We start from the raw sequence: 144,179 nt of genomic DNA on the forward strand, positions 1-144,179 counted from the left end.
TGGGACTTGCTGCGATGAATAAAGGGAACAAATCAAGATGGCGCAGAAGAGAGCGGGCAAAGAGGAAAGGAGAGTTTAGTCAGGGAAAGGAGGGTCTGCTTTCAGTCTAGAGGAGATGCTTACAGTCAAGAGGGTAGTCACTGTTTTATTCTGCAGAAAGCATTTAGGGGCCTCCAGAGAGTCAGAGTTGCTTTTAGCCATTGGGAAAAGAGTGGGGCCTAGTGGATGGAGCATAGATCTGGAAGTCAGAAGGACCTGGGTTTTAATCCTGCCCTTTCCCCTTGCCTGCTGTGTGATTTTGGGCAAGTCGCTCTACTTTTCTATGCCTCGGTTACATCATTGTTAAATGAGGATTGAGACTATGAGCGCTCTGTGGGACTGTGTCCAACCTAATTATCTTGAATCTACTCCAGCACTCGGTACAGTGCCTGGCACACAGTAAGCCCTTAACAAATACCACAATGCCACAACTGACCCCCTAGGCCAAGGGGACCACTGCTCCTAGAAACAGTATCAGAAAAGGGATGAGGAAGGAGGCAGAAGCAGGGGGACTCCTCTCAGTTGGGCCACATTTAAAATAGTCATCTGGTAGGGGAAGCAGAGTGTGTGTAGGTGGGGGAGAGCTAGGGTGGAACTTCCTAAAATCTCTTGTTATCTTACCCTCAACCTTTCTTTAAGAGTTTGACGCAGGAAATCTTTCTCCCTTTCCGTCTCCTTTTCTCTCTCTCAACCTCTTCCTCTCAATCTCTCAATCTCCCTCATTCAATCTCTCTCATCCTCTTTCTCTCTTCCTTTCTCTTCTCTTTCTCTCTCAATCTCTCAGTATCTTTCTCCATTGCTTTCATTCTCTCTCTAATCCTCTCTTCCCCTCATCTCTTCTCTCGGTCTTTTTCAATCTCTTTCAATTTCTCTCTCATCCTCTCTTCCTTTCTCTCCTCTCAATATCTTTTTCAATCTCTTTCCATTTCTCGCTCATCCTCTCTTTCTCTCTTCCCTTCTCTCCTCTTGGTCTTTCTCTCTCAATCTCTCAATTCTTTCTCAATCTCTTTCAATTTCTCTCTATTCATTCGTTCATTCATTCAATCGTATTTATTGAGCGCTTACTGTGTGCAGAGCACTGTACTAAGAGCTTGAGAGAGTACAATACAACAATAAACAGACACATTCCTTGCCCACAGTGAGCTTACAGCCTAGCAGGGAGAAACAGACATCAAACAAATAAATGACAGATATGTGCATAAGTGCTGTGGGGCTGGGAGTGGGGAAGAACAAAGGGAGCAAATCAGGGCAACACAGAAGTGAGTGGGAGACCAAGAAAGGAGAGGTTTAGTCTGAGAAGGCTTCTTGGAGGAGGTGTGCCTTCAATAAGGCTTTGAAGAGGGGGAGAGTAATTGTCTGTCAGATTTGAGGAGGGAGGGTGTTCCAGGCCAGAGGCAGGGCGTGGGCCAGGGGTCTGCGGCAAGGTAGGTGAGATGGAGGTACAGTGAGAAGGTTAGCACCAGAGGACCGAAACGTGTGGACTGGATTGTAGAAGGAGAGAAGCGAGGTGACGTAGGAGGGGGCAAGGTGGTGGACTGCTGTAAAGCCAATAGTGAAGAGTTTTTGTCTGATGCAGAGGTAGATGGGCAACCACTGGAAATTACGAGGAGCGGCGTGACGTGTCCTGAACATTTTTGAGAAAAATGATCTGGGTAGCTGAAGGAAGTATGGACTGGACAGTTCAGGGCCAGCAGAAAGGAAGGGAGCTCGTTGTGGGCAGGAAACCTGTCTTCTAACTCTGTTAAATTGTACTCCAGCAAATAGTAAGCACTCACTAAATACCAACGATTGATTGACTGAGCTGGATTACAGATGAACCATGTGAGGAAAGGGTTTGAGTGGGACGATAAGGAGTTCTCTTTTGGACATGTTAAGTTTGAGGTGACAGGAGGACATCCAAGTAGAGATGTCTTGAAGGCAGGAGGAAATATGAGACTGGAGAGAGGGAGAGAGATCGGAGCTAGAGATGTAGATTTGGGGTGGGAGTTGAAGCCATGGGAGCGGATGAGTTCTCCAAGGGAGTGGGCGTAGATGGAGAATAGAAGGGGACTCAGAACTGAACCTTGAGGGACCCCCACAGTTAGGGGGTGGGAGGCAGACGAGGAGCCTCTGAAGGAGATTGAGCATGATCAGCCACAGAGAGAAGTCTCTATTCCTCTCTCTCCTTCCCCCTATTAAGGAGTGAGAACAAAAGTTAGGAATTCAAGTACGTGTGGTTTACTTAGGAGTCTGGCAGGAGATCTCTGTCTTTCCCGACGCTTCCTGTAGTTGTGACAGAACACATACCTTAGAGCCCTATCCTCAAGTGGGACTCCCGAAAGAGAGAATAATGTGTTTGGAGCTAAACAAACAACCAATATAAATACGTTCTTCAATTTCTATGGGGAAAAAAAACAAGACCAAAAAAAAAAAAAAAATGGGTGTTTCCATGAAAAGCCCTTGGATCTGGAGTTTGAAAGTCCTGTCAGTGCACTTGAAACATTGTGTGCTTCCCCTTAGGGCATGGGGCAAATCCCAACCTCTCACTGGGGATTTTGTTGGAGAGAGATGAGAGGAGAGGGAGTCTTCCCACTTCTCTGGCTTTGAGGGGGATGGTGCCTCTTGCTACCTTTGTCTTCCCTTCTTGTAAGCAATTGGTGTCGGCTCTAAAATGGGGAAACATTTCTCAAAGGAGGAAGGCTCTTGAAATCCACGCACCGCATTTTAATTTATCGTGCTTAAATAAATAGGTCCAGAGGTTTCCGAAATGATGCACATTGAGGTCTTTTAATACAGCTATCACCATAACTGACTACACATTTACAGAAGCATCATATTCAGAAATGTCCACCCTTTGTAGGCAACTCTGAAAAAACATGCAAAATACTATCAGTACTAATATTACTATAATAATCTGGTACAAATCATCTAGAAAAGGTGATAAAATATCAAACATACATTTCTGCTTACTCTAAGGTAATTTATGCACCTTGGGTTTGATTATACATGCATTGAGGTCTCCATTTCTGAAGCACATAATATTTCATCACTGGCAGTTCAAGGATTGCTAAGTGAATGCAAAAACAAACCCTGAACAGATTACATTCAATTGGATATTTTCTGGCGGGTGAGGGGAATTTAGAGATTCTGTCAAAACCATGTCATTCAGTGTGGCTGATACTTTATTTTGCTTAGTGTTGGAAAGAAGCAGCGTCGGGGAAGCAGCGTGGCTCAGTGGAAAGAGCCTGGGCTTCGGAGTCAGAGATCATGGGTTCGAATGCCGCCTCTGCCACTTGTCAGCTGTGTGACTGTGGGCGAGTCACTTCACTTCTCTGTGCCTCAGTTCCCTCATCTGCAAAATGGGGGTGAAGACTGTGAGCCTCACGTGGGACAACCTGACGACCCTGTATCTACCCCAGCGCTTAGAACGGTGCTCTGCACGTAGTAAGCGCTTAACAAATACCAACATTATTAAAGAAGTTATAGAAAAGTAGCTTGATTTAAATTTGCACTTGGTTCAATAGTAGGAGACTATTGATTTTTGGAACATGTTCAAAGGCATGTTTTGTTTGAATTTAGATACTTCAATCAACTGACCAGTGCCAGCAAGAGAATGGTAGGATGAAATAGACGAATATATGAGAAGACTGACGTGTAGAACGACATATACCATTGATTTGTACCTCACTATATGGTGTCATATATAAATACTATTTATATGTAAATACATATACGTATATATAGTTTGTATGTGTGCTTTTGTGTGTGTGTGTGTGTGTGTGTGTGTGTTGCATGTCTGTGTGTGTTTGTGTGTATGCTCAGATCCGCTGAGGATGTAAATAGATAAATCCCAAGTGGGACATCAGGATTGATAGGACTTCAGAAATGCACTGGGGAAGACTTTCAATCCATCAATCAATAGATGGTATTTATTGAACACTTACTGTGTTATTGCATAACACTGTACTAACTGCTTGGGCCAGTATTTAAGATGGGGAGAGCTGTGTTCTCGTGGATTACAACGGGGAGGGCATTGTAGGAAGGGAAATTAGAAGAATGAGTGCAATTAACATAAATCAACATATACACGCAGTGTGGTCTAGTGTAAAGAGCACAATACTGGGAGAGATCTAGGTTAGGGAACCAGTTCAGCCACTGCCTTATGGCGTCACCTTGGGCAAATCACTTACTCTCTCTGGGCCTCAGTTTTCTTATCTGTAAAATGGGGGGGAGATAGACTGTGAGCATCATGTGGGACAGGGATGGAGTCCAATCTGATAACCTCATATCTAACCTAGCACCTATCCTACAGTGTTTAATAAATGCCATAATGACAAATGTTATCATTTAGCAAGCAGTAAAGAGGGGTGTATAATAAGCATAAATGCTAAGGGCAGTTTCTAGAGTGATATCACTGCCTGGCACATAGTAAGCACTGAACAAATGCCAGCATTAGTATTATTACATGACCTACAAGGGAGAGATTAATCGGGGAATGGAGGAGATGGGTTTTAAGGAAGACTTTTTGGATGGAAAGAGCCGATTTCAGGTAGGAGGAAGGGTGTGAATAAGAATTCAGAGATGAGTCTTGTGAGGAACAGGGATTGCCTGCGATCTGATTCTTCATTATCTCCCTCACGTGGGACAGGATGTGGAAAAAGTGTGACCTAGCGGACAGAGCAAGGGCCTGGTGGTCCAGAGGGACTGGGTTCCAATCCTGGATCCACCACTCGTCTGCTGTGTGACCTTGGGCAAGTCACTTCACTTCTCAGGGCTTCAATTACCCCATCTGTAAAAAAGGGGGTTAAAACTGTGAGCCTCATGCGGGACAAGGACTGTGTCCAAACTGATTAGCTTGCTTCTACCTCAGCATTTAGTACAGAGCCTGGCTCTTAACAAATACCATAAAGAAGCGTTCATATACTAGTCTAAGTGGAATATGACGAGAGCTTGGGCCCAAATGAAGACTCTTTGGGTTATTGAGGGGAGGAGGCAGATCTTGGAGCCACTTAAGAAGGTCTGCTTTCAATTCTCCATCCAGCTGCATGCAAATGTTCACATTAAAAATTGACCGAAAAAGAGAGAGAACAAATAAAACCAAATTTGAAAGAAAAAAAACCAAAACACCTACCGCTAACTCCCCTTCCCCCCCAGTGAATTAAGGACCTTAAACAATAACGGGGGAGGGATAGTAGGCTGAAATGAACTAAAGACAGATGATGAAACTCTGAATAGACCCTGACTTCCAGTGTAGGTCATTTATATGTAGAACTGGGAAAGTGGATGAATGCTTCACTCCCCTAAAGCCAATCTACTCACTGGACCTCTATCTCCTCTGCCTTGCTGCCCATCCTACAGTACCAATGCTTAGAGAAGCAACGTGGTTTAGTGGAAAGAGCGTGGGCTTGGGAGTCAGAAGATGTGGGTTCTAATCCTGACTCCGCCACTTTTCTGCTGTGTGAACTTGGGCAAGCGACTTCACTTCTTTGCACCCCAGTTACCACATCCATAAAATGGAGATTGAGACTGAGGGTCCCATGTGGGACAACCTGATTACTTTGTATCTACCCCAGCACTTAGAACAGTGCTTGGCACATTGTAAGTGCTTAACAAATATCATCATCTTTATGATTATTATTAAGTCCTCTCTTAGGCCTGTGTGCACGCTGTTTCTCTCTGTATAAATATAAGCAGTCAATCAAGTGTATTTATTGAGCACTGTACTAAGCATTTGGAAGAGTATAATATTACAAAATTAGTAGACTCATTCATTGCTCACCCAAGAGCTTAAAGTCTAGAGGGGGAGAATATAGTTTTGTCTCTCATATTCACAGAAGAAATTACCGATGGTGAAGGTCGCCTATGGGCGTGTGTATGTAGCTGAAAAGACTAATGTTTATTCATAGTCTCCACCACAATAAGCTTACAGAAAGTCATCCTTTGTTGTGTTGTGTTTACTCTTTGTAGTTTCTGGTGCTAGTTTCTCTTTTGAAAAAAATAATAATAATAATGAGAGAGCCTCCTTAAGGAAAAAGAAATCAGTCAATCAATCGTGGGTATTTATTGAGTGCTTATTGTGTGCAGAGCGGAGTACTAAGTGCTTGAGGGAGTTCAATACAATAGAGTTGGTAAACACGATCCAAGCCTTTGAGGAGCTTATGGTTTAATGGAGATTGAGGGAGGAGGGTTTCTATTCTTTATTTCCCTTCCCACCTCCTGTCAATAATCCCAAGTACTGGCACCTGGAGGAGAAATTTGTAGCAGCTTTGATAAAGGTCAGAGGTCTTTCTCGCTTGAAATAAATTGTTTCCCATCTTTCCCTCTTTTGGCCTGACCCAAGACCGGCAGACCCAGCAGAGAGGGGGAAGAGTACATAGGTGAGTCCGGCATTTTAACTGGACCAGAGTGGGCCGGAGGGTGCTAATCTCTGATCTAGATACTTTGGGGAAACCCATCTGCATTGGCTTTTGTCCTTTATGAACCTGGCATAAGGTGAAAGAGCACAGGACTGAAATGATTTTTTTTTTCCCTTTCCATGGTACTTGTAAAGCGCTTACTATGTGCCAGGCACTGTACTAGGTACTGGGATAGATACAAGCAAATCAGGTTGGATATAGTCCCTGTCTCACATGGGGCTCTCAGTCTTAATCCCCATTTTACAGAGGAGGTCACTGAGGCTCAGAGGAGTGAAGTCACTTGCCCAAGTTCACTCAGCAGACAAGTGGTAGAGCCATAATTAGAATTAATAATTAGACTGCTTTGAACCTGATTAGTATATATCGAAGCAGAGTGGCTCAGTGGAAAGAGTCCGGGCTTGGGAGTCAGAGATCGTGGGTTCGAATCCCAGCTCTGCCACTTGTCAGCTGTGTGACTGTGGGCAAGTCACTTCGCTTCTCTGTGCCTCAGTTTCCTCATCTGTAAAATGGGCATTGACTGTGAGCCCCACGTGGGACAACCTGATTCCCCTGTGTCTACCCCAGCGCTTAGAACAGTGCTCTGCACATAGTAAGCACTTAACAAATACCAACATTATTATTATATATCTACCTCAGCGCTTAGAACAGTGCTCTGCATATAGTAAGCACTTAACAAATACCAACATTATGATTATATATCTACCCCAGCACTTAGTACAGTGACTAGTACATAGTAAGTGCTTAACAAATACTATTAAAAAAGTCAATGTCTAATTTTTGATTGTCTTTAAATCTTCATATAGTATCTTTTTAGGCCAGTTATAAATAATGCTACAGAAAAATTGGTGTCTCACTAGAAAAAATTATACTGATGAATGAACTTCAGGGGAACAAACTTCATCCAAAGGTACTTTGGATAATCAGTAAAAGCTGCATTTAAGCTTAGAAGCATAAGGCAGTAGATTACAATAATGTATTTTCTTTACTACAGTTTTCTAGGTAACTTTTTCCTCAGCATCAAAACCACGGATGGATTGTTATTTAAATGACATAAAACTGGCTACAGAAAGTGAATCTTAGAACAAGAAACAATTAAGAGCTTGGAAATAGATCAGATGAAATGGCAGAATTGTAAATTAAATGAGAGATGACTCGGGTCAAATGATACAAAGAAAACACCCAGTGTAATTAATGTCAATTTCTGAATAATAATGCTTAAACGAATATCCTTTTTAGAGATTCCTGGGAACCGTTTACAAGTAAGAAATTAGGTGTACGATATAATACTGAAAAATCATCTATATAAAGGCATTCCAAGGAGTTGGAACATACAAAGACACTTTATTTAGTTCCTGAGAAGTAATTGCTACACATGAAGACACCACAAAATAGTACCCTGAGACTACGATTCCTAATTACAAAGTAAGATATCACTCCAAAATTGCATAATTGGTGGATGGCTTTTCAATGCAGCAAACATAAGGGAGCCTGACATTACATGTTTGAAATTCTGCCATGACATTTTCAAACATTTTATTTTTAGACTGTTTTTAAGCCACAGACTATGATGAATTTGAATCCTTCTGAAATAATGCAAATAGTGGAATCATCAAATGACAAAGGATATAAAACTGCTGTTTGTACATTGGTAGGCACAGGTAAATTTGGTGGGCATGTTAGAAAATGATTAAATAAGTTTTAATTCTTTTTTTTTTGCCTTTGATATCTCACGAGGAAAGTGCAGGGGAAGAAGTTTAGTGATTCAAGGCAAGCCTTTAGGGAGGCATAATTGGGATAATCAGGAGGTGTCTATGTTTGTGGCGTGAAACTATTGCATATTTCAGTACTAAGAGCCTATAGATTCCCTGTCTCATCTGGGGCTCAGCAGACACTGTTTCCTGGATCACAAATTACAGTGAACGTCAATCGATCAATCCTATTTATTGAGCACTGCTATTTATTGAGCACCTACTCCGTGCAGAGCATTGTACTAAATGCTTGTGAGAGTATAATACTGTAGAGTTGGTAGACGTGAACCCTGCCCTCAGAGAACTTAAAAACTAGTCTAAGTGATGATCAGTAGTTGCTCCCGAGCTTTATTCTTCAGCAATCAGTGGTATTTATTGCATGCAGAGCACTGCAATAATAATAATGATGGTATTTGTTAAGCACTTACTATCTGTCAAGCACTGTTCTAAGCTCTGAGGTAGATTCATTCATTCAATTGTATTTATTGAGCGTTTACTGTGTGCAGAGCACTGTACTAAGTGTTTGGAAAGTACAATTCGGCAACAGATAGAGACGATCCCTACTCAACAACGGGCTCACAAGTTTACCAGTTTGGACATAGTCCCTGTCCCACATGGGGCTCAAAGTCTTAATCCCCATTTTATAGATGAGGCAACGGAGGCCCAGAGAAATTAAATGACTTGCCCAAGGTCTCACAGGAGGCTTTCCCTGACTAAGCCTCCTTTTCCTCTGCTCCTCCTCCTGTCCCCTCCCCATCGCCCCAACTCCCTCCCTCCGTTCTACCCCCCCAACCCCACAGCATGTGTATATATATGTACGTATTTATTATTATATTTTATTAATGATAACAATGTTGGTATTTGTTAAGCGCTTACTATGTGCAGAGCACTGTTCTAAGCGCTGGGGTAGATACAGCGTCATCAGGTTGTCCCACGTGAGGCTCACGGTCTTAACGCCCATTTTACAGATGAGGTAACTGAGGCACAGAGAAGTTAAGTGACTTGCCCACAGTCACAGAGGTGACAAGTGGCAGAGCCGGGATATCTGTAATTCTATTTATATTGATGCTATTGATCCCCGTTTACTTGTTTCAGTGTCTGCCTCCCTCCTTCTAGACTGTGAGCCCGATGTTGGGTAGGGATTGTCTCTCTCTGTTGCCGAATTGTACTTTCCAAGTGCTTAGTACGTTGCTCTGCACACAGTAAGCGCTCATTAAATACGATTGAATTGAAGTGGCAGAGCCAGGATTAGAACCCACGTCCTTCTGACTCCCAGGCCTGTGCTCTCTCCACTAGACCATGCTGTTTCTATTGTATTAAGCGTTTGGGAGAGTACGATAGATTTGGAAGACATGATCCCTGCATACGAGGTGTTTATAATCCAGAGGGGGAGACCCACATAAAATAAACTGATTTTTTAGGGGGGAAAGGATGGTTGAGGGATGGGAAATATTTATGTGGCAGGGAATTCTCCTCTTTAGAGTGCACCCCTCATCCCTCTCCGCATGCAAACTGTAGAGTAACTACTGCATCCTTAGGGTTCCCAAGCATATGCCCCATGGCCAGGAGGAGATGGTTTGATCGTGATCTGGGAGATGAGACTCCTCCAAATTGAAAGTCCTGGAGTTTTACTGCTTTGTCACCTCTAAAACAGGCTGGGGGTGTAATAATGATAATAATTATAATATTTGTTAAGCACTTACTATGTGCCAGGTCCCATACTAGGCTCTGTGCCCTGTAATATACAGTGTAGGTGTGAAAAGTTCTCAGCATCAATGGGATCATGGGGTCTACTTTCTCCTTCCATCTTTCTGCCAATCTGTCATATTTATTGAGCACTTACTGTCTTAAGCGCTTGGGAAAGTACAATGTAAGAATAAACAGACACATTCCCCGCCCACAGTGAGCTTACAGTCTAGAGGGAGAGACAGACATTAATAGAAATAAATCCATGTCCTCTGCATGGTGGCTGAATGACCCATCCAAATCTGCTGCTTCCCCTCCCCTAAACCCCCAGTCCCTGCTCCTGACCTGCTCTGGACCTGTTAGGCCCTGGGGATTTAGGCTAGAGCTGAGTACCCTCACTGTCCCCCATACCGCTTCTCCGGAGTCAGCCAGTCATTCAGTCGATCATATTTACTGAGCTGCTTACTGTATGCAGAGCACTCTACTAAGCACACGGGAGAGTACAATATGACAAAAGAAAAGACACATTCCCTGCCTGCAGAGAGCATACAGTCTAGAGGGGAAGACAGACATTAATATAAATAAAATTGCAGATATGTGTATAAGTGCTGTGGGGCCGGGAGGGGGATGAATAGAGGGAGCAAGTCAAGGTGACGCAGGCTGGGTGGGAGAAGAAGAAAGGAGGGCTGAATCAGAGAAGTCCCCTTGGAGGAGATGTGCCTTCAGTAAGGCTTCGAAGTCGGGGGAGATTCTGTCGGATCTGAGCGGGAAGGGCTTTCCAGACCAGAGGCCGGATGTGGGCGAGAGGTCAGAGGCGAGATAGACGAGATCGAGGTGCAGCGAGATGGTTGGCATTAGAAGAGTGAAGTGTGTGGCCAGGGTTGTAGTAGGAGAGTAACCAAGTGAGGTCGGAGGGAGCCAGGGGATCGAGTGCTTGACTGGGGGCAAGGTGATGGAGTCAGCGCCGTCGGGGACCCTCTACCCCGTTCATCCTCCAACCATCCCAGCGGGAAAGAGAAAGACCCTCAGCCTGAGACCCCCCCCCAAACACCTCGGGAAGGCTGGTGGCTACGGCAGCGGTTGCTGCGGCTACGGCCGGGCCTTAGACTCTGAGTTTCGAGGAACCTGAAATTCTGCTCCTTCTAGCCACAGCTCCCTACTGATTTAATTTTTAATTTGTATATTTGGCCCTGTTTATTATGCTGTTTTAACGTTCCACCTCTCCTTATGTGTCTGTCACCTGTCTCTCCTCCTCCCTTATATTCGCAGATCGGGACCCCCTTTAAGGGCCAGGAATCATACCTAATTCCCAACTCTGTATGCTTTTCCAGCTCTCACTGCAGAGTCCCACTAAGCAAATAATGATAAAAATAACATTTAAGTGCTTACGATGTGCCAAGCACTGTAGTAGCCACTCAGTAGATACCACTGATGACAAGTGGCAGAGTTGGGATTAGAAGCCAGGTCCTCTGACTTTCAGGTCCGGGCTATTTCCACTAGGCCCTCCTGCTTAATAAGTACGGTGACTATTTCTAATACTGTTTAGTGAGGAGCTGAGATGAGCCACCTCGCTACTCAAATGGACAAACTCCTGGTAAGAGGGGAGAATGTTCCCGCGGTGTAAGATAGGGTGGAGAACCAAGGGAATAGGTATAAATACCTCCTGCTTGGTTTATCTATTTTCCAAAGAAGGGGTTGCTGACTGGAGATGGAGAACAGCCTTAACTCTGCTTTAGCTATTTTCTCCATCAGACAGTCGATCGATGGTATTCACTGAGCGCCTACTGTCTGCAGGGCACTGTACTAAGCACTTGGGAGAGGCCAAGACAACAGAGTTGATTGGATATGTTATTTGAGGCACGAAATCCATGCCACATCCCTTTTGGAAGCTGAGCAACTTAACTACGTGGAGACGTAGCCCTGTAGAATCACTATTATTAGAGAGCTCTGGGGTGATTATGGTGTGCAAAATGCTACACTAAGCATCAAAACAATTTGCTGCCCTTCAGGAAATGACAGGCTACTTGTAGCAACACAGGTGGGACATAGATTGATGAGGAGACGTGGACAGAAAAGAAAACCGCAAACAATTTAACAAAATGTCAGTTGGATTAAAGAGTGGGTAAAGGGCAGAGAGGATTGGGCTCAAAAGAGTAGCTTACTGGAGACACGTGACTTTACATGGATCTATTATTCCTTTGGCTATGGGGAAAACTGGGATGGTAGAACGCTTAAGATGGAAGGTGGTTATAGTGGCTCTCCCCCTTCCCTGCTGTGAGGCCTTGGGCAAGTCACTTAACCTCCCCGTGCCTCAGCTTCCTCATCTGCAAAATGGGGATTCAGGACTGTTCTCCAGTACTTAAACTATGAGACCCCGTATGGGACAGGGATAGTATTTGACCTGATTATCTTCCATTCACTATAGTGTTTAGAACAGTGCACAGCTCATAGTGAGCAATGAGCAAATACCACAATTATTTTTATTATTGTTGGTAAGCATTTATTGAGCTCCCACGGTGTGGTGTATTGTATGAGGTGTTTGGGAAGGACAGAATAACAAAGTGACAGGTTTCCTGACCACATTGAGCTTACACTCAACGTGTATACTCACTCCATATTTAATGTAAAAATATTTCCTACTAGAAAGGCCAAAAATAAATAACACGGACATTTATACACAAATACCGGAAGATAATCTAGCCCTGCCTTTCACTGCAGAAAGGACATTTTACTCGCTGTACTTCAACCTCATCTGTCTCACCACAGACTCGTTGCCCACATCCTCCTCTTTCCTGGAACTTCCTCCCCCTTCAAATCCAACAGACCACCGCTCTCTCGATCTTCAGAGCCCTCCTAAAATCACACCTCTTCCAAAGCACTTAGTACAGTGCTTTGCACTCAGTAAGCACTTAATAAATACGATTGAATGAATGAATGAGACCTTCCCTCACTAAGCTTTCATTTCCCTTATTTGTTTTCCCTTCCGCATCACCTGTGCACTTGATCTGTACACCTTAAGCACTTGATATTCACCCCATCCCCAGACTCACAGCACATAGAGGACATAGGCCCATATTGTTATACTCTCCCATTTCCTCTATGAGTAATTTATTTTTGTGTCTGTGTCCTCTAGACCATAAGCTCCTTGTGGGCAGGGAACATGTCTACCAACTCCTACTCCTAAGAGCTCAGTACAGTTCTCTGCCTACATTAAGCACTCAATAAATACCATTGATTGATTGACTTGAGAAGTTGAATATTTTTCCTTAAGAAGCACAGAATGGCCGAACAGAATTTATTCCTCACTCAAGAGTGCCAAGCACTCTTCTAAACGCTGGGGTAGATACAAGGTAATCGGGTGGTCCCACTTAGGGCTCACAGTCTTAATCCCCATTTTACCAGATGAGGTAACTGAGGCACAGAGAAGTAACTTGCCCAAGGCCACACAGCAGACAAGTGGTAGAGCTGGGATTAGGACCCACGTCCTCTGACTCCCAAGCCCGGGCTCTTTCCATTAAGCCACGCTGCTTCTCCAGTGCCTGGTACATAGTAAGCGCTTAACAAATACCGTCATTATTATTACCGATTATTATGAGGCCCGCTGAGGCCGCTCATAAGCGGAAGACTCCCCCTAGGGTGGGGGATGCGGTCCCTGGACCTGCTCGGCAGCAGTTTCCCCCAGGCTGAAGGGTTGTTCTTGGCCACATGCTTGCTTGCTCCCCCAAACCTGTCCCTCTGAAATTTAGGTCACAGCGATTTTCTGCATTCTAGAAGCTCTGGGCCTGAGAAGGCTTCTCAGGCTCCTAGGCAGTGTTAGCCCTTTCTTGAGACTTCCTGAGGGATTTAGTCCAGATCTGAGGGAATCCTGGAGGATCTACTTCATCCGAGTCACCTAGAAATAATAATGACAATAATGATAATAATCGTGGTATTTATAAAGTGCTTTCTATGCACCAAACAACGTGGTAGGTACAATATACGCAGACCCGACACAGTCCCGGTCCCATTAAGGGGCTCACAGTCAAAGGGGGAGGGAGAACAGGTACTGAATCCCCTTTTTACAGATGAGCAAACTGAGGTCCAGAGGGGTTTTGTGACTTTGCTCACCTAGCAGAGAAGGGGAACAGAAGAACCCACGTACAAGAGAAGGAGAATGAGGGTTTTTTTTCCCCTTCAATGAGGATTTCAGAGAACCAGAACCCCATCATCTCAGAATACTGGAACTCGACTCGGGGGTGCGGAGAAGGAAGTGGAAAAACCTGACTCCTCTGGGGATTCCTCAAACCGAGACGCAAACCAGCTCCGGACAGCCCATTGGCCAAAATTGATTCTCAGTAAAATGAGATGCGATACTCTTTTTCAGAAAATCTAAAGCAAACCACGGTGACTCCATCATACCAGGAAATGTGTCTAAGAATAGTTTCAGTCCAGGTTGGATAAGGGGCCTACAAGCACTCTGTAAAGCTTGAGGTCTCTCAAGAGAGGAATCGAAGGCAGTCTAGACATATAGAACCAGGACAAAGATACATTTGTATGCGGTAGAACGGGCCATGGTATTATTATTTTGAATGTTGTTGTCCAACGGGGTCATGCATGGTATTATTACCCTTAGTGTAGCTGCGGTTATTATTAACATAAACTCTCCCCCTTCACCAACTGTCTCTGAATTTTCCAAAGTCTAAATGCGGAGAATTCAGCGTTGACTCCTGGCTCATACAGAAAACCATGAGGAAGGTTACGGGACAGGCAGCTTAAAATGATAGGAAATTTTTTAGCAGAAACAACATTTTCCAGCACCGTGGTAATGTGATTCACTGTTCTGGGTTGCACACAAATTACAGAAAGAAGAGGGAGAGCTCTAGCTTGGTATATGGAAGATTTAAAATTGGACAGGGTTGGTGAGTTTTTGGCATTTTTACCTCTGCCACTGAACCAGGAAAGGATACTCCCCTGCTACTGGAAAATACTGATTTAGAAGAATAATTTTCTGGGGCGAATCAAATATGTTTCTTGGCAACTGGGATTAAAATCCAATTCTCATGTTGAAGGATTTTTTTTAGTAGCATTTGTTAAGGATTTACTATGTGCCAGGCACTGTATTAAGTGCTGGGATATAATCAGTCAGATTGGCCAGAGTCTATGTACAACATGGGGCTCACAGTCTTAGTCCCCAATTTACAGATGAGGTCACTGAGGCACAGAGTAGTGAAATGACTAGCCCAAGGTCACACAGCAGACCGGTGCAGAGCCGGGTTTAGAGCCTAGGTCCTTCTGACTTCCAGGCCCGTGCTCTATCTGCTAGGCCATGCGGCTTGTATTTCTAATTTGTATCGGAAAGCTAAATTTGGCTTCAAGCTGAATGCATCAACAGTATTTTACCGAATAAGCACTCGCATGAAAAGATTGGGACGCTTCCCCAACAGAAGAAATTCTTTGGCATAGGACACTGGAACATGGAAATGGAGAATCTCATTTTGTGTGATTTCCCGAAATGCCATCCATGGCAGAAAGAGCAACTTGGAAACATCACAGTGCTTCAACAGGGCCTGAAAAAGACACCCAAGTCAAGTCTATATAAACAAATGAGCCAAAAAAAGGCCAAAATTTTACTTTTATCTCAAAAAGCTCACAGTAGGCAGGGGACATGTCTAGACGACCAACTCTGTTATATTGAACTCTCCCAAGCGCTTAGCCCTGTGCTCTGCACATAGTGAGTGCTCAATAAATACCATTGATTGATTGGAATATCCAGATAATTGAGGTCACTTTTGGTCCAGAGTGATCAATCGTATTTATTGAGCACTTTCAGTGTGCAGAGCACAGTACTTAGCACACAGTAAACACTTAACAAATTCCATTATTATTATTGATTTATTTATGACTAAGTGCTTGAGAGATTACACTATTATAGAGTTGGTAGGCATGCTCCCTGTCCACAAGGAGCTTACAGTCTAAGGGGGAGACAGACATAATAATAAATTATGGTTATATACGTAAGTGCAGTGGGCTGAGGATAGGGTGAATGAAGGGATAAAATCTTAGTGCAAGGGTGACAGAAAGAAATGAGAGAAAAAGAAAGGAGGGCTTAATCAGGGAAGGCCTCTTGGATGAGATGCGAGTTTAATAATAATAATGTCGGTATTTGTTAAGCGCTTACTATGTTCAGAGCACTGTTCTAGGCGCTGGGGGAGATGCAGGATCATCAGGTTGTCCCACGTGAGGCTCACAGTCTTCATCCCCATTTTACAGATGAGGTAACTGAGGCACAGAGAAGTGAAGTGACTCGCCCACAGTCACACAGCTGACAAGGGGCGGAGCCGGGATTCGAACCCATGACCTCTGACTCCCAAGCCTGGGCTCTTTCCACTGAGCTACGCTGCTTCTCTAATAAGGTTTTCAAGGTGGGAAGGGTGACTGTCGCTTTGATATGACGGGGGAGACAGTCTGCCAGTCCAGAGGCTGGTTTAGGGGAGAATGGTCTAGATAATTGATCGGTTTAAATCTATCCTCATTTACAATTCCTCTCCACCGCTTTCAAAGCCTTATTTATTGAAGAAGGCCCATCTCCTCCAAAAGGCCCTCCCTGATTAAACCCTCCTTTCCTCTTTCCCAGCCCTCTATATCACCCTGACTTGCTCCCTTGAATCCATCCCCCGTCCCAGCCCCACAGCCCTTACGTTCATTATCTGTCGTTTATTCATTTATATTAATGTCTGTCTCCCCTTCTGGTCTGTAAGCTCCTTGTGGGCAGGGAATGTGTCTGTCTGTTGTTATATTGAACTCTCCCAAGCACTTAGTACAGGGCTCTACATGCAGTAAGTGCTTAATAAATACGATCGACGGACTCATGAGAATTTTCAAAATCTGTTTACGGCAGTGTTTAACGGATGCAACTCACTGATAGAGAATTGTTCTACCATCCTTTCCCCGATACCAAATTCTTAAAGCAGGGCACTGTGGTAGGTAGAGTCTTTTGGGGATTAATACTGTGAGCCCCATGTGGACTAGAGACTGTGACAACCTGATTACCCTGTAACTCCCCCAGCGCTTAGAACAGTGCCCGGCACATAGTAAGCGCTCAACAAATACCATTCTCTTATGTATGTAGTTCTAGAACGTATTCATTTATTCAGTAGAATCTATTGACCACCCACTTTTTAAAAATGATATTTATTAAGTGCTTACTATGTACCAGGCACTCAGTCCACTCAGTTTCCTCACCTGTAAAATGGGGATTCAATAGCTGTTCTTTTTCCTACCAGTTTTCCATCACTTGCCTGCTGTATGACACTGGGCAAGTCACTTAACTGCTCTGTGCCTCATTTTGCCCATCTGTAAAATGAGGATTCAATACTTTCTGTCCCTCCCCCTTAGGCTATGAGACCCATGTGGGACAGGGACTGTATCCAACTTGATAAACTTATATCTTCCCCAGCGCTTAGTTTAGTGTTTGGTACACATTAAGCACTTAAACAATACTACTATGATTATTGAATATGATCTTCGAATTCTGCAACCTGAAAAGCACTCTGTCTCCTGACTGAAAGATAGAAAAAAGGCTACTACATTCTTCAGGCGGTGTTTGAGAGAATGTGGTCCCAACATGGAATCTGAAGTGTCAGAAATCAGATCAAACTGCAGATTTCTAGAGTAATTGTAGTGGTTAGCCTGTTCTATTGCCTTGAGACTCGAATTTACTGCAAGTGCCACATTGAATTTCTAAAGCAGTTTTCTCCATCCTACCTAAAGGCCACAGTTAAGTCCTCAGGGGAGACAGACTAACAATGAACTCCCGGGATGCCGTCAACGGGCTGTATTTATTTTGTGTTGACTGGGTGCGGAGCATTGTACTAAGCACTTAAGTCAGTTCCATAGAGTCAGGAGACAAATTCCTGCTCTCAAGGGGGAGACAGACATTAAAGCCAATTATAGGTAACAGAAACAAAAAGAACAATCTGCATATAAATGCTGCCGGGACACCTAGGTGATGATGAAGATGATAAAAATAATGATAATGGTATCTATTAGGCACTTATTGTGCACTGGGCACTATACTAATCGCTGGGATAGACACAAGTTAATCAGGTTGGATTTAGTCCATGTCCCACATGGGGCTCACAGTCTTAATCCCCATTTTACAGATGAGTTAACTGAGGCACAAAGAAGTGAAGTGACTTGCTCAAGTTAACCCAGCAGACAAGTGGTACGGTCAGAATTAGAACACAGATCCTTCTGATTCCCAGGCCTGTGCTCTTCCACAGGGCCACCCTGCTTCTTCAAGCTTCGCGGAGCTCATATTAAGTGCTTACTATGTGCCAAGCACTATACTGAGCACTGGGGTAGATATAAGATCATCAGCCTGGGCACAGTCCCTGATCCACATGGGACTTATAGTCTAAATAGAAGGGGAGTAGGATTTTATCCTACTTTTTATAAATGAGGGAACTGAGGCACAGAGAAGTAAAATGACTTACCCAAGCTCACACAGCAGACACACGGAGGAGCCGGGATTAGAACCCATGTCCTCTGATTCCCAAGCATGGTCCATGCTGCTTTCTTTATTGTTTCACCTTTGAAACACCACCACCTTGGCTGGGTGTGACATGAGAGGAATGGATAGGAACGAGATTGCCAAACGGACACCATTTTGTGAAGTGAAATGGGGAAACCATTAATAGAGACACATGCAAAAGATGCAGTTTTGCTTCAAAAGACCTCAGATTTTGTGACCTAGCAGTGGCAATTCGGAGAAAGCAACAGAAGACAGAACAGTCTAGCGTACAGGAACGAGAAAGCCTTTGAAACAGCTACTTGGAACAAATGTTTTGAGAAGAACAAGACACAAAGAGTGAGAATCAAAAAATGGTCTCAAGCTCTGTGGATAGCAACGCAGCAATATTGATTGACGGCAAAGAGCAGCTGATGTAAACTCAATATGGGAAGGGAATCGGTCTGCTAATTCTGCTTTATTATACTCTCCTAAGTGCTTAGTACAGTGCTCTGAACATAGAGCTCGATAAATACAATTGATCGTTGTGTGCATGGTGCGGAAGGTATTGCTAGATGTGTACTGGGTTTAGCCATACTTGAAGATACTGATAAAAATCTTACCATCAGTAACATCATCTTCAAACAAACAATAAAAATAATTGTGGCTTTTGTGAAGCACTTACTATGTGCCAAGCACTATAGTAGATACAAGATAATCAGATTAGAAACACGCTGGACCCTCCTGGGACTCACAGGCTGAGAGCTAAGCGCTTGGGAAAGTACAATACGACAATAAACGCTGTCAGTCCCCGCACACAACAAGCTCCCAGTCTAGAGGGAGGGAAGCAGACACCAATAAAAATAAATAAAATTACAGATAAGTACATAAACGCTGTGGAATTTTACAGGTGAGGAAACTAAGGCACAGAGAAGTTGTGACTTGCTTAAAGTCACACAGCAGGCAAGTGACAGAACTGGGATTAAAATTCAGGTCCTCTGACTTACAGGTCCCCGATCTTTCCACTAGACCACGCTGCTTCTCGACAACGTATTCATTCGTTTTCTCTGTGTCTCTGTCTCTCTCCCTCTCCCCCATCTCTCCCTCCTCTCTCTCTCTCTCTCTCCGTATATAAATACATTCCTCCACTTCCCGTCACTTTTTGCTGTTTCCCACAGTTGCCAGTATAAACTCTGTGATGGTTCAACCTATGGAGATTTACATTTCGTAACCCAAAGTTAATCCAAGGAAAGAGAGTGTTTTGCCTTTGGAGAGCCTAATAGGCTAAAGGGAGAGCTCTTGAAATAAATCACACAATTGCAACGCTAACACCGGGGTCGACAGCGAGATCTCCAACGAGATGTATCACTTCAATAATGAAATGTTTGGATTCTCATCTTCCCCAGGACAAGCCCGTCAAAGGGCAGGGATTGTCTCTATCTGTTGCCGATTTGTCCATTCCAAGCGCTTACTACAGTGCTCTGCACATAGTAAGCGTTCACTAAATACTATTGAATGAACTTATACCTGTCACTGTTACGTACTAGCCAGATGCAAACCACAGAGCTACCCCCGATTCTGGATTTTTCTCTTCAAACCGTGCAATGGTATTTGAAGACGTGTGAACGATTCGTTAACCAAACGCACGCTGTGTCTACATAGAGCTAATTTTTAGCAGATGATCTGTGTTTCTATCCGGCTGCGAATTGACTGACATGGACATTATTGGTCTAAATGGGAATTAGCTGGTCACTTGGCCTAGTGGAAAAAAGAAAGGGCCTGGGAGCCAGGAGACCCGGTTTCTAATAATAATAATTAATGATTATGGTAGTTGTTAAGCACTTACTATGTGTCAGATACTGTACTAAGCGCAGGGGTGGATACAAGCAAATGGGGTAGGACTCAATCCCTGTCTCACATTAACGGGGTTGGACTTAGTCCCACACGGGGCTCACAGTCTTAATCCCCATTTTACAGACGAGGTAACAGAGGCACAGAGAAGTAAAGTGCCTTGCCCACGGTCAGACAGCAAAGAATAATAATAATAATAATGTTGGTATTTGTTAAGCACTTACTATGTGCAGAGCACTGTTCTAAGCGCCGGGGTAGGCACAAGGGAATCAGATTGTCCCACGTGGGGCTCACGGTCTTCATCCCCATTTTCCAGGTGAGGTAACAGGCACAGAGAAGTGAAGTGACTTGCCCACAGTCACACAGCTGACAAGTGGTGGATCCGGATTTGAACCCATGACCTCTGACTCCAAAGCCCGTGCTCTTTCCACTGAGCCACGCTGAAGCGGCGGAGCTGGGATTAGAACCCAGGTCCTTCTGACTCCCAGGCTGGTGCTCCATCCACAAGGCCCCGGTGCTTCTCTGAGCAGCATGAGCTTGAAACCCTGTTTCTTTCTTCACCAAACTTTCCTTATAGCCAAACGCAGGGAGGTTCATACAGTCGATCATATTTATTGAGCGCTTACTGTGTGCACAGCACTGTGCTAAGCGCTTGGAAAGTACAATTTGGCAACAAACAGAGACAGTCCCTACCCAACAACGGGCTCACAGTCTAGAAGGGGAGGTTAGTCCATCCTGATTAAGTACGGAACATATTGCAGAAAGACCACGTTCTCGCTATTGAGAAATCCTTCACTGCACCATCCTTTCAAGGAAGTCGTGGACCATTCCTTTAAAAGGACTGCTTTTCTTCCCTCCCCTCCTCCCTTTAAATTTGTCGAGAGCGGAATTGTTAGCTTTCCACTTCATCTGTCATGCTGAATGTCAAAGTGAAGATCGAAGAGCTTCAATATTTCCGCAAACAATTCTTTGCACTTAGAATCCGAGCACTTTACAAACAAGGCAATGTTTTCTCTCTGCTCTAAATGAAGTAATCAAGGTAGGGAGGTTAAGTACTTTGCCCTGGGCCCCATTGACTCAGTAGGAGATTTGGTCTCCCAATTTTCTCTCAACCGGGAGGCCACACTTCCACTCTCTAATTCAGGAGATGCAGTGTGGCCAAATGGTAAGAGCTGGGGCCTGGGAATCAGAGGATCTGAGTTTTAATCCTGGCTCTGCCATCTACCCGCTGAGTGATCTTGAGCAAGTCGCTTGATTTATCTCGCTTTTATTTTTTATGGTATTTGTTAAGTGCTTACTATGTGCCAAGCACTGTTCTGAGTGCTGGGGTAGATACGAGTTAGTCTGGACACAGTCCCTGTCCCTCACGGGGCTCACAGTCTTAATCCCCATTTTTCAGAGGAGGGAGCTGAGGCACAGAGAAGTTGTGACTCACCCTAGGTCGCACAGCAGATGTGGTGGAATCAGGATTAGAACCCAGGTCCTTCGGACTCCCAGGCCCTATCCGCTAGAACACACTGCTTTCCTTGAGTTCCTCATCTGTAAAATGGAGATTTGCTACTTCTTTTTTTGTTTAATGGTACCTGATAAAGATTACTATGTGCCGGGCAGTGTACTAAGCGCTGGGGTAGATACAAAATAATCAGGCTAGACAAGGTCCCTGTCCCACATGGGGCTCCAAGCCAAGTAGTGAGGAAGAGGATTTGATCCCCACGTTATAGATGAGGTAACTGAGGCGCAGGGAATTTAAGTTAGTTGCCCAAGGTTACACGGCAGACAAGTAGAGGAAGCAGGATTGGAACTCAGGTCCTCTGACTCCCAGGCCCAGGCATTTTCCTCTTCTCCCCATGTAGGACAGGGCCTGACACTGAACTGATTATCTGCTATCTACCATGGAGCTTGGAACACAGTAAGCTCCAAATAAATGCCACGATTATTAATTTCTTGAATCCCAATTACTAATGGACTCTAAAACACTTCTATACCAAAAATGGGTTTAAATGATAATTTTTGCCAAGGTCACAGTGTAGGACTCTATGCTAATGATGTTAAAGAGGATAACCAAATCTTTCGTAGTGTGCTCTCCCAAGTGCTTAGTGGAGTGCTCTGCACATAGTTGCTCAATAAATATCATTGAGGGATTGAATTATTTAAAAACCCGTTATATTTTCTATAGTCCAATCAATGAATAGTTGATTTGATAGCTTACTGTAATGCAGAACACTGAACTGAGCACATGGGAGAGTATAATAGAATGAATTGAAATAATCCCTGTCCTCAAGGCGCTTGCGATATATTAATGTACATATACTGTAAACAAAAGACTAGCGATGTAGAGAGACAATTTTCATTTCAAATTATTCAACAAATAGATTGCTTAATTGAAAACTGCTTGGTTTAGCTTTACTGATTAAATGGCAGTCTTAATTTTGCACATCATAAAGAACCTTGAATATTTTTGTAGCTCACGTTAAAATCGTATGTGAGATTAATGCAGAGGTTGAACGTGGGGGATTTTCTTCTTTCGGGCCCTGATTTCTAAAACACAGTTTGCGTTCGGTAAATATGATGGATTTGAATCCGGACATACTTCAGTTGCAGGACAAATGCTGACAAGGTGAGAAGAAGCGTAGAGCCCGGGCCTCAGAGTCACAGGGTCATGGATCGTAATCCCGGGTCTGCCACTTGTCTGCTGGATGATCTTGGGCAAGTCACTTCACTTCTCTGGGCCTCGGTTCCCTCATCTCTAAAATGGGGATTAAAACTGTGAGCCCAATGTGGGACAGGGACTGTGTCCAACCTGACGACCTTGTATCTAACCCAGTGCTTAGTACAGTGCCTGGTACATAATAAGTGCTTCGCAGATATCATAAAAAAGGGTTCCGGTTTTCAAATGTACTCATGAGGGAAAAATATATTGAAAGAAAAACTTAAAATCTCCAATCGAGGTCAAGGCTATAAGGTCGTACTATCCCGATCCCACTTTATGGTCAAAATGGGAGATCTCTCAAGATGCTGGAGAAAGATCATCCCGCTTTTATTTTCCAAGGCCTCAGGTAGAACCAAACTCCTCAGCTGGCCCCCTTTTATCTCCCTATTCTCTTCTCCCTCCAGACCTCCATTTCTCCCAAATAAACCACCTCATCATCCCATACTCTCAATCGTTCCACTTCCAATTCACCTCCAACAATGGAAACAGTAGACACAATCCCTGGAATGTACAATCTAGCTGGGAAGACTAATGTGGAAATGTGGAAATACGTCACAGATAGGGAGGGAAGAGGGATAATAATAACCGTGGTATCCGTTAAGTGCTTACGGTGTGCCGGGAACTGTACCGAGCACTGGCTTAGAAGGGATGACTTGTATTTTGTACTGTACCAGTACAGTGCTCCGTGCCAGGCTCCGTACAGAGGAAGCGTTCAATAAATACCACCGATTCACTGGACTGGCTCTTTGCCATTCACATGACTTTCACAGGGATGCAAGCGCTCAAGTCAGAGTTGCAAAATTGGGTCCTCAGATGGACAGATCATTTTATCACCTATTCCTCTTCCCCTTCTTATCCTCAGCACATGTGGCTGAGATCACTTTTGACCATTTAAATCTGAATTCCTCTTTCATTAGAACTGACTCCTGGCAGCCGTCCTTCTTGTTTACTTTGTAATAACCGGTCCATGACTCTCTTTGGGTGGCCTGGAGGAGCCAGAAGGGCTGAAAAGAAATAATCGTGTTCTTTCTTGAATCAACGTGGCCTAATGGCTAGAGCACAGACTTGGGAGTCAGCAGAACCTGGGTTCTAATCCCGGCTCTGCCACTCGTCTGCAGTGTGACCTCGGGCAAGTCATTTAACGTCTGCGGGCCTTGATGCCTCTATGTAAAATGGGGATTAAGACTGGGAGTCCCATGTGGGACATGGACCGTGTCCAACAATCCTGTGTCTCTTCCCCAGTGCTTAATACAGTGCACGGCACATAGTAAGCACTCAACAAATACCATTAAAAATTTTTTAAAAAGAGAACACATAACTGATTCACTAGATGCCAGTCCTAGTCCTGGCTCTGCCACTTGCCTGCTGTGAACTTGGACAAGCCACTGAACTTTTCTGTGCCTCAGTTTTCTCATCTGTAAAATGGGGATGAACACTTGTTCTCCCTTAGACTGGGAACCTCCAGCGGTTCAGGGACCGAGGCTTCTCTGACTATCCTGCCTCTACCTCGGTCCTTGCCCCCTAGTAGGTGCTTAATAAATACCATCATCATTATTATTGAAGGTTTCCTAGTTCTTGTATTTAATTCAGTGCTGATTGGTATTTCCTGCCTAAGGCTAAAAATTCAGAGTAGACTTTCTAATAGGAAGTCAAGACAGCAGTTGCAATCTTGGAAATGTTGAAACAGCTTCTTTGAATTTTTTATTTTTAGACAAGACATACACTGTGCAGAGGGCATGTAAACACGTACAGGATATTTTACATAGAGATAAATCTCTATATAGACATATATGGGCAACTTCTAAATACAAAATTCTAGAGCTGAGCTCATTACCACCTGCTAGAATTTTTTTCATTTTAAAAATTCTTCTGAGTCTTGAAAGCTTCGTACACAGAAATTTTTTGTATTCGGTTTGTAAGATACTAGTTGTAAAAAAAAAAAAAAAACCCAAAAACATTCGAGCCTCCAGAATCAAGAACGTTAGCAGTTGGACCTGACCAATTAGGTGATTTTTTTCTCTCTCTCCTGCTAGGGCACAGTAGTTTCCCTACAGAAGATGGTTGAGTGCTTTTTCTAGCTCACTTTAAATTACACAAATGATGGGGCTATTACTTCTTCCCTCGGAAGATTATTCTGTTATTTAATAGATCTTGCTGCTGCTATATTTTTTTTCCCCGATATTCATCCTAAAATTCCATTTCCTCAATTTCATTCCATTACTCACAGATATCCCCCTTGGACTGCCCTAAACAATTCATTGTAGGTTACCTACTGCCCTATTCAGCAAGAAGATTAGTACTGCAACCAAAATCCATTAAAGAAGAAATATTTTCCTCTGGCTTCTGGCTGTATAGAGGTGCAGAGGCAGGAGGAGGGGGACATCGCCATACTCCTGCAGCGCGCGGTCGGCTAATATTTTAAATTTCTCATGACGAGTCTTTTCTCGCAGAGGAAAAAAAATTCTACTTTTATATTTTTGTGTGAGTGGTATTTGTTAAGCGCTTACTATGTGCCAGGCAACGTGCTAAGCACTGGAGTAGATACAAGCTAACACAATCCATGTCCTACATGGGTCTCGCAGTCTTAGTCCCCATTTTACATATAAGGTAACTTGGGCCCAGAGAAGTTAAATGACCTACCAAGGTCACAGAGCAGACAAGACGGGATCAGAACTCCGGTCCGCCTGACTCCGGGGCCCAGACTCTATCCACTAGGCAGACTGATTTTCTTTTCTTGTAGAGTAATAAGTGACCGGGGCAAAGGGATTTATAGGAAAGGAAAAGAGAGTTCTTAAGTTGAGGTAAACCACAAACGGAGGAATCCTTCTCTGTGTTACTAATGTTCCCTTCACTCCTTTTTCTCAAAACTAGGTGACTGAACCTGTTTTCTGCTATCCTTCCTTAGAAAAAGTCCAGGCTGGTAATTTGAGGAGATGATGGAAACCTCCAGCATCAGTTTAACTCTGGGTCAGTTGATCAATTAATCCGTGGTATTTATTGAGCACTTACTGTGTGCTGAGCACTGTCCTAAGCGCTTGGGAGAGTATAATAGACTAAGTAAACAGGATCCCTGCCCTGAAAGAATTTTCAACCTAGGCGGGGAGAGAGATACTAAAGTAATTACAGGGAGAGGAAACAAATGAGGATAAGGCTTTGAAGAATAAGTGTTGTGGTTTGGGAGTGGGGTGAGTTTTGAAGTGTTTAAAGAGTACAGGCTCAAATGCCTAGTAATAATAATAATGATGATGACGTCGGTATTTGTTAAGCGCTTACTATGTGCAGAGCACTGTTTTAAGCGCTGGGGTAGATACAGGGTCATCAGGTTGTCCCACGTGAGGCTCACAGTTAATCCCCACTTGACAGATGAGGGAACTGAGGCACAGAGAAGTGAAGTGACTTGCCCACAGTCACACAGCTGACAAGTGGCAGAGGTGGGATTCGAACTCATGACCGCCGACTCCCAAGCCCGGGCTCTTTCCACTGAGCCATGCTGCCACGCTGCCTAGTCGACTAAGGAGTAGAAGATGGGGGGGGGAGATGAGAGATTAGTCAGCCGAGGTTTCAGTCCATCGAAAATACTTACTGAGTGCTTACTCTGTGCAAAGCACTGGACTAAGCACTTGGAAGAGTTCGACAGAGTTCGATTGAGAAGCAGCGTGGCCCAGTGGAAAGAGCACGGACTTGGGAGTCAGAGGTCGTGGGTTCTAATCCCAGCTCCCCCCACTTATCAGCTGTGTGACTTTTGGCAAGTCACTTCACTTCTCTGTGCCTCAGTTAGCTCATCTGTAAAATGGGGATTAAGGCTGTGAGCCCCAAGTGGGACCACCTGATTACCTTGTATCTACCCCAGCGCTTAGTACAGTGCTTGGCACATAGTAAGGGCTTAACAAATACCATCATTATTATAGAGTTAGAAGATATGATCCCTCCCCTTAGGGTGTTTTACAGTCTAGTGGGGAAGGAGACACTAAAATAAATTAGATTCTGAGCCCCACATGGGACAGGGACTGTATCTGACCTGTTAATAACGGTATTTGTTACGCGCTTACTAAGTGTCAAGCACTGTTCTGAACACTGGGGTAGAAACAGATTAATCAGGTGGGACATTAGGTTAATTAGTCCCCGTCTCTCATGGGGCTCACAGTCTAAGTAGGAGGGAGAAAGGGTATTTAATCCCCATTTCACAGATGAGGGAACTGAAGTACAGAGAAGTGAATGGCTTGTCCAAGGTGCCACAGCAAGCAATGAATAATTACGGTATTTGTTAAGCGCTTACTATGTGCAGAGCACTGTTCTAAGCGCTGGGGTAGATACAGGATAATCAGATTGTCCCACGTGGGGCTCACATTTTTTATTCCCCATTTTTGCCGATGAGGTAACCGAGGCCCAGTGAAGTGACTTGCCCAAGGTCACCCAGCAGGCAGGGGGCAGAGCCGGGATTAGAACCCACGACCTCTGACTCCCAGGCCCAGGCTTTTTCCACTAAGCCACGCTGCTTCTCTTGGCAGAACGGGGATTAGAACCCAGGTCCACCTGACTCCCAGGCCCGTGCTGTTTCTCCAGGCAATATTCTTGAGCAGAGAAAAATGCCAGCACAGGGCAAAACTGTTGAATCAGGCCTACTCTGTATTCATCCCTTTGTGTAATATTAGTAGATATTGCCCTTTTTTCTCAGAGGTTGAGATGTTAGTAGCCTCCTCGCACCGGATTCAACGGAAGCAGGGGTGGGAGTAGAAAGAAGAGCATGTCAGCAGGGAGTGGGGGGCGAGGGGGGGAAGGGAAGAGGGTATCAGTTTTCTTCTTACTCTTAATCTGGTTCTTGTTCGGGTTTATTTTTTCCTTCAGAACAATACCATTTCTTTGGGGGTTCCCCTGGAGAGCTTTGTAATTGAGTACAAACTGCAAGCTCACAATTTACCACCTCTGCTTCTAGTCCCCGTCTCAGGGTGGCACCTGGAGAGTGTCCAGTACCCTACCAGTCTCGGCTACGGGAGGGAGAGTCAAACCGAGGCCTACCCATCCCATTCCCGGCTTGGCCAGTGGCCAGCGAGGAGCAGGCAACGTGCTACAAGTCCCCCGTGCCGGGCAGCAGCGGCACGGGAGAGCGTCGAGGGCAGAGACTCGAGTTTACCGCGTGGAAGGAGGCAACGGTAAATGAGGTCCAGATTTTTACCAAGAAAATGCTACGGATACACTACCGGAACGATCGCAGATGGACGGCGGGGTGTTCTGGGAGAGATGCGTCCGCGGTGTCGCTGTGGGTCGGAAACGACACGACGCAACTCGTCCGATCCCTTTTCCCGGTGCCTGGATCACCGTATGCACTCAATCTTAGCTAAATCAATCAATCCCATTTATTGAGTGCTTTCTATCTGCGGACCCTGTACTGAGTGCTTGGGAGAGTACAACATAACAGTATAAAAATAGAAGATCCCCTGCTACAACAGGCTTACAGTCTAGACCGTGAGCCCCATGTGGGAAATACGATTGAACGAATGACGGACCTGACGAGCTCGCATCTACACCAGCGCTTAGAACAGCGCTTAGAACACATAAGCAGGTGCTTAACAAACGCCATTAAAACCGCCGCCAAAAGGTCTGTTGAAACGGGCAATGCGTTTTCTGCGGTGTTCGTCTCCGGGCACTTCTAACCGGAGATGGATCCCGGCTTATCGCAGACGCGTAACATTCGCTGGATCGTTCGACATATTTGAGTCTGGGTGAGAGAAAACTCGGTGTGAATTAAAAATAGAAGCTTCAGAGACTGTAGAGCTTGAGGAGCAGGTAATGGATACACAACTTTTGACAACTAGGTTATAAGGTCAAATCCAGCATGGGTCATTAGCGACGGAAAAGCTCTAGGGTCCTTAGGCAGTGAGAAACAATAATAATGATAGCTCGGGGTTTATGGTGTGTTTTTCCTTCTTGAAGTCCAGGGCACTTTCCCCCTACATCCCCTTATTTATTTTCACAGCATTCCCGGTAGAACGGGAAGGGGCCCATGTTATTAGACCCATTATACAACCGGAGAAACTAAGGTGCAACCAGGGCAGAGACAACTAGAACTTGAATCGATTGATTTCAGTCCCGTCTAGTGTTCTATAGCGGACAGAGCACGGGCCTGGGAAACCAGAAGGAATTGGGTTCTAATTCCGGCTCTGCTGTGTGACCTTGGGCAAGTCACTTGCTTCTCTGTGCCTCAGAGATCTCATCTTTAATCTTTATTATTATTCATTCATTCAGTAGTATTTATTGAGCGCTTACTCTGTGCAGAGCACTGTACTAAGCGCTTGGAATGGACAAATCAGCGCTTGGAAGCAGTAATAATAGTGGCATTTGAGTGCTTGCTATGTGCTAAGCACTTTTCTAAGCGCTGGGTAGTACAAGGTAATTAGGTTGGATACACTCCCTGTCCCCTGTGGGGCGCCCAGTCTTGATCCCCATTTTACAGATGAGGTAACTGAGGCACAGAGAAGTTAAGTGGCTTGCCCATGGTCACACAGCAGACACGTGACAGAGCCGGGATCAGAACCCAGTTCCGTTGACTCCCAGGCTTGTGTTCTTTCCACTAGGCCACACTGCTGCTGTAGACTGTAAAGCCCCATGTGAGACATAATAATGTCGGTATTTGTTAAGCGCTCACTATGTGCCGAGCACTGTTCTAAGCGCTGGGGGAGATACAGGGGAATCGGGTCGTCCCACGTGAGGCTCACGGTTAATCCCCATTTTACAGATGAGGGAACCGAGGCACCGAGAAGTGAAGTGACTTGCCCACAGTCCCACAGCTGACAAGTGGCAGAGCCGGGATTCGAACTCATGACCTCTGACTCCCAAGCCCGGGGTCTTTCCACTGAGCCACGCTGACGTGGACTTTGTCCATCGTGATTGGCCTGTATTTGCTCCTGTGCTTAGTACGGGGCCTGGTACATAGTAAGGGCTTAACAAATACCAATTTTTTTTAAAAAATGAAGAGCATTCTCCAGCTGCACCCTGTCCTCACACTCCAGAGCACCAGTGGATCATTCATTCACTCAATCACATTTATCGAGCGCTTACAGTGTGCGGAGCACTATACTAAGCGCTTGGGAGTGTGCACTATAACAACAAACAGACACATCCCTGCCCACAAAGAGATCATAGTCTAGAAGGGGAGACAGACATTTAAAAAAAAAAAAAGATAAATTCCAGATACATACCAATATTTATACATATCTACGGTGGGGATGGGAAGGCGGATGAGGGAAGGAACAAATAAGAGCGGTGCAGAAGGGAGTGGGAGAAGAGGAGAGGAGGGCTTAGTCAGGGAAGGCTTCTTGGAGGAGATGGGCCTTCAATAAGGTTTTGATTATTGAAATTATCTGATATGAAGAGGGCTATGATAGGGTAGGATATCAATTGGTCAGTGGTATTTATTGAGCGCTTCGTTGGTATTTGGTATTCGTTAAGCGCTTACTACGTGCAGAGCACTGTTCTAAGCGCCGGGGTCGATGCAGGGTAATCAGGTTGTCCCCCGTGAGGCTCACAGTTAATCCCCATTTTACAGCTGAGGGAACTGAGGCTCAGAGAAGTTAAGTGACTTGCCCACAGTCACACGGCTGACGAGTGGCAGAGCCGGGATTCGAACCCAGGACGGTGTGCTAAGCACTGTACTAAGTGCCTGGAAGGGTACCATACGCCATCTGAGTACCATTTAGCCACCCCAGTTGGCAGTGGTTAAGTTTCCTGCTAGCCTGTGAAATGGAAATGCGATGCAAGGGTCAGAGAGGACGTCACCCCTCGTGATTGACCCGTCTCAAAAATGGGGATTGAAGGATAGTCGCGCTAATTGAAGAACTTTTACATCCGGCCTTAGCATTTTAGTTCCAAATTCTTTAGAGGAAGAGGAACGAGAACTTAGCATTTCAATAAACTGCATTTTCGGGGAGGAGGAAATGCAGACCGGTTAAATGTCATCCCTGAATAAATCGATGGTGTGGGTTCAGTGAGGGAGCTCCCTCTCCTCCATTTCACAACTTTCTGATTTGGGCTTTCAGAAATTTTTAGTTGGAGTTGCTAACTTTGACAGAAGGAACCCAGCCTCGGGGGTGAAGGTCAGATCTATCCTGATCTGAAGAGTGGGACTAAACTACCCAAAACAATGTCCTCCTTTGTCAATCTTTTCCGATTTTTGGTTATTTTCAGTGAACTTCACAAGCCTAAGACTCTTTCATCTGAGAGCTGAAAGTGGCACTTTCTTCTTTAACCTTGTTTACCAGCTGAGCTATTTTTCAATCTGAAACCTTTCTCACTGGACAGTTTGAGGAGAGCTATATCACCCTGGGCTCACATCTTAGTAAATATCTTGTAGGTGGAGTGGATTGGACCGGGAATTGAATGAATAATCACCAGAAAAAATTCAGAGTGCTCCAAGAGAAATGGTGTTTCGGACCCGATGATTCTTTTTTTTTATTATAGTTTTTACATGGCATTTGCTAAGCACTTACTAGAGTAAGTGCTCTATTACTTAATAGAGAAGCAGCGTGGCTCAGTGGAAAGAGCACGGGCTTTGGAGTCAGAGGTCATGGGTTCGAATCGCGGCCCGGCCACTTAGCCGCTGTGTGACTTTGGGCAAGTCACTTCACTTCTCGGTGCCTCAGTGACCTCATCTGTAAAACGGGGATGAAGACTGTGAGCCCCACGTGGGACAGCCTGATTCCCCTGTGTCTACCCCAGCGCTTAGAACAGTGCTCGGCACATAGTGAGCGCTGAACGAATACCGACATTATTATTACTATGGTGCTAGGCACTGTATTGAGCACCGGGGTATATACAAGCTAATCAGACTGGGTACAATCCGTGTTCCATATGGAGCTCACGTTCTTAATCCCTGTTTTACAGAGGAGATAACTGAGGCACAGAGGAAGTGAAGTGACTTCCCCAAGGTCACAGAGCAGACAGTGGTGGAGCTGGGATTCCATGATGCCCAAGCTCCAGCCGCTAGACCACTCTGCTTCTCAAGGCTTCTGTTCTCCAGACCACTGCCCTTTCCCGAAGGAGTTCTTTAGGAAAGAGGAAGACTCACCTTCCTGACTATTTTTGCCCACCAGACATGGCCATGGCCCTGGTACCTAGAGGTCAGTTAGCCTCTGTGTGTGGACTATATCAATCAGTCGTATTTATTGAGCACTTATTGCACGCAGAGCACTACACTAAGACACGTTCCCTGCCCACCACGAGCTTACGGTCTGGAAGGGGAGCCAGAAGTTAATATAAATTACGGAAATGTACGTAAGTGCCGCGGGAGCCGAGAGACGGTTGAATCTAAGTGCAAGGGCGCCACAGAAGAGAGAGACGAACACGAGGAATGTGTCTACAGACTTTGTTATACTGTACTCTCCAAAGCCCTTAGTACAGCCATTAGTGTGTGATAAGCTCTCGATAAATACAACTGATGATTGATTACATGTTCTGGAGAAACACGGGTCTGGGAATCAAGAAGGTCCTAATGTCCATTCTGCAGTTGGTTAAGTCCATTCAATAGTATTTCAATAGTATTTTGAGCGCTTACTATGTGCAGAGCACTGTACCAAGCGCTTGGAATGGACAGGTCGGCAACAGAGTGATCTTGAGTGATCTTAAGTGATCTTGAGCAAGTCTTTTCACTTCTATGCAGCTCAATTTCCTCATCTGTAAAATGGAGGGCCAAATAATCTCTGCGACAGAAACCCCGCCTGACCTGATCGCACTGTATCTGGCAGAGTGATTGGCATATAGTAAGCACTTAACAGATGGTCCTTATTTATTTTGACTGGGTTATCAACCATCCCCATGGATAGTTGGAATTCAGTGGAATCTCTTTAGCTTTCAGGTCAGACCAATCCTTATCGGTTCAGAAGAAACTAAGACCTTTCCTGATGAATGCGTTTTTCAGGGGAATGGAATTCAGCAGCTTCTTTGGCTCACGGCGAATGGAGAGGACATCACGGCCAGAGAGAAGCCGCTGGTTACCATTGGCTCTTAAGAAAGGGGATTTCTAGAATGACAACATGTGTTTAAAGTGGGATTTACATACGCAATAGAACCCACTGTTTAGATAGAAACCCGATCCTTTTTCTAATGCTTTCATTCTGACCGGCTCCCCTCACGTTAATTGGTTTATGTCACATTCTACTTCACGAAGGGCCAAAGCCAGAGAAGGAATTTCAGCGTGCCTTGGCCGAAGGATGAGAGAGGAGGTTACACTGACAGAACTATATGCCAATCCAGTATTCCGTTCCTTAATAATAATGTTGGTATTTGTTGAGCGCTTACTATGTGCAGAGCACTGTTCTAAGCGCTGGGGTGGACACAGGGGAATCAGGTTGTCCCTAAACCACCCCATTCCTGGACGTAGTTTGGAAAGCATAATAATAATAATGTTGGTATTTGTTAAGCGCTTGCTATGTGCAGAGCGCCGTTCTAAGCGCTGGGGTAGATACAGGGTAATCAGGTTGTCCCACATGAGGCTCACAGTTAATCCCCATTTTACAGATGAGGGAACTGAGGCACAGAGAAGTTAAGTGACTCGCCCACAGTCACACAGCTGACAAGTGGCAGAGCTGGGATTCGAACTCATGACCTCTGACTCCCAAGCCCGTGGTCTTTCCACTGAGCCACGCTGCTTCTGTTAAGCGCTTGCTATGTGCAGAGCACCGTTCTAAGCGCTGGGGTAGATCCAGGGTAATCAGGTTGTCCCACATGAGGCTCACAGTTTTAATCCCCATTTTACAGGTGAGGGACCTGGGGCCCAGAGAAGTGAAGTGACTTGCCCACAGCACACAGCTGACAAGTGGCAGAGCCGGGATTTGAACCCATGACCTCTGACTCCCAAGCCCGGGGCTTGCATCACACTGACAGAGCTATATGCCAATCCAGTATTCTGTCCCTTAAACCACCCCCTTCCTGGATGTAGTTTGGAAAGCATGCGTTCCATAATCCGATCAATCAGTCAATCAATCAATCAATCTTATTTCTTGCGTATTTACTGTGTACAGCACTCTACTGAGCACTTGGGAGAGAACAATATCGTATGACAGTTGACAGACACTTTTCCTGCCCACAAGGAGCTTACAGTCTGGGGGGAGAGTTAACAACCTTGCCCCAAGCTTGATCTGAGGAGGGGGCAGTTTAAGAAGTTTACTCTAGACTCTAAACACGATTCTAGACTCTAAACTCAATGTGGGCAGGGAATGTGGCTGCTTATTGTTAATAATGTTGGTATTTGTTAAGCGCTTACTATGTGCAGAGCACCGTTCTAAGCGCTGGGGTAGACCCAGGGGAATCAGGTTGTCCCACGTGGGGCTCACAGTCTTCGTCGCCATTTTACAGATGAGGGAACTGAGGCCCAGAGAAGTGAAGTGACTCGCCCACAGTCACACAGCCGACAAGCGGCAGAGCTGGGATTCGAACTCATGAGCCCTGACTCCAAAGCCCGTGCTCTTTCCACTGAGCCATGGTACTCTCCCAGTGGCTTAGTACAGTGCTCCGCACGTAGTAAGCCCGGAATAAATACAATTGAATAGATGAAGGAGTAAAAAAGGCAGAGAGTTCCACATCTTAAATGTTCACCTATTTTCTTGCTACCCCACTTCTCCCGGAGCAGAGACGTAAGGAAATGTTGATTCTCACACTGGTCTCTTCAGCTAAGCTCAAATACATTGGTACTAATAATCGATCGATGGATTGATCAATGGATTTATTGAATACTCACCGTGTGCAGAGCACCGTTAAGAGCACAGTAAAACAGTGTTGGTAGACGTGTTCCCCGCCTGCTAGGATTTTACACTCTAGAGGGGAAGACAGACACTAATATTAAAAATAAAACACGGATATGCACCAAAGTTCTGTGGTAATTGTGTTATTTTTTAAGCTCTTACTATGTTTCCAGCACTGTGCTAGAGTAGATAGATACATAATAACAATATTAGACATAATCCCTGTCCCACAGGAAGCTCACAGTCTAAGCAGGTGATACATCGGGTATCTTATCCCTATTTTACCGACGAGGAGACTGAAGTACAGAGAAATGAAGGGACTTACATAAGACCACACAGCAAGCAAATGGCTAAACTGAAATGGGAACCCAGGTCTCCTGATTCCCAGCGTAGTGGTCTTTCCATCAAGCGACTCTGGGTGGACACTCAGAGTCAGTATTCATTTAAATGGTATTTATTAAGCACTTACTACGTGCCAGGAATTAAGCGCTGGGGTAAATACAAGATAATCAGGTCGGACACAGGCGGGGCTCACAGTCCCTATTTTACAGAGGAGGGAGTAATAATAATTGTGATCTTTTTGAGCGCTTACTATGTGCCGGGCACTCTACTAAGCCTGACTACAGGCAAATCAGTTTGGACACAGTCCCTGTCCCACATGGGGCTCACAGTCTCATTCCCCCTTTTACCGATGAGGTAACCGAGGCACAGAGAAGTGAAGTGACTTGCTCAAGGTCACACGGCGGACATGTGGTGGAGTCTGAATGAAAACCCAGATCCTCTGACTCACAGGGCCGGGCTCTTTCCACTAAGCCATGCTACTTCTCAGTTCTGAAAGTGAAAGTCGGCTGTGCATATTTCAACTGGACGGGGTCGGGGGGAGGTGAAGAAGGCCCTCTGATGCACATCCGTAGCTCCCTTGAAGGATTCAAAGGGGATGGGGTGAAACTTCTGGTGAAGGTGTGGGCGTTTGAACTAGCTAATAATAATAATGTTGGTATTTGTTAAGCGCTTTGTGCAGAGCACTGTTCTAAGCGCTGGGGGAGATACGGGGTAATCACGTTGTCCCACGTGAGGTTCCCAGTGAATCCCCATTTTACAGATGAGGTAACTGAGGCACAGAGAAGTTAAGTGACTTGCCCGCAGTCACACAGCTGACAAGTGGCAGAGCCGGGATGCTAAAGGCGAAGCAGTACGGCCCGCGGGATGAGGCCCAGGCCCACGAGATAGAAGGAACTGGGTTTTAATCCCGGCTCTGCCCCTCCGCTGCGTGACCTTGGGCAAATCACTTCACTTCTCTGAGCCTCAGTTACCTCATCGGTAAAATGGGAATTCAGACTGTGAGCTCCCTGTGGAACAGGGATTGGGTCCAATGCGATTTACATGTATCTACCACAGCGCTTAGTACAGTGCCCGGCACATAGTAAGTCCTTAAAGAATATCACAATCTATTGTGCTATCTGTTTTTCCCACTGGGACAACAAGTTATTGACTGCATTTCTGGTGAACTCAAATGAATTAGATTGAGTCGATGGGGGCCGGGAAAAAGTGCTGAGAATCAGGGGCTCGGCAATCATGGGGAGGAGGAGCGAGCATATTTTATAAAAAAAAAAAAAATCACCGAAGCCTTGAAAATAAATGTTTGATTATTCACCAAATGAGAAAAAACACCATTTGGTTTGTCTCCTCAGCTGGGATTTAGAAAGATTTCCAGAATTTCCTGGGGTTTTTTTAAAAATAAAAAGTCCCTGAAGCCGGTGCAAAACTCCGGCAAATTGCCCTTTCCTTTTGTTTATAAGAGGAAATGTGAACTTCATGATTGTTTCACACATTCTAGTCACTTCCCTAAATCAAAGGAAAAAAAAAAAGATCCCTCCAAAAGCCCTGAAACATGTTTTCATATCTAAAGGTCAAAACCCAAAGACCCGGCAACTCTCCATGAGGAAACCAGAAGCCGTGCACAGAAAAATAGCCGGGGTGGATGCGGGGAGAATGACCCTTTCATTGTTGATTCCCGATCCAAACCTTGTCATTTTCGACAATAAATCAAACGCCAGAAAAATAGTTCTCCGGGATCCTTGCTTCTGCTCCCAACATAATCAGTCTTCTCCCACCGGAAGACGAAGTGGCACAGATCCACTGTTGCTGGATTGTGGAAAGATTTTCGATTCCAGAAATTTTAGGTTCTCCGTCTCTCTACGGGGACTCTCGTTACTCTACAGGTTATTCTCACATTATTTGGGAAGGGTTTCTCCCACTTGGCAGGCAGAGAGCTCATGAACTTAGACTGTGAGCTCTACGTGGGGCGGGGACTGTGTCCAACCTAAGTGAGCCTATCCCAGCACTTAGCCCAGTGTTCGACACATAGTCAGCGCTAAACAAATACCATAAAAAATATGAACTCCTGATAGTCAAGGGGGTTTCCATGGTGGGGAAAGTTTGATGGATAAAATGACGTGAAGGGTGTTAAATAAGGGTGTTAAACAGCGTAGCGTAGTGGAAAGAGCAAGGCCTTGGGAGTCCGAGGTTCTAATGTTCTAATGTCGGCTCCACCACTTGTCAGCTGTGTGACGTTGGGCAAGTCACTTGACTTCTCTGTGCCTCAGTCGCCTCATCTCTAAAATGGGGATTAAGACTGTGAGTTCCACGTGGGACGACCTGATTCCCTTGTATCTACCCGGTACTTAGGACAGTGCTTGGTACATAGTAAGCACTTAACAGATACTATCATTGTTAAATAGATGTCAAACTGGCTGTCATTCCTCATTCTTCTTAATTTTGAGAAAATATTAAGAAGAAGGCCAGGGCATTTTTAGTTTTTCTGCCTTTCTCACATGATTTTTGCCTCTCAAATTGGGTAGTAAAGGTCATGTCAGAATAGTGCAGTGTGAAGACAATATCTTCCTGTCTTGGGGCAGCTTTGGATGCTTTTCATTTCTTCTAATGGTAGCTCCTTCCCTGACATGAAGGAAAAAAAGAACATGTTGCATTGGCCTTTGTCTGTTGATTAAATAAAACGTCAAATAAATGACAAACTTTGTATATAAAACTTTGTTTTATAACCATCTACACGAAAGCAAGAACTGATTATTTGGATTTTTGATCCATGGTTTTATACGCGAATAACCATTTGTTCTGAGAGCTTCCTCACTGATCAGCCAATCAGTGAATCTTATTTATTGAGCACTTACTATGTTCAGAGCACCGTACTAAGCGCTCGGGAGCGTACAATGCAACAGAATTAGCAGACACGCTCCCCGCCCATAACGAGCTTACAATCCATCCACCTGAAACGTTGAAACACGAACAATCCCCACCAAAATCATCAGTGTCAAAATAGGTTTTTTTTATACAGAAAACAGCTGTGGGAGAAAAATATCGCTCAAGTAAAGAAGAAATGTTGTCAAATCTCCACGTGGCTCAAATGGAAAGCTAGCCGTAAGGAAGTTGAGTCAATTCGAACAAACCAAGACCCTGGTATCTATAAATTCTACCTTTGGCTTTCAATACTTTTCACTCTTCTTCACCTTATCGTTCAATCAATCAGTGATATTTACTGAGTGTTACTGTGGGCAGAGCACTGTGTTAAGCATTTGGAAGAGTACAGTACAAGTTCCCGGTCCACGACTAGCTTACAATCCTACAGAAATAATAATAATAATGATAACAATAATAATGGTTTTTGTTAAGCGTTTACTATGTGCCAAGCACTGTTCTATGTGCTGGGGTAGATACAAGATAATCAGGTTGGACACAGCCCCTGTCCCACTTAGGGTTAATAATAATAATGTTGGTATCTGTTAAGCGCTTACTATGTGCCGAGCACTGTTCTAAGCGCTGGGGTAGACGCAGGGGAATCAGGTTGCCCCACGTGGGGCTCGCAGTCTTAATCCCCATTTTCCAGATGAGGGAACTGAGGCCCAGAGAAGTGAAGTGACTTGCCCCCAGTCACACAGCCGACAAGTGGCCGAGCCGGCATTCGAACCCATGACCTCTGACTCCAAAGCCCGGGCTCTTTCCACCGAGCCACGCTGCTTCTCCATTAACGATCTTAATCTCCATTTTACCGAAGAGGTGACTGAGGCACAGTGAAGTGACTTGCCCAAGGCCACACAGCAGACAAGTGGCGGAATGAGGATTAGAACCCAGATCCTTCTGATTCCCAGATCCACTGGCCAGGCCACTTTCCAAACTGTATCTAAATTATGGGCAAAGTAGGCATTTTTCAGCAAATTTACTGTCAAAAGCAAAACTTGGGCCGCACGATGCCATCTGACTTGGGTCAGCTGGCGTGAAGAGGAGTGAATCAGTGTGTTGCCGAGTTAAAGAATGGAGAGGCAGACACTTTCCGATTCACCTAAAGGATCTAAAACGCTATAGGCAGGGGAAAATACCTGGAGGATTGAGCCAGGGCTTTTAAAACTCAGTCCATTTGGGACTGACTGGGGGTTTAGACATTATCTTTTGGAAAAATCACTCTTAGCCTTGTGCAGATATCATTCATAATCGTAATTATAATAATAATAATAATGTTGGTATCTGTTAAGCGCTTACTATGTGCCGAGCACTGTTCTAAGCGCTGGGGTAGATACAGGGTAATCAGGTTGTCCCACGTGAGGCTCACAGTTAATCCCCATTTTACAGGTGAGGTCACTGAGGCACAGAGAAGTGAAGTGACTCGCCCATAGTCACACAGCTGACAAGTGGCAGAGCCGGGGTTCGAACTCATGACCTCTGACTCCCAAGCCCGTGCTCTTTCCACTGAGCCACGCTGCTTCCAACAATAGGAGCCCGTCACTGGGCAAGGATTGTCTCTATCTGTTGCCCAATTGTACATTCCAAGCGCTCAGGACAGTGCTCTGCACATAATGTTGATATTTGTTAAGCGCTTACTATGTGCCGGGCACCGTTCTAAGCGCTGGGGGAGATACAGGGTCATCAGGTTGTCCCACGTGAGGCTCACGGCCCGTTTTACAGATGAGGGAACTGAGGCACAGAGAAGCGAAGTGACTTGCCCACAGTCACACAGCTGACAAGTGGCAGAGCTGGGGCATAGTAAGCGCTCAATAAATACTATTGAATGAATAAATGAATGACTGTGATATTTGTTAATTGGTAGTCGAGGTCGGCTGAGGCCCCTTAGGAAGAGGCAACAGTCGTCCTGACAGCTATCTGGGATGTCAGCAGGGAATGTGTCTGTTTATTCATTCAATAGTATTTATTGAGCGCTTACTATGTGCAGAGCACTGTACTAAGCGCTTGGGATGAACAAGTCGGCAACAGATAGAGACGGTCCCTGCCGTTTGACGGGCTTACGGTCTAATCGGGGGAGACGGACAGACAAGAACAATTGTTCTATTGTAATAATAATAATTAAGGTATTTGTGAAGCGCTTACTATGGGCCAAGCACTGTTCTGAGCGCTGGGGGCGATACGAGCAGAGAAGCAGCGTGGCTCAGCGGAAAGAGCACGGGCTTGGGAGTCAGAGGTCATGAGTTCGACACCCAGCTCTGCCCCTTGCCAGCTGTGTGACTGTGGGCGAGTCACTTCACTTCTCTGTGCCTCAGTTCCCTCATCTGGAAAATGGGGATTAACTGTGAGCCTCCCGTGGGACGACCCGATGACCCTGTATCTACCCCAGCGCTTAGAACAGTGCCCGGCACGTAGTAAGCGCTTAACAGATGCCAACATTATTATTATTATTATACAAGGTAATCAGGTTGTCCCACGTGGGGCTCACAGTCTTAATCCCTACTTTATAGACGAGGGAACTGAAATGCTCACAGTAAGCGCTCAAGAAATATGACTGAATGAACGAATAAGTGAGGAAAGAAATGAATCGGTCTTGGAGTAGCAGGTGAATGGCAGTTTGCAGAAAATGAGAGAGGCAGCTTGGGTAACAGTTTCATTTCTCTTTCTCCTCCCTCTTTCTTTCTGCTGGAATGCTACTCATATTGCCTGACCAAGGGGTCACTTCCTGCCATCCTGCTTCCAAGTGGGAGTCTAACAGGACCTGATTCGTGCTCCTAAAAATAAATGACAAGCACTACGCTAAACTTCTCGGTGCCTCAGTTACCTCATCTGTCAAATGGGGATTCAGACCGTGAGCCCCACGTGGGACAACCTGATTCCCCTGTGTCTACCCCGGCGCTTAGAACGGTGCTCGGCACATAGTAAGCGCTTAACAAATACCAACGTTATTATTATTATCATTATTAAACTCTGGGGCAGATACGATACGATCGGAAAGGTCACGATCCTTGAATCGCACGGGGCTCACGGTCTAAGTGGAGGGAGAACGGGGATTTCACCTCCATTCTATAAATAATAATGATTTTCGATTAGACCGTAAGCCCGTCAGACGGCGGGGACCGTCTCTATCTGTTGCCGACTCGTTCATTCCAAGCGCTTAGTACAGTGCTCTGCACATAGTAAGCGCTCAATCAATACTATTGAATGAATGGTATTTGTTGAGCGCTTACTATGGGTCAAGCACTCTTCTAAGCGCTGGGGTGGATACAAGATAATCGGGTTGGACCCAATCCCTGTCCCACATGGGGTCCACACATTTAAACCCCATTTTCTAGATGAGTTACCTGAGGCACAGGGAAGTGAATAAGTGAATTCACAGACAAGTGAATAGTTTACACTACACAGAAGTGGCAGAGCTGGGATTAGAACCCAGGTTCTCTGACTCCCAGGCCTCAGCTCTTGGCACTAGGTCTTGCTGCTTCTAGTGATGAGGAAACTGAGGTACAGAAAACAGGCAAGTGGTGGAGTTGGGATTAGAAGCAGCGAGTGGAAAGAGCACGGGTTTAGGAGTCAGAGGTCATGGGTTCTAATCCCGGCTCCGCCACCTGTCAGCTGTGTGACTTTGGGCAAGGCACTTCACCTCTCGGTGCCTCAGTTACCTCCTCTGTAAAATGTGGGTGAAGACTGTGAGCCTCACGTGGGACAACCTGATGACCCTGTATCTACCCCAGCGCTTAGAACAGTGCTCGGCACATAGTAAGTGCTTAACAAATACCAACATTATTATTTTTATTATTAGAACCCACATTCCTTTGGTTCCAGGCTTATGCTTTTCCTAATACTGTTTTTCGGGTAGTCATTCAAAATGTGAAATGTCTGATCTCTCTCTCTCTCTCTCTATATATATATATATAAACACATGCACACATAGAAATATAAAGTGAACGTGATCTTAGCATCTTTCAAGCACTTATTCCGTCACGAGACTTGACTTTTCAATATAACAATGATAAAAACTGTGGAACTTGTTAAGACCTTCCCACGTGCCAAGCACTGTGCTCAGCACTAGGATAGGACTCATGGTCTGATGGGGACGGAGAATAGATATCATGCCTATTTTGCAAATGAGGTAACTGAGGCACCGAGAAGTTAAGTGACTTCCCCCAGGTCACACAGCAGACAAGTAGTGGAGCCAGGATTAGAACCCAGCTCTCCTGGGCCCCAGGCCTGTGCTCTTTCCCGTAGGCCCACTGCTTCTCCTAAAGCATTTGGATTTTAATAGTTTTTGCTCAGTAGTTTTTTTTACATTTGGCTAATTTATGGATTTTGCATTCCCATGCATTCCTTACAGATCACACGCTATGAGCTCATTCATTTGAACTTTTATAGTAATACCTAGCTCTTAGACACTGCTTTTCATCTTCAAAGTACTTCCCTAACTATGAATCCTCACAGCTACACTTGGAGGAAGCTAAGCATCATTATCCCCGTTTTAAAACCGAGACATAGAAGTTAAGCCACTTGCCCACGGCTAAGAGTGAGACTAGATCAGGGTCGGAATTACAGGCTGGGTTTTTCCGGCTACCCCATCGCACGTTCAGAACACTCCACTAAATCGTCCTCCCGTTATTCGGATCGATCACCGCTCTCTGCTCTATTTCCTTCGCTTGGATCATTAACGTCCTTTCTGGGTAGAAGCGTTGGCATCCTTTCCCATTTTAATTTTGCCTGACCCGTTCCGCCTATTCGTGGACGTACGTGAACGTCGATAAAGCGCTGCTCTCCCGGGCACTTGGTACGGTGCTCCGCGCACGGTAAGCACTTAATAAATACCACTGATGGATCGAGGGATTGTTAGCGTCGATAGCAACCTTGACTCGTCGTCCCCAGCTCCACAGAGGCCTACCCCCAGAAATACCGTGTGGTTAATAACGCTAAACACACGGTGAACTTTGGTCATTTTTGACCTCTACCGAGTCAGACTGTAGCCACGCCTTAGATCTAGGGTCAGAACTCAGGGTGCTTAATGATTCTGGATTGGCAATCTTGGCACCGACAGAACCCGATTCTGTGACATTGTCTATTAAAATGACCACCCCGAAACTGCCCGCAAATATAATCGGGGATATCGAAATACGTGGCTCGGAAGACGTTTGTTTTGGATGTTAATGGACTTAAGGGGGGGGACTTAATTAGGCTACTTGAGAGTCCCAGCTTTTCGATGTCCATCCATCCATCCTCACGATTTGCTCCACATTCCTCCAGAGATAAAAATAATTTAGTGTGGAAAGATGAGTGTCAAAAGCCCAAGACCTAAGGGATTTCTGTTTTCCAAGAACGGAGCACTTCTGCTATCCCATTAGATAGCACTTTTGAGTTTATCTTGAAGCAGCGGTTAACGCCCGGTTTGAAAAACGAGGCTTTTCCCATTCGCATTTTGCATGTCAGTCTGCCTCATTCAGGCCCATGATTTATTTATTCATTCTTTCATTTGTCTTTACTGAGCACTTACTGTGTGCAGAGCGTATGATGTCGTGGAAAGACCACGGACCTTGGCGTCGGAAGGTCACGGTTTCTAATTCTGGCTCCGCCCCTTGGCTGGTGGGTGACCTTGGGCCAGTCATTTCACTTCTCTGTGCCTCATCTGTAAAATGGGGATTGAAACTGTGAGCCCCATGTGGGACAGGGACTATGTCCATCCTGATTTGCTTCTAATAATAATAATGTTGGTATTTGTTAAGCGCTTACTCTGTGCAGAGCACTGTTCTAAGCGCTGGGGGAGATACAGAGTAATCAGGTTGTCCCACGTGAGGGTCACAGTCTTCATCCCCATTTTACAGATGAGGGAACTGAGGCACAGAGATGTGAAGTCACACAGCTGACAAGTGGCCCCCATTCCAGAGCTTCGTACAGTGCCTGGCACATAGGAAGCGCTTAACAGATTCCCCAATTATTATTATTATTACAATATAACAATAAACATACACATTCCCTGCCCACAACGAGATTATACGTGTCCTGCCTTTGTAGTTTTTAGCCACAATACCACACCCATTGTTGCGGAGAGCTTATGGGTTTGTCTTCACAGAAAACCATCCGGTTTTATATTAGCAGTGTCGTTTCTAAAACACTGCCGAGATTTCTTATCTGGTCAAGTAAAGTGCATGCTGATGGAAAGTGTGGAATTTGGAGCTGAGCCTGATTCTGGGAGAATATCTTTGAGAATGTTTATAAATGTACCTTTTCCTTGTGTATAATAATAATAATGATAGAAGAAGAATTTATTAATCATCGTATTGCCTAAGCACTAACTACGTGTTAAATAGTGTGGTCGATACAAGATGATCAGGTTGGACACAGTCCCTGTCCCACACGGGACTCGCAGTTTAATGAGGAGGGTGAAAGGCATTTAATGGATATTTTAATAACGATAAATATGGTATTCGTTACTTTCAAAGCAGCGACGTGGTTTAGCGGATAGAACCCAGACCTTGGTTCTAATCCTGGCTCCACCACGTGTCTTCTGTGTGACCTCAGACAAGTCATTTCACTTCTCTGGGGCCTCAGTTACCTCATCTGTAAAATGGGAAAAGGAGTGTGAGCCCCACGTGGGGCAGGGACATTGTCCAACCTGATTAGCTTGTATCTACCCTACTGCTTAGAACAGGGCTTGGCACGTAGTAAGCGCTTAACAAGTAACGTAACTATTATTATTATTACTGTGTACCAAAGCTCCGTATTAAGCACTGAGGGGTTGTTATAAAATAATCAGGCTGAACACAGTTCCCTCTCCCTCATGGGGCTCACAGTCTAAGCAGGAGGGAGAAAGGCCCTGAAGTGCCATTTTAATGATAATAATTACGGTACCTGTAAACTCGTCGCGGGCAGGGAATTTGTCCGTTATATTGTTGAACCTGTATATAATAATGATGGTATTTGTTAAGCGCTTACTGTGTGCCAAGCACCGTTGTAAGCGCTGGTAGATACGAGGCTATCATGCTGCCCACGTGGGGCTCGCAGTCTTAATCCCCATTTTACAGATGAGGTAACCTAGACACAGAGAAATTAAGTGACTTGCCCAAGGTCACACAGCAGACAAGTGGTGGAGCAGGGATTAGAACCCAGGTCCTTCTGACTTCCAGGCCTGTGCTCTATCCACCAGGCCATGATGCTGCTTCTTCAAGCACTTGCACAACACAACAGAATTGGTAGACACATTCCCTCCACCCAGTGAGGTTACATACTAGAAGGGGAGACGGACATTAATATAAATCACTAAATTACAGGTAATAATAATAATAATCATGTTGGTATTTGTTAAGTGCTTACTATGTGCCACGCACCGTTCTAAGCGCTGGGGGAGATACACGGTAATCGGGTTGTCCCACGTGAGGCTCACAGACGTCAGCCCCATTTTGCAGATGAGGTAACTGAGGCACAGAGAAGTTAAGTGACTTGCCCAAGGTCACACAGTGGACGAGTGGCATATATATAAGTGCTGTGGGGCCGAGAGGGAGGTGAATAAAGGGAACAAATCCAAATGCCAGAGCCGTGGTTCAACTTTCATTTTTTAGAGATGAGTTCTGTGGTGAATATTTCAAGCCTGCTCCTTAGTAAAGAAAATATAAAAACCTCAAAGATGCAGAGGAATGCAGTTTTATTTATACTTTGGATATCATTCAGGAAACACGGGCCTTCAATAAAAACTGTCCAATGTAAAAAACTGAGCCTTTGCATGTATAAGCACTCTGAGGATTAAGGAGAGGACCATACAGATCTATTCAAGTTACCAGAAGATCTCTCAGTGGTTAACGGTAAACCGACTTAATACCGATAATACGTGTCGAGGGGTAGCTATGTTATTCTCATGACATTCATTTTGTTTTATTTGCTTAAATTAGAACAAAACCCTTGCCATTATGGAATTATCATGGTAGAGACGTGAAGAAAGCAATTGTAGAATAAAATAGAGAACTGAGATCAATTTTTAAGCCAGCAACCCAACAAATGTTCATCGCTTAAACAAAGCGGCCAATCGTGATTGAGGTTCAGTGGAATCTCAAAACCGGATGGGGGGGGGGGATGAAAAAAGAAATGAATTCTTAAGAGTGCATTTAACTGAAATGGGCTATACAAATCCAGCAAAAAGCAAGGTGTTTTCCTCTTTCCTGAAATGCAATAAATGATGTTTAGCCACACCTAACTCCCCAAATGAGCGAAAAGTGATTTTTCTAAATACACAACCTCAAATTCCAAAATGAAATATGTAAGTCCATATTTAGCCTCACTAGAGTGCTCTAGTAGATTTTAAAATGTCTTCTCCTCACTTTCTATTGGATTGGGATATCCCTTCTTAATATTTAGCTTACAAGTATTATTATTGCTGTTATTATTATTCTAGGAGCAGATTCAAAATGTCTGGTTTTGCAGTTTCAGTAAAATAATAATGTTGGTATTTGTTAAGGGCTTACTATGTGCAGAGCACTGTTCTAAGCGCTGGGGTAGATACAGGGTAATCGGATTGTCCCACACGAGGTTCACGGTCTTGATTCCCATTTTACAGATGAGGTAACTGAGGCACAGAGAAGTTAAGTGATTTGCCCACGGTCACACAGCTGACGAGTGGCAGAGCGGGGATTCGAACCCATGACCAAGTAAAATGCTTAATTACCAAGAAAGATGAGCACAGGCAGCCGTCATGCAACCAAAAGCAGGGCCTAGTGGAAAGGGCATGGGCCTGGGAGTCGGGAGACCCCAGATTCATATCTCCAGTTTGCCACTCGCCAGCTCTGTGACCTTAAGCAAGTTTACCCAACTCTTCCGTGCTTCAGTTTCCTCATCTGTAAAACCACCTAATCTCCTTCCCTCTTACACTGTATTTATCCCAACACTTAACACAGTGATGGGTACGTATAAATGTAAACCGGATATCAGTATTATTAATATTATTAGACAATACGATTCAAGGAAGTCACTTTGCTTTGCCATTCAAGATGAAAATAGGTGAGTAATTGATAGAAAATGAATAGAAAATAGTTCCTCTTGACTGTAAGCTCCTTGTGTAAAGAGAGCTCATTGTGGGCAGGGAATGTGTCTGTTTATTGTTGTATTGTACGCTCCCAAGTGCTTAGTACAGTGCTCTGCACACAGTGAGTGCTCAATAAATACGGGTCTATCAAGTCTGTTTCATTATACTCTCCCAACCACATAGTATAATGCTCTGCACCCAGTAAGCATTCAATAAATACCACTGATTGATTGAAAATAGATAATTAGGATACAAAGAAAGTCGTCAGGAGGACACCCCATTTTCATTTTTGGTAACAGCAGACCGTCAGTAATAATTAATAACGATAGTCGTGGTATTCAAATGCTTCCTATGTACCAAGAACTGAGTGAGCACTGGGATAGATGAAAAACAATCAGATCAGACACAGTACCTGTGTCCCTTGGGGCTCACAGTCGAAGTGCGGGGAAGAACATGTATTGAATCCCCCTTTTCCAGAGGAGGAAACGGAGGCATAAAGAAGTGAATCGACTTGCTCAAGGTTACACAGCAGACTAGAAGGAGAGAGGGGATTAGAACCCAGGCCTGGCCTCCTTTCGCTAAGCCACGCTACTAGGGAAGTGGTAAAAATGGCTGTACTACATTTTGTTGCACTTCAAGAATAGTCACAGTTAGTTTCTTTTAGAGTTGCGTGTTCCTTTCTCCTCATACTGGCCAACTTTCCAAAACGCATTCATTCCTTCAATCGTATCTATTAGGTGCTTACTGTGTGCAGAGCACTGTACTAGGCATTTGAGAGAGTATAATACAACAGTAAACGTGCCTGGCTCATAGTAAGCGCTTAACAAATATCATCATTATCCAATAGTATTTATTGAGCGCTTACTATGTGCAGAGCACTGTACTAAGCGCTCGGAATGTACAAATCGGCAACAGATAGAGACAGTCCCTGCCCTTTGACGGGCACAGTCTAATAATTACAGTCTAATTATTATTATTATTATTATTATTAAACAGACACTTTCCCTGTCCAGAACGTGCTTACAGTCTAGAGCGAGGGAGACAGACATCAATACAAATAAATAAACGGCAGCTATGTACATAAGTGCTGTGGGGCTGGGAGGGGGGAAGAACAAAGTGAGCAAGTCAGGACGATGCAGAAGGGAGTGGGAGAAGAGGAAAGGGGGGGAGAAGAGGAAAGGGGGGGCTAAATCTGGTAAGGCCTCTTGGAGGAGATGTGCCTTCAAAAAAGCTGTGAAGTGGGAGAGAGTAATTGTCGGATTTGAGAAGACGAGGCTGTTCCAGGCTGGACGTAGACGATGGTTCGGTGGTGAGATAAGAGGGGGCAAGGTGGCGAAGTGCTTTAAAGCCAATAGTGAGGAGTTTTTGTTTGATGTGGAGGCGGATGGGCAACCACGGGAGTTTTCTGAGGCATGGGCTCGCTTGTCCTGAACGTTTTTGTCAAAATATGATCCGGGCAGCAGAGTGAAGTGGAGTGGGGAGAGGCAGGAGGCTGGGAGGTCAGCAAGGAGCCTGATGGAATAATTCAGGTGGGATAAGATGAGTGATTGTATTAACATGCTAGCAGTTTGAGTGGATTTCAGCGATGCGAAGGTGGGCCTGACAGGATTAAGTGATGAACTGAATATGCGGGTTGAATGAGAGAAGCAGCGGGGCTCAGTGGAAAGAGCACGGGCTTGGGAGTCAGAGGTCATGAGTTCGGATCCCCGCTCTGCCCCTTGTCAGCTGTGCGACTGTGGGCGAGTCACTTCACTTCTCTGTGCCTCAGTTACCTCATCTGGAGAATGGGGATTAACTGTGAGCCTCACGTGGCCCTGTATCTACCCCAGCGCTTAGAACAGTGCTCGGCACATAGTAAGCGCTTAACAGACACCAACATTATTATTACGAGAGAGAGGAGCAAAGATAATGCCGAGGTTATGGGCTTTGAGACGGGAAGGATGGTGGTGCCTTCTGCGGAGATGGGAAAGTCACGGGGAGGACAGGGTTTGGGTGGGATAATAAAGAATTGTTTTGGACACGTTAAGCTTGAGGTGATTGGCGGGGGGGGGGGCATCCAAGTAGAGACGTCTTGAAGGCAAGAGGAAATGTGAGGCTGCAGAGCGGGAGAGAGATCAGGGCTGGGGATGTAGATTTGGATATCATCCCCATAGAGGTGGGAATTGAAGCCATGGGAGCCAATGAGTTCTCCAAGGGAGTGGGTGCCCATGGAAAATAGAAGGGGAACCAGAATTGAAACTTGAGGGACCCCCACAGTTAGGGGGTGGGAGGCAGAGGAGGAGCCTGAAAAGGAGACTGAGAATGAACAGCCAGAGAGATGAGAAGAACCAGGAGAGTACAGTCAGTGAAGTTAAGGTTGGATAACGTTTCCAGTGCAAGGGTGTGGTCGGCAGTGACGGAGACGGCTGAGCGGTAAAGGAGGATGAATATGGAGTGCTGTGCGTGGGCAACCTTTTTTTTTTTTTGGTATCTGTTAAGCTCTTACTATGTGCCAGGCACTGTACTAAACGCTGGAGTAAATACAATAAAATCAAGTTGGACATAATCCATGATCCACAGAGAGCTCACAGGCTTAATCCCCATTTTACAGAGAACCTAAGCGACCTGCCCAAGGTCACCCAGCAGACCAGTGGCAGAGCCAGAACTAGAACCCAGGTCCTTCTGACTCCCAGGCCTGCACATTATCCACTGGGTCACGCTGTTTTATTCCGATCAGATAACCTTTAAAGCTACTCTCTGTGGGGCATATCTTCCTTAGGAAGAATTTTAGTGGAAAAATCTATTTTTTGTCAGAAAAATTCCAGTAGGTTTGGGTCTAATGCTAATCACCGACCCTGAGCTAAGTAGGGGATCGGATCGTGCCGACAAGGCGAAAGATTAGGGAGACCTGCAGCTGCCCCCCCCTTGGATCTTGCCCCGGGAACCCCGATATTCCCCTGACTGTCCCCCTCCCTATTTCAGTCCAGTCCCTCTCTCTGAGGGGACTGTCCAGAGAAGCCATTCATTAATAACAGTCCAACTTTACCTGCTGACTTTGGGGTGTCCTTCTGTAACTCAGCTCATTTTCAGCTGACAAATCCCGCACTATAATAACCGAGCCCCTTTTCCATACACTCCCCTTGCACGCAACTGGGCTGCAGTTGCTTCTGGGGCCAAATCCTTTCTAAGCAACAAAGCCCGCCATTGTCCCCCGCTCCGAGCCCCACCGATCTTCCCCGAAGGTCCTTTTAGAACATGTGCACGCTTCTCTCCATCCCCCGACGCGGTGAATGCAATAAAAGCTAGAGAACCATGGTAACTTACTCTCACTCTGAATTGTGACTTCACTTGGTCTATCAGACTCTGAAAGGCGTAGCTGGCAGCTGGACTCTACCGCTATAGCGGGGGGGGGGGGGGCGGAGGGAGGAGGAGGGAGAGAAGAGAGCCACTTTTAATGTGTTTTGCAAGGAAGGGGGACGTAAGACACACAACCGAAGGACTGAGGGGTCAGTGTCTTCTCCGCCTCAGCTGCTTCTGGGACCTTAATGTGGCTGGTTGTCCAGAAGACAGAATGGAAGCTTTACTTCTGGCTGATTTCCAACTGGATCGCGACTCACTCGAGAAAGCTTCACGGGATGGTTGACGGAGCACCTGCTCAAGAATCCCAAAGCCAGCCTCCCCTGCTCCGTTATACTGTACATCTGTTACGTTGCTGACACGGAAAGTAGCGTAACAATTAGATTCATTGCTCGCCCGCTCCGGCGACTCGGGCCCAGCTGAAAAGACCTCAGCGTGCTTGTTTCTACTACGGTGCAAATTAGGAAATCCTCTCCGTAAAGAATTCTCGTGACCCGGTCGGCGAAAATATATCTCGTGCCCCCCATACCTCGCCGGGGGGATTTTCGTAAGATAAAATCAGACTTCCTGAACGAGCGAGCAAGAGAACGGGACGCATAGAGTCGTTCTGATTTTCTTTGTCCGTCGGCCGGCTTTTGGGGCCATCGTTGAGGAGGAATACGTCTCTGGCTACAAAACTCTTTCCGATCTAAGCGTATGGAGACATGGCAGGGAATGTTCTTGCGAACAAAGGATATACAAAGGAAGAGTTGCCTTTCTCGAGGGTATAGGAGAGAAAAGCAGGGATTTCTTTCCCAGAACCGAAAGGGGAGGTAGATATTGTGTAGTAGTTTCCAAACACCCTTTAATGTTAAAACAGTTGTCGGGCCCATTTTGGGCTTGGCTGGGTAAGGCCAGTAAACTTTGGCACAATGTGGCAGAGGGGAAAAAAAATAAAATAAGAATTGAGAAAATAACCGAGAATAACTGAGAAGCAGAACAGCCCGGTGGAAAGAGCGTGGGCTTAGGAGTCGGAGGACCTGGGTTCTAATTCCAGCTCTGCCAGTTAATAATAATTGCGGCACTTGTTAAGCCTTACATTTTGCTGTCTATTTTGCACTTGCTTGCTGTGTAACCTTGAGCAAGGCACTTAACTTCTTTGTGCCTCAGTTATCTCATCTGTAAAATGGGGATTAAGACTGTGACCCCTATGTGGGTCAGGAACTGTGCCCAACCTGCTTGTGTCCACCCCAGTGCCTGGCACATAATCAATCAGTCAATCAGTGGCATTTATTGAGTCCTTACTATGTGTAGGGCAGTCAATCAGTCAGTCATTCAATCACATTTTTTGAGTACTTACCATGTGCAGAGCCCTATACTAAGCACTTCGGAGAGTACAATATAACAATATAACAGACACATTCCCTGCCCACAGTGAGCTTACAGTCTAGAGGGGAGACAGACATTAACTTAAATAAATAAATAAATTACATATATATACATAGGTGCTGTAGGGTTGGGGAGGTGTTAAAAATAATAATAATAATAATAATAATGTTGCTATCTGTTAAGCACTTACTATATACAGAGCATTGTTCTAAACCCTGGGGTAGATACGGGGTCATCAGGTTGTCCCACGTGAGGCTCACAGTCTTAATCCCCCTTTTACAGATGAGGTAACTGAGGCACAGAGAAGTGAAGTGACTTGCCCACAGTCACACAGCTAAGTGGCAGAGTCAGGATTCGAACCCATGACATCTGACTCCCAAGCCCGGGCTCTTTCCACTGCGATCAAGTTAGGGTGACGCAGAAGGGGGTGGAAGAAGAGGAAATGAGAGCTTGGTCTGGGCAGGCCTCTGGGAGGAGATGTGCCTTCATCAAGGCTTTAAAGGTTGGGGGAGTCACTGTCGGACATGAAGAGGGAGGGCGTTCCAGGCCAGAGGCAGGACACGTGTGAGTGATCGGAGGTGAGAGAGACCAGATAACTGTACTAAATGTTTGGGGAGTCCAATACGGCCAAGTTGGTAAAGCCGTTCCCTGCCCTCAGTGAACGTAAGGTCTAACGAATGCTTAATAAAAACCATTGAAAAATAAATTAATAAATAAACCAATCAAAGGGGTTGACGCTCGAATTCCACAATAGAGTCTGCAGAAGGAAAGAATGTGGAAGCTCTCACTTCTTTTTGGACATTAAAATTCTTTTTGGAAATTCCCTCAGCGAAGTCGGCATTTGGAGGTTTTAACCACATGGGCCAGTAAATCTTACAATCGATCAGTCAATCGAATAATGGGAGCACTCACCGTGCGCAGACCACCGTACTAAGCGCTTGGGAGAGTGCAACATGACAGAGTTGGTGGTCGCGATCCGTGGACTGTAAGCTCCTTGTGGGCAGGGGATGCGTATTGTTAAATTGTACTCTTCCATTCACTAAGTCCAGTGTTCTGCGCGTAGTAGACACACAATGAATATGATTGAATGAATGAATCAATGAATGACTGCCGTTCCTTATCGGCTCTGGCTACAATTAATATCAGAGCCTCCAGTAGCAAACAAAAGACAGGCTTTGGCCTGGTCACTTTCCGTGTCAGAATCAGTCAAGTCACGTTCGCCAAAGACCGCCGACCCCGAGTTCGTAAGATCCTCTTCCTCGTTTGCCAGATCACGGGAGGATAATTTTCCTGAAGAATAATGGCTACCCCTCCATTCCAGATCATAAACTCCTGGCATGAAACCACTTAGGTTAGCTGTCACCCAGCGGGTGTATGAGACAATATATTGTTAACGAACAAAGAATGAAACTGCTTTCTTACAAGGCTTCATTTGTAATGAAAGAGTCCCTTTCCCTTTTGCGCTTTCAGTTGTTTCACACCTGGCGGGTTGGAGACCCATAATTTTGCAAGATTTATGTCCTCAATCACTGAGGTCTTTCCCAGGAATATGAAAATTCCTTGCTACGATATAAGTGACATCAAGACGGTAGCAGGGAGTAGGTTTGCAATGGGATTAACAATGCTCTGTTTCGCTTTTGGAGAGGAGATGAAAGGTACTCAAACGATAATAACAGTATTTGTTAAGCACTTGCTTTGTGTTAACGCTGTACAAAGAGCTGAAGTAGATACAAGGTAATCAGGTATCACACGGGGCTCAAATTCTAAGTAGGAGGCATCACAGGTTTTGAATTCCCCGTCGTGCAGATGAGGGAACTGAGGCACGGAGAAGAGAAGTGACTTGCCCAAGGTCCGTGGCTCAGTGGAAAGAGCACGGGCTCTGGAGTCAGGGCTCATGAGTTCGAATCCCGGCTCTGCCACTTGTCGGCTGTGTGACTGTGGGCGAGTCACTTCACTTCTCCGTGCCTCAGTTCCCTCATCTGTAAAATGGGGATTAAGACTGTGAGCCCCACGTGGGACGACCCGATTCCCCTATGTCTACCCCAGCGCTTAGAACGGTGCTCGGCACATAGTAAGCGCTTAACAAATACCAACATTATTATTATTATTATTGTTATTATTCAGCAGGCAAGTGGCAGAGCTGGGATTAGAGTCCAGGTCCTCTGAGTCCCGGGTCATGCGATCCTGCTTCTTGGTTTGTAGCTTTATTTAGATATAGTTTTATATTTGTATATATATATATATATCTTTTGTCTTACGGTGTCGAGTTGTCTCCGACCCATAGCGACCCACTGCACGCATCTCTCCCAAAACGCCCCACTCTCCATCTGCAATCGTTCTGGTAATGGATCCAGAGAGTTTTCTTGGTCAAAATACAAAAGTGGTTTACGACTGCCTTCCTCCCTGCAGTAAAGTTGAATTTCCAACCTAGACTCTCTCCCTTGCCGTTGCTGCCCAGCACAGGTGAGTTTTGACTTGTAGCAGAGACATATAATAATGTTGGTATCTGTTAAGCGCTTACTCTGTGCAGAGCACTGTTCTAAGCGCTGGGGTAGATACAGGGTCATCAGGTTGTCCCACGTGAGGCTCACGGTTAATCCCCATTTTCCAGATGAGGGAACCGAGGCCCAGAGAAGTGAAGTGACTCGCCCACAGTCACACAGCTGACAAGCGGCAGAGCCGGGAGTCGAAACCATGACCTCTGATTCCGAAGCCCAAGCTCTTTCCACTGAGCCACGCGTGTGTGTAGCTATATTTCTATATTCTAAATTATTTATTTACATTAATATCTGTCTCCTCCTCGAGAGTGTAAGTCACTGTGGGCAGGGAACATGTCTACCAACTCTCCCAACAACACTCAGTAAATACCACCGACAATGATATCCGTGGCTAGAAAGATAAGAAAATGAAGTTGCATCCAGTGAAAGGATCATTAAGAAGACATGAAGTGAAAAATGATAATGTTTTCTTCTTTGGCACAAAGATAGAAGACAAAAGGTTCGGTTCTTTCAGCAGTCAGTAATATAAATAACGTGGATATTTTATTAAGAATGAGTTCCCTGCTCACTGAATGGAAGCAAAAAATGGAACAGAGCTGCAGGAACAATAAAATCCTGAATCATTTTTCAGAGTTGATTTTGTAACTTTGGAAGGATCCTATTTAAGTAGCATATAATCCCTGACAAACAGTCATTATTAATACGGTAAATGCTTAGAGAGTATCCTTTATCCCATGGTTGAGGAGAGCTCTTCAGACATTAGCTCATTAAGCCTCAAAATTCTTGTAATGATGTTTTACAGGTAGGAACAGAGCACTGAGAGATTTGCCCAAGGTAGCTATGAAGTCCCGCAACTCCCTACTACATTCCAGTATTCTAGATGTTGGACCAGAGGTGTCTATTATGAACAGAGGTGTCTATTATGGGGAAGCAGCGTGGCTCACTGGAAAGAGCCTGGGCTTCGGAGTCAGAGGTCATGAGTTCGACTCCCGGCTCTGCCACTTGTCAGCTGTGTGACTGTGGGCGAGTCACTTCACTTCTCTGGGCCTCAGTTACCTCATCTGGAAAATGGGGATTAAATGTGAGCCTCACGTGGGACGACCCGATTCCCCTATGTCTACCCCAGTGCTTAGAACAGTGCTCTGCACATAGTAAGCGCTTAACAGATACCAACATTATTATTATGAACAAAAGGCACAGTATAATAATAATAATAATAATAATTGTGGTATCTGTTAAGCGCTTACTATGGGTCGGGAACTGTACTACACGCTAGAGTGGATACCGGCAAATTGGGTTGGACACAGTCCCTGTCCCATGCTGGGCTCACAGTCTCAATCCCCATTTTACAAATGAGGTAACTGAGGCCAAGAGAAGTGAAGTGATTTACCCAAGGTCACGCAGCAGACAAGTAGTGGACCTTTCCAGGCCCGCGCTCTATCCGCTACACCATGCTGCTTCTCGAAAGTATAGAAAATGGCTTACTGTTTGCAAAATTGCAAGTAAAAAGTTATTTTAGATGAAATGAAAGGTCCATGGTCTAGTGGAAAGACTTTGGGCCTGGGAGTCAGAGGACCTGGGTTCTAATCCCAATTATGCCATGAACCTGCCGTGTGACCTTAGGCAAATCACTTAACCTCTCTGTGCCTCAGTTCCCTCACCTAAAAAATGGGAATTCCGTCCCTGTTCTCCCTGTTCCTTATAGTTTGAGCCGCATGTGGGACCTGATTATCCTGTATCTACCCCAGCACACATTACAGTGCTTGACATTTAATAAATGCTTCACATATACCGCTATCATTAAGAATGATTTTCTTAAAAAAATCGGAGCCCAAAATAGAGCATTTGGACAGCGGGCCACAGAAATGACTTAGTTTCCAGCCCTGTCTCGCATGACAATCCGTAGCCTGCGGAATCTCTAATTACCGGCAAATTAGATATCAACTTTACCCCAGTACAATGCCAGTTGCTTCCATCCCCTGTACTCCTACGCGCTCCACTTATCGTAGGGTTAAGAAAGCTCCACTCTCTTCCGGTAACAAACTCCCTCTAGTCTCCCTTCCAACCAAGATTCCTCTGAAGGCCAAACAGAAAGGGATTAAGAAGAGACCGTCAGAGTGTCTATTTGCCTGATTTTTCTGACCTTCCTAATCTCCATCAGGTCAAGGCTGCTACGGTCTATCTGTCATGAAAGCTTCCAAGATCGCTTCCCCTTCAGCACTCCCTTACCAATAAACCCCGGAACCTTCTCAGAACAAAGCTTTTTCTAGTAATATTAAAATATCTAAACCCCCAAGCTAAAATCAGTGAATTACTTGATTGACTGATTGATTGATTACTTTACTAAAAGACTCTTTTGATTACGTAGTTACTGAAGAATAAATTGTGATTAGGTTTGCGTGAGCAAATTATCTGGTTATTTTCAGCCAGAAGTTGTACTTCAACCTTAACTCTCCAGGTAATTGAGTCCAAACTGATTATGCTAGATCATTGAGAGAGTGGCTTATTAGCAGCGTGCTCTTAAATGATTATCAACAAATGAAACTTTTCAAGTTTGGACAAGAAATTCTTACCTAGTTCATATTTTATGGTATTTATTATTTGTTCTTATGGTGTTTGGAATTTTAACTGGGAGGCAATTGGGAAAGCAGGAGGGATAAATTCATCCAGAATAACTGCTGAAGCCTGAAATATCTGGATAATTTGTTTAGGAAAAACTCGGCCAAAGTTTTTTCAAAGTTAGTTGGGTTGGAATTTATCAGAGTGTGCTACTAGTATAGCAGAGGGGACAAAGCTTTTGATAGGACTTAGTTTTTCTTGATTTTTTTGTGTGACTTCCAATTGAGAATCTGGGGTTCGATTTGACATCATGAACCTGTGTCTTAGCTGCAGCCCACTTATAAAAAGACTGACATGTAATATCTATTTGCTGTTTCATCCCTCTGTGACCTGATGGGTTATTGTAAGACTTGATCAGGAAAAGACATTGCAGGGTTGTAAAGGATCAGACAGCTACTGCATCCCCTGATAGCTCCAAAAGGGAATATTAATATTTGATAATTTTATAGTAATATGCACCGAGAGGTCGCATCTCCACTGTTGTACCTTGACTCTTTGTGATTACAAGGATTTCAGGTTTCTCTAACATCTGGTAAAATACTTTATTTAGGGTGTGGTCCGTCTGGGATATTATTTTTCCTATCTCATTCTTGCACCATTTTTATCCCTAATCCTGGCTCTGCCACTTGTCTGCTGTGTGACCAGGGCAAGTCACTTCACTTCTCTGTGTCTCAGTTCCCTCATCTGTAAAATGGGAATGTAGACTCTGAGCACCATGTGGGACAGACACGCTATCACCTGAATAGCCTGTATTTGCCCCAGTGCTTAGTACGCTGAGAAGCAGCGTGGCTCAGTGGAAAGAGCACGGGCTTTGGAGTCAGAGATTATGAGTTCGAATCCCAGCTCTGCCACTTGTCAGCTGTGTGACTGTGGGCAAGTCACTTCACTTCTCTGGGCCTCAGTTACCTCATCTGTGAAATGGGGATTAAGACTGTGAGCCCCATGTGGGACAACCCGATTCCCCTATGTCTACCCCAGCGCTTAGAACAGTGCTCTGCACATAGTAAGCGCTTAACAAATACCAACATTATTATTATTATTACAGTGCATAGCATGTAATGAGCGCTTAACAAGTACCATTTAAAAAAAACCCAAACACTGGGATAGATACAAGATAATAATTTTGCAGATGAGAGAAATGAGGCAAGTCGAGTGAGTTGTCCAAGGTCACACAGCAGACAAGTGGCAGAGCCGAGATTATTCATTCATTCAATAGTATTTATTGAGCGCTTACTATGTGCAGAGCACTGTACTAAGCGCTTGGAACGGACAAGTCGGCAACAGATAGAGACGGTCCCTGCCCTTTGACGGGCCCACGGCCTAATCGGGGGAGACGGACGGACGAGAACGATGGCGATAAATAGAGTCGAGGGGAAGAACGTCTCGTAAAAACCGATGGCGACTAAATAGAATCGAGGCGATGTACGTCTCATTAACAAAATAAATAGGGTAATGAAAATATTTACAGTTGAGAGGCCGAGTACGGTGCCGAGGGGATGGGAAGGGAGAGGGGGAGGAGCAGAGGGAAAGCGGGGAGAAGAGGGTTGAACCGAGGAGAGGTGAAGGTGGGGTAGAGGGAGCAGAGGGAAAAGGGGAGCTCAGTCTGGGAAGGCCTCTGGGAGGAGGTGAGTTTTAAGTAGGGTTTCGAAGAGGGGAAGAGAATGAGTTTGGCGATTAGAACTCAGGTCCTCTGACTCTCAGGCCCCCGGTCTTTCCACGAGGCCATTCTGCTTCGCAAAATGGGCCTCCCTAGAAAACGTCTCTTTCACATCTGAAATGACTCCAAATGTGCTCTACCTGCACTGAATTAATTGTGAAACCCAAGTGGGCTGACGGGAATTATACCGACAGCCAGGTGCCTCTTGCTTCCCTGGAGGCTATTACAGGCTATTCCCTTAGAATAATCTGCTGGAAACACCTCATGTCTCTGGAGAGTCATTATCAAAGAGAGTGTGATTGTCTGAAGGAGTATGTTTTTCAAAGCTTCCCGAGGAACAAATGGGAAGAGGGGTTCTAGAGGCAAACTATTTGTGAAAGTGTCATGGTAATAAGAATGATAATGATGATATTTGTTAAGCGCTTAATATGTGTCAAGTACTGTTCTAAGTGCTGAGGTAGATCCAAGCTAGTCAAGATAGACACAGTCCCTGTCCCACATGGGACTCGCAGTCTTAATCCCCATTTTACACATGACTGTAAATTTAACTGAGACACAGAGAAGTTAAGTGATTTGCCCAAGGTCACACAGCAGACAAGTGGCGGAGCTGGGATTAGAAGTCAGGTCCTTCTGACTCCCAGGCTCGGGCTCTATCCACTAGGCCATGCTGCTTCAGGAAATAATGTTGGGATTTGTTAAGCGCTTACTATGTGCAGAGCGCTGGGGCAGATACAGGGGAATCAGGTTGTCCCACGTGAGGCTCACAGTCTTACCCCCATTTTACAGATGAGGGAACTGAGGCACAGAGAACTGAAGTGACTCGCCCACAGTCACACAGCTGACAAGTGGCAGAGCTGGGATTCGAACCCGTGACCTCCGGGTCCCAAGCCCGGGGCTCGTTCCATTGAGCCACGCTGCTTGAGTTCTACATGACCTGGTGCTGGTCACTCGATAGAAATATCTCTCTGGAGCAGGGAACATTTCTATCATCTGCTGTACTGGACTCTCTCAAGTGCTTAGTACAGTGTTCTGCACACGGCAGGTGCTCAACAGATGCGATTGATGATGATGATGATGATAGCAGTACTAGCTGTGGTTTAGATAAATCGTGATAGAAAGGAGCATGGTTTAGTTGAAAAAGTACAGGCCTGGGAGCCCGAGGACATGGGTTCCAATTAAGACTTCTCCGCTTACCTGCCGTCACCTTGGGAAAGTCATTTAACTTCTCCGTGCCTCAGTTCCTTCATCTGCAAAAATGAACCTGTTCTCCCTTCCCATTTAGACTGCAAGCCCCAAGTGGGACCTGATTATTTTATATCTACCCCAGCACTTAGTACGGTACCGGGCACATACTAAATGTTTAACAAATACCACATTACGACATCTTTTTCTGCACTTGCCCTTTCCTCTGCTTCAATCCTCACTCATTTCACTCTCCTTTAAATTTGCATTCCTGGGCTTCCGCTGATCTTGTCAGACCAGTTCCTGAAATCCCAGACCCATCCTCAGTCTCGTACACTTTAGCTGCATTCTCCCTTACCCCTGTACTCCAAATTAAGCGCCATCATTTCCTATTCATAGTGATTCTATGGATATATTTTTTCCAGAACATCCGATCTTCTGCCATAATCAGTCCTTGCTTTAGAGAGACATAATGGTAGAAGAGAAACAGTTCTCGATCTTAGGGCTTTAAGGTTCTCTATGCTCATCGTCAAATCTGTCTGAAGGGCTGTCCTTAAGTGCTTAATACAGTGCTCTGCACACCGTAAGTGCTCAGTAAATAAGAACCCAGACCAAATAGACTTTCTCTTTGACGCATTTCATCGGCTTCCCCTTTTTCTTCAAATTCCAGCTCTTTCTTCCCCTCCAGATCCAATGCTGGCATTCGGTGACAGCTCTCATTCCATATGCGGATCTGAGCAGGAGTGTGGCCTAGTAGAAAGAACGTGGGCCTAGGAGTCAGAGGATCTGGGTTCTAATCCTGCCTCCAACCCCCGCCTGGGCAAGTCATTTAACTTGTAAATCTGTACAATGGGATTCAGTACCTGCTTTCCTTCCTTGCTCAATTATCTTTCCTTGCTGCCCTTGCTCAGTTAGTTATCTCATCTGTAAAATGGGGATTAAGACTGTGAGCCCTTTGTGGGACAGGGACTGGCTCCAACCTGATTAGCTTGTATCTACCCCAGCACTTAGTACAGTGCCTGGCACATAATAAGCGCTTAACAAATACCTTAGTTATCAGGGGGAAGCAGCGTGGCTCGGGGGAAAGAGCCTGGGCTTCGGAGTCAGAGGTCATGGGTTCGACTCCCGGCTCTGCCACTTGTCAGCTGGGTGACTGTGGGCAAGTCACTTGACTTCTCTGTGCCTCAGTTACCTCATCTGTCAAATGGGGATTAACTGTGAGACTCACGTGGGACAACCTGTTGACCCTGTATCTACCCTAGCGCTTAGAACAGTGCTCTGCATAAAGTAAACGCTTAACAAATACCAACATTATTATTATTATTATTATTATTAATGATTATTTTGGTATTTGTTAAGCACTTACTATGTGTCAGGTACTATACTAAACGCTGGTGTGGATACAAGTAAATTGGGTTGGACACAGAGCCTCTCCCATGTGGGGCTCATAGTTTCCATTCTCACCTTACGGATGAGATGACGAAGACACAGAAAAGTGAAGTGACTTGCCCAAGGTCACACAGCAGACAAGTGGCAGAGCTGTGATCAGAACCTATGACCTTCTGACTCCCAGGCCTGGGCTCTATCCACTACACCATGCTGCTCCTCTGTTATTAATAATAATAATGTTGGTATTTGTAAAGCGCTTACTATGTGCAGAGCACTGTTCTAAGCGCTGGGGGAGATACAGGGTCATCGGGTTGTCCCACGTGAGGCTCACAGTTAATCCCCATTTTACAGATGAGGGAACTGAGGCCCAGAGAAGTGAAGTGACTTGCCCACAGTCACACAGCTGACGAGTGGCAGAGCGGGGAGTCGAACTCATGACCTCTGACTCCGAAGCCCAGGATCTTTTCTAGACTTGCTGTCTTTTCCATCACTTATCGTCTGAGGACTCTATAGCCTAAGGACTTTGCTATTCACCCCACCCTCACCCCTACAATTCTTAGATACTCTGTTGCTTTCCCTACCTGTAATCTGTAAGAATCTTTGGGCAGGGAACATATATAGACTATAATCTCATTGTGCGCAGGGAACAGATCTACTAACTCCTCCAGGGCCACTTAGCATGTGCACAAAAATCTCATGGTTGTATTCTGCCTATCTTGCAGCATGTATTTGAGGAGTGTTACTGCTGACTAACTCACTCAATCAAAACCTGGCCTGTTCCACAGTCTTAAGGTTTCTGTTCCTCTTGGTCTGTTTTCAAGAAAGCCTGATGCTCTTATGATCCTCTTTTTTATATTTTTCCTTTTGCTTGAAGTTTGGGGTATTAAATTGGGGTTTGTCTTATGCTGAGTGATTAGTTTTGACTCCTCCTAAACAGTATGCTAAACAAATAGTTTCTGGGTGCAGCATGGCTTAGTGGTGAGAGCGCTGGCTTCAGAGTCACAGGTTGTGGGTTCTAATCCCCCATCCGCCACTTGGCAGCTGTGTGACTTTGGGCAAGTCACTTAACTTCTCTATGCCTCAGTTACCTCATCTGTAAATTGGGGATTAAGATTGTGAGTCCCACGTGGGACAACGTGATTATCTTGTATCTACCCTAGGGCTTAGAACAGTGCTTGGAACATAGAAAGCGCTTAACAAATACCATCGTCATCATCAAATACTGGTAATAGTGATCATTAGTCATCTGTGTCTTATCCAAGTGTTGGAAAAGCATAAATCTATGGAAAAGGCGGAAAGCAATCGCTCAGTCAGTGAAACTGAATGCTAACCCTGTGCAGAATACCGTACTAAGCCAGAATAAAATACAGTAGAGTTGATAGACGGGATCCCGGCCCTCATGGATCTCACAGTATAGTGGAAAATGGGCAGATCTCCATAGTTGAGAAAAGAGATGAAAATAACTATTCTTTTCATTTCGTTCCTTTAAGGATGGAAGAAAGAGGTACTTTGGAGAAGGAACAGGGAGTTTTAGAGTGTGTGAATCTGACCTCATTCATATCCATGAAGATAAAAGATGCAGAATTACTGAATGGTGCCTAAAACCCAGCAAAAAATACAGAGAAAAGGAATGATGTTATGTTTCATTCTATTCGTTGTTGCTCATTGTCTTAGGATGAATGAGCCCTATTGTTTGAAAAGGCCCTTCAAAGATGAGCAAGAATTTCAGACAGCAAGATTAGAAATTTTGTCAGGGTTTGTCCCAGATCATTTCTGACATATTCTCTGGGGAAAGAGATTGGTAGTTGGAGGTCCTGAATGTCACTGAAAAGAAACAGACTTGCCTTCGTTCAGATCCGCTTTTGTTCTGGCAGAGAAAATGGCGACATTTTTGACATGCTTGACAATTTTATGAGATTGTCAGTTACATCATCGATTCCTTAAAAGAACACAGATAAGCAACAGTTGGATAGAAAGGTGACTTTATCTCCTGCCTTTGTCATGAAACCCTATTAAGAATGACAATTTGAGTCTAGAATCCAGAAAGATAAAATGAATCATTTCAAGAAAACATCGTATCTTTAATCTCAAACAACGCAGTGCATTTATCACGTGGTTGTTTCAGAGTTTCCTTAGCAGGGAATGTGCCTGCTATATAGGACTCTCCCAGGCTCCTAGCACAGTGCTCTGTACACGCTACGTGCTCAGTAGTACGATCGATTGATTCACCTTTGAAGGTTTCTAAGATACATGACCAAGCTGTTATTACTGGAGTGCTGGACGGGTTCTTCATTCATTCATTTATTCAGTCATATTCTTTAGTGTTTACTGTGCACAGAGCACTGTGCTAAGCGTTTTGACAATACGATCAGCCATAAAGAGAGACAATCTTTGCCCACAACGGGCTTACAGTCTAGAAAAGAGCCCCTAGTTTAGGGTTGAGCAAAGAACCTAATAAGGCTCTTTGGGATTAGTGGTTGATTTAGGGCCTGTATAATCTTGTTCCTTGTAGCCTTCATTGATTCAGTGAACCAAGGACTGTCCAAATCATCACCTTAACGAGGACCGAGAAATTGTGAATGAAATTGAGATTCCTCCTTTGAGAGTCCTCCCTAGTCCCTCAGCCCCATGTCATGTCCATACTTGAAGTCTAAAAGCCCATTTTGGCTTAATAATGACTGTGGTATTTGTTAAACAGTCATCTATGTGCCCAGTACTGGGGTAGATACAAGAAAATCAGGTCGGACACAGTCCCCGTCCCCCTCCGGCCTCTCGGTCTAAGAAGGAGACAGAACAGGTATTGAATCCCTACTTTAGCGATAAGAAAGCTGCTGCCCAGACAAGTTAAATGGTTTGCCCAAGATCACACACATAGCAGGCAAGTGATGAAGCTGGAATTAGAACCCAGGTCCTCTGACTCCCTTGCTCGTGTTTTTTCCACTAGGCCACAATGCACGGAGACTTAATAGGACAGAGAGCCCCTAGCGTAGAAGTATTCATTCAATCATATTTACTGAGCGCTTACTGTGTGTGGAGCACTGTATTAAGCGCTTGCACTGGAGAAGCAGCGTGGCCTAGTGCGAAGAGCACAGGTCCAGGAATCAGAGAACCAGGCTCTAAGTCTGGCTCTGCCACTTCTCTGCTGTTTGACCTTAAGCAAGGCACTTTACTTCTCTGTGCCTCAGTTACCTCATCTGTAAAATGGAGATTGAGACTGTGAGCCCCATCTGAAACAGGGACTGTGCCCACCTGATTTGCTTGGATCCACCCCAGTGCTTAGGGCACATAGTAAGCGCTTAACAATTGCCAAAATTATTATTATTATTATTATGTCTCAGTTACCTGATCTGCAAAACAAAAATAGAGATTTGATATCTGTTCTCTCTCCTACCTGATGACCTTGTAACTAACTACCTGCGGGACCTGAAGATCTTCTAACTACCCCAGAGCTTGGTACAGTGCTTAGTCCACAACACAGTGCTCTGCACATAGTAAGCAGTCAGTAGATTCCAGCGATTGATAGTAAGTGCTTAACAAACACCATTATTATTGTTAGGGGTGAAATTTGTGTCTGAGAGCAAATTACCCCCTTCTTTATTTTCCCAGTCAACCAATGGCATTTATGGAGCACTTACTGCGAGCAGAGCACTGCCGTGAAAGTTCAAGAGAGTACAATATAATACAGTTGGTGGACACAGTCCCCTACCCACAAAGAGTTTACAGTCTAGAGAGGGAGGCAGGCATTAAAATCAGTTACAGAGAGGGGAAATGTAAAGCCGTGAGACTGAGATTGGGATAACTGGCAGTGAAACACTGTTTTATTCCTCACTTCATACACTGTGATTAACAGCAAAAAAATATCTAATCATAAATTAGACTAGACTGTAAACTCCTTATATCTAGCCCATGTGGGCAGGGTACCTCCCAAGTGTTATGTACAGAGTTCAGCACACGGAAAGGGCTAAATAAACTAGAGAAGCAACGTGGCCCCGTGGATAGAACACAGGCCTGGAATTCGGAAGGACCTGGGTCCTATTCCTGCTCCGACACTTGTCTTCTGTGTGACCTTGTGCAAATCACTTAACTTTTCCGTGCATCTCTAAAATGGGTATTAAATACCTGTTGTCCCTCTTCCTTGGACTGGGATACCTTTGTGTGATAGAGATTGCACCTGACCTGATTATCTTGTATCTACTCCAGCAGTTAGTACAGTACTTGGCTTAACAAAGAGCACAATTATGCACCCATTAACCCTCAATAAATACCACTGATTGAATTACTGTTACTAATACTGCAGAGAGAAATCGGAAGAGCTCCTCTGAGATTTCAAAAACTTGCATCGTCCTCTACCTTGTTCGGAAGACCAACTGCCCCTTCGTCCTAAAGTTGGCCTTTAATCAGAAGCCCAACCTGATTAAGCTTTATTTATCTCCAGGGTTTAGTACTTTGGCTGGCACACAGTAAGTGCTTAATAAATACCACCTTTTTTAAAAAAAGGACAAAATGGGAAATTGTCAGAGTGCCCTTGCCTGGTAGAAGAGCTGCTGTTCTGACCGTTTTTTACCGAATCGTTTGGATAATTTCCATGTAATAATAATAATAATTGTGGTATTTGTTAAGGGCTTCCTACGTTCCAGGCACGGTGCTAAATGCTAAACTGGATACAAGCGAATCGGGTTGGACGCGGTCCCTGTCCCGCACGGGGCTCGCAGTCTCAATCTCCATTTTACAGATGAGGTAACTGAGACCAGAGAAGTGAAGTGACTTGTCCAAGGTCACCCGGCAGACAAGTGGCAGAGCCAACGCCAGTACCCGGGTTCTCCTGACTCCCGGACCCGTGCTCTGTCCACCGGGCCACGCTGCTTTGGGGGTGGGGGGCATTTTTCAGGAGCAAATATCATTATTGTCCTGAGATTCCATGTGAGCAGGCTGACCGAATCCCTAATTTCGAAGTGGCAGAGAAAATCCCCAGCCCAGCTGAGGAACACTGATTGATGTCATGGTCCGGAGGGGATTGGCAGAGAGCATTTCAACCTTTCCCTCAAGCTTTCCTTGGTCTGCCCACCTGCTGCCCTGCCCCGAGGCCGATCAACCAAACAGGACCCCCCAAGGGGTTAGATCTTGTCTCCCCAGAAACCCAACCAACGGGACATCTTCCTGACTGAACTGAGGTCGATGCGTGAGCACATACATAAAACGACACGCAGAGAAAGAATATCAAGGCTAGGAGCAACAGGGCCTCATTCAATCGTATTTATTGAGCGCCGTACCAAATGGTTGGAAAATATAATTCAGCAATACAGAGAGACAATCCCTGCCCACACCGGGATTATAGTCTAGAAGGGGGGAGACAGACATCAAAACAAGTAAACAGGCATCAATACGAATGGAATTACAGACATACACATACATATATATGTATATATACATATACATGAGAAGCAGCATGGCTCTGTGGAAAGAGCCCGGGCTGGGGACTCAGAGGTCACGGGTTCAAATCCCGACTCCGTCGCTTAATAATGTTGGTATCTGTTAAGCGCTTGCTATGTGCTGAGCACCGTTCTAGGCGCTGGGGGAGATACAGGGGGATGAGGTCGTCCCACTTGAGGCTCACAGTTCATCCCCATTTTACAGATGAAGTAACTGAGGCACAGGGAAGTTAAGTGACCCGCCCACAGTCACACAGCTGCCAAGTGGCGGAGCCGGGACTCGAACCCATCACCTCTGACTCCCAAGCCCGGGCACTTTCCACTGAGCCACGCTGCTTCACACACTTGTCAGCTGTTTGACTTTGGGCAAGTCACTTCACTTCTCTGGACCTCAGTTACCTCATCTGTAAAATGGGGATGAAGACTGTGACCCTCACGCGGGACCACCTCATTCCCCTGTACCTACCCCAGTGCTTAGAACGGTGCTCTGCACGTAGTCAGCGCTTAACCAACACCGACATCATTATCATATATAGGTAAGTGCTGTGGGGCGGGGGAGAGAAGGGCAAAGGGAGTGAGTCGAGGGGACCCAGAAGGGAGGGGGAGCTGTGGAAAAGGGGGGGGGGGTTAGTCTGGGAGGGCCTCTTGGAGGAGGTGCGCCTTCAGTAGAGCTTTGAAGAGGGGAAGAGTGATTGGCAGAGTTGAGGAGGGAGGGTGTTCCAGGCTAAAGGTAGGACGTGGGCCAGGGGTCGACGGCCTAGTGGATAGAGCACAGGCGTGGGTGTCCGAAGGACCTGGTTTCTGATCCCTGTTCTGCCACTTGTCGGCTGTGTGACCGTGGGTAAGCCACTTTATTGCAGTGAGAAGCCGTGTGGCTTAGAGGAAAGAGCCCAGGCTTCAGAGTCAGAGGTTGTGGGTTCTAATGCCGGCTCTCCCACTTATCAGCTGTGTGACTTTGGGCAAGTAATTTAACTTCTCTGTGCCTCCGTTATCTCGTCTGTAAAATGGGCATTAAGACTGTGAGCCCCACGTGGGACAACCCGATAACCTTGGATTTACCAGCACTTAGAACAGTGCTTGGCACATAGTAGGCACTTGACGAACACCGTCATTATTATTGAGTATTATCGATGATATTCACTGAATGCTTACCGTGAGCCGAGCACTGTACTAAGCTCTTGGGAGAGTAATGATAGACATAAAAATAAAAATAAGAGAATTCCCATTTTAAGGATGAGGAAATTGAAGCACAGAGAAACTAAGTGACTTGCCCAGAGTCACAGAGAAAGCAAGTGGCAGAGCGGGGATTAGAACCCAGGTCCTGATTACCAGGCCTGGGCTCTTACCACTAGACCGCACTGCTTGCCCGTACAAATTATTCATTCATTCATTCATTCGATAGTATTGATTGAGCGCTTACTATGTGCAGAGTACTATACTAAGCTGATTTATAAGTTATAAATTAAGATTACGCACAAATGCTAAATTAAATGCACCGAGGGCTCAAGGCAGCTGTTGGATTGAGGACTTGCCTTTTGGACGAGGAAGGTTTTCAGGGAGGGCTTTGGAGATGAGGAGGGTTGTGGTCTGACAGATTTGAAGGAGGAAGACATTCCAGGTAGGAACAAGGGGGTGAGCCAGAGGTCAGAGGTGGGAAAGTCACCAAACCCCCCGAGTTTGGTGGGAACAAAGAATGCAAGCTGATGGATGGGCTTTAAAGTCAATGGTCAGAAGTTTCCGCTTGCTGTGGATCAGAATGGTTAACCGTTCTAAGAAGTAGAGAGGCTTGTGTAAAGCATGGTTTTAGAAAAAATGATCAGAGCAGAGAGTTGCCTATCAAGAGCATCTTAAAGAAATTTCTGAACCAAACCATCTATGTGGTATTATTGATGCAAACTCTTCTATATGATGGGATCCATTAACATACCTGCTTGGGTTGCCTTGGGCTCTTGAACTGAAAACAGTCCTTGTCACAATTGAATGAGGCCTCTTGACTACAAGAATCACTTTGAGATAACATTGTTTAGTGCTTAAGATTCCATGTGTACTTCGAGTACTCAACTCAGAGTGAGTCTTTAACCAGAAAGTCATGAAACAGGATTTTCATTTTAGTAAACTCCTCCAGAGCTCCAAAATACATTACTTGGCAAAATAGGTTTTCATTCGCTTTCTTTATCTTAGCTAGAGGTGGAATGTCTGAAGGAACTTCATGAACTTTAATTTTCTGTCCTCCAAGGCTTCTTTCCCAAGCCAACAATTTACTCTTCCTCCTGCCCTAACCAGCTTCTCCAAAAGAGGAGTGGCCTAGTGGAAATAATAATAATAATTATGGTATTTGTTGAGGGTTTACTTTGTGCCAGGCACTATATAAGCGCTGGGGTGGGTACAAGCAGATCGGCTCCCTGTCCCATGTGGGGCTCACAGTCTCAATCCCCATTTTACAGATGAGGTAACTGAAGCCCAGAGATTTGCCCAAGGCCACTCAAGTGGTGGAGCCGGGATTAGAATCCATGACCTTCTGACTCCCAGGCCGGTTCTCTATCCGCTATGCCATGCTGCTTCTGGAAAGAGCACGGGCCTGGGAGTCGGAGGACCTGGGTTAATAATAATAATAATAATGTTGGTATTTGTTAAGCGCTTACTATGTGCCGAGCACTGTTCTAAGCGCTGGGGTTGACATAGGGGAATCAGGTCGTCCCACGTGGGGCTCACAGTCTTAATCCCCATTTTACAGATGAGGGAACTGAGGCACGGAGAAGTGAAGTGACTCGCCCACAGTCACACAGCCGACAAGTGGCGGAGCCGGGATTCGAACTCATGAGCCCTGACTCCAAAGCCCGTGCTCTTTCCACTGAGCCAAGCTGCAAGGGTTCTATTCCTTCCTCATTCAACTGTATTTATTGATCGCTTATTGAGTGCAGAGCACCGGACCAGTGCTTGGAAAGTACAATTCGGCAACAATCCCTACCCAACAATGGGCTCACAGTCTAGAAGAGGGAGACAGACAACGAAACAAAAGAAAACAAGTAAACAGGCATCGATATGAATAAATAGAATTATAGATATAGAAACATCATTAATAAAATAGAATCAGGAGGAGCGGAGGAAAAGAGGGGCTCGGTCTGGGAAGGCCTCCTGGAGGAGGTGAGCTTTCAGTAGGGCTCTGAAGGGGGGAAGTGTGCTAGTTTGGCGGAATTGAAGAGGGAGGGCATTCCAGGCCAGAAGTAGGACGTGGGACGGGGTGGACTGCGGAACTGGCAAGAAGGAGGCACAGTGAGAAGGTTAGCGGCAGAGGAGCGGAGTGTGCGGGCTGGGCTGGAGAAGGAGAGAAGGGAGTGAGATAGGAGGGGGCAAGGTGATGGAGAGATTTGAGGCCAATAGTGAGGAGTTTTTGCTTGATACGAAGGTTGATAGGTAACCACTGGAGATTTTTGAGGAGGGGGGGTGACATGCCCAGAGCGTTTCTATAGAAAGATAATTCGGGCAGCAGAGTGAAGTATAGACTGACGGGGTGGACTGCGGAACTGGCAAGGAGGAGGCACAGTGAGAAGGTTAGCGGCAGAGGACTGGAGTGTGCGGGCTGGGCTGGAGAAGGAGAGAAGGGAGTGACATAGGAGGGGGCAAGGTGATGGAGAGATTTGAGGCCAATAGTGAGGAGTTTTTGCTTGATACGAAGGTTGATAGGTAACCACTGGAGATTTTTGAGGAGGGGGGGTGACATGCCCAGAGCGTTTCTATAGAAAGATAATTCGGGCAGCAGAGTGAAGTATAGACTGACGGGGTGGACTGCGGAACTGGCAAGGAGGAGGCACAGTGAGAAGGTTAGCGGCAGAGGACTGGAGTGTGCGGGCTGGGCTGGAGAAGGAGAGAAGGGAGTGACATAGGAGGGGGCAAGGTGATGGAGAGATTTGAGGCCAATAGTGAGGAGTTTTTGCTTGATACGAAGGTTGATAGGTAACCACTGGAGATTTTTGAGGAGGGGGGGTGACATGCCCGGGCGCATAGTGAGCACTTATCAAATATCAAGCTCCAGTCTTAGGACTTAGGTTTTTTGTGGGTAGGGGAAGTGTCTGCTATATTGTCGTGTTGTGCTCCCCCGGACGTCGGGATATGATGAGTGATTGTAAAAACAAGGTAGCGATTCGGATGGAGAGGAAAGTGCGGATCTTGGCGATGTTGTGAAAGTGAGACCGGCAGGTTTGGGTCAAGGATTGGATGTGTGGGGTGAATGAGAGAGTGGAGTCAAGGATGACACCAAGGTTACGGGCTTATGAGATGGGAAGGACGGTAATAATAATAATAATAATAATGTTGGTATTTGTTAAGCGCTTACTATGTGCCGAGCACTGTTCTAAGCGCTGGGGTAGACATAGGGGAATCGGGTTGTCCCACGTGGGGCTCACAGTCTTAATCCCCATTTTACAGATGAGGGAACTGAGGCACAGAGAAGCTAAGTGACTCGCCCACAGTCACACAGCCGACAAGTGGCAGAGCTGGGATTCGAACTCATGAGCCCTGACTCCAAAGCCCGTGCTCTTTCCACTGAGCCACGCTGCTTCTCGTCCACAGTGATGGGAAAATCAGGGAGAGGACAGGGTTTGGGAGGGAAGATAAGGAGCTCAGTCTCCTCCACCACTTATCTGCAGTGTGACCCTGGGCAAGTCACTTCACTTCCCTGTGCCTCAGTTCCCTCATATGTAAAATGGGATTAAAAACCTCTCCCTTCAAATTACGCTGTGAGCCCCATGTGGGAAATGGACTGTGTCCAACCTGATTTCCTGAGAACAGTGTTTGACTTATAGTAACTGCTTAAAGAATACCATAATGATCATTAGATTACTTCAGACTTCCATCTTCATACACAGCTCTTTAAAATATACTGATGACGAGCCTTGCCGAGCGTTCTGTGCACAGAAAGTGCTCAATAAATACCACTTGTAAATTGGTATCTATTCTCTCCTGGGATTGATCGTCGTTAATAAAGGAACTTGTAGCCAAGAAATGTGCCAAACATTAACGTTAGGAAGACTTGCTATGAAGAGCCTGGAAAAAAATCACAAAATGTGCTGATGTAACAATGGACACAGAAATACAAATTGTCAATTCTATGATGTTTCCAGTGACAATGTATGGATCTGAAAGCTGGACAGTCGGAAAAAAAAAAAAAGGGATAGAGCATTGACTCTTTTGAAGTGTGGTGTTGGAGAAGACTTTTGCGAATACCACTGACTGCCTGAAAAACAAACAAATGGGTTTTGGAGAAAATTAAGCCAAAGTAGTCTTTAGAAGGCCAAATGGCTTAGATTAGACACATCATCAGGAGGACTAATTTTCTGGAGAAGAAACTAATGCTAGGAAAAACAGAGGGATAACGTGGAAGAGGCAGACCAGCAGCTAGATGGATAGAAACTGTAACGGTGATAACGGAAGAACCATTAGCGAGGTTATAGATTATGTCAGAAGATAGGACGTCCTGGAGAAAATATATCCAGAATTCCCATGAATTGGAATTGACTTGACAGCATTTGATGATGATGATAATAATAAATTGACTGATCAATGGGCCCCAGTCAAATTTGGAGATTGGGTTAGGATCTCTTCTGTTTCCTTACAAGACCCTTATATTATTATACCTGGGATATTTTTTCCTCTCCAGGACCCTCCCAAACTTGTCCTCACGTTGACCCTGCCTCTCCTAAAATCCTCTTTCAGTGGTAATCTCTTCCCATGACAATACCATGCTTTTGTATCTTCACCTAATCGGTGGGAGGGGATGTGTCAGGCCCTTCTTTTACCTCAACAAGCGGGATCATATCACTCCTATCCTGTCACATTTAGTAATTGCAGCAGACAATTCCCTCCTATTTTAAGGCTTCTCTGTGCTTTTGCCTATCCCAATCTCATCTCAATCAGTTCCTCTATCTTTCTTTCTTTCCAGCTTTGATTCCCCACCCACTCTTCAACTCTTCTGCCTAATCAATGACTCCCTCTCCCTTAATCATAGCAGAAGTAAAATAATGATAACAACAACCGTAACAATAATTACTGTTATTAGGTCTTAGAACAGTGCTTGGCACAGAGCAAGTGTCTAACAAATACCATTAAAACTCCCCACAAAAAACCTTATAACCCTCCCCCCCCCAGATTGTAAGCTTGTTGTGGGCAGGGAAAGTGTCTACCGACTGTTATGTTGTACTTTCCTAAGTGCTTAAAAGAGTGCTCTGCCCATAGTAAGCACTCAAAAATATGACTGATTAATTGAATAACCTCCTTCTTGCCAAATCTAACTGACTCTACTCTGGCCTAATCCTTCTGACCTCTCAGCTGCCTCTGACCCTGACAACTACTTCCTTAGAGAAGCAGCGTGGCTAGAGAAGCAGCGTGGCTAGCGAAGCAGCGTGGCTCAGCGGAAAGAGTCCGGGCTTGGGAGTCAGAGGTCAGGGGTTCGAATCCCGACTCTGCCCCTTGTCAGCTGTGTGACTGTGGGCAAGTCACTTCACTTCTCTGTGCCTCAGTTACCTCATCTGTAAAATGGGGATGAAGACTGTGAGCCCCACGTGGGACAACCCGATTCCCCTGTGTCTACCCCAGCGCTTAGAACGGTGCTCTGCACATAGTAAGCGCTTAACAAATACCAACATTATTATTATTATGCTGAAAACACCATACTACCTTCATTTTTTTCTGACACAGTTGTCTTTTACTGCTCCTTTCACCTCTTTGCCTGCGGCTTCTCTAATTCTTTCTCTGGCTCCTCCTTTGCCCTCCACTACTTTACTGCTGTTGTTCATCAAGCCTTATTCTGCCGTTCCTCTTTTCAATTTACAGTCATTCTCTTGGGGGTCTTTTCCATTCTATGTGGATGATTCCCTTAAATCTACTTTGCTAGCCTTGTTCTCTCTCCTCTAAAATCTCATATTTTTTTCTCCTGAAACCAGGACATCTCCCCTGAATGTTCTGCCGGCACCTCACGCTCAATATGTCCAAAACTGAACTCCTTAACTTCCTTCCCAAATCTTCGCCACCATCTAACTTTCCAATCACACCTGAGAACTCCCATCGCCCTCCTCTTCTCTCAAGCCCATAACCTTGTCAGCGCCCTTGACTTCTCCCTCTGTTTCAACCCTCGTACTCATAGTGTTGTAATATACCATCCATTCTTCCTCTGCCTTTCCAGACTGGTCCTGGAACCTGTCATATCCCAGCTTAATGATTGCATCAGCCTCCTCGCTGATTTCCCATCTCTTCCCTCCGTGGTCCAGACTTCCCTCTGCTACTCGCATCACTTTTCAAAAACTTTGACAGCTTGCCCATTCCTCTTCACATCAAGCAGAAATTTCTGACCTCTGGCTTTAAGGCTGTCAATCAGCTACTTCCTTCCTCCTCCTCCCTTCCACACCAGCTTATAATCTTCATTCCACACAAACTAACCAATTAATTGTGCCCCATTTTAGTCTTTCCAACCGCTACCCTCTTGCTTATATCCTAAGAATTATGAAGGCCTGATTTATTAGCTTCTATCCTTCCGCTTCACATCAGCAGACCACTATTCTCCCTATCTTCAAAGCACTTCTGAAATCACATCTCCAGGAAGCCCAATAAATATCTAATCTCCCACTTTCTATCCTCCCTCCTTCCATTTCAGCACTTCCACTCTACCTAAGCCCTTAAGTACTCAACTCCTGTAGCATTTATGTGCATAGCTTTATACCCTATTGCTTCCTCCTATCTGAAATGTATTTTAACCTTTATGACTCTTAAGGGCAGGGAGCGTGTCTCCTGACTTTAATACACTCTCCTAAGTGGTGAATACAGAGCCCTGTATACAGGGAGTGCCCAAAATCTACTATCGATTGATGTGATGATCAGTATTTTCTCTTCTAGTATGGAATTTAAAGTATGGAGGTTCTCAGACTGACTTATTAGCTGGGCTTCTGATCAAGCTCAACTATACCTTGGTCTGAGCTTTTACAGAGCACAAAGTGATCGCTGCTAATCTTTTTCAACATAAACATCCACTTTGCAACTTGATGACTTAGATCATATTACTGCCTGGATGGCTTCCAGATCTGCACTTTGTTTTGTAGATTTGTCTTGAATCCATTATGTTCTCCGAAGAGAAAAAATATATATACATATATTTTTTAAGTAGAGGACTCAGTGACAGGGACTGTTTAATAGAAGACTCAGTGATGGGGACTGAGTTTGGTGCAAGGGACTAATGATGTACTCAATCAATCAAATAATGCTATTTATTGAGCACTTACTGTGTACAGAGCACTTTACTAAGTGCTTGGAAGAGTGAAATCCAGTAGAGTTAGTAGACATGGCCCCTGTCCTTAAGGAGCTTACAGTCTAGTGGGGGAGATAGACATTAAAATTGTTTATAGATTGGGAAAGCGGAGGGTTTGAGGATATGTTTATAAACTGTTGTGGGGCTGGGGGCTGGGAGATGAGCATTAAAGTACTTTGGAAGAGTCCACACTCAAGTGCATAGGCATCACAGAAGGGAGGGAGAACAGGGTGGGAAAATGAGAAGTTAATCAGGGAAGGCATCTTGGAGGAGATATTGTTTTTGGAGGGTTTGGAAGGTGGGGAGAGACAACGAGGTGGTCTGTTGGCTATGAAAGGGGAGGGAGTGTGCCTGAAGAAGCAGCGTGGCTTATTGGAAAGAACATGGGTTTGGAAGTCAGAGGACGTGGGTTCTAATCTCAGATCTGCCACTTATCTGCTGTGTGGCCTTGGGCAAGTCGCTTCACTTCTCTGTGCCTCGGTTACCTCGTCTGTAAAATGGGGATTAAGACTGTGAGCCCCACTTGGGACAACCCGTTTACCTTGTATCTACCCCGGAGTTTAGAACAGTGCCTGGCAAATAGTAAGCACTTAACAAATACCATTATTATTATTCCAGGCAGGATGGAGGACATAAATATACCTCCAGATCTACCTTTTCTGCCCACACTCACACATAGAGAGGGAGGATAGCCTAATGGAAAGTGAAAGGGCCTGGGAGTCAGCGGCATTGGGTTCAAAACCCGGCTCTGCCACATGTCTGCTGTGTGACCTTGGCCAAATCAATTCATTTCTCTAGGCCTCAATTCCCTCATCTGTAAAATGGGGTTTCAATCCCTGTTCTCCCTCCTACTTAGACTGTGAGTCTCATACGGGACCTGCTTAACTTGAAATCTATCCCAGCTCTTAGTACAGTGCTTGGCACGTGATAAGCGCGTAACAAATACAATTATTATTACACTGCACAGGTTGCTGAGAGGACTTAACCCCTGTATTGGGAGTATAGAGTTAACAACCTTTTCACGAAAGCATCATTAACGAGTCATTAAACATCCCAACTCAGCCTGCAGCTCTATTGCTTAGTCACCCATCCTTCCCACCTCTCTCCCACATAATCACTGTTTAACTAGTTCAGCCATTGTTTTATTTCTACAGCAAAAAAACCAAAGAAAGTAATTTGTAAATATTGACTTAACAAGGGGTGAGTTTCAGCTCCCTTTTACTTCGGTACCATTCAGAAGGCTCCCCGGGCTTTTATTACTCTGTTCCGTGCAAAAGTAGCCCCTTGAGGAAAATAGCTGACACTGAATTAAACCAGTTGGTGCATCTGTAATTGGCCACTCTGAATCTCACCAGGTAGGAGTGGCTGCAAAGATGTGGGAAATATTGTGAAAACACTGATGGCATGGCTGGGATTTTCCTCATTTCCCGGAATCGTTAGGATACACAATACACCGCACTGCCTGTATTTTCCATTTTGGAAATCTGATCGAGGTTTTTCGGAGATTAATAATAATAATAATAATGTTGGTGTTTGTTAAGCGCTTACTATGTGCAGAGCACTGTTCTAAGCGCTGGGGTAGACAAGATTAGGGTCTGAGGGATTAAACTGGAACACGAAGAGTTGAGGTCAGTTAAAGGAAAAGTTTCACCCAAGTAAAAATAAATAAGCAGTAGAGTACATTACTAAGGGAGCCTGGGGAATTATTTCAAGTCTTTAAAAATCAAATGGTTTCTCATCAGCTTTCTCACCTGTAAATGGGAATTCCGATCAATTAGCGCTGTACCTCTCCCTTCGACTCTGAGGCTCTTGTGGGACGGAGACTGTGTCTGATCTGAATAACCTGTATCTATTCCAGTGCTTTCATTCATTCAGTTGTACTTATTGAGCACTTACAGTGTGCAGAGCACTATATTAAGCACTTGGGAGAGTGCAATATAACAGTAGACATATTCCCGGCCCACAATGAGCTTACAGTCTAGAAGGGGAGACAGCCATTATTATAAATATAATTTCATATGTGGAGATGTGTTAAGGTGCTATCTTAGCACGTGGTTAATGCTTAACAGATACTACAGTTATTCTTCTTCTTCTCATCATTTTTGTTATCTGTGTGGAATGTTGTAGCCCTGCTCACAGGCAAGAGAACAGGCTACTGGATTAATCAAGATCTTTTCCATCCCTGAAGTTCTAGGTCTCCCTGAGGAGATCGAGGGGAAATTTAGTGTCTGAACTCCTTAATCTGTTCAATTCACCTATTGGGATTTAATCAATCAAGTGGGAAGCAGCGTGACCTAGTGGAAAGAGTCCAGGATTGGGAGTCAGAGGGCTCGGGTTCTAAACAAGCTGCTCTACCACTTGCCTGCTGTGTGAACTTGGGTGAATCACTTCACTTTTCTGGGCCTCAGTTCCTCATCTCTAAAACGGGGATTCAGTACCTGTTCTGTGATCTCCAAGTGGGCCACGGACTGTGTCCCACCTTGTATCTTCCTCTGTGCTTACAACAGTGCTTGGCACATAGTAAGCACTTACCACATACCATGAATATAAACGAACACCTCCAGTTGGTTGTGGGCAGGGAATGTGTCTGTTTACTGTTATATTGTCCTCTCCCAAGCACTTAGAATAGTGTTCTGAACACAGTAAGCCTCAATAAATACGACTGAATGAACTACTGTGCCCAGCACCTGAACCCGGATTCCTCTGTCCTCTGCTTCATGTGCCTTAACTTCAACTTCACCCTTTCATTTCCTCCCCAGGCTTCTTATTTTGCCTGCTTTGACCCACTGAGCTCTGCTCCTCTGCTCCCCTTTCCTCAGGTGAGGTGACGTAGATTGGGTGCATAAAACCGACGGTGAGGAGTTTCACTTGGATGTGGAGTTGGTTGGCCAGCCACTGCAGGTTCTTAAGGAGGGGGGAAACATGGACTGTGTAAGTATAGACATTCCCTGCCCACAAGGATCTTCCAGTCCAGAGGGGCCTGCAAGACATTCAAACTATTTATGGGTGAGCAAATATGCTATGTGCTAGGAGGCTGGGGGAGGGTTGACTATCGAAGTGCTGAGGGGAACAGATCTAAGCGCAGAGGCAAACCAGAGGCAGGGCTTAGAAAGGGAAGTGGGGTTGGAGCTAGTTGGAAAGGTGGTGAGTCGGTGGTTTGAGTAATAAATAATCACTACGGTATTTGTTAACCAAGTGCTGGATATCTGTCAGAAACCGAACCGAGTTCCAGGGTAGATACCCTCAGATCAGACCCAATCCCTGTCCCAAGTGGGATTTACAGTCTACTGGGGAGGGAGAATAGTTATCTAATAATGTTGGTATTTGTTAAGCGCTTACTATGTGCAGAGCCCTGTTCTAAGCGCTGGGGTAGACACAGGGGAATCAGGTCGTCCCACGTGAGGCTCACAGTCTTAATCCCCGTTTTACAGATGAGGTAACCGAGGCACCGAGAAGTTAGGTGACTCGCCCACAGTCACGCAGCTGACAAGCGGCCGAGCCGGCATTCGAACCCGCGACCTCTGACTCCAAAGCCCGTGCTCTTTCCACCGAGCCACCCTCCTCATTTTACAGGTGCTTGAAATTAAGGAACAGAGTAGATTTGGGGGGGGGGGCGGTATTTGTTAAGCGCTTAGTCTGTGTCAAGCACTGTTCTAAGCACTAGGGTAGTTACAGGTTAATCAGGTTGGGCACAGTCCCTGTCCCACGAGGGGCTCGCGGTCTAAGTAGGAGGGAGAACGGGGATCGAATCCCCCATTGACAAGTTGTGGAAACGGAAGCCCAAGGTCGCACCCAGCAGGCAAGTGATTGAGCTGGGTTTAGTGCTCTCTCTATTAGTCCCTGCTGCGTACCTAATTCATCACTTAATAATAGTAATTGGAGTATTTAAGCACTTTCTGATCTCCCAACCTCCTGTCCCACCCACTTCATTCGGCTGCCAGGATTATTTTTCTACAGAAACGCTCTGGGCACGTCACCCGCCTCCTCAAAAATCTCCAGTGGTTGCCTATCGACCTTCATATCAAGCAAAAACTCCTCACTCTTGGCTTCAGAAGCTCTCCATCACCTTGCCCCCTCCTATCTCACCTCCCTTCTCTCCTTCTCCAGCCCAGCCCGCACACTCCGCTCCTCTGCCGCCGCTCACCTCCTCACTGGGCCTCCATCTCGCCTGTCCCCCCCCGTCGACCCCGTCCCCCGTCCTGCCTCTGGCCTGGAACGCCCTCCTTCCTCAAGTCTGCCAAACAATCCCGCTTCCCCCTTTCAAAGCCCACTGAAGGCTCAGCTCCTCCAGGAGGCCTTCCCAGACTAAGCAGGGTGGCTCAGTGGAAAGAGCCCGGGCTCGGGAGTCAGAGGTCATGGGTTCGAATTCCGGATCTGCCACTCGTCAGCTGTGTGACTGTGGGCGAGTCACTTCACTTCTCCGTGCCTCAGTTACCTCATCTGTAAAATGGGGATTAACTGTGAGCCTCACGTGGGACGACCCGATCACCCTGTATCTCCCCCAGCGCTTAGAACGGTGCTCTGCACATAGTAAGCGCTTAACAAATACCGACATTATTATTATTATCAAGACCCCTTTTCCTCAGCTCCTCCTTCCCCCACCTTGCCCAGACTCGCTCCCTTTGCTCTACCCCCCAAGCACTTGTGTATATAGGCACATATCTATAATTCCATAGATTCAGATTCTATAGAGTCAGAAGTCACGGGTTCGAATCCCCGCTCGGCCACTTGTCAGCTGTGTGACTTTGGGCGAGTCACTTAACTTCTCGGTGCCTCGGTTCCCTCATCTGTAAAATGGGGATTAAGACTGTGAGCCCCACGTGGGACGACCTGATTCCCCTGTGTCTACCCCGGCGCTTAGAACGGTGCTCGGCACAAAGTGAGCGCTTAACAAATACCGACATTATTATTATTATTATTATTCTGTTTATTTTATTAATGATGTGTATAGCTCTATAATTCTATTTATATCGATGTCTATTTACCTGTATCTGTTTTTGTTTTGTTGTCTGTCAACCCCCTTCTAGACCGAGCCCACTGTTGGTTAGGGATTGTGTCTGCTGCCGAACTGTACTTTCCAAACGCGTAGTACAGTGCTCTGCACACAGTAAGTGCTCAGAAAATACGACTGAATGAATGAATCTATCCTGGTAACATATCGGCTTTCTGCTTGTTTGAGAGAAAAATCTGGAATCTTCCTATTTAGATCCCGAACCCCCCGTTGAACGGCCGCTGACCTGAGTGACACGTATCTGCCCCAGCGCTTAGAACAGTGCTCAGCACATAGTAAGTACTTAAGAAATAAAGCGAACAACACCGTAGACGGGACAGATCTGTATTGCACAAACTTTCGGAAGAGGCAAACCGATTTGCCTTCACCACTTGCAGAGTAACTTTCCTCATCTTTCACTCTCCAGACATCAATGTTAGCTATCTTAAAGTAAACACGCCAACTAGAATTTGACCACGCTAGATTTTAGAAGGTTTTTGCTGAATTTGTTAAAAAAAAACGTTCTCATTCTCAGTCCTTCTAGGCTCCGTGAAGGTGAAATTCATCCCCAGTGGATCGAAAGGTGAGACGAATACACTTAATCCTCAGGGAAAACGGAGGTTGTTTATACTCGCGTCGGTGGAGCCGGTATTGGTGCGTTCAAAACAAGTTGTGGCCAGGATAAGGATCGCTACACTTTTAAAGACAGGACATTGAAGATCTGTTCAATATTAAGCCAGTGTTTCACTGGGACATATCTCTGAGGACTGTTCATTCTTATTTGAGTTCAACGCTGAGGTTCTAACAGTCAGAAGTTGACGGTGTTTTCCTTAGCTGCTTCTCCCTGAATAGCCATCGTGGCTCTTATCTCTCTAATGGTATAACTTCCATCTGTTCCTTAATACTGGCAGTTTTCAGTCTTATCTTTTAAACCATCTCCAAGAGCCCTTTTGCAAATGTTATCCCGAAAGGACTCGGCCCTCGTAAGAAAATAAAAGGCCGGCTGCGAAACCGCTTAAGTCCGACTGGGTGGGTTCGCCTTCCGATCTATAAGGTTTGGGTGTTGGGGTTTTTTTTTTGAAAACTTACATCTCGACTTTCCGCCATCGGGTAGACGCCACATCCCTGCGGATAGTGTGACATCTCACTAGACGTGAGCCCGTCAGACGGCGGGGACCGTCTCTATCTGTTGCCGACTTGTTCATTCCAAGCGCTTAGTACGGTGCTCCGCACACAGTAAGCGCTCAATAAATACTATTGAATGAATAGGCGTCTAAATGCTGCTGGGAAGTCAGGTTTATAATCCCACCCGTTCTTTCTGGACTTGCAGAAATGGAATGTCCACGCTGGAAAGTAAGACAAGCGGCATGGCCGAGTGGAAAGAGCAGGAGTCTCGGAGTCAGAGGACCTGGGTTCTAATCCCGGGCTCCGCCACCTGCCTGCTGTGCGACCTCGGATGAGTCACTTGACTGCTCTGTGCCTCGGTCACCTCATATGAAAACGGGGATTAAAGACTTAGTTTCCCTTCTACTTAGACTGGGAACCCCATAGAGAAGGAGCGTGGCCTAGTGGAAAGGACATGGGCTTGGGAGTCAGAGGACGTGGGTTCTAATCCCGGCTCCGCCGTTTGTCTGCTATGTGAGCGAGTCCCTTAACTTCTGCGTGCCTCAGTTACCTCATCTGCAAAATAGGGGTTAAAACTGTGAGCCCCACATGGGACAACCTGATTACCTTGTATCTACCCCATTTTACAGATGAGGTAACTGAAGCCCAGAGATGCAAAGTGACCTGCCCCAAGTCACACAGCGGACAAGTGGTGGTGTCAGGATTGGAACCCGTGACCTTCTGATTCCCAAGCCCGTGGTTTTTCCCCGGCGCCTTACTTCTTCCCCAGAGGGCTAGAGTAGCTTTCAGGATGGGTTCTTGCCCCAATTTACCCTATGTATCCTGATCCTATTTAGACTGTGAGCCTGTCTATCTGTTGCTGAATTCTACATTCCAAGCGCTTAGTACAGTGTTCTGCACATAGTAAGCGCTCAATAAATGCTGTTGAACGAATGAATAAATGGCTACTCTTTCGCTACACCTGCTCCAGAATTCAGAACTGCATTTCACCACTAAATGAGCCCCAGGGAGGTCACGGGGGGGTCGGATCGATTTTTGCGTTTTTGTATTTATTGAGCGCTTACTGTCTGGAAGTGCTTCGAAGAGTACAATACATCAGAGATGTAAGCCCACAGTCTGGAGGAGGGGGAGAGAGACGCGACTATAAATAAATAAATTACGGATACGATAAATGAATGGAGAAGCAGCGTGGCTCAGTGGAAAGAGCACGGGCTCTGGAGTCAGGGCTCATGAGTTCGAATCCCGGCTCCGCCACTTGTCGGCTGTGTGACTGTGGGTGAGTCACTTCACTTCTCCGTGCCTCAGTTCCCTCATCTGTAAAATGGGGATTAAGACTGTGAGCCCCACGTGGGACGACCCGATTCCCCTATGTCTACCCCAGCGCTTAGAACGGTGCTCGGCACATAGTCAGCGCTTAACAAATACCAACAACACAGGATAAAAGAATTGAATTATGGATATAATAAATTACGGATATAATGGATGAAATTACAGAAACCATCAGCTCCCAAGGGGGCAGCTTCCAGAAGGGAAGTAGCATGGCCTGGTGAGAGGACTATAGGCATATATGCCTAGAGATCTTCTGTCCCTGTTTTTCTCTTTTACCTGGACCAGAATAATAGTAATGATGTTGGTATTTGCTAAGCGCTCATCAACTATCCATCGAAACCGTCGATCGATTCATCGGATTCCTACGGTGCTGGCAACGGGCGCTGTCGTCTCTTCAGCAACGAGCAAACATTATGAAGCAGAGGACAGAGGACCCGCGGGGCCTCGTGGCTAGGGCACGGGCCTGAAAGTGGGAGGACCGAAGTTCTAATCCTGGCTCTGCCACTTGTCTGCTGCTGTGTGACCTTGGACAAGTCACTTTACTTCTCTGGACCCTCTTATTCCTCAGCTATAAAATGGGATTAAGACCGTGAGTCCTGGGGACGACCGGGACTGTGCCCAACCCGATGAGCCACCCCAGTGTTTAGGGCAGTGCCTGGCGCATAGTGAGCACTTATCAAATATCAAGCTCCAGTCTTAGGACTTCAGTTCTTTGTGGGTAGGGGAAGTGTCTGCTGTATCGTTGTGTTGTGCTCCCCCGGACGTTTAGTAATAGTGCCCTGCACGAAGGAGGACTTTTCAATTCATGTGACTGATTGTTTGAATACTTTAATTTAAGGTTTGAGGGCAGGGTGGGAGTGGGAACGGCAATCTTGGAACCAGTTGAGCGTGAGCTTCCCTTTCTCTTTTCAAAACCCTACTGGGCGCTCACCTCCTCCAAGAGGCCTTCCCAGACTGAGCCCCCCCCCCCCCCGTTTCCCTCTCCTCTCCCTCCCCTTCCCCTCGCCTCAGCACCGTGCTCCTTTGTATATATTATTTGTATCTATTATTTATTACCCTACTTATTTTGTTAATGAGGTGTACATCCCCTCGATTCTATTTATCTTGACGACGATGTCCTGTTTTTCTTCTGTTCTGTTTTGCTTTACCGTCTCCCCCGTTTTAGACCGCGAGCCCGTCAGCGGGCAGGGATCGTCTCTAACTGTTGCCGGGTTGTACATTCCAAGCGCTTAGTACAGTGCCCTGCACACAGTAAGTGCTCAATAAATACGTTGAATGAGATACTGTTGATAACAGTGAAGCCATTCGGACTTCTTGCTTTGCCCAGTCTCTATGGAACCCGAAGAAGTTACCGTTGTGCGGCTGGCAGAGGAGGAGAGCGAGCAGAACGACAGAAGCAGAAGCAACATGGCCTAGCGGAAAGAGCACAGGCCTGGGAGACCGAGGGCCTGGGTTCGAATCCCGGCCCTGCCACTTGCCCGCCGTATGATCTCGGAGAAGTCACTTCTTTGGGCCTCAGTTACCTCATCTGTATGTTGGGGTTGAAGACTTGTGAGACAGAAAGTGTGTCTAATCTTGTATCTCTTACGGTTTAACAAATGCCGTAAAAACAAACAGGGAATAAGTATCGCCAGCTCAGCTGTAGACTTGCTTGCGCCCTTACTTCATTTCAGAGAAGCAGCGTGGCTCAGTGGAAAGAGCCCGGGCTTGGGAGGCAGAGGTCACGGGTTCGAATTCTGGCTCTGCCACTTGTCAGCTGTGTGACTGTGGGCAAGTCACTTCACTTCTCCGGGCCTCAGTTCCCTCATCTGTAAAATGGGGATTGAGACTGTGAGCCTCACCTGGGAAAACCTGATTACCCTGTATCTACCCTAGCGCTTAGAACAGTGCTCTGCACATAGTAAGCGCTTAACAAATACCGACATTATTTACGAGTTGCTAATTCACGTTGACCTTGATGAGGACTGGTTTGGGAGCCCGGAAAGAAAGGAGGATGGGCAGAAATAATAGGATTGTGAACCCGTGGAATTTTTTTTAAGACACATATTCAGTGATTACCCATCATCATAATAATGGTATTTATTAAGCACTTGCAAAGCATCAAGCACTCAGTGCTAAGTGCCGGGGCAGATACAAGTAGTCAGACCCCGTCCCTGTCCCAGACCGGATTCACAGCCTAAGAGGGAAGGAGCGTAGGAATCTCATCCCCATTTTATGGAGCGAGAAACTGAAGCATCAAGAAGTGAAGTGACTTGTCCAGGGTCAGACGACAGATATGCGACGGAGTCAGGACTGGAACCCAGGTCCTCCGACTCCCCGGCCTGCGATGCCTCCACTCAGCCATGTTGCCCTTCCTTTTTACTGTCTGTTCTCCTCCTGACCCATTCCAGAATGAAACCCACCCTCGCTCCCACGCGCTCTCTTTCCCGTCCAGGACACCGACAACTACTTACATTTGCTGGTTCTGCACCCGGAGGACCCCCGCTCTTTCCTGGTCCTGGGGTCCCGTATTTTTGTTTGTTGGTTTGTTTTATGGCATCTGTTAGGCTCTATGTGCCAGACCCCGTTTTAAGCACGGGAGTACGTAAAATCAAATCAGGTGGAACACCGTCCATGTCCCACCTGGGACTCGCCGTCTGAACCCCCATTTTGCAGATGAAGGAACGGAGACCAGAGGAGTCGAACGACTTGCCCAAGGTCACACAGCAGACCAGCGGCGGAGCCGGAATTTCGAAACCGGGTCCGAGAAGCAGCGTGGTACAGTGGAAAGAGCGCGGGCTCGGGAGTCCGAGGTCATGGGTTCGAATCCCGGCTCCGCCACTTGCCAGCGGTGTGACCTGGGGCAAGTCGCTTCACTTCTCTGTGCCTCAGTCACCTCATCTGGAAAATGGGGATTAAAACTGTGAGCCCCACGTGGGACAACCCGATCACCTTGTATCCCCCAGCGCTTAGGACGGTGCTCTGCACATAGTAAGCGCTTAACAAATACCACCATTTTTTTTTTTTTTTTTTAATTTATTCCGACTCCCAGGCCCGTCTTCTATCCACTAGGCCAGACTGCTTCTGGCATTTGGGACCTCTGTGAGGTTAGCAGCATGACACATCCTTCGTCTCAGGGAGAGCGGGAAACCTAGACCCGCAGAGAAGGGAGCCAGCGCACAGGCTAAGCGGAGCAGAGAGGAAATGCCTGCTCAACCAGTTCTCTTCTGGGACACGTCGACGGACCGAAGACCCGCAGAATCGTCTTACCGCCGGACGCAGCGCTCCCCGACCTAACCAGGTGGGCTGCTCTGTGTTTTAGGAAGCAACTAGGTGGGAAAGGTTGTCTTCCTGGGGTCTCTTCCCCCGGGTAAGATCCAATTAAAGCTCTTCTCTGACCTGGAAGAGTTTCTTGAACTTTCGAAGGCTTCTGGAATGACCAGGAGCCGTGCTGGGCTAACGGGGCCCAGGGGCTAAGCTGATGGGGGTGGGCGAATAATAATAACAATAATTATGGTATTTAAGTGCTTACTACGTTTCAGGCACTGGATTAAGTGCTGGGGGGATGCAAGCAGCATGGCATAGTGGATAGAGCGCAGGCCTGGGAGTCCGAAGTCATGGGTTCTAATCTCGGCTCCACCGCGTGTCTTCTGTGTGACCTTGGACAGGTCACCTGCCTGCGCCTCACCCGTGAAATGGGAATTGAGACTAGTAGCCCTAAGTGGGACAGGGATTGTGTCCAACCCGATTTGTTCGTTTCCACCCCGGAGTTTAGTACGGTGCTTGCCACGTAGAAAGTGCTTAACCGATACCTAAATTATTATTATTATTGTTACAAGCAAATCGGGATGGACACCGTGCCCGTCCCAAGCGGGCTTCCCAGTCATTTTACAGTCGAGGTAACTGAGGCCCAGAGAAGTGAAGTGACCTGTCCAAGGTCACACAGCAGACACGTGGTGGAGCGGGGACTAGAACCCAAGTCCTTAGAGAAGCAGCGTGGCTTTAGTGGAAAGAGCCCGGGCTTGGGAGTCAGAGGACGTGGGTTATAATAATAATAATAATAATAATGATGATGTTGGTATTTGTTAAGCGCTTACTATGTGCAGAGCGCTGTTCTGAGCACTGGGGTAGACACAGGGGAATCAGGTCGTCCCACGCGGGGCTCACAGTCTTAATCCCCATTTTACAGAGGAGGGAACCGAGGCTCGGAGAAGTGAAGTGACTCGCCCACAGTCACACAGCCGACAAGTGGCCGAGCCGGGATTCGAACCCATGACCTCTGACTCCAGAGCCCGTGCTCTTTCCACTGAGCCGCGCTGCTTCTCTAAGGACTTGGGTTCTAGTCCCGGCTCCACCACGTGTCTGCTGTGTGACCTTGGACAGGTCACTTCACTTCTCTGGGCCTCAGTTACCCCATCCGTAAAATGGGGATTAAGCATGTAGGGGAAGCAGCGTGGCTCAGTGGAAAAGAACCTGGGCTTCGGAGTCAGAGGTCATGAGTTCGACTCCCAGCTCTGCCATTTGTCGGCTGTGTGACCTTGGGCGAGTCACTTCACTTCTCTGTGCCTCGGTTGCCTCCTCTGTAAAATGGGGATTAACGGCGAGCCTCACGCGGGACAACCCGATCACCCTGTATCTCCCCCAGCGCTTAGAACAGTGCTCGGCACATAGTAAGCGCTTGACAAATACCAACGTTATTATTATTGTTATGTGAGCCCCACGTGGGACAGCCTGATCGCCTTGTATCTACCCCAGCGCTTAGACCGGTGCTTGGCACCCAGGAAGTGCTTAACAAATACCACAATGATTGTTAGATTATTCGGATTCCCGGGACCGTGCTTTATCCACTGGGCCATGCTGTTCCTCTACCGGGGGAAAAATCCAGGGGCTAGATCGAGTGGGGTGTGACTGTGGGGGCGGAGGGGCAGCGGGGCTGGACGACGCTGAGGGAGGGTGACGGGGCCGGAGTGAAGGGTGGGAGCCGTTCAGGCCCCGACTCGGACGGCCAGACTGATGTCATCGGAAAAGCGGGGGTCCGGGCGGGCCGCGGCCACACCGGGAAATTTAGCCAAGCGGATTTTGGAGCGGGGAGGACGGGTGGCAAAACAACGGAGTCAGCATGCAGGAGTCACCAGTGGCCGTGGGCTAGCGGAAGCGTTGGGCTGGGGCGGGGACCTTACTCACCTATCTGGGAGCCCTCGGGTATCTGCTGTGAGGATTCCCTGCCGACGTGGGCAGGGAATGTGTCTGCTTATGCTTATATTTTTCTCTCCCAAGTGCTTACTACAGAGCTTCGCGTACAGTAAGCGCTCAATACATAGGATAGAATGAATGAATGAATGAGGGGGCCTGTCAGTTACTGGATGTCAACCCTTCATGGAGGTTGACAGTAACAGTGTTGATATCCCTTGGAAAATCAGAAAACAGGAAGCAGCGTGGCCTAGCGATAGAACGCGGGCCTGGGAGTCAGGGCGTTCCTATCCCGGCTCTCCCACTTGTCTGTTGTGTGACCTTGGACGGGTCGCTTCACTTCCCTGGGCCTCAGTTACCTCGTCTGGAAAATGGGGATTGAGACTGTGAGCCCTGTGTGGGACGGGGACCGTGTCCAACCTGATTTGCTTGTATTCGTTCAACCGCATTTACCGAGAGCTTACTGTGTGCAGAGCACTGTTCTAGGCGCTTGGAAAGTACGATTCAGCTTGTAGCCACTCCAGAGCTTAGTACAGTGCTTGGCACGTAGTGAGTGCTTAACAAATTCTTATTAATAATAATGGTAAAAATAATAATAAACTCCAGTTCCTTTGCAGGAGGACTAAGCTTTCCTTTCCTCTTCTCCCACTCCCTTCTTTCTGGTCCCGACTCGCTCCCTTTATTCATCTCCCCTCCCAGCCCCACAGCGCTCATGTCCATATCTGTCATTTATTCATTTATATTAATGTCTGTCTCCCCCTCTAGACTGCAAGGTCATCAGGGGCAGAGAATGTGTTACCAGTTCTGATACGGGGTTTTCTCCCAAGCACTTAGCAGAGTGTTTTGTGCACAGTGAGCACTCAATAAATACAACCCACTGACTACTCTTTCCAGTGTTTAGTACAGTGCCCCTCACACAGTAAGGGCGCCATCAATGCGACTGAATAAATGAAGGAAAGCAGGGGCATTCTATTTTTTCTCTCAGTAACATAAATTCAGTTTTGAGTCCCCCTCTGTGCCGAACATTTAGGGAACTTCTCTGAAATCCACATCCTGCATTTGTCTCATTCAGATGCTATCCGTTTCCTTGAAGGGGGTTCATAGTTTCGGTAAAACAGAGCTCCTTTTCAATGGACCCTTTCTTCCCCTTTTTCTGGACTGAGAGAGTCTTCTGGGACCCGTGGGATGGAAAGGGCTGTTTATGCGGAGAGAAAAATCTCTCACGGACACCCAACCTGCCGGGAGACGGACTCTGTCGTCGCTGGGTTCGGCAAGGGGGCCGGTTCCTACAGCGATGGACGCGATTCCTTGCTCGGAGCAGGGAGCTTCTGAAAAAGTAGCTGAAGGATGTTGGAAAAGACATCGGCAGCAGCGGGAAGCAACTTCCTTCTTCTCAGGGGCACAGTCCCTGACTTGGGCTGGCGAAAACACAGCTGTATCCACCAAAGCTCTGAAAAGTTTTATTTTTTGTGACTTTTTTTTGGAATATGTTAAACGCTTACTATTCAAAAGGGTCTATTTACCATTCAGAAGGTCTATTTAAAAAGTCTGACTTGTTTCATTCTGTGTATTTCCTCCGAAGTGTATTTTTTTTTTTCCTATTTTTTAATGGTATTTGTTAAGCGTTTACAGCGTGCCTGGTTCCGTACTAAGCGCTGGGGCAGATACCCGCTAATTAGGATGTACACAGTTCTTGTCCCACATAGGGCAACATATCTGTTGCCGGTTTGTACATTGCAAGCGCTTAGTATAGTGCTCTGCACATAGTAAGTGCTCAATAAATATGATTGAATGAATGAATGAATGAATGAATAGGGCTCACAGTCTTAATCCCTATTTTACAGATGAGGTAACTGAGGCGCAGAGAAGTGAAATGACTTGTCCAAGGTCGCACAGTAGACAGGTGGCAGAGCCAGGATAAGTATCCGGGTCCTTCGGACCCCCCAGGCCCATGGTCTATCCGCTAGACCAAGCTGTTCATTTCAACGACCATTCAGAAGCTCTCCTTAAATAGTCTGCTTTGTTTCATTCTGGGTACTTCCTTGGAAATTTATTTTTTTCCGATTCTTTTAATGGTACTTGTTAAGGGCTTATTCTCTGCTAAATTAATCGATCGGTCGCTATTTATCGAGCGTTTACTTCTGCAGAGTACCGTACTAAGCGCTGGGGTAGATTCAAGATAATCAGGTCGGACAGAGCCCCGATCCCAACTGGGGCTTATATATCCACATTTTACAGATGAGGTAATCGAGGTACGGAGCAGTTAAGCGACTTGCCCCAGGTTACCCAGCAATCAAGTGGCGGAGCGGAATTAGAACTCAGGTCCTCTGACTCCCAGCGGGGTTGAATTGAAGGGTCGAAAAAAAAAAAATAAAGGTTTAAAAGCGTGGAGCAAGTATTCAAGGTAATTCTCGAGACATCCGTCTTCGGACTATGAGCTCACCGTGGGCAGGGAATGTGTCTTTTGGTTGTACTGTACTCTCCCAAGCGCTTAGTACAGTGCTTGGCACACAGTAAGTGCTCAGTAAATACGATCGAATGAATGGAGACGGCCAAGAGTCGCTGTCCTGTGCTAATCTAGTGAACAGTTCACCAGGGTAATAGTAATGATATTTATTGAATGCCAACTGTATCGATACTACAGTAATAAAGAATCCCACTAAGTTGATGAGACCTGCCACTGTAGGGGAGAGAGTCCCTAAATTTCAGGTCTGCTTTAGGGTTCCAGAAAACCTAGCGAGAAAAAAAAAAAGGAGACACAGATCCATTTTAGCTGATGGGCCGGGTCATGAAGGGAGGGAAATAAGTGCCCTGCTTGGCAGACAACTTTCCCCCCCCACTTACAGGCTCAGTGGACTTGAGGGAAGACTGGAAGCTCCACCGTAGTCTCCCCAGCCCTTAGTTGACTGGTTTTCTTCCAGTGGGTGCTCAGTAAATACTAAAGATTGGATTCGGTGAGAGGGGAGGGAGGGAGAGGAGACAGTGGTGGGATTTGTTAAGCGTTTACCATTTGCCGAGCGCTGCGCTAAGCACTGGGGTAGACGGAGCTAAGGTCATCAAGTCGCACGTGGGGCTCACGGTCCAAGTAGGAGGGAGAGCAGGGATCGAATCCCCATTTCCCAGATGAAGGAACTGAGACAAAGAGAAGTGAAGTGACTTGGCCAAGGTCACCCAGCAGACTCGCGGGGGAGCCGGAATTAGAACCCAGGTCCCCTGACTCCCAGGCCCGTGCTCTTTCCACTAGGCCACGCTGCTTCTCTTGGTGGTGGAGGAATTGCGGCCTAGAGGAAAGAGCACAGGCTGGGGATCAAAAGGAACTGGGTTCTAATCCTGACCCCACCACGTGCCTGCCGTGTGACGTTGGACGGGTCGCTTCGCTTCCCTTTGCCTCATTTACCTCATCTGTAAAAAGGAGATCAAGCCTGGAGCCACATGTCCACCATGAATAGCTTGAACCTACCCCAGTACTCAGTTGGGTGCCTGGCACATAGTAAGCGCTTAATAAATACAATAATAGTAATAAAAAGCTTTCCTGTCCACCTTGCCTTCCAGTTCTCAATCCTTTCCCTCCTTTTTGCCTCTTGCTCCCAGGGCCCTTTGGACCTTTACCGCTACAACTTTTTTTTTCCCCCTTTTCCTCCTCTCCCCAGTTCCTCACGCTTGATTGCTGCCCTCCTCTCTTCCCACTCTACCAAGCCTCACCTTCCTTTTCAGACCCAACCCCTACTTTTACCCAACATGACTAAATTGCCAGTCACCTTAGCCCTAGTCCCGCGGGCTCTAACGCTGTGAGAAATGATCGAGAAGGGAGTCACCCCACCCCTTTGGCGGCGCTTCTGTTCATTTTCCATGACTCCAGTCAAACAGAACTTCCTCCTCGGTGACGGCGCTCCCAGGCTGAGAACACCGGCGTCGTGTTATCGACCGCCGACGGTAGAATCGGTGGGAGAGGTAAGGCCCTCTGGCCTTATGACATCCTCCTTTATCCTTTTCGCCACCGCCTGAGAAATTATTTTCCGTCTTTGCACTAACTCGTAATGGACGGGTACGGCAAGTTCCTAAAGGGCCCTTGGAGGGAATCTCTGTCCAGATTACACCACCGCCCGATACGCGTGAGTCGTGGGCCGCCGGAGAGCGCGACTGGTGTCTAATTCAATCAGTCATTTGTATGTAGTGAGCGCTTACCGTGCGAAGCTCTCGGGAGAGTACAGCGCAACGGAGTTGATAGATATGTTCCCTGCCCACCGGGAGCTTAGGTCGAGACTGTTACCGACTCGTCCGTTCCAGGCGCTTAGTACGGTGCTCTGCACGTAGTAAGCGCTCAATAAATACTATTGAAGGAATGAATGAAAAAAAATTACAGCTATCTACCTTTAAAATGAATTATCGCTATGTACATAAGAGCTGTGGGGCTGAGGGTGGGGTGAATATCAAGTGCCTAAAGGATGCTGATCTAAGTGCGTAAGTAAAGCGGAGGAGAGAGGGAGTAGGGAAAATGAGGGCTTAGGGAAGGCTTCTTGGAGGAGACGGGATTTTAATAAGGCTCTGAGGGCGGGGAGAGCGGTGGTCTGTCATAAATGGGGACGAGGGGCTCGCGGTCGAAGTAGGAGGGAGAACGGGCATTGAATATCCATTTTATAGATGAGGAAACTGAGGCACAGAGAAGTGTAGTGATTTGCCCAAGGTCACACTGCAGGCAAGTGGTGGAGCCAGGACAGGTCTTCTGACTCCCAGGCTTATGCGCTACAATAAAAATAATGGTATCTGTGAAGCGCTTACTATGTGCCAAGCACTGGGGTAGATACAAGGGAATCAGGTTGGCCCACGTGGGGCTCACAGTCTTAATGCCCATTTTACAGATGAGGTACCTGAGGCCCAGAGAAGTTAAGTGACTTGCCCACAGTCACACAGCTGACAAGTGGCAGAGCTGGGATTTGAACTCATGACCTCTAACTCCAATCCCCATGCTCTTTCCACTGAGCCACGCTGCTTCTCTACTGAGGCACAGAGAAGTTAAATGACTTGCCCAAAGTCACATAAGCTGTTACGTGGCGGAGCCGGGATTAGAACCCATGACCGCTGACTCCTAAAAGAGCCTGGCACATAGTAGGAGCTTAGGAAATAACATTAAAAAAAGATGACTCAGTCAAGCATATCCTAAACACCTGAGAGCTGAACTCAAACACTCACGTCCATTTTTCACTGTTCTAACGCCTAGTGGTATCTCTTTCATAAACTCTACCTATATTTTGAATTGACCTGTCAATAAAATACTTAGGTTTAAATTTCCCCGCAAAACGCACTTCCGACCCACTCCCCTTGCCAACCCCCCCGCCCCCCCACGCAGATCAGTATATGGCCTGTGAACGCATAATCACGTTTATTGAGCACTTACTGTGGGTAGAGCACTGTACTAAGCGCTCTGGAGAGTACAACACATCAATAGAATAATGATAATGTTGGTATTTGTTAAGCACTTACTATGTTCTGAGCGCTGGGGGAGATACAGGGTCATCGGGTCGTCCCCCGTGAGGCTCACAGTTGATCCCCGTTTTACAGATGACGCAACTGAGGCCCAGAGAAGTGAAGTGACTCGCCCACAGTCACACAGCTGACAAGTGGCAGAGCCGGGAGTCGAACCCATGACCTCTGACTCCGAAGCCCGGGCTCTTTCCACTGAACCGCGCTGCGCCCATATAACGGACACATTACCTGCCCACCGCGTGTCTAACCAACTTCATTATATTGTAAGCTCCCAAGTGCTTAGTACAGTGCTCCGCACACAGTAAGTGCTCAGTTGATATGACCGTTTGAAATATACTTCTTACTTGGGAATTCCATTGGATTTCTTTTGGTCAGGGCATTGAAGGGGTTGAAAGGATAGCTTTGACCTTTCAAGGAGGTAATGAACAGCTAATTGAGTTTTCCTTTAGTTACAAGTGACTGCAAAAACTAACATTTACATTTTTCTGCAAACCTGAGCACTAAGTATCTTTAAACAAGTATTTTGCCCTCACGTATACCTTTAGAAAGTGCCTTCAAAGCTGACAAGATAAGACAAAGTTGTGGTTTAAACAGCTTTTCTCCAAACAGAGAGGGGTGAAGCAACTTATCTTGCCTGAGCAGGAAAGAGGGAAAGCCTTTATAGTCAGCATCCGTGAATACCATTCACCATCAATGAATAGTATTAAATAGAGGCTTAAGCAATTTTTTGAAAATGGAATTACCCTGGGAAGGAAAACCTTTGTTGATTTGTTTGAGTGTCAAGAAAGAGATGTAGCAATAAACTAATGCAGAGAAGTCATTGTAGAATAAACATGGTGCAGTTGGGGGTGGGAAAGGGGGGGGGTGTCTAATGGCGTGGCTCAGTGGAAAGAGCACGGGCTTTGGAGTCAGAGGTCGTGGGTTCGACTCCCAACTCTGCCAGTTGTCAGCTGTGTGACTGTGGCCAAGTCACTTCACTCCTCTGTGCCTCGGTTCCCTCATCTGTAAAATGGGGATTAAGACGGTGAGCCTCACGCGGGGCAACCTGATTCCCCTGTGTCTACCCCAGCGCTCAGAACAGTGCTCTGCACCTAGTAAGCGCTTAACAAACACCAACATTGATTTATTTCTTTTTAATGGAGCATACTTAGTCCTTTGCTTCAGAGTCCTAAAATCATAAATAGCTGAATAATTTGAACCCCAGAAGGAGTCAACTGCGTTTGCTTGAAGCTTTCCGGGTGGTTCACTACATAGTAGACTTATCTAATCAGAATAAGTTCCCAAACCAATAACGTTAATGAGAGCATTTCATCCTGAAAATCAGTCGCTTTGAAGTTTTTCCTTAAGCTTTGAATAAGGAAGTAACAGCCTCGATGTCTCTTCACTTCGCTCCTCCAATACTGACCGTCTCACTGTAATTCCATTTTATCTCTCTGGCCACTGATGGCTCATCCAAGGCCCTGCCTCTGGCCTGGAACATCCTCCCTCCTCAAATAGGACAGACAATTACTCTCCCCCACTTCAAAGGCTTATTAAAGGCACATCTTCTCCAAGAGGCCTTCCCTGACTAAGCCCTCTTCTCCTCTTCTCCCTTCTGCCTCACCCTGACTTATTCCTTTCATGCATTCAATAGTATTTATTGAGTGCTTACTATGTGCAGAGCACTGTACTGAGCGCTTGGAATGGACAATTCGGCAACAGAGACAATCCCTGCCCAGTGACGGGCTTACAGTTTAATCGGGGGAGACAGACACAAACAATAGCAATGAATAGAATCAAGGGGATGCACATCTCATTAACAAAATAAATAGGGTAATAAAATATATACAAATGAGCAAACGAGCACAGGGCTGAGGGGAGGGGAAGGGAGAGAGGGAAAGGGGCGTGGCTCAGTGGAAAGAGCCCGGGCCTGGCAGTCAGAGGTCATGAGTTCGAATCCCCCTCTGCCACTTGTCAGCTGTGTGACTGTGGGCAAGTCACTTCACTTCTCTCTGCCTCAGTTCCCTCATCTGTAAAATGGGGATTAACTGGGAGCCTCACGTGGGACAACCTGATGACCCTGTATCTACCCCAGCGCTTAGAACAGGGCTCGGCACATAGTAAGCATTTAACAAATACCAACATTATTATCATTATTATTATTAAGGGGGGAGAGGAGGCTTAGCTGAGGGGAGGTGAAGAGGGGGGCCGAGAGGCAGCAGAGGGAGCAGAGGGAAAAGGGGAAGCTCAGTCTGGGAAGGCCTCTTGGAGGAGGTGAGCTCTCAGTAGGGAGCTTTCATTCATCTTTTCCTCCCAGCACCTCAGCACTTATGCACATATCTGTAATTTATTTATTTTTACTAATATCTTTCTCTCCTCTAGACTGTAAGCTCGTTGTGGGCAGGGAACGTGTCAATTAATGTACTCTCCCGAATGCTTACTTCAGTGCTCTGCACAAGTGCTCAGTAATTACGATTGAAGGAATGAATGACTCCACGGGGAAGAGTGAACGCTGTTCTCTCACTCAGCAAAGCAGGGATAGTTAAAGAGATGCGGAAAAATTAATGAAAAGAACTAAGGAATCAGAACCGTCTACAATGAGCTGCCTGAGAACTTTGCCTGGAATAGCTTTAAGACGGGCAGAGAACAAGCAAATTCAAGTATTTAAAGAACAGAAGAAGAACCCTCTCTTCCTTTGGAGTATAACAGAAAGCACCAAAATGTTTCTGAAACCATCCCCCCTGGATCCGGTGAAGGGATGGGATGTTTTCCTAAACCTCAATGCTCTATTGACCCAGATGGACTCTTCCAAATTCAAATCGCAGCAGCTCTAATCTGCATGCAGTAGCCTAAGTAAATAGAGTCGGGGTGACAGTGGAAAACAAGCCATTCTTACCCTTGTTATCAGCTCTCTTGAGGTGCTTTTGTTATCAATTACCTCCTTCCTAAGGGAGCTAGTTTCTCACACCTCTCTCTCTCCACCTCCCCCCTCCACCCCCCGCGCTTTTTTTTTTTTTCCTCTCCCTCTCTCTGCCCTCCGCCTAAACAAACTACTTTTCCACTAGGCCACCGTCGGAAAAAAAGGCTAAATCTAGTTTTGAATCTACAAGAAGTGTATTACAAGCACCGAGCTCTAATCACTTGCAAAGATATCAATTAGCCTAACAATGAGGTGCTCTCAAGTCAAAATGAAACTGGTTATATTCTGTTACTACCAATAAGTGAATTGGGGGTTTATGAGGGACTTTTTTTTTATGCCTCAGGCACTAATTCTCTCCTGGCACAACAGTCAAGACCGTGGAACTCTCAAGCAATGGAACTCATTTGCTCCTATGACTTCAACTTCCATTTCTGTGCAGATGATACCCAAGTCTACATTTCCAGCCCCGATCTCTCTCCCTAACGTCTGGCATTTCCTCTTGTCTTCAAGACATCTCTACTTGGCTGTCCTCTGGTCACCTCAAGGATAAACCTGTCCAAAACAGACCTCCTTATCTTCCCACCCAAACCTTGTCCTTCTTGATTCTCCCAGTCCTTGACTCCTCTCTCTCATTCAACCCACATTTTCAATCCATCACTAAATCCTGTCGGTCCCTCCTTCACAGCATCGCTAAAATCTGCCCTTTCCACTCCATTCAAGCGGCTACCATGTTAATACAATCACTCCTCATGCAGATCTCTGATACCCTCCTTCCCAGGAATCTAGTGAAGTTCTTGACCTCCCAGTAAACCTTTCCACTTCTCCGTGACCTTTAACCTTCCTGTCTTTCCTGCCTCCGCACCCTGGAGCCCAAACCACTGGATTGGCTAATGGTTGGTAGCTCAGCTGACCACAGAGATCCCACCTGTGGCAGTTGGGACCATTTTCTTCCTTCTGCGCAAGAAGGGGGTAATTGCGTCCGTTTGCAGAATAGTCGCTTACCTTCCTGTGGTGTGGACAGCTATATTTCCCATCCTTGCTCTGAGGTAGATATCGGTCTTTGGGGAACTCGCCATGAACAGTACTCTCTAATTTTGCTGTGGGCCTATTGTCTTCGCTTTACGGAGTGATTTTTTTAACACTCCCTCTCTCAGCCCTTTGTCTCGGCTTTCATTTTGGCAGCTTTACATTCACATTTTCATTTTGGCAACATTCCAACTGCCAAAGCATTAAAGTAGCGCGGGCACACTCAAATCTTACTCGGATGGCTTTCCTGACATGTCCGGCATATCGTCTATTGGGTTTGGTGAAAAGAAGAGGTGCCCTAGTGGGTAAAGCATGGACCTGGGAGTCAGAAGGATTTGTGTTCTAATCCTGGCTCCAACACTTCGGCTGTGTGAGCTTAGGCAAGTCACTTGATTTCTTGGGGCCTCAGTGACCTCATCTGTAAAATAGGGGTTAAAACTGTGATTCCCCATGTGGGACATGGACTGTGTTCAACTTGATTACTTTGAATCCAATCCAGGCCTGGAATAATTATAAGAAATGTGTATCTGGTAAGCTCTTACTATGTTCCAGACACTGTTCTAACTCTTTATTTGTTCTGGAGATCATCTCATTTGGAATTCATTTAGTATCGTAACATACCTTAGTGGAAAGAACGCAGATCTGGAAGTCAGAGGACCTTGGCTTCTAATCCTATTTCTGCCACTTGCCTGCTGTGAGACCTTGGGTAAATCACTTCATTTTGATTGCCTTGGTTTCCTCATGTGTAAAATGGGGATTCAATACTTGTTCTTTCTCTCCTCTTGACTGTAAGCCCCATGTGGTACAGGGACAGTGTCTGATTTGATTACATTTTATCTATATCAGCACTTTGAACAGTGGTTGTCACCTAGTCAGTGCTTAACAATTGCTATACTTATTGTTCTCTAGCTGTTAATATTTTTTAAAAAATGAAATTAGATCAATAAAATCCAACCCATACAGTGCCTGTAACCTTGAGCCCAGTTTTGCATTACCTTATTAACAATCAGTGTCACCACTGTAACCCAGATTTGAAGATCTAATGAATTTTTTTCCCTAGCATTCTTATCTCCGATGGCAGGAAGTAATATCTCTGTTTACTCTCTGTCCTCCACAAATTCCTGACAATCAGTAGCTGGCCATGAACATTACCCCAGGAAAGCCCAACCTTGGGTACATATTATAGCAGGCACTATTTTTAGCTCATTATTTGCAATTTACACACTTGAATATTCCTTTGCATTAGGGTATAGTGCTAGTTTTCTAGTTACTATTCGTTATCTAGCAGGGCAGTTTCGCGGCTTGAGGTGTTACTAGTACTTCACCAGAGTAAAGACGACAGTTTAAATCATCTGATCGAACTGAAGGAAAAAAATAACACATTTAAAAAAATTAGTGCTAGTGCCTGATAACTGAAAACAGAAAAGCGAGAGAAGGAGAGAGAACGTTTGTGTGTGTGTGTGTGTACGTATGTGTGTTTCTGCAGACTGACCCATCCAGTTGTATATGAAGCAGAAGGCTGAGCTACAAACCAAGGAAATGTAACCAACTTCCCTTAAGTGCAAGCCTAATCCCACAGAGTTTAGCTCTTCTTTCTCAGTGGACTATAAAAAGATCGAGATATTTTTCAGCATCATTAGAAATGCTCCTAATTCCGGTTGATTTGGATGACTATTCCAGTCACAGCTTCAGAAAACGATTCGGCAAGAGCGAGCAATAGCAAGCTGGATGTTTTCATAGGCCGTGGAAAGGGTGCGTTCTCAGGACGGAAGATTAGAAGTCAGTGTTTTGACAGGGTAATAATAACTGTGGTATCTGATGATAATAATAATAATAATTGTGGTAATTGTTGAGCCCTTACTATGTGCCAGACACTGTACTAAAGGCTGGGGTGGATATGAGCAAATTCATTCAATAGTATTTATTGAGCGCTTACTATGTGCAGAGCACTGTACTAAGCGCTTGGGATGAACAAGTCGGCAACAGATAGAGACGGTCCCTGCCTGTAAATCGGGTTGGACACAGACCCTGTCCCATGTGGGGCTCACAGTCTCAATCCCCATTTTCCAGATGAGGTAACTGAGGCCCAGAGAAGTGAAGTGACTTGCCCAAGGTCACACAGCAGACAAGTGGCAGAGCTGGGACGAGAACCCAGACCTTCTGACTTCCAAGTTCATGCTCTATCCTCTAATCCGTGGTACTCCTAAACGTTTACTATGTGCCTAACACTGCACTGAACATTGGGGTAGATACAAAATGATCAGATCAGATGAGGTGTGAGCTGGGAATGCTGCTGATTTGCCTGCTCAGACGGAAAAGCTGAATGATGACGTCTTCCCAATGGCCCCTTAAAAAGACCAGTAACATCTCTCCAGGATTTCTGGGTTTTTTCTTTTCTTTTCCTTTTTCCTCTCCTTTCCTCTCCTTTCCTTTTCTTTTTTCTGTTTTGTTCTTCCCTTCCCTTCCCTTCCCTTCCCTTCCCTTCCCTTCCCTTCCCTTCCCTTCCCTTCCCTTCCCTTCCCTTCCCTTCCCTTCCCTTCCCTTCCCTTCCCTTCCCTTCCCTTCCCTTCCCTTCCCTTCCCTTCCCTTCCCTTCCCTCCCCTCCCCTCCCCTCCCCTCCCCTCCCTCCCCTCCCCTCCCCTCCCCTCCCCTCCCCTCCCCTCCCTTCTCTTTTCCTTCCCTTCTCTTTTCCTTCACTTTTCCTTTTATCTCTTGAAGAGGAATAAAGAAGAAGCCAAGCACGGAAATGCCTCTATATCCCCAAAGAATGAAATGTGAAGTTGTGTAAACTCAAAATAACAAACTTTCGTGGGTGATAGAGATTGTTACTTCTCAAGGACTGCTTGCTGTTTCGGAAGAGCAGTTGAAGAGCAATGAAAAGCAGTGTAGCCCAGTGGAAAGAGCACGGACCTGGGTTCTAAACCTGGCTCCACCATCTGTCTACTGTGTAACCTTGGGCAAGTCATTTAACTCCTTGCCACCTCAGTTTCCTCATCTGTAAAATGGAGATTCAATCCCTGTAATCCCTCCCAGTTAAACTGGGAGCTCTCTGTGGGACAGGGCCTGTGACTGGTCTGATTACCTTGTGTCTACACCGGTGTTTAGTACAATGTAAACATTTAACAAATACCGCAGTTATTATTGTTAATTTACAGGTATTATTTTGACAAACGTTCTGTGCAAATCTTATTTCTTTAGGGTGCCAGCTCCTGAATGGAGGTAATTGTATTTCGTTTACTCTGTTCAATGTTGTTTCGCACACTATTTTAGAATCATTATTATCATCCTCCATCACTGTTACTTAGGACGACGCCAGACACCGTGAGAGGTGAGGAAGAAAACAGGAGGAACTGTCTCTGCCCTAGAGGGAGCTTGAAAAATAAGGCAGAGTTTAGGATAAATCCCAGTGGAAATAAAGAACAATACAGGGATGGGGAAGGGGGGAAAGGAAAGCAAGCTGAAGAAATGGCGGTTGCCAAGAATTGGAGGCAATAAGAGGATATTCAGGGCCCTGGAGGCTAAATTGGTTTTTATGACTAGGTGGACGGCATGAGCCAGGGAGTGGCATGACCAGAAGGTGATTGGGTAAGGGATGATGCCCGTGGTAGTAGGCCTTAAAACCTATGATTAGAAATTTTAATTTGATTTGTGAGTCCATTGGGTGTCGCTACATGTTTGAAATGATGCAAGCCGTTTTATGACATTCTTGTGTAAGATTGTCTTTTGACGGACAGGACCGCTTTCTATAAATCCCTGATGTTCTGCGCACACTTGCTAAATGTTTGTTAGTGATAAGATGCAGTTCCGGTCTCTATGGCCTCTTCCATTAGGTGAAAAAGTTATTGAATCGTCCAGAAGGGCCTTATTTTTTCAGAGAGGATCTAAATTTCCCTCCAGTAAAAATAAAATAGGGATGCAGTATGAGTGGAAAGAGTACAGGCCTGAGAGTCAGGCGACTTGGGTTCTAATCCCAGTTCCACCAACTTGTCTGCTGTGTGACCTGGGGCAAGTCACTCAATTTCTCCGTGCCTCATCCGTCTGTAAAAAATGGAGATTAAATTCTCCTCCCTTCAACTTAGACTATGAGCCCCATGTGAGACAGGGACTGTGTCCAACCTGATTAACTTGAACCTACCCCAGCACGTAGTACAGTGCCCGGCACATAGTAAGCGCTCAATGAGTACCACAGAAAATAAAATAAAAAAGTTTGAGTCCTGATCTATAGCTAGGAGGAACGATGACTGCCAGAGTGAGTAATAGGGCCAGACATCGAATGTATTTATTCCTTTTTCAATGCGATATGCTTTTTAATATCTAGTCAGTTCACTTCAGAAAGCACTTAGGGTGTTTTCACTTGGAATTGTCAGGCAACTGTCAACTGTCAGGCAATTGCCAGGCTACCCAAGATTCCCTCTTTATCCAATACATATTTTTACTTATGATATAATCCAATGCAACTATTTCTGGATAAAATAAAATCATGTTATCTTCTTCTCCTTATAGTGTAGATTTTGGTTATTCTGGTGTCTCAAGTTTATTATTTTGAAAAAAAATTGCTAGGTAGAATCAAAATGACTTACAAATGGGAAAAGTACAATTCCTACTGAAAAAGCAACCATTTAGAGAACGTGAATGAGGGTAGACAGAAAATAGCACCAACAATGTAATTGGGCATATACATAGTACTAGATTCAGCTCAGTGAAGGGAGTTTTATGGCATCACACAGAGAAAGAATTATGAATCGTTTCTTTTCAACCAATTAATAACAATCAGCCTTTCTTTCGGCAGAAAATTCTGCCTTCTTCCCTCTAGCAAGTCTCCCATTCATCTGAGAAAATTTCCAATGGCCATTTAATATCGAGCTGGAAGATTCCTTTTCGTGGAATGGTCTTTTATGCTTTCAAGGACATCATTAGACGAAAGCATCGAGACGATCACACTCATTTGGAAGTTGGAGAAATACGGGAGTCGAGAAGTTACCCAAATCAGCTGATGCTTCAGCAGGCTAACGACGGGGTTCAAAGGAGCAATGGGAACAGCGAGTGACTCTCCAAATTACTAATACAGTAGCCTTATTACTAGATCAAATTGCATGCCGAGTGTACATTGTATGCGGTATCGTGTTCTTTCATGAAGGTCAACCCCCAGATTCCTTCGCAATGGTTTCAACCATTGAAACTCTCCAAATGGAATTCAAAACTATTAATCACCGTCTCCCCCCCAGGTCCCCATTGAATGAGATTGTCAGAGGGGAGACCTTTTTGAAAGGGGGATTTCAGAAATGTGTGAGTGAATTTTGAAATGCTTGGCATGAAATGCCTTCATTGTAAGAGGAAGGTCCCGAAATTTCTTGAACTTGAATTCAATATGCTGAACGCTTCAGTAATTGAGGTATTTGTTTGGTTGCTTACTATGTGTCCGAGAGCTCTGTTGTACTGAACTCTTCCAAGCACTCCCCACATGATAAGCTCTCAGTAAATATCACTGATGATGGATGGTGACGATGTGCTAAGCACTCTACTAAGCACCGGGGTAATAATAATAATAATGTTGGTATTTGTTAAGCGCTTACTATGTGCAGAGCACTGTTCTAAGCGCTGGGGTAGACACAGGGGAATCAGGTTGTCCCACGTGGGGCTCACAGTCTTCATCCCCATTTTCCAGATGAGGTAACTGAGGCCCAGAGAAGTGAAGTGACTTGCCCACAGTCCCACAGCTGACAAGTGGCAGAGCTGGGATTCGAACCCATGGCCTCTGACTTCAAAGCCCGTGCTCTTTCCACCGAGCCACGCTGCTTCTCGGGGTAGACGTGAGCCAATCAGATCTGATTCAGCGCTCGTCCCATGTGGCGTATGAGTTCGCCCTCATTTCGTGAGTGTGCTTCCAGATAGCCCAGACCAGGGGAAGCTCATAAGCTTATTCCCACTGTTAGCATTCCCGGATAAATTCATGTATGAACAGTTCCTAGTGGGAAGCTGAGGGGAAAGTTGAGTGGCCTAGTGGATAGAGCATGGATTTGAGAGTCAGAATGACCTGGGTTCTAATCCTGGATCTGCTACAGGTCTGCTGTGTGCCCCTGCACAAGTCACTTGACCTCTCTGGGCCTCATTTACGTCATCTGCAAAATGGGGATTAAAACGGTGAGCCCCATGTGGGACTGGGTACACCCTGTCTAATTTGCATCTTCCCTAGTGCTTAGAACAGTGCCTGGCGCATAGTAAGCACTTCAAAAATGCCCTAAAAAATGTTGAGAGGGAGGACAAGTTGAGGATGTTCTTGGTGGCGGATCAAGGAAGCCACATGACCTAGCGGTAAGAGCGTGGCTTGGGATTCAGCGGACCTGTGTCTGCTGTATGACCTCGGACGGGTCACTTAACTTCTCTGGGCCTCAGTTCCCTCATCTGCAAAATGGGGATTCAATACCTGCTCTCCCTCCTAGTTAGAATCTAAGGCCCGTGGGGGACCTGATGATCTTGTATCTACCCTGGAGCTTAGTACAGTGCTTGTCACCTTTCCCTTTTTCATTTTTTGGGGGGAATGTTTGAGTTTCTGGCCTCTTCAGTGTTTTGCAAATTCCATTTTTAAAGAAACGACAAAGCCAAAGCCGATCCTCATCCCAGGGTTGGGGGAATGAATGAGGCAGTACCTAGATAGCAACTTTCGATATTCATATAAAATCAAACAGATGCCATCTGTTGTCATGTTTTCCCTGCTGCTCCTTGAAGGCAGGGAAATCACATTTCTTCCTATGAAAGTTCTTGTCAGAGAATCAGTTCTTTGGGTTAATGTGGCATTTCACAGGTCTAGGCTGTGAAATGCAGCGCAACAACATGGTCTAATGGAATTTATCTGTAATGTATATATTTATATTAAAGTCTGTCTCCCCCTCTAAACTGTAAGCTCTTTGTGGGCAGGGAAAGTGTCTGTTTAGTGTTGTATTGTACTCTCCCAGGTACTTATTCAGTGCCCTGCACACAGTAAGTGCTCAATAAATATGATAGAATGAATGAATGGAAAGAACATGGACCTGAGAGTCAGAGGACCAGGGTTCTAATCCTGACTCTGCCATTTGCTTGCTTTATGGTCTTGGACAAGTCACTTTGCTTCTCTTTGCCTCAGAGCCTTTATCTGTAAAATGGGGATTCAATATCCGTTCTCCCTCCTGCTTAGACTATGAGTCCCTCATGGGACAGGCACAGTGTCCAACCTGGCTATCTTGTATCAACCAACCCCCGGGTGCTTAGTACAGTGTTTGGCATGAGGTAACCGAGGCACAGAGAAGTGAAGCGATCTGCCCAAGGTCACAGAGCAGACCAGTGGATCCAGACTTAGAACCCAGATCCTTGGACTCCCAGGCCCGTGCTCTGTCCACTAAGCCACGACAGATTTTTCTGCACCTTATTTCTCCTCCAACCCAACAGGTCTTCCTGGGAGCCAGAGTAAAGCAGTCATAGCTCCCACTGAAATGGGGGTTTGGACAAGTACGAGCGCTCCATTTTAGGAGGTGTTTCGGTAAGTGTCGAATGTAAAATCAGTTCTTATAAAGTCCCAATAATAGAAAAGTTAAGATTTCCACAAAAGGAACAGTCACTGAAATGGGGTTTGGACAAGAGAGGGACTCCATTTTAGGAGGTATTTAGGTAAGAGTTTATTGTAAAAGTCTTATAAAAATAAAGTCCCAATCATAATAATAAAAAAAAGTTAAGACTCCCACAAAAGGAAATAATAGGTCCATCCAAAGCAAAAACTTGTCTCCTGAATCAGAATGCATGTGAACACAAGCCCGGTACATTCCATGGTGTAAATCGAATAGTTCATGTCTCAAAGCGTATGGATTCCAAGGAGCAGCGTATCTCCAAATGAAAACAATGAGCAAGCCGAGTCAGAAACGTGATTGTTGGTCATTTGATCATTGGTCTTTCCAGAGCAAAAGGGAAAATCAACCACTTAATCAACAGTATTTATTGAGTGCTTATTGAGTCACAGTCGTATTTATTGAGCACTTACTTTACACAGAGCAGTCTACTAAGCAATTGGGAGAGTACACTATAACAGTAAACAGGCACGTTCCCAGCCCACAACAAACTACATGTTAGAGGGGGAGACGGACATTAATATAAATATACCACATGCCGAGCACTGTACTGAGCACTCTGGAGAGTACGAAACAGCAGAATTAACAGCCTCCTCCCCTGCCCATAAGGCGCTTTAAAGCATTTTTAATCTGAAACTTTCATTCGTTCATTTATTCGTTCATTCGATCGTATCTATTGAGCACTTCTTGTGCGCAGAGCACTGTACTAAGCACTTGGAAAGTACAATCCAGCAACAAAATCTACCCAACAATGGGCTCACAGTCTAGAAGGGGGAGACAGACAACAGAACGAAACAAAGCAAGTAAAAAGACATTAATAACATCCATATCAACCTCCACCACAGGGTGAGGAGAGGAGTTTTTAGGAATGGGAAGATTCCAGCCAGGGGCCAAAAATGATAGCAGGCCATGTATCAGAATGGTAGGGGTGAGCTGGGGCATATGACAACCGTATGCAGGAGGGGAGGAGGAGTCCTGATAACAATCATAATAATAATTTTGGTACTGGTTAAGCACTTACTATGTGCCAAGCAATGGGTCTGAGCACTGGGGTAGATTCAAGTCAATCAGGTTGAACACAGTCCCTGTCCCACTCTCTGAATCCCCATTTTACAGAGGAGGGAACTGGGGCCCAGAGAAGTGACTTGTCCAAGGTCATACATAGGACAAGTGGCAGAGCTGGGACTAGAACCCAGGACCTTCTGACTCCCAGGCCCGTGCTCCATCCCCTAAGCCACGCTGGTTCTGTCGTCTCTACTTAGCCCTCAGCCCCTGTGGGTTGCCAATAGCCAGCCTACCATTTTAACAATAATAATAATGATGATGGTATTTGTTAAGTGCTTACTATGTGACAAGTACTGTTCTACGCGCTGGGGGAGATAACGCAGTAATCGGGTCGTCCCACGTGGGGCTCATAGTCTTAATCTCCATTTTACATATGAGGGAACTGAAACGTGGCGAAGTTAAGTGACTTGCCCAAGAAGATAAGTGACTTGCCCAAGGTCACACAGCTGACAAGTGGCGGAGCTGGGATTAGAACCCAGGACCTCTGACTCCCAAGCCCGTTCTCTTTCCACTTTGGCACGCTGCATCTCGACCGCATGCCTGGTATCTTTTTTAGTTGCTGGTTGACCCCTCCCCAGAGGACCCTTTCCCCACTTCCCGCTGCTTCCACCCCATCCTGAGACCTTTTCTAGCAGCGGAGCCAAGCTCTGGCCGGTGTTTGCGTCGAGCACTGGGTCTTTCTCAAAAATTTGCCAATCCTGCGTGCTTCTAACTGGCCACCGAGCCAACGGGACGAGATGCGACCTGCTTTCAACTCTCTCTCCCCTTCGTTTTTGGGAGGGAAATGTACCGAATAAGGAGTCTACCCTTGATGGTGCTCTTTTGATTGGAAAGTTCGTTTCGACTCAGGAGGGCAGAAACGTAGAATAATAAATTATACATGTGGCACTCTCTTTCATTCTCTTCCTCAGCTTCCTCAATCTTACCCTCTTCAGCACCTAGTATGGTGCACTGAGCTCAGTAGGTGATCACGGCCTGGTGGAGAGCGTACGGGCTTGGGAGCTGGAGGACGAGGGTTCTAATCTCGACTCCGCCACTTGTCTGCTGTGTGACCTTGGACAGGTCACTTCGCTTCTCTGTGCCTCAGTTACCTCATCTGTAAAATGGGGATTAAGACTGGGAGCCCAACGTGGGACACCCGTGTCCAACCCGATTTGCTTGTATCTAGCCCGGTGTTTAGAATAGGGCTTGATACAAAGCAAGCACTTCACAAATATCTTTATTATCAAATACTATTGATCCCTCTTCTTCTAGCTTCCTTTACAGGATAGACATTTGAGGTCCTATCACATTCATTCATTCATTCAATCGTATTTGTTGAGCGCTTACTGGGTGCAGAGCACTACAGTGAGCACTCGGAAAGTACAATTCACATATTAATAAACCTCACTGTAATCCAAAACAATAAAGAAAAGATGTGCATAGAGTGGTATTTTTTTTTTTCACACAATTGACTAAAAGTTGGCAGTAAATTCATCTGACAACAGAGTATTTGGGGATTTTGTTAATTTGCTGCTATTTGATTTTGTTTCTTGCCTTAAGCGGCAAATAGGCTATTTAAGTATTCAAAAAGACACCCAAGTGAACTTAAGTGAAATCGATAAAGGGGAGCAGGGAAAGTTCTCTGCACATGGAGCAAGGCAATTACAAAGCCATCTTGTGCCCGCACTCTCCAGGGGAATAATAATAATGATATTTGTTGAGCGCTTAATATGTGCCAAGCACCGTACAGAGTACTGCGATAGGACAAAGGTGATCGGATCCTCTCTAGACTTAAAGATCGTTGTGGACAGGGAACACATCTACCAACTCTGCTATATTACACTCTCCCAAGCGATTAGTATAGTGCTCTGCATGCAGTTAGCACTCCATAAATACAAATAGTTGATTGGTTAAGCAATCAAACACATCCCCATCCCACACGTGGCCTTCAGTCTAAGAGGGAGGGAGAACAGGTATTTATTCCCCAAATTTACAGAAAGAGGAATCTGAGGCACAGAGAAGTGAAGTGATCTGCCCAAGGTCACACAGCAGGCAAGTGGCTGGGCCAGGATTAAAACGTAGGTCTTTTGAGTCCCAGGTCTGTGCACTTCCCGCTAACGAGAATGATAATGTTGGTATTTGTTAAGCGCTTACTATGTGCAGAGCACTGTTCTACGCGCTGGGGTAGGCACAGGGGAATCGGGTTGTCCCACGTGGGGCTCACAGTCTTAATCCCCATTTTACAGATGAGGGACCTGAGGCACAGAGAAGTGAAGTGACTTGCCCGCAGTCACGCAGCTGACAAGTGGCAGAGCTGGGATTCGAACTCATGACCTCTGACTCCGAAGCCCCGGCTCTTGCCACTGAGCTACGCTGCTTCTCTAGGCCAGGTTGCTTTAGGGGAAGGTGTTGCCGACTTGTTCATTCCAAGCGCTTAGTACAGTGCTCTGCACATAGTAAGCGCTCAATAAATACTATTGAATGAATGGAAGACATAAGTATTCTGTAAATGGGCATTCAGTTAGTTCACCATCGCCTCTCTTCTCTCTTCTATACATTCCTCCCGGGGTCGCTAACGGAAGGCCATCGGAGAAGACTGGAGAGTCTAGCCTGGATCCTACCCTTTGCTGGAGGCCAAGGAGAGGAGCTAGCAGAAGGAAGTTATTTTCCTGACTTGAGTGACCCAGGGTATTCATTCCACCATATTTATTAAGCACCTATTGTCAGTCAATCATATTTATTGAGTGCTTATTGTGTGCAGATCACTGTATTAAGATCTTGGGAGAGTACAATCTAACAATAAACGGTCACATTCCCAGATCACAATGAACTTACGGTCTAGCGGGGGAGACAGACATTAATAGAAATAACTGAAATTACAGATAGGGACATAAGTGCTGTGGGGCTGGGAGCAAGGGAGCAAGTCAAGGTGATGCAGAAGGGAGAGGGAGAAGAGGAAAGGAGAGCTTAGAGGAGACCTCTTCGAGGAGATGTGTCTTAAAGAAGGCTTTGAAGATGGGGAGAGTAATTGTCCGTCGGATATGAGGAGGGAGGGCGTCCCAGGCCAGGGGCACCACGTGGGCGAGAGGTTGGTAGCGAGATAGACGAGATGGAGGTACAGTGAGAAAGTTGGCATTTGAGGAGAGAAGGGTGTGGACTTCCTTAGCGTGAGTGAAGCCCTGTACTAAAAGCTTGGGGGAGTACAACACGACAATAAAAAGACACATTCCCTGACCACAACGAGGGTATGTGGTTGAGGCCTCGTGAGGTTTCGGACTTGCCAAGACAGAAAGGGGTGAAGCATCTTCTGGGATTTTGCTCCGTGTCATAAAGTGGTTCTGTTCCTTCTCACTTGCACTGGTACTTATGAATAGACGGTTCTTCCGCAGTTGGGTCCCTTCAGAAATGCTTTCAGGCTACGGATATTAGATCAGTTGAAGCTGGTAATAATGATTCTCTATCATGGTTACAATAGAGATTTTGTTTCAGTAAACGCTAGCTAGAGAAGTATCCGAGGAATGGTGATTATTTCTCCCGACCCCTTCTTAGTTAACCCGTGGCAGATGTGTGGACGGCAGAGAACGTGCAGAAAAAGAGTTCTCGGGGTTGGTAAAGTCCTGTTGGCTTGTCCCGACATTAAGGGGTTAGTTAGGCCTGGGTAGACCTGCCCCTGAATCCCATATCTGGAACTGAAACTTTTGCATTGATCCTCCAGCTGACATGAGTTTAAACAGTAAAATGAAACCGTTCACTCAAAGTTCACTCACATATTCACCCTTCCCCGTCTCCCATGAAACTCTACTCAGATACACTCCTTATACTTGGTTGTTTCCCCTAACGGTGTTTTTTTCTTATTATCTGTCTCTCCTGCTAGATTGTAAGCTCCTTGGGGGCAGAGATCTTGGGTACCTACTCTATTCAATTGTATTTATTGGGCGCTTACTGTGTGCAGAAGATACTACTCTACTGTACCCCGCCCCCCCCCCCCAAGTGCTTAGCACAGTGCAAGACATACAGCGAGGACTCAGGATTCAGGATTCATTGACTGTAAACTGCCCCTCTAGACTGTAAGCACCCTGTGGGCAGGGGAACGTATCTACCAAGTCTGTTGTATTATACTCTTCCGAAGCATTTAGTACAGTGCCCTGCCCACAGTGAGCATTCAATAAGCACTACCGATTGATCAGTGGATTGACATCTCTGTTCATTTTTCATAATAAATGCTCTATTCCTAATGATGGGAGGAGATTCCTGATTATCTAAATCTTGGATATGGAGTTTAATAGTCATACAAGTGGAATTTAGACTATAGACCATGTATAATGAGTCTTCTTCTTCTGAAGGAGACGTTTGGGGATTTAGAATGATGTTTCAAATATGCTTACTATGTGGCAGTCTCTAGGTTAGATACAAGATAACATATGGACACAGTCCCTGTCCCACAAGGGGCTCACAGCCTAGGTAAGAGGCTGTAGGCTCATTATACATCCCCTGTTTACAGATTAGGAAACTGAGGAACCGGTAATTAAGTGACTTGTCCAAGGTCTCACAGGAGAGAAGTTGGCATTAGGATTTTGGTCCTTCTGACTCCCAGGACCGTGCTCTAACCAATAGGCCATACTGCTTCTCTCTCTGGTACTTTACATGTCTCCCTTCTTGACGTCCTTTTTCTCCTTCCCTTTACGTTCCTTTTTTGTTTTTCCCTTGAGAAGCGGTGTGGTCTAGTGTAGAGAGCCCAGCCTGGAAGTCAGGAGACCATCTCTAAATCCTAGCGGTTCGACCTGCACAACATCGCTAAAATCCATCCTTTCCTCTCCATCCAAAGTGCTACCATATTAATCCAATCGCTTATTTTATCCCACCTTCATTAGTGTATCAGCCTCTCTGCTGACCTCCCAGCCTTCTGTCTCTCTTTACTCCAGTCCATACTTCACTCTTCTATCCAGATCATTTTTCTACAAAACCATCAGACCAAGTTTCCCCACTTCACAGGAACCTCCAGTGGCTGCCCATCCACTTTTGCATCAAATAGAAACGCTTCACCATTGGCTTTAAAAGCAGTCAATCACCTTGCCCCCTCCCACTTCACCTCCCTACTTTCCTACTACAGTCCAGCCTCCACAAGCCTCCTCTAGTGCAGACCTTCTCACTGTGAGATGATTATCATCATCATTTGCTCCTTTCTTGTTCCCTTTCTTGTCATCTATTCCTTTCTTCATCCAACAGCTTCTGCCTCTCTTTCCTTCCCTTTCCTTTTCTGCTTCTTGGCCTCTTTCCCCATCTTTCCCTTCAGACTTTCTCAGTCTTACCCTGCCCACACTATCATTCTGCTCCATTCTTCCTTGATTTCTTCTTCGCCAGTCCTCCCATTCCTCTTGCTCAGGAGTGCCCCCAGGCATCCCTAGATCTCCCAAGACTCAAGCAGGTTAGACACTTAGTCACTCTCATTTTCTATAGAGGAGCTAAGCTGGACAGCATCTTCAAAAGATCAAGATGATGCACCCCGTGAAAGAAGTCAATTATTAATGAGCTGAGGGCATACTCAATGGTTATTCTAAAACCACTGCGTGAGACGGAGAGCTATTAACTCAAAAATCCCTTGCTATAAACGGAAAATGATATAGATGGAAATTGTAGGTGATTTGGAGAAAGAAAAATGGAGAGAAGAACTAGTAGGAGGAGAAGGAGAAGAAAAAGAAGAAGAAGGAGAAGGAGGAGAAGGAAGAAGAAGGAAGAAGAAGAAGGAAGAAGGAAGAAAAAGAAGGAAGAAGAAGAAGGAAGAAGGAAGAAGAGCATTTGTTAAGTGCTTACTATGTACCAAACACTGTTAGACGTGCTGGGACAGATACAAGTTAATCAGGTTGGCCAGGTTGGCCACAGTCCCTGTCTCACATGAGGCTCACACTCTTAATCCCCATTTTACAGATGACGTAACCGAGGCCCAGAGAACGAGGTGGGAAAAAGATTGAGTAGATCACTAGACTCCTTCCTATTCTTTCTGTTTCTCCAGCTGGGTCACTGGTTGGAGTTAAATAAATAAAAATCAGCTTGTGCCTCGCTAGACTCCAAACCTGTTAGTTTAGGGTGGCCTTTAGTCTGTGGAAATAAAGGAAGTGGCAAAGGGTTTCCCATCATGCATGTGGTACTGGAATACAGGTGTTTCCTTCCCATCTTGGACATACTTTGTTGTTCAGACATTTCAGTTTGGGATTCAGGAAGGAAGCAGAGCAACCCCTCTGGTGGGGAAAAAATACACCAGGACCTCTTCTTTATCAATCTCTGGCTTCATATGACTATTTGACTGGCCCAGCCTTGAATGATGGCTGGGAATTGTAAATGGGGAATTCAAACAATTTTATCTGTTTTACTAAGGACCTGTTTTTCCATAAGTAAACTCTGAGCTGATAATCCCTTCTACAAAGGAGCCAACAGCAGGGAGAGAGAGGGGAGGAAGAGAGAGACAGAGGGAGAGAGAAGAAGAAAAGAGATAGAGGGAGAGAGAGATAGAGGGAGAGAGAGAGGAGTTAGAAAGAAGAGGGAGAGGGAGTGAGGGTATCTTTAGTTACTTTCAGAGAGACCTGCATAATGATCGTTCCTATGAAGTCAGGCTGTGGACTTTGGATGGTTACGTGTGGTTATGAAAGGCAAAACCCTAAATGCAAACATATTGTTTGAACTTTCCTCTTATTATAAATGCCTCGGTCCCCAGGGTGACTGTTACTGAGGCCATCCTTGAGAAATTTGCCAGCATTGTCCTAAGACTGCAAATCGATCAATCGATCAGCGGTGTTTACTGGGCAGAGCACGGTGCTAAGTGCTTGGACAAGTGCAATAAGACAAAGTTGGTAGATACGATCTCTGCCCTCAAGGAGCTTGAAGAGACAGGCATTCAAATCAATTACAGAGAAAGGAAATAATAATACTAATAATAATGTTGGTATTTGTTAAGCGCTTACTATGTGCAGAGCACTGTTCTAAGCGCTGGGGTAACACAGGGAATCAGGCTGTCCCACATGGGGCTCACAGTCTTAATCCCCATTTTACAGATGAGGGAACTGAGGCAGAGAGAAGTTAAGTGACTTGCCCACAGTCACACAGCTGACAAGTGGCAGAGCTGGGATTCGAACTCATGAGCCCTGACTCCAAAGCCCGTGCTCTTTCCACTGCACCACGCATAGTAGAGTATGAGGATATTTCAATAAGAACTGCATGGCTGGTGCGAATATCAAAGTGTTTAAGGAGTACACAGATACATTCATAGTGTTTGCAGAGGGGATGGAGGATAGGGGAAATAAAGGGTTTAGTCTGGGAAGGCCTCTTGGACGTGCAGCATAGTGTAGTGGATAGACCACGGGCCTGGGAGTCAGGAGGTCATGGATTCTTATCCTAGCTCGGCCACTTGTCTGCTGTGTGACCTTGGGCAAGTCACTTCACCTCTCTGGGCCTCGGTTCCCTCATCTGTAAAACGGGGATTGAGTCTGTGAGCTCCACGTGGGACAGGGACTGATTTGCTGTATCCATACCGGCGCTTGGTATAGTGCCTGATACATTAGTGCAATTATCACAGTTATTAATTATTATTATAATGTGATTTAAGGAGGGTTTTAAAAATGGGGAGAGCAGCGGATTGTCGGATATAAAGGGGGAGGGAGTTCCAGGCCCGAGGGGGAAGGTGGACGAGGGGATCGGAGGAGAGACAGACAAGATGAATACCACTGATTGATCACAGAGGACACCATTTGGTACGTGGTTGGATTCCTCCTTTCCTTTTTCGGAATTCTGCTTCTCGCCTCTTGGTTAAACTGCCTCCTATGTCTCTCCCACATGCCCAGGACACCGCAAGGATGTGAACTGGCCTTGCTGATTGGTAAGATTTACTCTAATAGGCTTGGAGAAACATTTAATGGTGCCTAATGATAATAACTGTGGTATTTGTTAAGCACTGACTAAATCATTACTAAATGATTACTAAATCATTACTTACTAAATCATTGATTGATTTCTGTTTGCTCCCAGGAGGTGGGGCAGAGGAGTAATTGTCTTCGTTGCGGCTGCTCCATTCATTCAGTCGTATTTATTGAGCGTTTCCTTCGTGCAGAGCACTGTATTAAGGGCTTGGGAGAGTACAATAAAATGATAAACAGATACATTCCCTGCCCACAATGAGCTTATAGTCTAAAGAGGGAGACAGACATTAATATAAGTGAATAAAGGCATCTGAGAGGTCAAGGAGGATTAGGATGGAGTAGAATCCATTAGATTTAGCAAGGAGAGGTCCGGGAGGATTAAGATGGAGTTGATTTTCCAAGGAGGAGGTCACTGGAGCGAAAAGAAGTCGGATCATAAGGGGTCAAGGAGGGAATTGGAGGAGAGAAAGTGGAGATGGAGAGAAAACAACTTGTTCAAGGAGTTTGCACAGGGATGGGAGGAGGGGGATGGGGTGATAGCAAGAAGGTGAAGTGGGGTGGAGGGAGAGTTTCTGAAGAATAAAAGATAAATTGGCTCGTTTGAAAGTGGAGGTGAAGGAGCCGTTGGGGAATGAGCATTTAAGGGTGGCGGTCAGGAAGGTGGGGAACGATGGGGGCAGCTGTTGTAATGAGGTACGAAGGGTTGGGATCAGGGCGAGCGGAGAGGTTAGATTTTGAAGCTAGGTGGGAGAACTTTTCTGGAAGTTAGCACCTCCTCTTCCTCCTCCTCCTCCATATTACACTGGCAGGGACATGCCGGTGCTTAATAAATACCATATATAAAACAAACAAAACCAAAAAACGGGGCAGACGTGCAGTTTCACCAAACAAGACAGAAGAGTAGAAGGGATGCATATAAACTCCTTGTGGGAAGATATTGATTCTTCCAACTCCGTTGTATTGTACTCTTCAAAGCGCTTAGCACAGTGAGCACTCAGTAAATGCCATTGATTGATTGGGAGGCATAGAATTATATTCCAAATGCATCAAAGGGGATGTTAGGAGTCCAGTATCAGCGCAGAATTAATTTCCCATCTCCACTTGATTGACGGATAGATCCACCCGTTCATCGAGGATTTCCGATTCTGTTGCAAGAGCTCCTCTTGTTGACTTCCTCCCTTTTCAAAGAGCCTAATTCCCTCTTGCCCTCCTGAACACTGGAGGGTAGAGGACTTTCCCTTACTGAGGCTCAGAGAGGTAAAGTACCTTTACTGCGCTCACCCAGCAGGCCAATAGCAGAACTGGGATTAGATCCCAGTCCCACGTGGTTCTTCCCGGCAGACCATGTTGCTTCCCAAAGAGGCATAAGAGAAACTCAAGGCTAAAAGTAAAAAAATAAAATAAAATTCTAACCAGAACCTCAGAGGACTCCACCGCCCTCCCCGGCAAAGCTCCAGAGTCAGTTAGTCGTATTTATTGAGCGTTACTATGTGCAGATCATGGCAATAAACCCTTGGGAGAGTACAATTCATTCATTCAATAGTATTTATTGAGCGTTTACTCTGTGCAGAGCACTGTACTAAGCACTTGGAATGGACAATTCGGCAACAGATAGGGACCATCCCCGCTCAGTGACGGGGTCACAGTCTAACTGGGGGAGACAGATGGACAAAAAGAAGACAACATCATCATGATAAATAATGATAATAACGTTGGTATTTGTTAAGCGCTTACTATATGCAGAGCATTGTTCTAAGCGCTGGGGTAGGTACAATATAACCTACACATTCCCTGCCCATAATGAGTTTACAATGGAGTTTTGGGGAGTTGGCAGGGGCAAATGTCATGGTCTGACAAGACAAATGGTACGTAATAAGAGTCTGTGGCCTAGAGACTAGCGATGGACATGGAAGTGAGAAGGACCTGGGTTCCAATTCCAAATCCACCACTTTTCTGCTGGGTGACTTGGCGTGAGTCACTTCATTTCTCTGTGCCTCAGTTCCCCATCTGTAAAATGGGGATTAAGACCGTGAGCCCCACTTGGGATAGGGGCTGTGTCTAACCTGATCAGTTTGTGTATACCCCAGCACTTAGTACACTTAGTACAGTGCCTGGCCCATAGTAAGTGCTTAACAAATACCATTTAAAAATAAAAGTGGGTCGAACCGGACCCTAAAAAAGATACAATCCACGATCTTGAAGTGGAGCAAAATGGGAGAAGTGCCCCCTCCCCAAATATTTCCCTTTTTCTCTCCCTCTCTCAAAGAAGCAGTGTCACCTAATGGATAGAACATGGGACCAAGAGGCAGAAGGACCTGGTACTAATCCGCGCCCCCCGCCACACGTCTGTTGTGTGACCTTGGGCCTCAGTTACTTCAGTTGTAAAATGGGGATTTAAGATTGTGAGCCCCATGTGGGATATGAACTAAGTCTGACCTGATTAGCTTGTGTCTACCTCAGTGCTTAGTGTAGTACATAGCACATAATAATAATAATAATAATAATAATGATGTTGGTATTTGTTAAGCACTTACTATGTGCAGAGCACTGTTCTAAGCTCTGGGGGAGTTACGGGGTCATCAGGTTGTCCCACGTGAGGCTCACAGTTAATCCCCATTTTACAGATGAGGTAACTGAGGCACAGAGAAGTTAAGTGACTTGCCCACAGACACACAGCTGACAAGTGGCAGAGCCAGGATCTGAACCCATGACCTCTGACTCCCGAGCCCGGGCTCTTTCCACTGAGCCACGCTGCTCCTCATAGTAAGTGCTTAGCAAATACCATTAAAAAAGCCCAGAACTCTCATTCAGCATTTTTTTTCCTTATTCCAGAGCCGATTTCTGCCCATTTCGGGTTTACTTTGAGCACGGAAGAAACCTTTTCATGTTCTCTCCCTCTGAAGTTTAAAGTTCTGTGAAATAAGCTTAGAATATCTTTTGGTAACTCCACGGAGCATTCAGTGTAGCCATTCATTGCATTTGATTAAGTGAACAGTAAAATGAATAAGAAAGATAGAAAATCACATCGACTTTCCCAGTAAACAGTAAAATAAAATACAGTCTGTTTGCTCAAGATTCAGGTTCGTTTTTTCTTTTTGTGTCTCTCTCTAACTTTTATCTTATATCTAACAAATGACTAAATGGGTTTGTCTGGAGGCAGTGACAAGATGTGGGGCTGAGAGGCAACTGGGAATAGATCAACTAAAGAGAAAATGAGAAGCGAAGGAAAAACAAATAGGCCGGACAGCACACATTCAAAACAACAAAATGCCATTTAATAAGGTGATTTTTCTGATGGAGGGAGACCAAAGTCAGAGGGCCAGGCTGAAAGATTTAAAACTATCTGAAGACGATGACATGAATATCTGGATAAAATAACACAACTTGAAATGCAAACAGTAGTTTCGAAAAAAATCAGTGATCACCAAATGAGATTTTTTTAAAAAATACTGTTTTTTACAGACGTTATCTGTTAAGAGTTTACTATGTGTACTAAGCACTGGGGTAGGTATACGATAATCGGGATGGACGCGGTCCACGTCCCGCATGAGGCTCACAGACTTAATCCCCATTTTACAGATGAGGTTACTGAGGCCCAGAGAAGTGAAGAGAATGGCTCAAGATCACCCAGCATACAAGTGGCAGAGCTGAGATTAGAACCCATGTTTTCTGATTCCCAGGCCTGTTTTTTTTTTCTACTAGGTCATGCTGCTTCTCTGTATTTTTATATATTGTAGGTCAGACTGTAGACAGGTGCACTGGGTCGTCTTAAAATGTAGCGGATTAGTGCAGTGCACCAGTGTTTTATTACCAATCTGTAGTTAGCATCTGGTTACAGTCAGGTAAGAAGCTTAGTGGAAAGAGCCCAGGCTTGGGAGTCAGAAGGACCCAGATTCTATTCCTGTTTCTGCCACTTGTCTGCTGGGTGACCTTGGGCAAGTCACTTCACTTCTCTGTGCCTCAGTTCCCTCATCTGTAAAGGGGGAGTTAAGACTTAGGCCCCATGTGGGACAGGGACTGTGTCCAACCCGATTTGCTTGAATCTACCATAGTGATCAGTAAAGTGCCTGGCACTTTAAGTTTTAAGTTAATTAAAGTTATTTAAGTTAATAACAAATACAACTATTATAATTATTAATAAATTTGAGTGATTTCCATTAGTTTTTCCATAGCGGTGCTGCCAGGCCTTTATGGCATGCAAAATCACATGCCACCGTGTTGTGGAGAGCATTGAGCGGGCATGTTCCCTTCCTTTGTGACAAAGCTTTGAGATAAATCCTTATCCACATTTGAATCCTCTCCCATCTTGACTACAGTGACATTCTCCTTTCAGATGTGGCACTTTATCTCACTCCCCTCCAGCGGAACGTAATCAAAATGCCTCTGACAAGATCGCATTCCCTTTTCACGGCCACATCCCTGGGGCTTCTTAAATTCTCCACTGACTCCCCGGAGCTTGGTAGTTGGGGTTCATACTTTTCATTCTTTACCCTCGAGGGACGCCTCGTGTAACTCCTGACTGAACTCTCCTTTATTCCCGCTTCCCAATTCTCTCCTTTGGCTCTCCCCCTCTTCTAAGCCACTCCTTCTTGAATATTCCCCTCCCTCAAAGCCTTATTGACGGCCCATCCCCTCCAAGAGGCCTTCCCTGACTAAGCCCTTCTTTCCTCGTCTCCCACTCCCTTCTGCGTCACCCTGACTTGCTCCCTTTATTCACCCCCCACCCTTCTCAGTCCCACAGCACTGATGTACACGTCGGTCATTTGCTCGTTTTTATTCTTGTCTCTCTGCCCCTCTAGACTGTAAACTCGTTGTGGGCAGGGAATGTGTCTGTTTATTCATTCATTCAGTCAATCGTATTTCTTTCAGTCTTATTTATTGAGCGCTTACTGTGTGCAGAGCACTGTACTAAATGCTTAGGAGAGTACAATACAACAAAACTGTGAACTCGCTGCAGGCAGGAAATGTCACTGTTTATTGTTGTACTCTCCCAAGTGTGTAAATAAATGCATTCAATAAATGCGATTGAATGAGTCAGTGAATGAATGAATTTAAGGGAATCAGGTTAGACACAGTCCTTGTCCCACATGGGGCTCCACTTAATCCCCATTTTATGGATGAGATAACTGAGTCACAGAGATGTGAAGGTACTTGCCTAAGGTCACACAGGGGACAAGGGGCTGAGCCAGGATTAGAACCCAGGGCCTTCTGACTCCCAGGCTCATACTATATCCACTAGGCCTAAGACTCTCATTATTTGTCGAGCACTGTCCTAAGCGCTGTGGTCGATACGAGTAGATCAGGTCGCACGTAGTCCGTGTCCCACATGGAGCTCACGGTCTAAATGGGAAGAACAGGTGTTTAATCCCCATTTGACAGTTGAGGAAACTGAGGCACAGAGAAGTGATTTGCCCAAGATCACCCAGCGAACAATTGGCAGAGCTGGGATCGGAACCCAGGTTCTCTGGCTCTCAGACCCGTGCTCTTTTCACGAGCGCATGCTGTTTTTCAGGTTAATTCAGTGTTAGGCTAGGCCCATTCATATTCAGGCCAAAAGAGGAATTTTTCCCCTGGAAAATGATCTTTAAAAACACATTTGCTCTAGGCAGACCTAAAGTATCAGGAAAGCTAATGGGTTGTTTCCACTCGTTTAGTTAGCAGGTCAAGCAGAGCATTCCGATGTCACTTTGGCATGTTTTGAACTTCAAAATGTACATTCGTTTCTCACCAAATACTGACTCTTGAGTAGTTCTCCAAGGGCCGGGAATTTTTCTACGTGGGACCAGTAGTTTCAACCTATCCGAAGTGACCGATTCAAGAGTCACCCTGCCAACCTAAACAGGCAGAAGCGGAGTGGACGAATGGAAAGAGCGTGGACCTGAGAGTCAGAGGACCTGGGTTCTAATCCCGACTCTACCACTTGCCTGTTGAATGACCCCGGGTGAATGGTTTAACTTCTCTGTGCCTCCAGGTCCTCATCTGTAAAAATGGGGATTAAATCCCTGCTCTCCCACCTGCTTCGACTGTGAGCCCCGTGTGGGGACGGAATGCGGTCGGGTCTGATTGTTTTGTGTATGCCCTAGTGCTTAGCACAGTGTTTGGCCCATAGTAAGCACTCGAAATACCACAGTTATTATTGTTTGGGGCCGTTCTTCTACTTTTTTTTTTCTCACCTCCTAGCTACTTCCCTTTTCCTTCAATCAACCAATCGTATTTATTGGACGCTTACTGTGTGCACGGCACTGTACTAAGCACTTGGGAGAGAACGATATGAGTAGAAACATTCCCTGCCCTTGATATCTCTGGGCCTCAGTTCCCTCATCTGTAAAATGGGGATTAAGACCGTGAGCCCCACGTGGGACAACCTGATTCCCCTGTGTCTACCCCAACGCTTAGAACAGTGCTCTGCACATAGTAAGCGCTTAACAAATACCAACATTATTATTATTATAACCAGATAATATCTGCTCTCCCTGCGTTTTTAGAAATCTTTATATGCCCCGGTCCCTCAGTTTGAAGAGTTTGGTGTCATCCTTATCTAAAACATTTTTCTTTTTCTTTCTCCTCCCTCTCTTTCCATTCCCTGCACATAATAATGTTGGTACTCGTTAAGCCGTTACTAGGTGCAGAGCACTGTTCTAAGCGCTGGGGGAGATACGGGGTCATCAGGTCGTCCCACGTGAGGCTCACAGTCTTAATCCCCATTTTACAGATGAGGAAACTGAGGCCCAGAGAAGTGAAGTGACTTGCCCACAGTCACCCAGCTGCCAAGAAGTAGCAGCTGGAGAAGCAGCTGGAGAAGCAGCGTGGCTCAGTGGAAAGAGCCCGGGCTTTGGAGTCAGGGCTCATGAGTTCGAATCCCAGCTCTACCACTTGTCAGCTGTGTGACTTTGGGCAAGTCATTTAACTTCTCTGGGCCTCAGTTCCCTCGTCTGTAAAATGGGGATTAAGACTGTGAGCCCCACATGGGACAAGCTGATTCCCCTGTGTCTACCCCAGCGCTTAGAACGGTGCTCGGCACATAGTAAGCGCTTAACAAATACCAACATTATTATTATTATTATTATTATGTGGCAGAGCTGGGATTCGAACTCATGACCTCTGACTCCCAAGCCCGGGCTCTTTCCACGTGAGAGAGTCCAACAGTCCCTCTAGTTTGGAGCAGAGCATTCTCCCCTCTCTATAATAATGTTGGTATCTGTTAAGCGCTTACTATGTGCAAAGCACCGTTCTAAGCGCTGGGGGATTCAAGGTGATCAGGTTGTCCCCTACGGGGCTCAGAGTTTTAATCCCCATTTTACAGATGAGGTAACTGAGGCACAGAGAAGTGAAGTGACTCGCCCAAAGCCACACAGGTGGCAAGCGGCGGGGCTGGGATTCGAACCCATGACCTCTGACTCCCAAGCCCGGCCTCTTTCCACTGAACCCCGCTGCTTCTCTCTATATCAGCCACTCAGCTTTGTTCAAACCTAACTTCCTTCAGGGCAGAAAAACAGGTTTTCGCAAGGCAGGTGGAGTGAAAAGGAAAACAGACCAGCAAGCAGAAAAGAATAATCCCGGTAGTGAAGAATTCAATTTTCCTTCCCCAGCCTCTGAAGGTAGGCCATGTTCCTGGGGCTTTGTGTGGAGTTTGTGTAATTCTTTACTTAATGCTTTGTGTCTTTCCAGTCCTTTGATCGTGAAACAGCCCCTTGGTCAAGGCAAACACTTTTAGAAGACATCAAAAGGGTTATGTAGAAGAATGCAAAATACCTCCCGTCTTTACAGTAGAAAGGTGCTGTAACTCACGAGCAGCAGGGGAAATAATAGGCTAAGTTTTCGAGATCACAAAGAAAAACCTGTAGCTGGCACCTTCTTAACATAACCAACCCTGGTGTTTAATCCACTGCATTTAGTGAACAAGTTTCTCCCCCAGAATGAGTAATTGGTTTAATCCATTTAACCCTTCGCTTGAATTCTTCAGACATTCAGAGCAAGCGCTGAGTCACTTTTTCTTGCCGTTTGGGCAAATCCAGGGGAGTTATTTATACTGCTAATCCTAATAATAATTGTGGTGTTTGTTAAGCACTTACCAGGTGCCAAGCACTGTAATAGGTTCTGGGGTGGATCCAAGCAAATCGGGTTGTACGCAAGTCCCTGTCCCACCTGGGGCTCACAGTCCCAATCCCCATTTTATAGATGAGGTAAATGAGGCCCGGAGGAGTAAAGTGACTCGCCCAAGGTCACACAGCAGACCATGATCTTCTGACTCCCAGGCTCAGGCTCTATCCACCGCGTCGTGACTGACGTGAGCAGTGAGCTCTTAATTTACCGAAGACTTCGTGAGAGAGACCAGTCCAACCCAACCCGAACAAGCATATCTTCTACTATATTTGATTTTTCTAGCTTTCCGGTACAGAGGGTTGAGTCAAACCGAACGGCATCTTTTCAGATTCTTTCCTAGATTGTCTGGTTATATTGGAAAGCTAAAATCACATCGAATGGCTCCATTTTTCCCCCAAATCCAACTCAGCCTCGCCAGGAGACATTTGCTCAGGGCGAGCGATGTCAGTTGGATGGGTAAATCGATCCATCGATCAATAGTCAAGGAAAGATTCCAATTTATGTATCTTATGTGGCGCTCCCTCTGGGAGATGGGTGGACTGATAACATGTTCAGTCGCATTTGCAAAGGTGCCCTGAAGATACATTTTTCTTTTTTTGACATTTTCATCTCTTTAAGGTGGAAAAATCAAATTATAGATTACCTCAGGAAATCGAAAACGGTCATACCGGTACTGTTACAGTGCTATAATGAAAACTTTGAAGGGTTTAGCCCCTATTTCCAGACATAAAATCAGAATAATAAAAATGAGGATAATAACTGTGGTATTTGTTAAGTGTTTACAATGGGCCGAGCACTGTACTAAGCACTGGGGTGGATACAAAATAGCAGGTCCTAGTAAGTGCTTAACAAATACCGTGAAAAAAAAAGGTGGCACGTGGGGCTCACGGTCTACGTAGGAGGAAGAACAGGTATTGACTTTCCATTTTACAGTTGAGGAAACTGAGGCCCAGAGAAGCCAAGTGATTTGCCTAAGGTCACACAACAGGCAAGTGGATTAGAACCCGGGTCCTCTGACTTCTGGTTCTGTGTTCTTTCCACTAGCTGCACTGCTTCGCAAGTATTGTCACCAGGGCCACCGTCTCTAATTAACTCAGAGTTCCCGGGTGGAAATTGGCTGAAAAGACTGAAATACCGGGATCGATCATTGGTATTTATAGAGCGCTTACTGTGTGCAGAGCACTGCACTAAACTCTTGGGAGAGCACAATACAACAATAAACAGACACATTCCCTGCCCACAACAAGCTTCCAGTCTAGAGGGGAATGGTAGACATGGTTCCCAAAATTACCTTTGGATTTTGCCTCCTACTATTGTCACCCCCGAGTAAATCATAGCACTTCTTCGCTGGAACAGCTCTTCTCCTTTCCCTGTTCTTGGCCTTTTAGGTTTGCAGCTCTAACAGATCTCCCCGCCTTTACCCTAGGAGCCCCATTGTCAAGCTCCAGAAACCTCAGCTATTTAGGATGGCAAGAATAATCACACCATTGTGGTTTTCATCAAGTGCTTTCTGTGGTCAAGCACTGTGCTAAACACAGTGTTAGATACCCGATAATCAGATAGGACTCAGTCACTGACCCACATGGGATGACCAGTCTAAACGTGGATGGCAGGTATTTAATCCCTATTTTACTGAAGGGGAAACTGAGGCACAGAGAAGTGAAGCAATTTATTCACACACAGCAGGCTGAGCCGGGATTAGAACCCAGGTCTTCTGCCTCCCAGCCCACCCACTAGGCCAGGCTGTTTTTACCAAAGAATTCCACCAGCGTTGCAGGTCTGTGAAACGCAGGGCACGACGCTGTTGAGAGAAAATGAGGCAAACGTCTGACTTTCTTCTCCAGAAAGGAAACCACGCATGGCCCTCTAGAACGATGAAATGACGCCAACTTTATGTTTTGAACAGTTCATATTCCCGTTCTCAAGAAACCTCGAAAACCACACGAACTCAATATTTTCAGGAAGATTTTCAAAGTTAATATCTCCGATAAAATGCATTTCATAGTGAGGAGGAACTTGTTGGCAAGGGCGAGGTAACTCTCTAAGCACTTAGTCTAGTGTGCTGCATATAAGCACTCAATAAATATCACTGATTGATTGATTGATCGATCGATTGATTAGAGAGGGGTCTCAGCGTGGGGTTACATGCCTCTAGTTGGCAATTGCTAGTGAGGGATGTGTGAGGGTTGGCACATCTTTCTTCAAGATGCTAGGATTCCATCTGCCTCTCGTAAAACCGACCGAGTCCCTGAGACCAAGGAATAGAACCCCAGTTATGTTGGGTGGGACTCACTCTAAATAATAAAGAAGCAGCGCGGCTCAGTGGAAAGAGCCCGGGCTTGGGAGTCAGAGGTCATGGGTTCGAATCCCGGCTCTGCCGCTTGTCAGCTGGGTGACTTTGGGCAAGTCACTTAACTTCTCTGGGCCTCAGTTACCTCATCCATAAAATGGGGATTAAGACTGTGAGCCTGATGTGGGACAACCTGATTACCCTGTATACCCCAGCGCTTAGAACAGAGCTCTGCACATAATAAATGCTTAACAAATACCAACATCATCATCATTATCATCATCATAATAATACTAATAGTGGTGGCCTTTTAAGGTGCTTACTATGTTACGAACTCTGAGGTAGATAATCAGGTCAGACACAGTTCCTGTCCCACAAGGGACTCACCGTCCAAGTGGAAGGGAGGTGTTTAATCCCCATTCTGTAGTTGAGACAACTGAGGCACAGAGAAGACAAGGGATTTCCTCAAAGTCACACAGCAGGCAGGTAAGCTGGTTACAGAACCCAAGGTCCTCTGACTCCTAGGCCCCACGTGCACCCGGACACAACACTGTTGTTGCTAAATACTGTCTGGGACGTGTCCGGCCTACAGTAAGACTGGGGATTTCTATGAAAAAATTGGCAGAGGTGGGAAACAATGGGAAAGGGTTGACCTTCTGAGCTGCGTCCAAACTGCTGTGTCTGCCTCCCTCTTAGAGTGTAAAGCTCCCCGTGGGCGGGGAATGTGTCTCTTGTCTGCCTTGTGCTTTCTAAGAACTTTTGTGCAGTGTGTTGCACCCAGGGTGCTCAATAAATCCTCTTCCTCCTCCTCTTCCTTCTCTTTCTCCTCCTGCTCCTCCTCCTCCTCCTCCTTTTCTTCCACCTCCCTCTCCTCCTCTTTCTCCTCCCCTCCTATTATTAAAAAAAAAAGGGTCAGATAGCTATTTCTACTTCTTAAAACATTCTAAAAGAACTAGAGGCAAATACACAGACAACAAAGTACTATCAGGAAAGGAACCATCAGAGAACTAAAGATTTCTAAATCTTCCTGTTATTATTAGGCCTGCACAAAATCTATTCGTGTCAATACGCGTACTCGGTTGTATTGTACTTTAGACTGCAAGCTTGTTATGGGCAGAGAACATATCTACCAACCCTGTTCTAAGTGCTTAGAACAGATTTCTGCACGTGATAAGTGCTCAATAAATACCACTGATTGATTGATGATACACACTGTGCTCTCTTAAATCTTTGTCACCATTTTGCTTTCATTTCCCATAACGCTAGGCTAAATTCACACAACCTTCTCCTCACAGTAAAAATAAATGGTGGTATTTGCTAAGTGCTCACTATGGGCAAAGCACTGCTCTAAGCGCTGGTGGATACAAGGAGATCAGGTTGTCCCACGAGGGGCTCACAGTTTCAATCCCCATTTTACAGATGAGGTAACCGAGGCACAGAGACTTGCCCAAAGTCTCACAGCTGGCAAGCGACAGAGCCGGGATTCGAACCCATGAACTATGGCTCCCAAGCCCAGGCCCTTTCCAGTGTGCCACGCCGCTTCACAGTAACGGCACTTGCCTCAGTTACTTCATAAACCAATTCCCTGAATGGTAAATAAAGCCAGAAACCAGTCAAGAATGTGACTGCCATGCCCAAATTCAGCCCCATCCCCTCCACAGAGATCTTTGGCCATAAGGCCTGGTTTCTTAAGTCGGCGAATGGTTAAATTACTCCAAGCTTTCCTGAGTGTTAATTTGCTTTTAACAACCTCCCGGAAAGCTTCTTTGGTTATGCCCAATTACCCCGTGAAATGTCAAACTCTTGGGTTTTAGAAACTTATTGTCAACACTTCGCTACAAGTAGGTATTAATTAATAATCATTCACAAAGGCACCGCTAGGGCCTGCCGCGGGATTTTGTAATTGATGGCCGAGTACGTACGCTGAAATGATCCGATGCATTTTCCAACTCGTAGGAAATGCTGCCAAGCGCTTAATTCAGCAAGAAGGGTTCTCACTTCCTTCAGTATTAGCTTACCTGCGTTGGTTTACCCTAGCTTCTGGAGAAGCGTTTTGTGAGGTGTTTTTTTTTTTTAAGGAAAATAAAAGTCAATTTACGACGTCAGTGGGAGAATTTTCCTCCAACACTGCTGAATTCAGGAGGGATCTAGGGCTAAGTTGTTTCGGTGGGATAGTCAAGGTCAGGGTGTGGGTAGGCTTCGGGGAGAGCTGAGTCAGGTAGATCTTGGTGAATTAGGACTTTCCAAAAAGCCCTGAATGTAAAGTTACATGTCCTAATGGTATTTACCGCAGGGCGTTATTTCACAACCGGGGAGGGATTTATCCTGACATCCGAGGGGCAGGAGGGAACTCTTGAGCCACAGTGATGGCGGTGAAAGTCTCAGCGCAGCAGGAAAAGGAGTAGGAAGAGTAAATTACTCCCTAGAGAAAGAAGCAGCATTTCCTAGTAATAATAATCATATTTTGTTAAGCTCTATGTGTCAGGCGCGGTACTAAAGGCTGGGTTACATGCAAATCGGGTGGACACAGTCCCTGTCGCACATGGGGCTCATCTTCTTAAGCCCCATTTTATAGATGAGGTCACTGAGGCACAGAGAAGGTAAATGACCTGGCCAAGGTCACGGAGCAGACAAGTGCCAAAGCCAGGATTAGAACCCAGGTCCTTCTGACTTCCAGACCTGTGCTCTATCCACTAGGTCATGCTGCTTCTCCTAGTGGAAAGAACTTGGGCCCGGGAGTCAGACGACCTGGGTTCTAATTCTGGCTCTGTCAACTGCTTGCTGTGTGATCTTGGTTGAGTCTCTTAACATCTCTGTGCCTCAGTTTCTTCAACAGTAAAATGAGGATTAAATACCGGTTCCCCCTCCGACTTAGACCGTGAGCTCCCAGTGGATCAGGAACTGTGCTCCGCCTGATTAGTTTGTATCTAACGCAGTACACGGCCTGCTAGGTAGTAAGCTCTTAATGGATACCAAAATAATTGGGGCAATGGTGGAATTCAGGGTTTTATGGGAAATCATGGAATACAATTGAAATATATCTCATCGAGTTGCACGTAGTCAGAACATATGTTTATGGTACACATTTTAATGATATTTGTTAAGCACTTACAAGGTGCCAGGAACTGTTCTAAGAACAGGGTAGATACAAGCTAATGAGGTTGGACGCAGTCCTTGTCTCACATGAGGCGCACAGTCTTAATCCCCATTTTACAGAGGAGGTAACTGAGGCACAGAAAAGTGAAGTGACTTGCTCAAGGTCATACAAGAGACAATTGGCAGAGCCAGGACTAGAACCCAGGTCCTCTGACTTCCAGACCCAGGCTCTTTCCGCTAGACCACGTTCCTTCTCATGCTCTCAAAACCACTAAAAATCAACCTCGGGGCAAAGGAAAAAAAAAAAATAAATAAGACGACCCATTAAACTGTCATTCCGGTGATCTTCATTCCTGTATCACCAAAGAGTGACTAACAGCGGTCGGTACTGTCAGACTTTTGCAATGTCTTCGGTTTGAGGGTTAGTTGGATATATCTTTTATCCTCTAAGATCATTTTTCCCAGTTCAGTCAGTATCTAATTGAATTACAGGGGTCTAGATGAAGTTCTTTCCTTCTTTGTAATAGTCTTAATTCTCCAAACTTTGTCAGCCTCATGATAATTATAGTCGCCATTTTCCTCAGCTAAATAAATGCCACATTGGCTTTCCACGTGGGTTGTATTTATTTATTTATTTTACTTTTAGTGGTTCTTCCCTGCTCCTGACCTAAGGCATTTATCGTCTTTAATACAACCCAAATTGATACTCTGGGTAATGCTGGATTCTTCAAGTGGAATTTTTTTTATTTGCCAAATACCAAATTTAAGTTTATTTCTTGAACAATTTTCTGTAGTAACTACAAAGAAACTGAAAAAAAAAAAAGAAGAAAAAAACAACCTTATTTTTCTCCATTTTCAGTGGAAGTAATTGTTAAACCTAGTTTTGTCATCTGGCTGTAAAGCCTGTCAAAATAATAAAGATGCTCAATACATCCCAGGACCAGACATCCCTAAGGGCCTTTCTGGTATATCGGTCGAATGGTCCAGTTTATTCAGGAACCGAGTTAGTGAGCTGATTTTGAGTGCTTTATTTGCTACCTAAAGAACTGAGATTGATTGCATTTAGAACTGCTTTTTCTTTCTTCTCCATTGCCTTTAGTTATCTCCCATAACTTCCAGCTACCAGTCAGAATCTCCAGTTAATCAACCCCTCAACGGTATTTATCGTTTTCTGCGCGGAGCACTGTACTGAGTCCTTGGGAGAGCACAGTGCATTAGAGTTGGTAGACAAGGTCCGTGGCCTCAAGGAATTTCCAGTGTCCAAGTCCCCCACCACTTCATTCTCCGCCCTGTTCGTGGTCAGGGAGAGCAAGGTGTCGGGAAAGAAGTTGAATTTCTGAATCCTTCATCTCACCATGTTTCTCATGAGTGGGCAAACCCCAGATTATACTGCAGGTCCATAGCCTTGGGGTCACCCTGCATTCATTCATTCATTCATTCGTTCGTTCGTTCGTTCGTTCGTTCAGTTGTATTTATTGAGGACTTACTGTGTGCAAAGCACTGTACTAAGTACTTAGAAGAGCACAATATAACAATAAACAGACACATTCCTTGCCCACAACAAGTTTACAGTTGAGAGGATGAGCTTACATTTCCATCTGACTAATCTCTCATTTTCCCATCCTATTTTGTCTCTCTACAGAATCACTTATGCACTTGACTCCTCATCCCTTAAGGCCTTTTTTTTAGTCCTGTGTGCTAAGCACCATACTAAGAGGTGGAGTAGATACAAGCTAATCAAGTCGGATACAGTCCTTGTCCCACATGGAGCTCACGATCTTAATGCCCGTTTTACAGGCGAGGTAACTGAGGCACAGAGAAGTGAAGTGACTTGCCCCAAATCTCACAGCAGACAAGTGGCTCCCACAAGGAGCTTACAGTCTCGGGAGGCCATGAGGAGCAGTGTGGCCTAGTGGAGAGAGCCGGGGCCTGGGAGTCAGAGGAGCTGGGTTCTCTTCCCAACTCCACCACTTGTCTGCTGTGTGACCTCGGGAAAGTCACTTAATTTTTCTGTGCCTCAGTTTCATCAATGGATTAAGACTGCAAACCTTATGTGGGACAGGGACTGTGCCCTACCTGCTTAGCTTGTATCTACCCCAGTGCTTAGTACAGTGCCTGGCACATAGTAAGCGCTTAACAAACAGCACATTTATTAACAGAGATTAGAACCCAGGTCTCCTGACTTCCAGCCCTACGCTCTATCCATGAGGCTACTCTGCTTCCTAACTACTCTAGATGTCAGCCACTGTCTGCTCATTTATTTTCTCACTCTACTGGAGTCCTTTCGAAACCACCCTAAATAAAGAATTTCAAATGGTTTATTTGTGATGCAACATATTTATAATGTTTAAAAAACAACAGCATATGGTGAGCAAGTGAGATGGTTTCCAGGTGGGTTGGGAATTAGTGTAGTTGAGGCTTGGAGTCGATACATCATTTAGGGTCAAAGATAAATTAATTTAGTTTTAACCAAATACAGGGTCTCTGCATTATAATGTTTGTAATTGAAGAGGCCACAGAGGGAGGGGAGTTTACCAAAGAACTGGGAGGAGAAGCCTAAAATCCACACAATTCAGAGACCTCAGCATGAGAGACATTTGCTTTAAGCCATTTATGTTGTTTTTTGAAGAAAATGAAACGTAGATCTATTCAGTGACATTTATATTTCACTGAGAGAATCTACAAGACAAAGGAGACTATAAAGCCAAAAGTTTGAATAAGAGGAAAAGGCAAAATAATCCCAAAAACTGGAAAGGGGGAAATGAGGAAACAGAAAATGATACATCCAAAATGTCCTCTTTTACCCACAGAAACCTCAGAATTTTCATTATAAAAGCCATGAAGCTACTGGAAAGGGAAAAGTGATTTATAGAAGAGCTTTGACCAGCTTGTCCCAGCAGCTAACAGGGAAGCGGAAATAGTAGCCGAAGACTTTAAGGCAGAAGAATGATCTAACACAAAATCATTCCCAAAGGGCAGCAGAGCCATCTCCTTACATTTACACTCCAACCATCCCCTACGCTCAGCTCCGGGCCGCTTCCTGAAACCTTCCATCGTTTCGCGTCGGCCTTTAGTTGGCCGCTGATCTGGGCAGCAGAGCTACCCAAGGTAGGATGAGACCTGGAGAACAGGAGGAAAAAATAGTGGGTTTGTACATTGATTTTCCTTTTTGGATTTAGTTTCAAATTGTGTTCAATCACAAGTTAATGGCCCCATCAGTGATTTAGGGAAAGGAGGGCCCTTCAGTTACCCATCATAAAGAGGGAAGCTTAAAAAAAAAAAGGGAGGATTTTCAAAGTCGTTGTTTGACATCGTGAATTTAAACATTAAACAGATGACCAGTGAGATCTGAAAGGATTCTAAGATGGGCCAAATTAGTGTTTACATAAACTTGACCAAAATATTATGGTCAAGTATAAGGTGACCATATTTTCCAGAACTGGGAGTAGGCTTGGAGACAAAAATATACAAAATGAAGTGGGAAAGATTGACAAAGACAGATGGAAAGAACTAGAGACTTGAAGAGGAGATAAGAGAGGGAGAAAAAGAGACCAAGATGAAGGGGACAGGGGCAGAAGCCACTTAGAAACTCATTCAGTCATTCGATCAATAGTATTGACTGAGCAACTACTATGTGCAAAGCACCATTCATTCATTCATTCATTCAATAGTATTTACTGAGTGTTTACTATGTGCAGAACACCGTACTAAGTGCTTGGAATGTACAGTTTGGCAAGAGATAGAGGCAATCCCTGTGCAATAACAGGCTCACAGTCTAAACACTGTTTTAAGTGCCTAGGAGAGTAGGATAGAAGAAAATGTAATTCCTGACCACGGGAAGCCTACAATCCAGCAGGAGAGAGGAACAAAAAGGAATTTACAGTTAGAAGGAAGAATATTGCCCACATGGCATAATCTTTGAAAGGATATGTACAAACGTGCAGCAAGAAGTAATAAGGGGAAAGATGTTATTTTGGTGCAAAAGACCTGAGTCAGCCCACGTCCCGTCTCTGGCCTGGAACGCCCTGCCTCCTCAAATCCGACTCTCCCCGTCTTCAAAGCCGTATTGAAGGCACACCTCCTCCAAGAGGCCTTCCCAGACTAAGCCCGCCAATTTCCTCTTCTCCCACTCCCTTCTACGTCACCCCGACAGGCTCCCTTTGCTCTTTCCCCCTCTCAGCCCCATAGCACTTATGTACATATCTGTCATTTATTCATTTGTATTGATATCTGTCTCCCCTCCTCTAGACTGTAAGCTCTTTGTAGGCAGGGAATGTGTCTGTTTATTGTCGTACTCTTCCAAGAGCTTAGTACAGTGCTCTGCACACGGTAAGCGCGCAATAAATACAATGGAATGAATGTATTTACTGAGCGCTTACCGTGTGCAGAGCACTGTACTCAGCGATTGGTAGAGTACAATAAAACAAACACATTATCTGCCATCAACAAGCTCACGGTCTAGAGGGGGAGAAAGATATCAATATAAATAAATAAATGACAGATATGTACGTAAGTGCCGTGGGGCCGGGAGGAGGGATGAACAGAGGGAGCAAGTCAGGGCGATGCAGAAGAGAGATGAAGAGAAGGAAAAGAGGGCTTAGAGAAGACCTCTTGGAGGAGATGTACCTTCAATAAAGCTTTGAAGGCGGGGGGGAGTCACTGTCTGTCGAATTTGAGGCGGGAGGGTGTTCCAGGCCAGAGTCAGGACGTGGGCAAGAGGTCAGCATGAGGATTCATTCGTTCATTCAATTGTATTTACCGAGCACTTTATAGCAAAACACTATACTAAGTGCTCGGGAGAGTACAATATAAAAATAAACAGACACATTCCCTGCTCACAACGAGTTTACAGTCTAGAGGGGAGAGTGAGGAGGTTAGTAACAGAGGACAGAAATGTGTGGGCTGGGTTGTAGTAAGAGAGGGGTGAGCTGAGGTAGATGGGGGCAAGGTGATTGAGAGTTTTAAAGTTCTGAGGTGAGAAGAGAAGATAGAGATCAGGGAACATTTCTGCCAACTCCCAAGAGCTTGGCATAGTGTTTGGCACAAAGTCAGGTTCATTAAATTTTCTTCCTTTATCCACCCCTCCCTCAGTCCCACAGGACTACTCCATAATTTATCTCTATTAATGGCTATCTCCCCCTCTGGACTTTAAGCTCACTGTGGGCAAGGTACACGTCTACCAACCCTGCTATATCGTACTCTCCCAAGCTTTTAGTACTGTGTTCTGCACGTGGTAAGTGGTCAATCAATATAATTGATTAATAAATATGATTCATTGATCACGATATAGGGAGAAGAGAATAATAATAGTAATAATGATGGTATCTGTTAAGCCTTTACCATGTGCCAAGCACTGTTCTAAGTGCTGGGGTAGATGTAGGTAATCAGGTTGGACAAAGTCCCTGCCTCTCATGGGGCTCACAGTCTCAAACCCCATTTTACAGAGGAGGTAACTGAGGCACAGAGAAGTGACTTGCCCAAGGTCACACAGCAGACAGGTGGCGGAGCTGGGATTAGAACGCATGACCTTTGACTCTCCAGCCCTCTGTCACCATTAGCCCTGACTGCCCACCGTAGGAACAGTCTCCGAGGATGTACTAAGCGCTGGGGTAGATACAGGATAATGAGGCTGGACGTATGCCCTGAAGCAATATTTCCTCGACAGTTCCTCGGTGTCCAACACGAATTTCAGTTTCCAGGCGTGCTGAAGCAGTAGCATCATTTGTTTCAAATTTTTTTTAATGGCATTTAAGCCCATACTGTGCGCGAGGAGCTTTACTAAGTGCCGGGGGAGATACACGATAATCTGGTTGGACACAGTCCCTGACACAGTCTTAAGCCCCATTTTACAGCCGAGGTCACTGAGGCATAGAGAATAGAAGGGACTTGCCCAAGGTCAGAAAGCAGGCAAGTGATATAAAGAGGGATTAGAACCCAGGTTCTCTGACTCCCAGGCCTATGCGCTTGCCCCTAGGCCAAGCTGCTTCACTCTGCTTGGCAACGTGCTCCCATCCGCAGTCACCGATCTCTTTCTCCGACGTGTTGCTAAGTGGGGCGAAGAGGCGCTGCCCCTTTATGACTCCGAAGGTTTCTGGGCCTTTCCCTACCTATATAAAGCTCCTGAGCGGCGGCCAGCCTAGTTTGCACCTGGAAAGGAGAGAGAGTGTGGTCTCCCCGGGGCTTCGGTGAGTAGAAGACTCCGGATGCTTCAGCTACTCCCCTGCCTTGTTCTAGGGTGGGATTGGGGTTGGTGATACCTGTTACCGGTGTGATGATGGTTAGGGGGTGGGGGGGGGGGGGGATGAGGGTTGGGTGGGTGGGGGGGAAGGGTTGAGGGAGGAGTCTTGGGGGGTGAGGGTGGTTCTGAGGACTGTATGATTCTGATGATACTGTCAGAGAGGGGGTGGTTTGAGAGGCTGGGAGCTGCCCACGCTGGTTTAGAGAAGCGGCGTGGCTCAGTGGAAAGAGCCCGGGCTTCGGAGTCAGAGGTCATGGGTTCGACTCCCCGCTCTGCCACTTGTCAGCTGTGGGACTGGGGGTGAGTCACTTCGCTTCTCTGGGCCTCAGTGACCTCATCTGTCAAATGGGGATTAACTGTGAGCCTCACGTGGGACCACCTGATCACCCTGTATCTACCCCAGCGCTGAGAACAGTGCTCGGCGCATAGTAAGCGCTTAACGACATTAGGCTGAGGGTGCGGAGAGCATATTTAGGTGGGGAGAGGCTGGGGTCGGATGCCGTTGGTCCCGGGGATTAATAACGATATTGGTATTTGTTAAGCACTTACTGTATGCCGAGCACTGCCCTAAGCACTGGGGTAGATTCAAGGAAATCGGGTTGGATACAGTCCCTGTCCCACCTGAGGCTCACAGTCTTAATCCCCATTTTACAGATGAGGGAACTGAGGCCCAGAGAAGTGAAATGACTTGCCTGAGACCACACAGCAGACAAGTGGAGGAGCCAGGTTCAGAACCCATGACTTTCTAACTCCCTGGCCCATGCTCTATCCACTACTTGAGCATGCAGCTGTGCTCAATAAACGCCCCGGGTGTGAAACCGTGCTCACTACGTGGTGTAATGTAAAGCCCTGATTTGCTCCCTTTATTCACCCCTCCCTCAGCCACCCACCACTTCTGTACTTACGCATGTGGAGGAGACTTAGATATCTATGAAGGTAGAAAGGACCCTAAAGAAAGTGAAAATTTGAAGGGAACAAGCAGAAATGGATGATGGAGAGGGATTTTACGAGACGAGATGGGGGGGAAGGGTCAAAATAGTGCACGTAGAGGTGGAGGATTTAGAAAGCAGGCAGGAGGGCCTCTTGTGAGAAACTGCTGGGAAGTAGGAGGAAGGAGAGGTGGTATTTGTTAAGCGCTTACTATGTGCAGAGCACTGTTCTAAGCGTTGAGGGAGATACAGAGTAATCAGATTGTCCCATGTGAGGCTCACAGTTAATCCCCATTTTACAAATGAGGGAACTGAGGCACAGAGAAGTGAAGTGACTTGCCCACAGTCACACAGCTGCCAAGTGGCAGAGCTGGGATTCGAACCCTTGACCTCTGACTCTCAAGCCCGGGCTCTTTCCACTGAGCCATGCTGCTTAGGAGGTGATGGAAAAACTCTGGGAAGTTCAAATCTGATACCTAGATGGGGTAAGTTCCCAGGATGTGTCGAACAGGTGAGTTTGGAAATGACCCTGAGTATCTTCAGAACAGGATGATGTTTGTCTTTTTAACAAGAAAATATACCGTCAGGCCTCTAAATGGAAACTCACTTTACCTGCTTACTGGAAAAAAAAAAAGCAAAAAACCAAACTCAAGTCTCTTTACTGCTTCTCAAGTTGTTCTCAAGGAATGATACCCCAGCTGGAACTGTGAAACATTCATTCGGTCGTATTTATTGAGCGCTAACTGTGTGCAGAGGACCGTACTTAGTGCTTGGAAAGTACAATTCGGCCATAGAGACAATCCCTACCCAACAATGGGCTCACAGTCTAGAAGGGGAGACAGACAATAAAACCAAACAAGTAGACAGACATCAATGCCATCAAAATAGATAAATAGAACCAGAGATAAATGTACATCATTAATAAAATAGAGCGATAAATATGTGCAAATATATACAAGTGCTGTGGGGAGGGGAAGGGGGTAGAGCAGAGGGAGCAAGTAGGGGCAATGGGGGCGGGGGGGGCGAGCAGAGGGAAACACAGGAGTAACTAGATCTGGGAGTCAGAAGGTCATGGGTTCTAATGTGATCTCTACCACCTGTCTGCTGTGTGACCTCAGGCAAGTCACTTCCCTTCTCTGTGTCCGTTACCTCATCTGTTAAGTAGGTATGGGGACGGTGCCCCACATGGGAAGGGACTGTGTCCAACCACATTTGCTTGTATCCACCCCAGTGCTTAGCATAGTGCCCAACATAGAATAAGCATTTAGTAAATGCTGCAATTATTATTATCCTGAGGACAGGATTCATGACCACTTAATCTCCCATGTGCTTAGTACAGCGCACTGCGCGATCAGTTATTGTGGGCAGGAGGTGACTAATTCTGATGATGACAATGGTGTCTGTTAAGTGCTTACTAAGTATAATGCTTAGTACGGTGCTCTGCACATAGTAAGCGCTCAATAGATACTACTGAAAGAATGAATGCTTACTATATGCCAAGCACTTCTCTAAGATCACATGGGGCTCACAGCCTTAATCCCCATTTTACAGATGAGGAAACCGAGGCACAGAGAAGTCAAACGACTTACCTGAAGTCACACAGCTGACAAGTGGCAGAGCCAGGCTTAGAAACCACGACTTCTGACTCCCAAGCCACATGCTCTTTCCACTAAGCCATGCCGCTTCTGTTGTACGCTCCCAAACACTTAATACAGTACTCTGTAATAGTAGGTGCTCAATAAAAACCTTTGATAATGAATACTATTGATTGAGTTGACATACCAGGCTGGTCTCCCTCCCCCTCAGCCCAAAATCCAGGTACGAGAACTTTCTGTAACTATCCTTGCCCTCAGCATGGAATGGATCTGTGGGCTCAGAGAGAGCTGCGAAATACAGACGGCGAAATGTTCCAGGACGCTCGGCTCTGTAGCTTCCTTGTGTCTTTTTGGGCCATAGGCTTCTGGATCTCTTTTTCACTTCCCGTTTCTCTTTCTCCCATGTTTCTTCTGAAGGGAGAGGTGGGGGGGGGGGGTAAATCACGGCTGGAGACATCTCATCAATCAGTCGTAGCCACTGAGAGCTAACTGTGTGCACAGCACTGTCCTAAATGCTTGGAAGGATACAGTATCAAAGAATCGGTAGACATCTTCCCTGCCGACAATGAGCTTACAGTCTAGAGGACAAGTTTGCAGCCTACCAAGTACCCAAAGTGTACAGAATTGTGATCTCTCTCGATGAAATATCAACACAGTGAACATCTAATTGAGCTTCTCCAAATTGGCAGCTCAAAATACGTTCTATTTTCAAAACATTCGGAACACCAGCTAGTTTGGCAAAAGCACGGATGGTCATATCTTTGTGCCTGAATTTCCACAATGCCGACTTCCTTTTACTAGATGTTTCCTTTAAAATATTCTTAGGTGCTATTTGATTGTAGAAATTAAAAAAACAAAACATAAAACCAAACACGCCAGAAACAGAATTACTAACTTTGGTGGTTGTTTTTTTTTTTAAAAAAAAAAGACAAAAAGCCAACTTAAAAACAAGTCAGAGTCATCTCAAATGAATATAAACAGGACACGTCCAATAAACAGGCACAAATGTATAATTTACAAGTCTGACATGAAAGAACAATTCAGGCTCTTCCTAGCAACTAGAGCCATAATAAACAGTCAAGTAGTTCGGGACACGTATCACCCTGCTTTTCTCGTACCCAGCTCCCTGAATTTCTCTCAGTTCGGGCTCTCTACAGACAGAGTGTTAACCTCATGTGGATGCCAAAAGGAGAACACACACTCTACTCTTTGAGAAAATGTCAGGTTCTTCCCCTTTTTAGGGACATTTCAACCCTGCTGTTGGTGTTTACGTGAACTGAGAAAAGTAATATTAATACGGAGTCTCGCGCAGCAGAAGTATGTCTTGAAATAGCGATGTCAGCTTGGGAGCACCTCCCCAAACATATACACATAATTTAAAAACAAGAACTAGCAAACTGTTGTCCAAAGAGGCAGAACAGCTATTTCATGACCACGCTAACCGTTAAGAAGAAACGTGGTGCTGGTTGTCTCAGCCTCATCAATCAAGCCACCGTTTATTTAGCATTTACTGTGTGCAGGGCGCTGTCTTGACAACTTGGGAGAGTACAATATGATTGAGTTCATTCAATAGTATTTATTGAGCGCTTACTATGTGCAGAGCACTGTACTAAGCGCTTGGAATGTACAAATCGGTAACAAAGACAGTCCCTGCCCTTTGATGGGCTTACAGTCTAATCGGAGGAGACGGACAGACAAGAACAATGAGTTGGTAGATATGTACCCTGCTCACAATGAACTTACGGTCCAGAGGGGAAAAAAGACACTATCGTTAATATATTAATTATGGCTGTGGACATAAATGCTGTGGGGCTGAGGGAGGGGTGAATAAAGGGTGCAAATCAAGTGCAAGAGTGTCAGAAGGGAGTGGGAGAAAAGGAAATGAGGGCTTAATCTGGGAAGGCTTCTTGGAGGAGATGGGCTTTCGATAAGGCTTTTTTTTGAGGAGCAGCATGGCTCAGTGGAAAGAGCTCGGGCTTGGGAGTCAGGGGTCACGGGTTCGAATTCCGACTCTGCCCCTTGTCAGCTGTGCGACTGAGGGCAAGTCACTTCACTTCTCCGTGCCTCAGTTCCCTCATCTGTAAAACGGGGATGAAGACTGAGAGCCTCACGTGGGACAACCCTCATTCCCCTGTATCTCCCCCAGCACTTAGAACAGTGCTCTGCAGGTAGTAAGTGCTTAACAAATACCAACATTATTATCTTTATTAGTAGTAGAAGAGTAGCCAGGTGAGGTAGGGGGAAAGGAGATTGCTTTAAAGCCGATGGTAAGGAGTTTCTGTTGAATACAGAGGTAGATTCATTCATTCATTCATTCATTCATTCAATAGTATTTATTGAGCGCTTACTATGTGCAGAGCACTGTACTAAGCGCTTGGGATGAACAAGTCGGCAACAGATAGAGACAGTCCCTGCCGTTTGACGGGCTTACAGTCTAATCGGGGGAGACGGACAGACAAGAACAATGGCACTAAACAGCGTCAAGGGGAAGAACATCTCGTAAAATGGCCTGGTAGATGGGCCTGGTAGATGGATGGTAGATGGGCCATCGCTGGAGGTTCTTGAGGAGCGGGGAAAAGTGGCCTGAACGTTTTTGTAGAAAAACGATCCGGGCAGAGTGATGTGTGGACTGGAGTGGGGAGAGGCAGGGAGGTCAGCAAGGAGGCCAATGCAATAATCAAAGTGGGATAGGATCAGTGCTTGGATTAAGATGGGAGCAGTTTGGATGGAGAGGAAAGGGTGGATTTTGGCGATTGTTGCGAAGGACGAACCGGCAGAATTTGATGACAGATTGAATATGTCGGTTGAATAAGAGAGACGGAGGGTAACACCCAGGATTTGGACTCATGAGGCAGGGAGGATGGTAATGTTGGCTACGGTGTGAGAGGCAGCATGAGACGGTGGTATTTAAGGGCTTACTCTGTGCAAAGCACTGTTCTAAGCACTGGGGTATACAAGGTGATCAGGTTGTCCCACATGGGGCTCACAGTTTTAATCCCCATTTTACATGGGGTTTACATGGGATTGTTAGGCATGGCCTAATAATGATAATGTTGGTATTTGTTAAGCGCTTACTATGTGCAGAGCACTGTTCTAAGCGCTGGGGGAGATACAGGGTAATCAGGTTGTCCCATGTGAGGCTCACAGTTAATCCCCATTTTATGAGGCTCACAGTTAATCCCTATTTTACAGATGAAGTAACTGAGGCACAGAGAAGTGAAGTGACTTGCCCACAGTCACACAGCTGCCAAGTGGCAGAGCCTCGATTCGAACCCATGACCTCGGACTCCTAAGCCCGAGCTCTTTCCACTGAGCCACGCTGCTTCTCCGTGGCAAGAGCACGGGCTAGGGAGTCAGAGGTCATAGGTTCCAATCCTATTCCGCCACTTGTCTGCTGTGTGACCTTGGGCAAGTCACTTCACTTCTCTGGTCCTCATTTACCTCGTCTGTAAAATGGGGATTGAGACTGAGCCCCATGTGGGCCAGGGACTGTGTCCTGCTCGATTACCTCCTATCTATCCCAGTGCTTAGAAACAGTGCTTGGCACGTAGTAAGTGCTTAACGAATACCATAATTATTCATTATTATTACGGGGATGGGAAAGCCGGGGGGATTCAGAGTTTAGACATCAACGTACAGTTGTAGAATCAGAGACCCTAGTGATTAGACTCAGCTACAGATCAATGTGACTCTGTTACTATGGTGGTGAGGGGGCGGTGGCTGATGTTAGTTCTGTTGTGATGCACCTGGTGATGACCCATTTTACCATGGCAACCTGGTCTGTTACCGTGGGTGCCAAGGCAAAACACCCCACTGACTTCTTAAGGATTCCCGAATTAAGTTTACTCACTGCCGTTGAAACAGACATTTATCCGGGTTCCCGGCAGGCTGACGCTCTCTTGTAGTGAAGGAGGAGAATAAGCGGCTTAAGGGAGGTTTTATAACTTTCCCAGAAGCCTTCTTTATATTTTTAAGGAAGAGCAAAACAAACTATCTCATGTCTGCCTCAGCACATGGCATCATAACAGATTCTTTTTCAAGATGATATATCAGAAGGAAGTCAGAAAAGAATTTGAGATATGAATTGACTTCTCGATTAGTCGATTGTGTTTATTGAGCCTAACTGTGTGCAGAGCCCTGCACTGAGCACTTGGGAGAGTACAACAGTATAACATATTCCCTGCTCACAGTGAGCTTACGGTCCAGAGGGGGAAACAGACATTAATATAGAATAACAGGTAAGCCCGTCAACGGGCAGGGATTGTCTCTATCTGTTGCCGAATTATACTTTCCAAGCGCTTAGCACAGTGCTGTGCACAGAGTAAGCGCTCAATAAATACTAATGAATGAATGAATAAGTGCTGTGGGGCTGGGAGGAGGGATGGATAAAGGGAGCAAGTCAAGGTGACATAGAAGAGAGTGGGAGAAGAGGAAAGGAGGGCCTAGGGAAGGCCTTTCGAAGGAGATGTGCCTTCAATAAGGCTCTGAAGGTGGGGAGGGTAATTGTCGGATACGAGGATGTGGGCAAGAGGCCGGCAGTTACGTGAGATTGAGGTATCGTGGAGGAGGTTGGCATTAGAGGAGCCAAGCGTGAGGGCTGGATATTATTTGGCGAGCACACCACATAATGAACTGAAGAGCAGTTTACTTGTAGGATAGGCTCCCCCTCGAGCTGGGCAGGATCTGATTTCATGAGGAGGATAGACAGGTTTGTAAGCTCCTTGTGGGTAGGGATCACGTCTGCCACGTCTAATGTATTTTCCCAAGTGCTTAGTACAGCGCTCTCCGTACAGTAAGTGCTCAATAAAAGACAAAAAAGAAAACACTGATGGATCGACTGATCGCTTAAGCCCCTTGGGGAGAGAGAAAGAAACCTGAGGAATAGAACAGGAATTTTAGAATTTAGTCCATTTAAGCATTACTGATTTCATTCAATTTGATATTTTAATTAGGTAAAAACTGAAATATCTTAAGTCTTTCATGGACACTGAAATTTAAAAATAAATGCACCCTGTAGTCCTTAAGAATTCGAATCAATCGTATTTATTGAGCACTTTCTACGTTTAGAGCACTCTAAGCACTTGGGAGAGTACAGTTAAACAGAAGTGGTGACATGTTCCTTGCCTATAATGAGCTTACAGTTTAGAGGGGGAGACGGACATTAATATAAACGAGTAATTTATAAAATTTAAAGATAAGTATATTAGTGCCGTGATATGGGGGTAAGGCAAATATCAAATGCCCAAAGGTCATAGATCCAAGTGCAAATGGTCTATTTGGGAGAGCCATCACGATAGAGTTGGTAGATATGATCGCTATCCTCGAGGCGCTAAAACTCTGCAGAGAGAAGTAGACACATAAATTATATGCTTTAGGATTGGGGGTGAGTTAAGTATCAAAGTACTTACGGCGTACAAACTCAAGTGCGGAAGGTAGGGAAATAGGGTGGAGAAATGAGAGCTTAGTCAGGGAAGGCTTCCTGGAAGAGAGATGATTTTAGAGGCTTTGAAGATGGGAAGAGTGAAGGACTGCCAAATGTGAAGGAGGAGGGAGTCGCAGGCCAAAAGGAGAATGTGAGCAAGTTGTTGAGGGTGAGACGGAAGAGCTTGAGGTAGGTACAGTAAGTAGGTTGGGGTTAAAAGAGCGGAGCGTATGAGTTGGGTTGTAGTAGCAATTCAGCGAGATGAGATGGGAGAGGGAGAATGGACCGAATGCCTTAAAGCAGGTGGTGAGGAATTTTTCTTTGATGTGGAGATGGGTGGGCAACCATTGGAGGGTTTTGAGGAGTGGGCAGATGTACAGATAACTACTTTTTGGAAAAATGGTCCAAGCAGCAGAATGACGTGTGGACCGGAGAGGGCAGAGGCAAGGGGCAGGGAGGTTGGCGAGGAGGCTGATGCAGTAATCGAGACAGAAAATGAAAGTGGCTAGACCAGCGTAGTAGCAGTTCGGACAGAGAAGAAAGGATGGATTCTAGAAGTGTTGCCGAGGTATGCTCTTAGAACAGTGCTCGGCACATAGTAAGTGCTTAACAAATAACCATCATGGTTATTACTATTGTTTGTCAAAGATGGAATATCTGGGTTGAATGACAGATGAGGAGAGAATGCCAAAGTTACTGGCTGATGGACAGGGAGGAGGGGGGTGGTTTCTACAGTACGGAAAGAGGAAGATACGGTTTGGATGGGAACATGGGACGTTCACAGGGCCACTTAGAGGCAGAAGTTGCTCCTCGGTAGATTGCAGGACTAGACCTAAATATGAGGATGATGATACCGTGTCACCAATCAACTTTCAGATGACCAAAGCAGTAGTTAATAAACTGTGTCGTAGCATTCAATCACTGGACAGTGAGAATCTTGGAATACAAAACTACACTATCCATTGAAAAATTTACTTTTTAGGTGAAATCATTATTGTTCCTAGGGCTTCTTTCCAAACAGTCTGCAGTTTGTTTAGATGAAAGCCCTAATCACTCTCTCACACATACACATATACACACACACACAGCTTTTTAAAGCACATTTTAGAAGATAGGGAGATCCTGAATTATATTACTTAAAAAAATAACTATTGAACTGTACTCTCTCAAGTGCAGTACAATACTCTGTCCACATTAAGCACCCAGTAAATACCACTAATTGATATAAGGAAAGGTGGAACTAACAGTCTAATTTTACCTTAATTGTTTTTGTTTGTGTGTAGAGCGAGGCTCTGTGATATCAATTGATTCCTGCGGAGGGTTTCTCATGAGAATGATGACGGAGGGTAGGGCATTTTATTGAGACACTAAAAATTCTTCAAAGTATTGTGACAGTGTGCCAAAAAAATTCACTTATTTATTAACTTTTATAGTTTTTTGTCTCCCCCTCAGCGGAGCCTGCTAATGCTCTCAGACTTCTATCCTCGGATGCTTACACAGAGTTAATGGGATTCATTATCCAAACATGCAGCCTCTTGTGGGCTGAATCACCTGTGAGACGGGACCTTGGCTTCACTGCTGCCTATAACTATAAGGAACTTAATGATGCAGACGAGGACACCATTTCTGAAATGCCAAGCCTTCACCTCCCAATACTTAAAATACCACATGTCTTCACCTGCTAATGCGGCCTGCTAGTTTAAGAGTGTTGGGCTAGTTCTAGATAATATTTCGAGGGAGCATTCTGTTCCAGTACAAAGCTAGCATTCCAAGATTGGGATTTTGAAAAGAAAGAAATCGGGTCCAGTTGTTTTCACTCTAGTGGAAATCACATTCTTCTTGGACAGGCTGACTTCCTTTTCCTATTTTTTTTTTTGGGGGCCTGTAATGAGTAAGAGTACTCTTTCCCTTTTTATTCCGTTAGTACCACATTGCACATCATCAGTTTCATTAGCTCAATCACAGAGAAATCTTCAAAATGCACAGGTATGATGCGTCGCCGGAATGGTGTTTTAAATCCTTAGAAAGTTCAGCTGGTTCCTATTTCGTAGACAATAAGCTTAGTTATGCGCTATTGCGGGAACAACTCTGAAAGCTGCTGTATTGCACTCATGTAGAAATCTGGCTTAAATAATCTTATAGCATTTTATAGAATAGTGTTTTGCGGGGTTTTTTAAAAGTCACTGATTTGGAAGTACCTTCTTAAACGACTCGATAATAATGATAAAGCTGCTTTGAGAAGCAGAGTGGCCTAATGGAAAGAGCCTGGACTTGGGAATCAGGATCTGGGTTCTAATGGTGGCTCAGCCACTTGCCTCCTGTGTGACCTTGGAAAAGTCACTTCACTGCTCTGTGCCTTGGTTTTATCATCAGTAAAATGGGGGTCAACTACGTATTTTCTATCCTCCTTAGATTGTGAGCCCCATGAGAGACAAGGGACTTCTCCGTGCCTCAGTTTCCTCTCTGTACCGTGGGGATTCAATTCCTGTTCTTCCTCATAATTAGCCGGTGAGCCCCACGTGGGACCCGGACTGTGGTCCAACCTGATTATCTAGTATCTGTCCCAGTCCTTGATATAAAACAAGTGCTTAACAAGTGCCAATAATTATTATTTACAGATTCTCCAAACTCCCTTTGGGGTAAATAAAAGAATAGGCACTGTATTTTTATCAAAGAGTGGACGGCGGGGCACCAAATGATTCGGTAGCCACATTCCACCATCACTGTTTTCGTGAGCAGCGGTGCAGAGGAGATGGTTTGGGGTGCCGCTGTCTTCTCGGCGAAACCAAGCTGGACTGCGTAAATGTTTTGGTGAAACTTACTGTGGAAGGTGGCTTGGTTCCAACTGAAGAGGAAGACTGTAGTTAGAGTATAATTGGGGTGTTGTTGTCTTTGTAGGTACTTGTTGCAACTTAGCCTTGAAACCCAAACCTGCTGAGCTTCTTGGCACGTACAGCCCTAAATGGTAGTCTTAATCTTCAGCGGCGTTGGGGGGAGGGAGGGATTAGAGGGAGCGAACAGAGTGAGCCGCAAAATGAATTTGAGGATCTATTTATGTTCGTCTATTTTTATTATTTGAAGACCGAGGAGGCTCACTCCACATTTGCGGTATGGTTGAAAAGGCCCCCGGTACGTGACTCCACGTTTTTGTGCACGTAAGGATTACTCTGTGTCGATAGCAACCGTAAGATCGGATCCCTTAATGTTGATAGGTGACCTTGGTAGAGCGTTTTGC

This window comes from Ornithorhynchus anatinus, chromosome 19 (assembly GCF_004115215.2).
Source record: "Ornithorhynchus anatinus isolate Pmale09 chromosome 19, mOrnAna1.pri.v4, whole genome shotgun sequence".
Taxonomy (NCBI): domain Eukaryota; kingdom Metazoa; phylum Chordata; class Mammalia; order Monotremata; family Ornithorhynchidae; genus Ornithorhynchus; species Ornithorhynchus anatinus.